At 38.1% G+C, this 121,896-nt stretch overlaps 3 protein-coding genes across 7 annotated transcripts; 2 read left to right on the top strand and 1 right to left on the bottom strand.

Moving 5' to 3' along the window:
* Window positions 1–544: 544 nt before the first annotated feature.
* Window positions 545–57,253, bottom strand: PHF20L1 (PHD finger protein 20 like 1; the record flags this gene model as incomplete). Of its 5 annotated transcripts, XM_082298229.1 has the most annotated exons (21): window positions 57,165–57,253; window positions 56,035–56,140; window positions 48,702–48,873; window positions 48,481–48,565; window positions 47,660–47,748; window positions 45,104–45,166; window positions 41,300–41,507; window positions 40,521–40,652; window positions 35,671–35,753; window positions 31,674–31,926; window positions 29,513–29,698; window positions 29,102–29,308; window positions 22,257–22,313; window positions 20,911–21,015; window positions 16,611–16,775; window positions 16,041–16,222; window positions 14,039–14,138; window positions 11,673–11,868; window positions 10,901–11,270; window positions 7,208–7,370; window positions 545–6,097 (listed from the first exon to the last, which is right to left on the bottom strand). In XM_082298229.1, exons 2-21 carry the CDS (start codon window positions 56,115–56,117, stop codon window positions 5,955–5,957), a joined length of 3,042 nt encoding a protein of 1,013 aa, XP_082154355.1. In that variant the 5' UTR covers window positions 56,118–56,140; window positions 57,165–57,253. The 5 variants fall into 5 exon arrangements, with proteins under 5 accessions (XP_082154355.1, XP_082154356.1, XP_082154358.1 ...); XM_082298230.1 differs by lacking the exon at window positions 22,257–22,313; XM_082298232.1 differs by lacking the exon at window positions 40,521–40,652.
* A 12,136-nt stretch (window positions 57,254–69,389) lies between these two features.
* Window positions 69,390–77,532, top strand: TMEM71 (transmembrane protein 71; the record flags this gene model as incomplete). The annotated part of the gene is made up of 9 exons (XM_082288834.1): window positions 69,390–69,393; window positions 70,028–70,075; window positions 73,148–73,205; window positions 74,248–74,457; window positions 75,277–75,446; window positions 75,954–76,133; window positions 76,649–76,724; window positions 77,225–77,274; window positions 77,456–77,532. The coding sequence occupies 9 exons, from the start codon at window positions 69,390–69,392 to the stop codon at window positions 77,530–77,532; spliced, it is 873 nt and encodes a 290-aa protein (XP_082144960.1).
* Window positions 77,533–84,485: 6,953 nt separating this feature from the next.
* Window positions 84,486–119,297, top strand: DNAAF11 (dynein axonemal assembly factor 11; the record flags this gene model as incomplete). Its single annotated transcript, XM_082288678.1, has 12 exons — window positions 84,486–84,495; window positions 88,013–88,180; window positions 90,343–90,420; window positions 92,289–92,461; window positions 93,420–93,619; window positions 94,710–94,895; window positions 97,677–97,754; window positions 100,439–100,504; window positions 102,118–102,187; window positions 103,019–103,114; window positions 109,524–109,609; window positions 119,111–119,297. 12 exons carry the CDS (start codon window positions 84,486–84,488, stop codon window positions 119,295–119,297), a joined length of 1,398 nt encoding a protein of 465 aa, XP_082144804.1.
* Window positions 119,298–121,896: the final 2,599 nt, after the last annotated feature.

Genomic DNA, 121,896 nt, shown 5'->3' with positions numbered 1-121,896 from the left:
CTGCTGTTTATCATTTGTGCCTTTGTCCAGAGGATGCCCAAAAGAACTTCCTTAGCATTGTTAGCTTATTTGTTTTCTACCACAGTAGTGTCTTGAACAACTTGTGGATGATATTATTAAATCACTAAAAGTAAAAACTAAAAGATACTTTTTAATGACATGGTACAAAGGCACAAAACACCCTTAGAAGGCGGATGTCTGCCCACAAGAAGAGATGCCATCACTGTCAACATGTTGTTGAAAGACATTGACTGTAAAGAATGAAGTGCATTGCAAAACTCAAACCCTGTAATTGTTAAAACACCAAAGCAGTTCAGAAACAGAAAAACCTTCTAATTACTTTGCCATATACAGTAAGGAAATCAGTACTGTAAATAATTTACTGATTGTATCATTTGCCTAAAGGCTAAAATACAACTGAAGATACAACTGAAGCCCTGCAGTGTAGAAAAATGAGTATCAATGATTGCACATAACCTATGAACTACAGGCTAAACATGCAGCTGAAGATTCCCTAATGCTTTAAAACATACTCAAACACTCACTAGCTCGCCAGAAGAAAAGTCCATGGAATGGGAGCCCAGGCACGTAACAATCTCAACAGACCTTTATTGTGAATATTAGAATGCAGTCAACATTATTGCTATTATAAAAAACAAATCACAGAAGAAAAGTATTTTGCTTCTCTCACAGAAGATTTAATCATAGTGCAGTGCTGCCTCTCCCAGTGTTTAGTGACAATACACTGACACACGTGGCTACAGCTGAACAGAGGAGGCTTGGCCAGTTTTCAGGAAAGGAAGACTGCTGTTTGAAGCAAACAGCAATTGAACTAGCTTAGTTATCCAGCCCATGGAGTAAGGGAAGGGAACTTCTGTCCTGAATGATTTTTCATGCTAGTTCATTTTCTCCATGTGGTATCCAATTTTTCATTTGGGTTGTTCAGGGTGGTGCAGAATGGCTGCCAAATGCACAATCTGCACTCGGTGCAGTGTATTTTCACCATTTTTACATGCTCTGTACTTGTTTACCATATACAAACCGATATACACATAGTGTATAATATTTATTGCTAAAGACAGACCCCCACACCCAGCACCCAGGACATTACAAAATATAACAGAAACCATTACTGAAGCATTTCAAACAGCCTCTGCAAAATCCTCACCTAAAGCCATATGCAATCAGTACAACAGAAAAAAATTGTGAGCTAATAAAATGTGAGAATAACAATGGGCATTTCAAAAGTGATTAAGCCTCTGACTTTAATAAGCGCTCCAAAATTAAGGTGCATATACTGAAACATTTTTAAGCAGTAGAGCAAAAACCTATAGTTCCAGTGTTCTGAACCATCCTGCTTGCAAATGAATGGCATCATTGCACACACCCCCTTAACACACCAGCACCTCCACAGAGCTACTAATAGCTACTAATTAGCTACTAATAGCTACTAAGGGCAAGGCAGCTGGGATGGCCTGACTGCTCTTTTGGCTGTGAAGCCCCTGCCTGCAGAGTCCTGCCCACCCTCCGTTTGTTGATTTTTACATCAAGCTCCAGTTCAGTTCAGGATCTGTTTTGTGCCTTTTATAGTTCCAGTGAAGAAAAACGGTTACTGTTTCCCTTCAAATACAAAGGAAAAATAGTGTGGTTTACAACATCAAAATACTTTCACAATTTTACTGTAATGTTTGAATGACTCTTTTGCGTCCCAACCCTCAGTTTGGCAAGGAGTGCTGGAGCCCAACAGTGCCAGAGGGGTTTTGCTGTAATATTAATTCAATTATTATTAATTCAATAATAATAATTAGTTAAGTTAGAAGGCAGATGGGAGTAGAGGGAGATCACCACTTGCACAAGACAGAAGAGGCTTAATTAAGGGACACAGCAAAAACACCTGGAGATTTTGATTTTGGTGCACACCCTCCAACTGTACAGAAGTCCCAGGGCACTCTGGAGGCTGTGGACAGAAGAGCTGAAGAGACCTTTCCCCATGACTGCTTCCCACAGCAGCCAGGAATAACTGGGCATGAGAACAGAGGAGTGAAACCCTCCAGGCACCACAGAAACCAGAGTGCAGAAAGCTGAAGAATGAAAGGAGAAACAGATGCATGCTGCAGAACGAACAGATGAGCACATGTAGAAGCTCAGAGACAAAATTAAGAGAGACAGGTGGCTATCAGCCATACAAGATACCTGCACCCAGGGAAGAACAGTTTCAATTCTTTGCTACCCAGCAAATACAGGAAATCTATCAGAAAATTGCAAGCCATCTTCTTTGTCTATTTGAAAGAAAACGACAGGCTTCTACCACTGTAAACCACTCCACAGCTGAACAAAGATCTATGCATCTAAGGCCAGAATGTCCAAAATATGGGCACTATTCAACCTACAGCTACCCAAGGAAAGGGTTAACAGGAAGCATCTTCCAACCCATCCCCTGTGATATCACCTGAAGTATGTCCATTTTGTAACCAGAACGTGGGAGCCCCATCATGTCATACCAGACCACAGCACCAACACTACACTTCATTTATGACTGCAGTATTCCTGTCCTGCTGCCATCACTGCAACTGAAACACAGAATTCCTGATGTAGAAGCCTTCGGTATGGTATCAAGTAGGAGCAGGCTTTGAAGTTGAATCACCCTGATACCTCCATTAAAAGAACAAGCAAACAAACAAAAAACCCTAACTAACCCTCAGACAAAAAGCTGGGCATTCAAAAGCTCCAAAAGCTTGCCATTTAGCCCTGTGAAATCACAAGAGGCTTCTGTAAAATGGCATTTCCCTTTTGTCTACTACTATTTATAACTCCTAATCAGTGAAAGAAGGCTGCAAATTTAAACATTTTGCCTTTCTGTGCACATATATCAAACAGTCCTTACACTGCCATATACTATTTTTTCCTCAGAGAGGGTCTGTCCCCTCCATCAAACAATGCAATCACAATTCACACCCCAATAAATGATGTTGCAAATAGACTGAGTGTACATCCCTGGCTTATTTAGAGAGGAAGTAGGAAGACAGATGGAAAATTATGCCTACAGGAATAAGATTCTCTCGATAAGGCCAACTAGGAAGAAATACTGGTAAGAGCCAGATCACACTCGGGTTGACTGGCACACAAGCAAAGCAATCAACTGTACATTACATTCTGTGCAAAACACTTAGCATTTTTATGGCACTTGACTTGTGTTTAAAAGAAAAACCTCAAAAGCATCCCAAACCTTTGAATACTTGAGAAACTGGGGTCAGAAACTAATGTCCACATGTTACAGACCAGCACCACGACTTGAGAAAGCAAACTCAGACAAGTTTGTGAAACACTCGAGCAGTACATGATGTATCATACACAGCATGGTCCGTAAGGACACCGAGATTGTATTTCTTAGAAGATATGAATGCTTGCAGGAATTTTTATAATACATGACTACACAATGAACATTAAAAAAATACTGAACAGATTGTTTTTGTAAGCACAGTCCATCCTGAACAAGGCAGGATCTTGGGGGTAAAATTACTATTCGTGTAAATTAAGAGGCCATTACACATACAAACAGAAGACACATTAAAGCTGCAAGGGCAACTTCAACTTTGACCTTCGGATTTCCTTTTCAGGATACCATTCCTCCATCTCTTTAGTAAGAATAAAACCTCTATCCTCCCCCCTGAACTCTCCAAGTCCACTTTCACCTTCAGTAACATTTACAATTATATTACATCACACGCATGCACACACATTGCATAATATTGCTACAGTGTATGCTGTATAAATTCTGTAAATACACTCCACTTTGTTTCAAAGTAATTCATCTGGATTTACACTTGTCTTATACAGTACACACAGTACCACATTCAAGGATATGCAGCAAGTGAATAGTCTATAAAAAAAGTCTCACATATCCAAAAGCAAGTAGGTCACTCAGATATTCATGTTTGAAGCAGTTATTTAAGCATCAACTTAGAGTATTTATTAACAGTTGCTATAAAATGTCAACAACTCCTCAGCTCTTATGTTCTTTCTGCATTATGGAGTTGCCAACCATTTCATAATTCCATGTTATCATGCAGCTCTGGGATGTCTCCTACAAGCTTGATGTGGGAAGACTTTAAATAGCAACCGCTCTGTAACAGGAGTTTACATTTTGCTTTGGCCATCAGGAGTGGTAACTCACTTCAGGTATGACAGACAGTGAGGAAAGGTCAGGGTAGGTTTACTTTAGCTATGAACCAGCCACGCCGCTTTCTTTCTCAATAATGGTTTTATCATGAAAGTTCAATGCACTGGTTGCAAAGTCTTTCCCAGATAATCCATCTTTGGCACATTTTTCAGTTGTATGCATCCTTAAAAGGCATTCCAAGATTTTTTTGATGGTCTGTACATAGTAACAATCACTTCTTTTTTACATTTGTATGTAGATCAGGAAGAAAAGTGGAAAATGTAGAGTATACAGAATAGTTTTAATAAACAGTTTTACATACAGTACCTTACATATAGAACAGTGTGTTTGCAAATTTAAATAATTTTTGAATGTACAGTGGCTTGTACTCTTATCAAAAGGTAAATTCAAGTTTACTGTCTATCGGTTCTAAAATGCATTTATACAGATAACTAGAACTGATAAACAGATGCGAGGCATAAAATGTTCAAGTATCTTAATGTCCTCAGTTAAATAGCCTCCTTTTAACAGTCATATTTTACAAATTTCAAAACCTGTACATACATTATTTTCAATTTTAGAAACTGCTTGTTAAAAGGTAACATGAACCACCAGTTCTTGTAGTCTATTGTAATAAAACTAGACATGTGTAGAGAGAAATGTGCATGGTAAGTATATGTGTACATGTGCATCTATACACATATACATACACACACAGAGACGTAGATGTAGCACTGGGTACAGCGGAAACTTATCAGCACAGGAAAAGTCTTCAAAATCCAACAAGAGTGAACAGAGCAAGTAGGTTGCCTTTGGTTTCATGACATTTTGCTCACTGAAGCTGAAAAATTTTATAAAAACAACTTCCATAAGGTATCTTGTGATTTTTTTCCTCTAGTGGTTTAGAATATTCACAGCCACAGACAGTTTTGCTGCTCTTGTCATTCCACATCTGCACGGAGGATGGTGAAGTTTTCAGAGGGCCAACACCAGAACAGAGCTACCCAGGACAAAAATTGTACCTTAATTCCTGAATACTGGTATAGAACATAAAAAAATATAAACTAGATACAATTTTCGATGGATTGCTGGCACCGAGTAGGACTTTGGAAAAAACCTTCACATAAGTCATAATCAAACTCTCATCCCAGTGATTTTAATAATATTTGGCACATCTGACCACTATTTGCCACTTCTGTTTTAAAGGAGCCTAGGAGTGCTGTTCTAGGGATTTCTATTTAAAAAAATATTTTAAAAGGGAGACCATGACAAGTAATTTTTTTCAAAAAGCAAAGCTAGTATGTTTGTTTTCCTGAACATTCATAAGAGACAGAAATAACCTAAAAAACCTTCCTTGCAGAGAAGATACAGCTCTCTCTGTATCTACCTTTTACTAGCAAGATAAAGAGGATTGCATTGTTAGTCAGCTGAACTCTGCTAATTTAGAAATGTTGCCACAGGTTTCAAAATAGTAGCATTCCTCTTCATTGAGTTTTTGTTTGTTGCATTTCCTTGTATCTGGGGATTTACTTGTTTAACATGTAAAAATACCGAGAAACTGACATTTCTCAGTATATATAATATAATTTTGAAGCCTGGACATTGAATATTCATATTTTCAATAAAACAGATTCGTGACTCTAAACTTCCTCTCTTCTTTCTAAAGCTTCAGGCTATTAATGTAATCAGCAAAGAACCAGATAAACGCTCAGCTTTTTGCTGTCTTCCTGTCAGTCTTGTGGCTAATAAGAAAATTCACTGTAAAGAAGCTATTTTTACTTTATTCTTCCTTTTGTCATACAGAGCAAAGTGTTGCTATTTGCTGTACTTTTCCCATGTCAACTAAGAGCTGTTTGATACGTCGTTTGAGCTGAGGCAATCTTGCCAGAGGATCTGGTGGTTCCAGTTCTCCAGTGAAATCAAGCCAGCTTTCTAAAACTACAGAAGGAAAAGGAAGAAGTTGATTAGAGTAAGTCTTTGAGAAACAGTTTCCATAAAAATTAAACTTTTCTTTCTTACTTTGTGTTTCATAAAAAGGGAAAATACACTGAGGCTGTGATTTTTATTCAACAGAAAAAATTTTGTTAGGGAAACACCAACTAATTCTGTATTTCTCTTGAACAATCCAATCTTCTGATTTGATTGTTGCTATAAAAAGGTACCTGGGAGTAAATTATACCCTTGGCTCACAATTTACCCTCTACACACATAAAAGCAACTTCAGTTCATGGTCTTCTCTGACAGTTCTGGAACAGAAAATGCAACCCTTAAACACAAGGCTTCCTTCTGCCACTTCCACAAGCTCCTGTGGACAATGTCCAGATTACAGAATGGTTTTCCAATCTTCAACAAATGTTTTCATTTCTCTGCTTGCAGAAACAGAGAAGGTAAAAGATCAACCCTGTTAGTTTAGAAACACTGTCTAGGAAAAGCAGGGATACTGGAAGTAAAACTGCAAATAGAAATAAGACAATTTTATTTGTTAAAAGATTAATTAAGGACTCCTATGACTAGACTGTAAGCTCCCTCAATTACTGGTTTCTATGACTGGCAAGTCATAGACACCTATGTGCTACAATATTCTCATACACTGTAATTTTATTCAAGTTTTCTCATAAAGACTGAATTGTCTTCATGAAACCACTTGCTTACTAATACATTAAAAAAAAAGTTGAAGGCACAATAAACACTTTTTTTTCCCCCTAAATATTGTCAGTTACTAGAACAATCAGGCAAAAATCGCTGCAGGCGAAAAGCCATCAACTTTATGCTCCATACCTGGACAAAGACTAGACAAGTTATCTAAGCTTTTTGAAGTCTGAGCCTAAGCTCAGGGGTTTTGTGTGCTTGAGCTACTTTATTGGGCATTGAAAACTTGTGGAAGAGGGCGAGGAGATCAAGGGTACAAGCTCTGCTTATAATTCTGGGACCCAAATTTGAACAGAATACTTAAAAATCCATCCTCAGTGCCTCAGGTCACTTTGAACACATTAGTCATGAGAGATGCTGCTACAGGTATATTAACAAGTAATCTGGCAATGCAGTTACCATCAACTTCTTTTTCAATCAGGTCCATTCTGCTGGTGACTTCATTCTGTACATTCTCTATATGGGTGAGGAGATTTAGCTGCCATTGAAGATGTGTGTCCACTTGTTCTTCTGAGCCTTTTCTTTCATTACAAACAAACACAGTGTTTCCTTCAGCAGAATTCTTCATAGGAGCAACAGAAAGAAAAAAATTGCCATTTAAGATTGTTTTTTGCTTTGTTTTAATTTCTGGTGTTGATTTCAACATTTGAGTCACATGATAAACTCTGCTGGTTTAGAACTGTACTTCTGTATATATGACAAAAAGCATACTCAAAAAGCCACATACTATGACACATCAATAGACTAAAGCAAACAAAATGCAAATTCCACATAAATAAGCATCTATATCTTTTGCCTTATTTCCCTAATACTGAAGTTTATCAGCTCAAATACTATGTTTAATGTAGGAATACAGATTGTACTTCTGTGCCCTTTTTATATAAATAGCAAGTTAAACTATAAAGTGCTGAATTGCACAGGTCTACTGCCACTAAAAACACGCAAAATCCTAAGGTTTGTTTCCATGGAAAACTCCCTACAATGCAGTAGTACCTAAGATGTCAACAGTCAGTGTTTTGCACAAATAAGTCAGACATTCTATTTCACAGAATCCCAGAATGGGTCAGGTTGGAAGGGACCACAGTGAGTCACCCAGTCCAACCTCCATGCTCAAGCAGGGTCATCCCAGAGCACATGGCATAGGATTGCATCCATACAGCTCTGGAGCATCTCCAGTGCAGGAGAGACTCCACAACCTCTCTGGGCAATCTGTTCTGTTTGCTGATTAAGACAAAAAACTTCTCTTCCTAGCTGTTATGACTCCACCTACTTTCCAAGCACAAGTCTGGGACAGAATTGAACATGTTTGGAGACAGTTACAGTAACACACAGAGTTATGCAAACATAGGATCTGAGGAAGATTGACTTCTTTGAAATAATTAGTACTTTCACAGCAAGCCAGAGATAATAAACAAGCTCATAATCTTTCTAAGTTTGATGTTTCAGCTATTGAATGGAAGTAGACCAGATTTAATATGTTAAAATGCTCAGCATCTCCAGCAATTAGCAGGATTAACAGCTTCCAATTTATATCCACTATGACTTTATATCCAACGAAGTTCTTTCACTATTGAAGATTCTATTTTAAGAACTAGAATGCCAGATACACGTGCTCACACAGTGTCAGTTCATGCCAAATGCCAGAGCAAAGAGTGACTTTAATTGTATTAATACACTTCTCTGAAGAGCTCAAGCTAATTTTCCACACCACATAAAAAAGAAATGGTGTTAGGTCTGTTATTAAAGTATTTCTTTCTCCAGTCAAATATGGGAAGAGTGAGAAGTAAAGAAGAAAATAGGAACTGATGGATTTTAAGTTACTACTTAAGCAAAAAAATCCAACTTTCATTTTAAGCTTAAAATTAAAAAAAACCAACCAACCAAATAAAGCTCTTAAGTGACCTGAGGGCAGCTTTATTAGCAAGTCAGACAGGATAAGCGTTGTTAATACTCATAAAGTTCATTACAGGAGTTAAAATTATGTATCAGAGATAAATTTTATTTGAAAGGTATGAGAGTTGTGATGCTTTCATGATATTAAAAATTTCTCTTCTCTGAAGACATCAGGTTTGCTTCCACGGTGTTTTCAGTATTCAAACTGTTGGTAATCTAATGAAAAATATTTCCAATATAAATAAGAAATGCTCTATTCCAATTTTCAGACCCTCTCTAAAACCACAGGAATGCCATTTTTCCCTTGCTGTATAAGGAACCAAGTCCATAATTCTAAAACCAAAATCATGTTTCAGCCTGCTTCAGTAAGTTAGAGAAAATTTCAAAGCTAAATAACTTGATATCTAAATAACATCATAAATGTGGGTTTTTTTCTTCTAATGATCTCTGTATTTATTCAAATGGCCAGTAAATGCTTCTTGAAAAAAATCACAAAATCCAGGTTCTCCTCTAAGCTATGGGAACAACATAGGCAATCAGGGAGTGATGGTAGGAGAAGAATGCAGGATACAGCTTGTGGACAAGAAATAACAGGAGGTTCAGGTGGGGAAGGCTTGTGCTTTCAGAAGCAAAACCAAGGAAACTAAATACAATTTAAAAGATAATGCATAGCCCAAAAAGGGACTTGATAACAGTCAATCCAAACAGTGTTTGTAAGAGAAAAGGAAGTAGGTAACAGAACTGCAGATTAGGGTAAGACAAAACAGCATGGAAAACCAGAATATTGGAGGTTCTGAAGAATGCTAGAAATGAAAATTCAAAGCCTCAATCAAACTTTGACAAGGAGAGGAGAAAGGGCACCTTACAGAGAAGTCAGATCATTTAAAAATGGTCCTTCAATGTCAATTTTAAGGGGAGTGCAAACAGGTTCATGGAGAAATCAGAGAGCTCTTCCATGCCTATCATGTTTAGGCAGAAGGCCTTATTTTAGTATCAAGGCAAGGTGACTAAGGTGTCCCCAAAGGAAAGAACACTCTTAAGCCAAGAAGAGATCTGTTTGGGACAGTATCAGAGAGCACCTAGCTTTTTAGATATATGCTTGAATCTCTGAAGGAAATACAAGTTTTGTTTCACTGCTCATCCGTTTTTCCTTTAATTCTAAATGTCTTTATACTATTTATACTATTTACAATGACAATTTAAACTGCTGTTGGAAGGCAAGTGTATTTGACACTGCTTGCATGTCTCCTTACTATAAACCTGAATATAGTCATGCAATTTAGCATACAAACAGGTATTTTTAACTAGAATGAACCAAAAATTCCCCACTCAGATTACACAGCTTACATGCCACATTTAGAACTAAAATTAAGATGAAAAAAGATGTATCATACTCATTTCTTCCACACCAGAAACTGTATGTCAAAAGAGGGATGAGTTGGACAATTTACCCTCACACGGTATTGTAGAAAACAGAAAGGTTTGATTCTCTTTGGTTTTTGCTCAGAGAGCTCTTCACTAAAACCAGATTAACAAGTTTCAGACCTTTTCCACCAAACAATGGATTCAAACCATTAATGTAAAAATGAGAAAGATGTTTAAACAGCAAAATATAATCCTGACTAAAAATGTTTCATTAGAAGAAATATGCAATATAGAAGACTGAAAAGCAGTTGCCCATGAGGTGAAATTAGTTGGTCAGTAAATCATTACTTGTGGATGGCATTCTAGGTAGCGTTGCTATTAAAAGAAGAACACAGTACAATAATAAACACTATTAAAAAACCTTGGTTTAACAAACAACAAAAAAAACTCTAACACATGTCGATAACTGAACCCAGAGAAAAAGGGAAACCTGTCCCATTTTCCTCACCTTGCAAAAACCATGTAAGCTGTTCCAAGACCCTGCATTTTAAGAATAGGGTTCTTTTCTCTCAAAACATTAGACTGAGAACAAAGTTTTAGCATAGGCAATACTTTCACCATACTCTGTATTTCATACAACAGCTGAAATGAACATACTTCACCTGGAAGTATTTCAGTGACCCAACTTTGCTTCCCGTAATTTCTGCTGATTTATTTGATAGAATATGTCGACTGACAGCAATAAACTTTCTAAAATACCTGTATGTGCTTCAGTTTTATCAGATTAAACATACTTTTCCAAATAAAGTTTCCCAGATGAAGAATGATACTTACCTGCTCATTCATGCCACCATCTTTAAAAGAATACTGCAAACAGTTTTTATTCTCTGTGTGATATTCCTGATCTTCCTCAAAGCTACTTGTATCTTCATCATCTGAGCTCACAGGGTCAGTGACTGCTTTGTAGTCTTGACTAAAACTCTGTGGTTTTTGGTAACTGTGCTCACTTGTGATATATGTTTCTTCCATCTTCTGGGGTATACTGGGTGGCTCTTTATGGTTTTGACTATGACATGTCCTTTCAGCTGGATTAACAGCATCCTGCAAAGTCACTAATTTTTTCTCTACCCCAACAGTTCTTTGTTCTTGTTCTTTTCTCATCCCTGAATAAGCCCAGAGATGAAGGTCTGGGTGATGCTTATTTCTGCAATGAAGGGGAGGAAAAAAAAAAGCAAGTTATAGAGAACACCATTAAGAGCATTGAACTATCTAGCATCCTATTCTCCTAGATCTTAGCTACTGATAAGCACCATTATCAAACATGAAATATTCCTAGGTCATTCATCAGTTTAAGATAAATCTAGAATGTCCCTTTAACACAAAATTTACCAAAAAACAATCAGCAGTCCCAACAGACCATATCTGTTTGGGTGCTGAACACCAAACTCCCACTGAAACTGAGGGTACTCCACATCTTGCACTTGAATTATTTAAAATGTTATACAAGAAAGAACTTCAGTGTGAGAGAAAAATGCATAAGGAATAATGGTAGTCTCTGCCACCTGAATATATAAAGCTGGAAAATAAACCCTGGACTGATACTTACTTCAGTATCCCAATCTTCAGCTGCAATCCATGCAGTATTTCAGTTACCCCATATACATCTGCCAGTAGGTGGTGTGTTGACACGATCTTTTTGGCATTAAGATGAGAGTAGTTCTCTTTCAAAAACGATAATCCACACATGTGTCCATTGTTTAGCCAGTCTTTGTCATAGAGATATTTGGCACTCCACCTCTGTCCTGGGGTAAGCAATAAACAAATTGAGGGCCATCTAAAGCCACAGCAGAGTTATATTTACAACTAGAGTGCTACAATCAGGTGCTGTACTTGCCTAAATATCTCCTAACATCAATGAAAGGATGACTCAAGAGCTTGCTATTAATATATTAAAATTTAGTTTTTGTGGATTAAGAGGAAAATCTTAAAACTTATGAGAACAAAAATAAGACTGAAACCTCAAGACCCCTCTAAATGGTATTTGAAATTAACGCCTAATCACCTTTGCAATCAAACTATATGATATTAAGATCTGTGTTGTTATCAAAATAACCACCAAAAAAAAAAGTTTACAGTGGCATTTTATTTATCTAAATACTGCATCTTGCTTTTATTTTTTAAAAAAGGAAGCCTAAGTTATGAAGAGAAATGCTAGAGAGAGCATTTTATATGGACATATCCAAAATACCAGTTTGTTTCTAAACGACAAATGTTTTGCTTCAATACTGAATTCAATATTTATTAGAAGCCAGGAAAAAGCTTCAGGAAAAGTAGATATTTCAAAGTTATCTGACAGCAGAGCTCTTACACTCTCCTTTTGAGGTGCCTTTCACCAGACTTCTAGAGAGGGTATTGATGTATGTGGGCCTCAGGTCTTCCCTCCTATAGGTAACAGTCTTAACCCAACCAGCAGGAATGAGTATTTAGCTAATGCTTCTACAGTAGCTAAATAACTACTAAAAACCCCAGACAAATAAAAAAAAAAAAAAAAAACAAACAAAACAAAAACCAAAAAAGCCCACCCAAAACTAGAAATGCATAATGCTAATTATTGCAATGTTATTGTTTACAACAAGGAACCCAGATGGACTGATGGCAGTATCTTACACTTGATTTCAAATCATACTATCATCAAATACAGAACAAAGAACAGGTTGATGGAAGCCCTTCATACCTTTCAGGAGAATACCCTGTCTATCTCCTTTTTGCCCATTATCCCAATACACTTTAAAATACTGACATTGAGAATGACTTTTTTCTCCTGACATAGAAAGAAAAGAAGTAATGGTTAGGAAGGGAGAGAAGATAAAAATTAGGGACACAGACTCTGCATAGCAGGGGAAAACGAAGTACCTAATACAGTGCAGGGAAAGAACACAAGACAATTTAGCTGGGTTTAGTAAGAAAAAGCTGGGCTGCTCAAAGAGACACCACACAGAACTATCAGACAAGACTCTCTACCACCAGTTTTGATTCACACTGGGGCATATGGAACCAGCTCTATTTTCCTAATATTTCATTTCAAAAATAGCTCATGAAAACTCTGCAAACAATTTTTGTATTTCGCTTCTTAAATTTAGAAGGAAAATAAATTTGAGGTTGTAGTCTCACTGCCCTTTTGAAACAGCTGGACTGCTGGATATTTCACCAGAAGACAGGTATGTGCATTTGTATCAATTGTCTGAAGAAATTACAAAAAACTTTCTTTCAAATTCTTTAGTTTTTCTCCAAGTAACTGTTAAGAAAAATGTGTTTATCGCAGAATAATTTTTAAACCAACATCTTCCTAATCAAATTTATTCAGTTTAAAAGTAAATAGAGTTCTCCTAGTTCTTACAAATTTAACATAACTATCTGAAGTTCAACATATGCTGTTTGTGCACTATTGTTTACTGTAAGATGTGCTAGATTCTTCTGTATTTAAATATTCAGTTCCACACTTTTACACAGTTCTGGGCAAATGTAAACATTTAAAATTGTAATTACTATGAAATGCCATCCACAGCATATTTGAGTGTACTGTGGTACTGAGTCCTTTTCCTCTAAGAAAATATTTAAATGAACAAATGTGATTCCAAGTACTGGCAAAACAGATCCCTGAACAAAAATGATTTTTTTAGAAAGACTTTCCAGACTATACCAACATAAAAAAGTGCTAAGGTTTGGGGGGAAATAAGTTTCAACAAGTAAAACAATGGTAACTGAGTTTATGGGTAAGATTTAGCACAGCTGACCATGATGTTACTAACACAAAAGTAAGTTTCTGCTCAGAGCCAAACTTAGAATCACTTGCCCCAAAGAAGCTTTACAAGTAACACAGAACAGACAAAGCTTGAACAATTTAAGCAAATTCATAACATATCTGCTCAAAAATCCCAAGAAGGGCTGAAGATAAAGGTGTTTTATCCATACCTGGTGGATCTCTGCAGATGTAACAGATGTACTGCTCTGGAATGCTGTCCTCCAACAGTCCCATGCATACACTGTGCTGCCAACACAAGCATTCTTCACACTGACATCAGAAAAAAAACAACAAAAGCAAAAACTAAAACTGAGACAAGCAGATGCAAAAACTCAGAAGCTACTTCTTGTATCATCAAAATCCAGAGAACAGCAGTTTAATTTAAATAGCTGGTTTGAGCAAGATTATTTTAGTTGCGCAATTTGTGCTTGGGTAGACAAAGACATCAAGCTAAAAAAAAAAGAGCTCTAGATCTGAAAGTTACCTCAACCACAAACTCCAGACTGGAGAAAAAAAAAAAAAAAAAGAAACTGAAGATGTATTATTTAATAGAATTTTATTACAACATTCAGTATTTTAGCACCTACATATTTAGTACTGAAACATAAGACAGGAGTATAATATTATAGTAAAGTAGAAAGATAATGTAATACATTACAGCATAACAGTGAAAAGTAGAAAACTCTTCAGTTTAATTATTTATATTTACAAAGCATCTCTCCAGTGCGCTAGAAAGATGTGCTTTTAATATCGCACCAATGGAAAATCTAAAAGAAAAAGAAAATGAAGAGAAAATGAAAGAGGAGAAACAAGAGAATAGGAGAGCAAAATAGAAGTGGTAAGACATGAGAGCCTAGAAACAGCAAACTGGTTGCTCTCAGTGAGACAAGCATGAAGAGGAAAAATCAGGCCATTAGACTTCAAAACCAGGCAGGAAACTACCTCTTAAAAAGATATTTCCCTTTCTCAACTCTGTGCTTGCCAGTGTTTTAAATACCTGTTGGCTCACTGCTGAAAATCTCCCCTCTTTGCTTTGACATGCCTTCGAGCATCAACCTGTTTAAAACACCAAAGCCACCTTTCCTCCTGTCACTACAGCTACAATATCATTCTCTTGTGTCTCCAAAGATTGCCACACCAGTCCATTTTTCCACATTGTTACCACAGCCAAACTCCTGCTCAGTTCCTCCAACACAGCACTGCAATTCAACCTGCTCCCAGAGAGACCCTGTGTGCCTTCCATTGCCAGGGCTCTGTCAGTTCCAGAAGAGTTAAGTCCACTAACACGACAGCCCTACTTGTTTCCTTTAAATCTTGACTAAAAACCTCCATACTGTCAACAGGAACTGTACCACAGTAATAGTTGAATACAAACCTGTTTTTTGAATGGGGGTAAAAACCAGAGGAAGTTCATGACCTTTTTAAATTATTGGCAACTGAGTTCTTCCTTACTGCTTTCTGCATCTGATTTAATCACTGCATTATAAACTCCTTGACAAAAAAGACTTGAAATTACTCATGGATGGGAAATAGTCTCTTCATTGGAGTACAAAGAAATAAGCAGCAGGAGTTGCAATCCATCAACACCTGAATGCTGTGCAGACATGGTATACTCTTCTTCCATTTTATTTATACCAGCTTAAGATGTAAATTCTCAGCAGTTTCTAAAACCTGGTACTAATACCCAGTGTGAGAGAAGTGCTATTCTAAAGATGAAACACACATCACAGTACTGACAGCATTTAGTGTCTGCACAGGAGACATGTTGCACACAGAGGGACATTTACAGTGAGCAGAGAGGTTTCTATAAGTGGTACTGCAAAGCACAAGAGCCAAACCAGAAGGGCTCATATAATCAGGATGGTCTGGGGAACAGAAGCAATGGTTTGTGGCAAAGGATACTTTATTCCAAATTTATCAGCTGACTTTAAAGAAAGGTTACCTTTCCTTACAAATTTGTCCTACGTATCAAATTGCTAGAGAAACTCCATCCTAGAGCAACAGCTCTGCATCCACTGAACAGAGGCAAACCAAGTGCAGAACAAAGAAATATTTTGTTCTTGTTCACTTATGTACAGCTCTCTACATAATTTCAGTCTGTGACACATCAAAAGGGCACCTTCACAAGCAAAACACACGGAAAATGTAACTCCACACACCAAACTTCTTTACCTGAATCATAAAGCCATTTTCTTCATCAAGTTCACAAATGCATCTAACAATTTCATTGAGAGCATCATCTTCATCCTGAGACTCTTCAAAGTTAGTTGAATCAAAATCCTGATTGTATTCATCACCACTAAGTAACAAACTCTCTGTGGAAGAATCATCCAAGAACTCCACATCTGAAAGGTCTAATAAAAATAAATACAGGTGAAACTGTGTGTGAAGAGACACAATAATTCACAGAAATACAGGGAGTTTTGACAGTTAAAAATCTTAATCTGCATTAGCAAAAAAATCGCTCTCAAACACACTGCTGGTATATGAGATTTCTAGATGAATTCTGCAAAGTCCCTTTAACGTGCTCTCCTCAGATGCAGAGTAGCAACATTTAACCAAAGCAAGTACAAGGTAGAACAGCTTAAGGAGTGTAAGCATTTTGATTTAAATAGATGAAGGATAAATCAGTCACTGTATTTATGGCTACAATCCCAAACATAAACCAAATTACTTCCTTTAAAATTCTCTTTCTTAACAAATTAAACCTATAAATTGAAATTTGCTGTTCATTCAACCTACTTTCTCCACTAAGGTCAACGGACAGGATAGCTCTTGGATACTGGTATGAAGTGTTCTTCTCTGAGAACATGCTGCGCAAAGTCAGAGAGCTGCCCGAGGACCGCGTTAAGGGAGAGGAGCACCTGTCCAGGAATTCAACAGAACTGTCTTCATAATCCGAATAATCTGAAAAGTTAAAAGCAAAGAAGTCGCTCTTACAAAAGTAAAATTCATGACAAAAAACCCCAAAAGAATATTGTGTATAGATTATACCGCAGCATTATGTTGACAAGTAAAGAATATCAATGCTGAGGTATCAGGATGATGAAACTGTAAATAAGAAATGGCAAAAGCTCTTCGTAACATTTTATTAAAAAATTTCCAGTAAGAAACATATTCATCCTGCACCATCTGCTATCCTTAGAGATGCTGCTGGTGACTCTCTCTTTTGCCTTAGGTCTGCTTGCAGCACTACCAGCATTGCTACTTAGAAGCAACCACAGATGACCCTGCCAGTTTAAGTTATAAAAGCTTGTCTGCACCCCTGCAGAGGAGCACAGGGAGCCCAAAGGAAATCGCCTTTGGATCTTCCCAGGCCCATCCCAGGAGACATCAATGGGCCAAAAGGTCCAGGGATGGGCTAGGGAGCATCCCAGGAGAATACATACACACAGCCCCAAAGGAAGAGGATGAGCAGGCAAACAACAAACACACCCTGGCCAGGCCCCTCTCAGACTCTCCCAGCAGTGCCATCACCTCCATTATCCATGCATGAAACCCCTCACAATCTGTTACCCACAGCAGCTCTCTGGATCATCTTCTGGACTAAGGGCAGTTGCAGCCCAGTGGGCTGCCAGTGGGGGACACTATGGGATGTGGGGCAAAATCATTTTGGGTTTGCAAATGACTTATTATGAAATGTCCAGGGAAGAAAATAAAGGTGGGGAAAATGGATGGACTGAAGAGATTTGGGGAAGAGCAATTACAGGGAGAACGAGGGAATAACAGGATACAAAAGGCCAGTTATGCATTAATAGTTTTGTGGTCAGTACACCCATCTGGCCATGCCCTGCATCCAGTCTGTGATGGCAAAGGTTGTACGTTTTTCTCCTTGGAGCCATTGAAAAGTTGTCTGGACATAATCCCGGGCAACCAGCACCAGGACAAGGGGGTTGGACCACTGCACCTCCACTTCCAACCTCAGCTATTCTGTGATTCTTATTATATCTCATTTCCATCTCTTACACTGGGGAGGGGCTCTCCATTCAGGGTTCAGGTGTGTACATGGTCCGTGTGCCAGCAAATGGAGTGGCACTGCAGGTCGAAAGGTCCGTGTATCTGTGGTGCCAGCACTCAGACTGCAGTGACTGCAGTGCCAGCCCCATGCCAGGGATCTCTGGTCACAGACTCCCAAGAGCTCATGCTACAGCACCTGCAGCCAGTCCAAGTGTCTGATTGCTTGCATGGATCTAGCTGGATCAGCTGATGAGCAGGTGAAATGGCCTGAGAGCAAGGGGTCAGTGGGTCTACAAGGGCAAGCTCTGGGTGGAAGTGCCTCTCTAAGCAGGAGAGCTGGGGTGGGGGGGCTCTGGGGACCTGGGGAGTCCTGGCCAGTGCTGGGAGTGTGAGAGAATGCGCACGGAAGTGAGACTGTCTGTACTGCAGTGGGGCTGCTGCCCCCTGAGCTTGTATCTGCAGGCACCAGAAACTGGAAAGACTGGGATTCAGAGGAGCTACTGGTAGCCAGTGTCTGAGCCCAGCTGTTGCAGAGATCCCCACTTACTTATACACCTCTGTATTATCTTCCTGCTCAGCCAGAGAAAGGAGCAGGAAGAGGCTGTTATAACACACACACAAGCATAGACAACACCATGTGCTTCTGCCTGCTGGTCATACAGTGGTACTGACATTTATATTGATAACAGCATCATATCTTTTCCTCTAATACAAACTATTTTCAACAGTCTCAAGAAACATATTTGCAACCCTGTCCCTAATCATAATGACTGGAGAGACTGTCCTAGGAAAGCCATGTAAATTGCAAATCATTGAATAGTTAGGCTTGGAAGGGACCTTAAAGATCATTTTGTTCCACGCCCCCTGCCATGGGGAGGGGACACCTTCCAGTAGACCGGGTTTTTCAGAGGCCCATCCAACCTGGCCTTCAACACTTCCAGGGATGGGACATCCGCAACTGCTCTGGGCAATCTGTTCTGGTGGCTCACCATCCCCTCAGAAAAGAATTTCTTCCGAATATCTAACCTAAATCTACCCTCTTTCAGTTTAAAACTGTTATCCCTTGCCCTATCACTACACTCCCTTTAAAGAGTCCCTCCCCATCCTTCCTGTAGGTCTCCTGTAAGTACTAGGAGGCTACTACAAGGTCTTCCCCCAGCCTTTTCTAGGCTAAACAGGCTCTCAGCATCTTCTCAGAGGGGAGGTGCTCCAGCCCTCTGATCATCATTGTGGCCTTCCTCTGGACCCTGAGCATGCCCATGGCTTTAATCAGTAATTACGAGCAGCTACCCATCAAACTTAATACTTCAAATACAAGCAAGTAATCAGATTACTGCACTTTGATCCTTCTGTAGGAAGCTCTCCTGCTTTCACCTGTAACTACAGTTTTCCTGCTATGGGTTCCACAATATCCTCTCCTAGATAACCTTCCATGAAGTCAATTTTCCCTTTACTGTCTCTGTCCAATGCACACTATCTCCAGCATTTCCCAAGTGTATTCACTGTAGCCAACCCAAGGAGCAGCTGTACTTCGTGCTGGATGGCTTTCAACCTCACTGCAACAGAGCAGCATAAAAACCAAGGTGTTACCTACCTTCTGCTACACATGGGTTTTACACAGTCAGTAAATCATACACACACTTAGAGCACAAAAACCAGTTTTTGTTGGGGTCTGTTGGTTTGTCTTAAAGCCTTGTGCAAAACTTACCTGGGGCACCCAATGTACCCATTCCGTCTTCTTCCCCAAGATGCCTCAATTTGATTTCAAACAAAAGGAGCATGCCTCACACCCTTACACATCTATCCACACCTGGAGTGGATAGTCCTGGAGAGAGAGTGCTGCTTCTTTTGACACATCAGCTTTTTCAGGGTCAGACACTGGAGTCAGACTCCACCAGAGTATTTTCATTTCTTCCCCAGTTAAAAAATAATCCATATTGAATACCTCTGCATTGCTAAACCCAGATTTTCACAAGATGAATTTGCAAAGAATAAAATACTCAATTTTTACTCCCTCTGCCTTTTGCATCTGGATTTAAGATTTCTATTTGTTGAGGCATTACGCATATTTTCTTCTCATATTTACAAACACTGGGTAAGACCCCTAGAAATTGGAACCTAAATATGATACCTCTGCCAAGCTTCTAAGTTTCAAGACAAGCTGGCAAAAACACCAAAGGAATAAAAAGATGAGATAAAAAACAACAACAACAGAAAAAAGCAAAAAAAAAACCAAAACCAAAACAAAAAACCCCAAAAAACAACAAGCCAAAAAAACAAAAAAAAAACCACAAAAAACCACAAAAATCCCCAGCCCACAACAAACCACCTTATAACCACAAGAAGACAAAACCAAAGAACAATACTGGGCACATACCTAGCATCTTATCAGCATCTTCTTGTAAATACTTAGATGCCTTCCCAGTGCAAGTAAGAAGCTCCCAATGATTTTTAGGTAAAATAAGCAATTGAAGTTTATAGCATAAAATTATATTACTCCTGTATAAAGATGGTGAAGTACACAAAACCTACAATATTGCAATTCACACTCAAGCAGTGCATGATCTGGAAGCATTTTCATGTTAGAGCACAAATCTTGGACAGAGAAACAAATAATCCTTGACAAAAAACATTTGTCAAGGCAACAGACAAGGCTGTTACAACAGAGATGCCAACCTCAGCTGTTAAGGATTAACTGTTAAAGAGGGGATGTATTGCATACAGTAAGCCACTGAAATTCAGCAACAAACTAGATACTAGAATAATTTTAATGTCCAAGCAAAATATATAGGACACGTATATAGAGCTTCAAAGAAAGAATTTAAGGAGATGAAAACAACAAGCATATATTTTTGAGGAAGAAAAAACATCTATGAAATATGTATATCACATAGAGACAGGCTAGAAATACAAGAAAAAGAGAAGTCACAGACCCAAGTGTCCTTTTCATATTTAACACTAAAACTTACTCTTGGACATGTCTGAAATTTTACATTCATATTGTTTACAAACAAGTTTTACTATCTAATGCTAGAAATATACTGGGTGGTTTCAGTTACTTTAAAAAAATATAAATGGAACTTACCATGCTGTTTTGATTTCTTCTTTTTTTTCTTCTTCTTTTTCTGCTTTGGTTTATGATCTTTTTCCTTCTTCTCCTTTTTCTCCTTTTCTTTTTCTTTCTTTTTAGCTGAAATAAAAATTAAACAATTTAAAGCGGCTTAAACTAAACAAGGCATTCAAAATCAAGTGCTCTAGTTGTCTAATCAGATCAAAAATGATTCAGTTAATTTACTTGATATCTTTGGCACATCTCTTATTAATAGTTGATATAACAGTTCAAAGAAATCTCATTTGACAAATAGTATAATTTTAAGTATTTCAAAGTAAGACATCATAGCAGAAAAAAATACAGCAAAGTACACAAAATATGTAGTATCATATAAATAGCTTGTAACTACTATTTTACTTACAGTTTATAACAAAAAGATTTGGGCAAGAGAAAAAGCTTTCACAAGTGCAAAATTCCCAATTATAAAGGCTACATTATCCTAAATCCACGTATTAGGCCTACAGAAAGACACTTGAAGGAAATTTCAGTATCACAAATCTGCTGCTGCTGTCAGTACTCTGCACTAGACAGTGGCATCCTCATAGAAAACTGATTCTGACTAGAATTTGACACATTTTTTACGCTGCAGTTCACTTTTAACCACTGTTGGTATACACATGAGGACAAGTACTTTGACTCTGAAAAATTATTTTTATCCTGTTAATTCTCCCCAGACAAAATATATCCCACATTTTCACTCTATTTCTTAAGTTATCAGCAGGAGACAAATAATAAGGAAATTAACTTGCTACAAAAAATAAGCCTTGAAGTCAGGATTGTTTCCTGCACACAAATTGGATCAGTCTTATCTTCTTGAGGAACACAGAGACAAAACTTTTACCTCCTGAAAAAATGAGGCAGAATCACTTCTGAATTCTTGCCAGACTCTAATAATTTATTTTGAACACAGGATAAAACCAGAGTCCTCTTCAATTTATATTTTATTTCATAAATTGCCAAATGTTTTGCTAGTAACCCTTGTTTGCTCTTCCCATCTCAAGTCTGACAGTACAATGAAACAGCCAGTATTATTCATTCTACTAAAAAAACCTCATTCAAATGAAAAACCAGAGGCAGTGGGCTTTTAAGTACTTTAGGATCCCTCAAAATCCTTGCTATGGGCACTTTCATTTTATCTTACAAATTATCTTTCTATAACAAACCTGTCATATACACAAAAACTTTTTGTAAGACCTTAACAAACAAAAAGTGCAGCTGGGCCCAGGAAATATTTTATGCTTTTACATCTGCTCTTCAGAGACATTAAGTGTTAGAGAATTTTTCTTTTTTTCCTAAAAATAATACTGCTCTCTATGTACCATATGTTGAAGAACTTTTCTCTTCCAGTTTTCCTTTTCTTTCCATTCTAGCTGCACCTGCAAATTGAAGAATATATGCCATAAGGCCAATGTCTGGCTGATGACCTACTTTCTTGTAAAAGTCATTAGACTGTAAAAAATCCTAATGGCACACAGTAACAAGAAACATACAAACAATACAATTATTTTTCATGTCATTTTACAATTATTTTTATTGTCTAAAGCACTGGAAACAAAAAGTATTGTAGTTTACCAACTTCTGAATGCTTGTCCTTCTCAATCATGTTCTTTAATATTTTCTCCTTCAGACTCTCAAAACATTTCTCCTTTATGGGCACAGAGCACTGTGTCTCTGTCCCTTCAGAGCTCACTGATGTGGAAGACCTCTTTTTTTTACTATTCCCTTTGGGTAACTTGAGACTACTGGTTAAAGGCATTTCCAGATGCAAGGCATGTACATGGGACGAGGGTGCTGAAAACAAGAAGATGGATTTACTCGGCATTCCATAAGGACTGCAGCCAGCCAGGGCTGGGTCAGATCACTGAAATGTCAATATTGGTCATATCATCATCACACTTATCAGATAATTACTGCATACGAATGTCTAGATCTTAGTCTTACATACAAGACAATACATGCCACAGAAGGTTTCTTCCTATGTTTTGGAATTTGCACTCGCTTTTAAACTGCCTGTACTGGTTAAAATGTGCTTTTGCTGACACTTCTAAGCCTTTTTGTTTCCTGTATTTCACTGTAATAGAAACCCACAAGAGTAACAGCTAAAGGTGCTGACACTGTCAGTAGCATTTAAGTTAATGCTCCTTATGTTTACAGAAAAATTAAGCTCTGGTACAACATTTTTAATCCTACGTATAAAACATTTCTGGTAATTGAATTTTTCATTGATTTTAATACTTAAAATAACTCACTTTCATTAATCCACATTTGAATTATTTGCAAAAGTACTGTGATTTGTCAGAATTCAGCATCATATACTGATAATTTCTATCTTGTACTATTTAGAAAAGTTTATTCAGTGAAATATGTAGCTGTTTTTTTAGCTTTTTATCTGATGCAAGTTAGGAAGTAACAAACTGAAAACAAAACAAAACTGAAATTATAATTTTCACTGCTAATATTTATAATAATTTTAAAATAATCGAACTAAAATAAAAGTTATTTATAAAGAACATTACTGAGGTAATTCAAAACTCTCTATTACTGTGTCCATCAATATTGTGAGAGCTTCAAGTTTCACCTAGGTGTAATCAGGAAAGCCTAATTTTTATCAGACCCTTGAGGACATTTTAGGACCACGCCAAGGACATACTGTACAAAAATGCAGCTCTGTGAAGTCATAAGGGGTTCACGTTTTTCCATGCCAGCTGTAAACACTTGGAGGCACCAGTTAACTTTGGTGTCTCTCAGAACAGCCCAACAAAAGCATTACCATGTAAAAATAAAAATAAATAAATAAATAAATAAATCCTGAAAAATACCTGCTACTGGTCAAGATATTCAACAAGACAAAATATGGAGCTGAGAATGCACTAAGCAGCACTAAGATAATTTAGAAAATTCATCAGTCATAAAAAGATTCTGGGGAAAAGGCAACACTTCAGGGCTGACCCTGTACAGTGGCCTTCCCGACTAGGACAGACCAACCAAATTCTACTGGGATACAGCACAGCTCACACAACACCCACTCCCACTCCTACGAGCCTTCCTGGGAACACAACCAAAATGCCACCAGTCAGAAAGCCACAGGGCCAGCAAGAGCAATAGAAAGTGGTGCATCCCATCTCACACCACACAGCACTTTGAAATGCCAGATGTCCCCAGCTGCAGGACAGCTCTGTACCATGCAATCCAGGCAGCAGCAGCTGCTCAGTTCTGGTGCTGGCTCCTGCCACATGCCACGAGCTGCATCACCATGGCTGGGGCTACCTGAGTCTTTCCACTGCCTCAAATCAACCATCTCACCTAAGACCATAATCCTTTTAAGACTAATCCAGGCTCTTGCCTTTGTCTGTATTTCAAGTGAATTTAGCTTGCTGGAGTACTTATCATTGACACAAAACACTATCCAAATTACTCCTTTCTTGGGTTTCCTAATTACCATTTGTCTCTGTTACAGGACTGAACTGCTCTGCCATCTGTAGAGCAATAAGTATATTTTAGCACATTAGTAAAAGAAAAAAGTGACACTTTCCCACATCATCATGCTATCAACGTCTTGTCTCATTTCTAAAAAGAGTGCAAAAGGATCACCCAAATGCACGTAATTAAGTTAGGTCACTGCCATTTTGATGAAAAGATGTGAGAACACTCCATCCAAACAACCTCAAGGGAAATTTAGTCTCAACATTAGATGAATTAGTATTTAAACTTTATTATTGAGAAGAAACCCTGACCTGATATCCAAATATGTTTTAATACCAACAGCCACAACAAAACAAATTTCAGGATCTCAATAATTTTCAAGCACATTTGACAAAGTAATCAATAACTGTTTGAGGGAACACTTATATTGGGCAGAAATCTGCTCCTGTCAAGCAAATACCCATCTTGCTGTCAGAACTCTCCAAACTGCCTTTCTGTAGTAATCTGAAAATAAAAATTGCTATAATGCTGTATACACTGCAATGTCATTCTTGGCTTTTACTTTTCTTCATTGAAAATCATTTTAGACTAAGACTCTTAAATTCTCAAATCCTACATAAAGTGTTAAGGCTTGAAAAGTCTACTTTTCAACTGTGCAATCACTATGCTTTACATATAACCACAAAATTAGACAAGGTAGTCAGTTGGAAGGGCAAGTAACAAATACAACCAGAAAAATATTAGTTCCTTTATGGAAATGCTACCTTTTTTTTTTGAAATGCTACTTTTAATTGCAATTTTATTCCTCTTAAGGAGTCTAGCCAGCCACCTCCCACACAGCGAACGTGGGAGGTCTGCAGTTAACACTCAGCACAAAGACGACCAGAGATTGGACTTGGTAAACTACTGATTTTGTCACTGTTCCAAGATCAATTTTATCACTAGAAGACTAATTTCAGATTAAAAAGAAATGCAAACCACAGCATTCCCAGTCCAGTTAATGACATGTTTCCAGTGCTACTCACCCTGTTATGGCACAAGGAAGTGACACAAGCCCCCTCAAGCAAGTACAGGCACAGGACAGGATGTTGTGCCACAAGTACAGCAGCACAGCTGGGCTTGCAGTGCTACTGCTAATTGAGATTCATCAAGTTCAAATGAATTGTACCAATCTGAAGCAACTTATTTTGTTGACTGATATTCTATTTCATGGCTTTCCATGTTTCAAGTAATATCATAAATATCATCATCTGCATTAATACACAAATCCTACTGCGATAGAAATATCAATCATGCTGGTCATATTTAATTTAGTGTTTCAAATTCCCAGTGCATAGGATCAATTTTATACCTAAACAGACTTTTAAGTGTCTATCACAGATTAATACTGGACCCTGCCCAAAATGATGTCTTTAGGAAGAATAAGCCCATGAAAAGGTTCTTGCTTGCCTCATAACCAACCCAAACTGGGAACTTCTGGGCAGAGATTAGAATGGCAGGCATTCAAATTAGGGAGTAACTCTGACTGTTAATAGATGGTTGGAGTAAAACAAACAGCCCCAACGTAACAAGAGCAAGTAACAAGATGAACCATAGTTCATCCCTCTTACAAGCAAGGTAAAGTACTCAGTAACACTGGCAAGAGATTTTAAAAAGAGACCTATATTATTTACTGAAAATTTTGTACATCAGCTGTTTTTTGTTCCTGCTGCAGTAAACCTGTTACCAAGGAAATTATATAAAAGTATGCAATGGTTTTATTTCTTTTAGTCTTAAATGCAAATTTTCCCCATATAGTTAACCTAATGTTACCATACTAGCAACATTGTCTATAAGTGTTAGGACAGGATATAGCAGCTAGCAATAATAAATTATATTAGTATTACAAATATTATACTGCTAGATTAGTAAGTGTAACAATATTTTCCTTTTACTTAAATCTCAAAGCCCAGATTGCTTGCTGAAACTATGTCTGCTCAATATACAACAGTTAAACTAACATAAATGGTGCAGTTACAGAAACCAAGAAAAACTACCAAAAATTTAAAGAGAAGCACAACTACAGAAAGACCTGAAGTTCATGTATTCAGAATGGCAAATCTACAGTGTTTTGCAAGTATTCTGACTGACTGTGGATTTAAACTCTTTGAAACAAAACAGATGCAGATGTATAGTAGTTCTTTCAGGTCAGTTACAGAACAGTTTGGATTTTACACCAGAGTTCTCAATTTGTAATGTACAGAGTCACAATGCATACATAATGGTAAACAATGCAGTGTATGAAACTGCACTTAGATGTTTCTGCATAACACAAATTAACTTTTCTCAATTATCTCAAGAATGGATAGGAATGAAAGCTTTGGGCACCTCTCCTGTATATATTTGCTTGCCATTGTTTAAACAGATAATCAGAAAAGTACTGCTAAATAGAGTGGATCCTATTAATTTTCCTGAAGCATGCAAGAATTTGGTGTAATTATGTGAGCTTCAGGAACATGACTTGAGAACCTGTGCTATTTCAAAGACAAAACAATGCCTTCTAAAGCAGAGAACACAACAAGTTTATTCAATAGTCTAAACTAACTCCAAAGGTTTCAAACCTGAACTTTAAACCTACATTTTTCTTTTTCTTCTAAGATTTTGAGAAGGATAAACATGTTTCACCAGAGTTAAAAGACTGAGATGAACCCAAAACACACATGAATTTCAGTTACAGAGTCCTAGTGATACCATTGACAGAGGCAGATAGCTCCAAAACCTGCTATGAAATCTGTGAATTAAAGATATCAACCTGCTTAGATTAGTCTTTCAGGCCACAAAGCTTATACCCAAGAAGCTGTTGGGCTAGATGCTCCAAACCACTGAAAACTTCTAACATTTGGACAAGAAGTCAGTATGAAAGCTCAAGACACAGTCCCATTTATTGCATGAAGGAAAACTGTAATACATGAAAACTAGGAACAAAACAGGTGAGTCTGGAAGGTAAAAACTCAGAAGACAAAAATGTAGCTGGCAAACCAGTTCTTTTAGAGCTTGTAACTCTTAAAATTATATAGATATGAAAAAAGGCTCATTAAGCCTTTTTATATACAGTATAAACTATCCTCTGGTATAGGCTGGAAGCACTTCTGGCTTCCCACTATGAACTCAAGTAGTAACGGCAGACAATTTATCAGGGAATGTTTTTCCCTGACACAAACTGTGTGGACATGTCACATAATTTTGAGTCATTAAATAAAGGTGGCTCTAAATGAAATTTATTCTTTCTGTTATTGCTTCAGCTGTGGCCAAGACCAAAACCCAGCTCAACAAACAGGTCCAAAGTGCACTCCTGAGTGCTGGGTTTAGAACTGGCTCACTCTGCCCCGAGTCAGGCCCATGACAGGAGCAGGCAACTTCCAGCATTACCAAGTATAAATGAAATGAGCCAGAAAATATATCAGAAAAGCCAGAAGTTAAATTCCTAGTAACTGAAATTACTTTTACCAAACAGGAAACAGATGGTTGTTGGAAGCTGTTGCTTTCTTTTATGATCTTGTTCAGTGAGTGGGGAAATACACATCTCCCAAAAGCACTTCTCTTAGTGGCAGGAGACATAACATAGAAAGGACTCTTATAGAAGTAATTTCCCCAGGAATCTGTTATTCTACTGCTGTGCAATGTATCAAGGGCAAACGAAGACTGTCACGTGGTTTCACTCAAGAAATTAAGTAATATTTTAATTTTAATATTTTAAAAACCTTAAGTGGTGGCTCACTAGAGATACCCATAGCCCTTATTTTGACAAATTAGTTTAAGAGATTCATAGATTAATAGACTAAAATATGGTTTAAGTATCATAACTCTATCCTTTAAGGTCATGCTGTCCTCCCTTACCATCAATCACACTTATCAAAAACTTTCCGAGCAGAGTATAATAATTTGATTTTTTCCCCCTCTTCCTACTTTTCTGAACAATTTTCTCATGAAACGAAACGAAACAAAACAAGAATTTTTTTTAAAAGGCTTTAAAATAATTCCTTCTTGGAAACCGGTTAAAAATGGTATGATACCCACATAAGAGACTTATTTATAAAAAAATTTATGTGAACACCTAGCATACACTGGACAAAAACATCCCACTTTCAGGGGCTGCAAACCACTCTGTCGATCCTTCCCCACATCTCTTGGTTACCTCTATCCAAGCGTTTCACATAAACCACAGTAGACAATAAACTGCTACAAAGGGAGAGGCAGCACAGAGTTGCAGCACTGGGCTCTGTGCTGATTTTGACGGTGACCAAGTCTATATAAAGGTTTTTGATGATTTTTCAGAAATATTTTTAAGTAACATCTTGTAGCAAGCAGAGGACAGAATTTCCACTGCAAACAGAAGCAAAGCAGAGGAGTGCTGACTGTCTTCAAGAACACCACTGTTTTAAAGCCGAAGCCACAAAATAGCATGTTACTAAACACTTCATTAATTATTTTTACAACTTTTAGCAAAAATATTTTTGAAAGAAATACTGCTTACTACATTCCACACTCTCAGATTCCCCTTAAAGCGTGTTAGAAGTGCTAATGCAGCTCTAAGCCAGTGAAGACAAAGAATATGCAGATGAATGGAGTCCAGAAGAGAGGCAGGTTTTTGAGTGTGCAGAAAGGAAAATAAAAAGTATCCCCTCTGTCTGTGGGATTGAATACACACACATTTTAAACCTACAACTATAAATCTCTCTGGTTGTATACTGAATCTCTTTACCTGACGCTGTTGTAGCTACTCTTCCATCAGTTACTGCTTTGGAAGAAAGATATGTAATCATCTGAATATCTTCCTTGTCTTTACTGGGATATTCATTACGGAAAGTGGATTCTGTGGATAATGGTGCTGTAACTTCCGAACTACGGCTTAAATCAAGAGGGAGACATGGTCCACGCTTCTCAAGTGACACATGAGCAACATCAGGTACTACATAAAAGAAAAAATGTCATATTAAAAAAGATACATGGGTCCAACAAACAAGTCTGGATTGCAGCGTTACATAACATAGGAACAGCATACAGCTTTAGCTACAGCAAGTCAAAATATTCCATTAGTTGAAAACCACAAAAGGTCTAATTTTTATGATTCAATTTCTCTCGGGCAGTTCTTTATTAGATTAAGATACATTACCCTCCAATTTTGATGACTGTTGGTTTTGACCACTGATGGAGAACACTTTTCCATCAGTAACTGAAGAGGGAGAAGAAACTTTTTCTACAGAATCATCAGGCAAGGAGCAAGTGGCTAAACGCTGTGATCTTCTTCTCCGTTGGCTATTTTTGTAGGATCTAGGGGAATTCACTGGCTGTGATGGACCTAAAAAGAGATCTTTCAATGTTCATGAAGCAGAGAGATACACCATCATCTTACCGCAGCATTTGAGATCTAAAGATGGGGAGTGCTTTAAGTAGCTCTTGCTTGCAAAGCTGGTAGTCACAGCAAAACTGGTAGAAGTAATTACAAAACTGTGACTACCAGGAGCAAAGAAAGATTTATGCTCAGCACAGGGTTCTGGGTTTTGCTTATTATAAATTACTAGGGCACCTACTTCCCAACTGCTAAAGGTGGTTGTTTTAGGCAAGCAGTGTATTTACAGTAAGCAACCCTCCCCACACAACCCAGGAAGTAGGCTACTTAAAATAGAAGGGGGCAACAGGATTTAACAATAAACAGAGCAAATGATCACAGTTAAAGATCTAATAAGTCATGGATAGTGTTAACATACAACTTGAAAAAATAATCAAAAACAGTGTTTAATTTTATATCCCACCTCCTGCCTTCTGCTAACCTGATATCAATACCCCAACTGAAATTCAAATGCACACTGCCAGTGCATGGCACAATAAGAAGGCTCCAGAACTTTACACTTAACAAAAAAAGAAAGGGGAGGGAGGAGGATTGATATAGGTTAATATAGGCCTGATTCATTAAAAACAAAAAACCCACACTCCCCTACACCTCTCCAATATTACTCAGTTTCACAAAATTTTCTTTTTAGAGTCAGATATACAGATTTAAAAATAAAGACATGACAAAACCAACTTTCCAGTAGAGGTAAAAAAAATGTGGAAGCCAAAGATTAAAAGACCACACTAACAAGATCTAATCTACTAAGTAACCAAGTTTTAAATAAGCTATTTAAAAAAATATTGCTACAGAGAAGTCCAACTTAATCCAAAATATAAGCATGCTCCAGGAAAGCTACTTACCATTGCTCTAGGGGTGGGGATGGAAGGCGTATTACAATATGGATGACTGCTAATATTTTGTGGGGACAAAATACAATTTTTACCAATGTGTACTGAATAAATGAAGAAGGCTGAATTTGCACCCCTCCCTTTCCCACTCATTTAAAGTTATCTGTGAGCAAAGATTAAAAAGAAACTTATAAGTGAAACTATAAAATCAAGGTTAAGGGGAACACATGATGCAGGTTGAGTCTTCCATCCTCAACTACTACTCTAAAAGTGGGGGAAAAAAAAAAAAAAAGTAGCTTTTGACTTACTGACACCTGCACTTATTTTAACCTTTGGCCTCATAATTTAATGTTCTTTAAGCCAAGAACCTGACACTAAACAATTCTAAAAACCTAACGTAATCTCAAAAAAAAAAATTATAGAAATACCTTAATATTCACAAAATACAATGTATTCAAGCATGCAGCATAAAGCTTTCCCTATTCTTCTGATAAACAGTATTTTGGTACTTGGCAAATCAGTCACACATGTTAAGAAGCTGAAAACCCATGGGATTTTTCTGGGACAAGGAAACACAATTTTTTATATTTTTCCACCACAGATCTTGAACCCATCTTCTCTTTCACATCGTGTTTGGAGGAAATATCACATAAGGTGAAGAATGCCACAGCCAACAGGTACAGAACGTCAGCCTGCTGAAGGTGAAGTTTCTCAGAGAAGGAAAGGTCCACACCAAGGTGTACGTCTTTTCTTTTTAATGAATCAGGCCCTTTTCAGAAGGGAGGTTTGATTTTTCCTGTATCACTGTTAATGCTAGTGTGAAGATTTAAGCTAGAGGGAAAGCCAACCCTTAAAAGCCATGCCTCTATAAATATCAATATATTATTTAAATGTATTACTTCTGGTAGAGTAATTCAAATGCCTTATTATGTGACTTGACTTTTTAAATAGTGAGCTACCCCTAATTCTCCCACTTGGACATTTTATTTAAAGCAGATTCATTTTTAAAAGCAATAGCCATTTACAACCAAAGAAAATTTCTGTATATCTCTTATAAGTAGTTACGGTATTTTTTTTAAAATGTCTGTGCTCACTAGTTTTATTTATCACAGAAGAAGGAAGCTGAGAGACCAGCGTCAAATCCTCGACTTGTATTAATTCTGGGGAAAGTGGTGATTTAGGGGGCTTTATACACCCGGAAGAATCTCCAGATTCTTGTTTGCATTTCTTGCTGCGAGCCTTTCCTGAAGACAAAGTTGAGGATAACAGTGCAGGTTTCTGAATGTTGGCAGAACTGCTAATATCAGCTTCATTTTTTTTCTGACTTTGTGGTTTAGGTGAAATCTCCTGAATAAATAATAAAAAATTGATACTTTTATTTCAGTTTCTTCGCTGTAGTTCTTGTATTCTATTTTGCTCTTTTTAAAAGCAATTTTAGTACTCAAACATATATTAAAGCAACATTATTTTAAGTACAAATGAAAACTATTTAAAATGCATCACATTAAATTTTGCTTTTTTTAAAGGAGCACTACCAATTGTTTTCAGTATTCAGAATGCTCAATTCTTACTATTTGAAACACCTACAAAAAGCCTGAAAATAAAACATTTTCCCTCTATTCCCAATTTAAAAATTCAATGAAGTATTTTTAGTTTTCTCTTTTGTCTTCACTGTCAGTGCAGTCTCCCAGTAAAACCTGGGGGGCATCTGTTCCCAGCCAGACTACACACACTGATGCACATCACAGAGCATTTCACGCTGGAAGGGACCCGTAAGGATCCCCAAGTCCTCCTCCCTGCTCCTCACAGGACTGCCTGCTGCTGAATCACGACTGGGAGTGTTATCCAGACACTCCTTGAACTCTGGCACCACTATGAGCAAACAATCCTTCCTCAGAGGATTGCAGGTCTAAAAAAAGTTGCCAAGGTTTTTCCTACACAGTCATTTCCCCAACCAGAGATGGGGGGGGGAAAAAAAAAAAAAAAAAAAAAAGCAATTCCTCAGGAAAACAATATTTAACAAGGAATTTGTATTTTTGAGAACCTGAAAAAGTTGATAATGCTCCTTTAAGGAATGTCTGAAAACAATGAAAAGTTTCCAACACACTCTCACACAACCCCTTTCAGTGCTGGGAGTCTGGATTTCACCACATTATATGTTTGTGCAAACATGAAGAAATCACAACTTCTAGCACCACAGGGTTAAACAGATTGCTAACTGTCGGGGGAAAATGAGCAGATGAAGAGTTAAAATAGTTTTTGAAGGAAAAAAAGTCAACATATAATGCATCTCTCCAAATTCCTCAATTTTCATCCTTCTTAACACAAATAGTGCTATTTTTAGACCATTAGCATGCATTGACAGACATTAGCATTTTAAATTTTTAACTGGAAGTTCTTCCTACATTACCAAAACTGTGCATGTGTTACAACTTGCCTAATAAGGGCAAACTACAATATCTGAACATAATTTCTCAGGCCTGTCTCCCTTCTTGTCCCAGTTACATCATACAGCATGGTACCATCTAATAAAACCATAACTAACAAAGCAGAGAGGTATATCTAGAACATGTGCACCACTTTATCCAAACTAGAAACATCATATCTCTGGTGATTTGAGGGTATTGTTGAGTTTTGTTATAAATCACAATTTTATTTTCCACTAGAACTTTCCATGTTCCAATGGAGGAAAAACAAAAAAAAGCAAAACAAAACCCCACAAGTGCACATTCTATGTCTGTAAAAAGGTGCCCCTGAATGCTATATGAACGGCTCGCTGGGAGTATCCTGTAAAGATCCGGTGCAAAACATCCCATTCAGCAGACATCAGCTCTACCTTGAATAACTCCATTACACATGTACTAAGTGCAGTTTATTCGTTTAAATAAAATATTCCATGAACTGTAGAGTATACCTATGCTGGTTATGAGAGGTATTACCAGAAATTAATTAGAGTCGTAACTTGTAAATAAACAATTTTATTGTTCATCTTCACAGATGTGAAAGACATACTACAGCATCCATTACTTTCAAATTACAAAGTTATTTAAACAAGATTAAAAAAATTAAATTAAGATTTTGATAAGGTGCTTAACCTCTTAACAGGACAAATTAACATTAAAAATCTTAATGAATTAATGTTATCCATCTACTCAGGTCTTGGTCAAAAGGAAATATAACATGACATACCCTAATACAATTAAATAAACTACTGTATCTGCAACTAATTGTCTGAGCTTTTGGGTTTAAGACCACGGTAAACTAAAAATGTATAAATATAAACAAAAACTTTCATCAACAGAGTCAGTTTTCGGCTATTGGCCTGAATACTTCTACCATATTCTGAATTACATTATTAAGAAAACCTAGAAGATATTTTAGCCACTCAATTTTATAGCAGTAGCAGACAAAGCCTCTAAGGAATGTCAGCTTCGCTACTGGAAAACCTTTTGGGGAGGTTTATAACTCGGCCATTTTAATTTGAGTTTGGGCAAGAAGTTAGTGAAAAAAGCTTTAAGCTCAAAACATTTCCTCCCCACAGTCAAGCATTTAAATGTTTGTGAGGTTTCTGGTTTTAGTTAGAAGCAAAGGAATAGGACAAATTGGGATTTTAGATGCCTCTTTAACGGAGCTTAACTCGTATTTCCAAAAAATGAGGTTTTTCAGACCATTAGCATGTAAACAATGACAGAGACATCTTGTTTTTTATATCTGATCAATAAAACAGGAACAGCCGAGTTACTAAGTCTAAGAAATAACAAAAAGGTTATAGTAAATATGCACTGCAGTTTATACTGTTGCATACACAGTCTATGTAAACCACAAAGTCCCATTCACTGCAATGGGATTCTGCATGGCAAGATTTACATTGTAATGATTCTCCCAAAAACAACATGCTGTAAGCCATTTCACAGTTTTTTGCACATTGAAAATATCACACACAGTAGCAAGAAAATCATAGCATCTTTAATATGCAAAAATTTGAGAAATGGAATGTCATGTCAATACACTGTAAACCTTTATGCAAAATATCGGTCAATGCATCGGCACCTCAGTGGCTCCACTGGCCCTGACAGTGACAGCATCAAAAACAGAAAATCAGGTTCCACTGACTCATCCAATGCAGCATCAATGGACAAACCAGAGCAATGCAATTATATATCAGCTCTAAAGAACCAGTACAACCAAAATACCAAAACAGGTTTGGGGTAGGGATTGTTCATAGAGTGTGCCGGGGCTAAAGAACAGAAGTGCTCGTTAAAGAACTGCAGGCAGCAAGGCTACTTTGTTCAAATGCTGCTGTTAAAGAAGAATGAAAATGCATACAAAAAAGCTGTATTAAAACTACATTAAGGCTCTGATTTAAATAATTGGAAAACAAAGATGTCCTGAATCAAGACTACTGTTCACCCTTAGCTTGCTTTCCCATGCTCAGGCATTCAGCCCTTTTTAAATGCAAGATAATGCACAACTCAGAGTCAAGCAATGCCTGAACACGGTGCAATAAGCCAAAGACAAAATGGCAGCCTCCAGATCCTGCCAATATGCAGGTTTAAAAATCAGACCCTTAACATTATTTAAAAGTTTCTTTTTTGTATTTATTAAAATACACACCCTTGCAAAATGTATGGCTCATTGAGCAGTTCATAAAACACATACAAGCCTACAACACCAAATTCTTACAATATAAAAGAAACTTCTTTTAAAAGAAGTTCTATGTGATGTCAAAAACCCTGTTTCAAACACAAATTAAATTTGTGTAAGGGCCTGTTTCTAAGCCAGTCGTAGTTCCAGCTATAAAACTGGACCTTGGGACACTGGTCTCCTCATATTTGTTGCACAGAGACCTTATTTTACTTTATTTTCTGTCAGTTTTCTAACACAAAAGCTCATTATTGAAATTCAAGTCAACACTGTGTTTAGAGACAATTAAATTCCATACTTCTGGCTCTGCCAGAAATGTAAACATAAGATAAATGTTCAGTTCCCTGTTATATCTGAAGGGGAAAATTTTAATGTTGTAGGTACTACATCTCCATGGCACACTCCAGTGGGAACTTTGCAAAAGAATCAAACTCTACCATTTCATACCTGCTCCAGGACTGGAGCTGTTTCTTTGTTGCCTTCCTTTTTTTCAGCACCATCTGCAACAACAGCTTTGGATGCCAATAAACCTTAGGAGAAAAGTTGCAGAGATTTTTAGTTAGAAGCACCTTGCAACAAGAATTTGTAGAAAAAGAAGCAAAATATCAAGACAGGAAATATGAACTGCATAAATCTACAACACGACTCTTTCTGAAGTGGCTCCACACAAAGCTGAACACTTTAAATTAGAAGAAACAAGAAGTTAAAGGACATTCCAACAATGGCATCCTTACATAGGAAGCATTTCTTTGGCACAAGATGAAAATCAAATTATCAATTCTAAAATAAAGCCTCGCCATCCTTCCAAAGCCCAAGCACTTGAGCTTTAAAACCAAACTTATGGTAACTGAATTTTGAAATCAGAATTACTTACAAAACTTTTCTCTCTCTCCCCTTTCCAGTCTTTGAGAAATTCACATCAGAATTTGCATTACTACTTCTTAACTCTAACACGCGCAAAGCTTTCAGAGACATAACATAACAAGTGATTTAATTTCCAAACAAATATTCTCAGCAGTGGAGCTCCCAAATTACCTCAATAAGATGACCGTACTGGGAGCAAGTAATATATTAGAATATGTAACTTCATTCACAAACTTATGTATAATATCACTACTACAAAAAATCTGTAATAGACAAGGCAATACAAAAACAAGAAAGCTTTCTGTCAGCAAAGCATAAGGCAATAGCTTCAGTTGTACCTCACACAAAAGCTTTAATTGCCTAACAATGCAGAGACAGAAGTTCTATGCCATTAAGAAAAAACAGAACTGAGAAAACCTGAAAACTATAAATCTGAATATAAATTACTATTATAATCTGTGAGAATGTCAGTATTGAGGGTGAAATGTTGAAGTCCTCAAAAATAACTTGACAAATTCAGAGGAAATTTCTGTTGCTTTGATGAATCAGATATGCCCAAAATTATTTTAAGGTGCACAATGCCCAAGGAATTATAAATTAGTGAAGTTTGGGCTCTCAGGAACTGTTCAGGACATTAAAACAAAACAAAGAAAATTTCAGCATTCAACAATAAACACCAGGTGTTTTAACTCATTTACTACTTATGTTAGATTAAGTTATGCTTCAGTTTAGGTTAACTGAAAAGCAGAAATTTACTTAGTCCTATTAGAAAAAAACAAGTAATATTATCAGGTAAGATTTTAATTCTGCATTAGACTACATAAAAGAATTAGGTTTTATGGACCTAGATAAACATTTTAAACTTAAATTATCCTATTTCAATCACATTGCAAAAATCACAGTGTTCTTTATCACGCAGTTATATAAAAAACATAAAATGATTTTCAAAATGGGAGTTTTAAATACAAAAAAAAAGTACTACAGTTTATGAGGAAGCTTTTGTGGTTCTATAAGCCACAGGCTGCCCAGAGAAGAGTGCCCCATCCCTGGGAGAGTTCAAGGCCAGTCTGGACGGGGCTGTGAGAAAGCTGGTCTAGTGGATAATGTTGGAATTAGATGACCTTTAAGGTCATTCTGTGATTCTCAGATTCTCTGATTTTTAGTTCTAGCTAGATGATCAGTGCTCAGAAATTCAAGCCATGAAATGAATCCAGATTCAGATCTGTCAATATATAATCCTTATTAGTTCCTTTTTCTCTACCCCATGAAGTATTTTTCAAACTAGGCACCATGCCTGTAGGACAAAGCAACTTCACAAGCTACTACAAACCAGGACCACAGGTTCACCATCCTCTGTCTGTAAGAGCACCTAAAAAAGCAAAAACATGCAGTGGCCCAGTGAACCAGAAATATTTTGTTCTGTAAGCTCACTGCAGATATTATCTGGTTTTAGGTACCAACACAGCAGTAGATGATGTGGAAGCAAACATTCCAACAGAAGCAAAACTGATTGGAAGAAGACATTAATATGTGGTTAACAGGAGATATTCTTCACCTTTGGGAAATGTAATTTCTACCAGTGCTGGTAGCAAAAGAAGGAGCAAAGGAAGCAACTTTATTTTGTTGAATGGTGAGCAAAGAACACCTGATGCAGCTGTGGGCCTTGCAGCAGACAAAGAGACCCTTCTGCATCAAATGCTGAATGTTGAACTGAAATCCAGGGAAGAGTTCCCGTCCGACAGCCTCCTGCAATCACATGCTTTGCACTATTTCCCCAATACAGCCATAAAAACCTGGCAAATGTTTTCCTAACAGCTACAATGCTACAGCTATGATTCTTTTGTAGCCACTCTGATGGGTACACCAGCATGATTCCCAACCTTCCTTCAAATCTAAAAGCTTGTGCTGGAGACAAAAATGACACAATGCAAGTGTATACGGATATACAATATATTGTATATTCAAGTATTTCAAGCATAAGAAATAAACATGTAGCAAGAAAAAGTTTGATCATTAGCAGTCACATTTGCAAAATGTACAGTAAAAAAAAAAACTTACTATGGTATGAGCTGCAGAAGTGTGTTAACTTGAGAACAGATACGCAAAGTATCTACCAGGCATGAAAATTTTCTTCTAGTAGTTAAAGGATTAATACACTTTCACTGAAAGGTAACACATCCTCTGCTAGCCAAATATGTCTTCGTGGAGACAGACACACTGTTTTTAAAATAGTAACACGGTCAATGGCTGCAAAATCATGGTTTCTGATTATTCAGTTCAGTCTGTATGAACCTGTCTCACTGCTATGATTCTCATAAAGCTCCTGACGTAAAAAGAATCTACTCACAAGCACAGGCAAATATGTTTTCTAAAGGTAAATGTTTTTCAGCTGATTTTGGTATCTTCTGTTATTAACTGCTATTGGAAAGAAATTAACAGGGCTCTGTAAATATACATCACTAGTCTCTACCTCTTATCCTACTACTGCTCATGGCAGCAATTAAACTGGAACTTAACTGAGGATGTATGTACTATGGGAGAGTAGAAATGGGGCTGATAGGTTTGACATCCATTAACAAAACTTGGAACCAAAGAAGGAGCCTTCCAGGAGTGACAATCCTGGAGGCGGAAGACGGATTTTTCTAAAGACTGCTTCCTTTGTACAAAAAGAACAGATTCTTTTCATCCTTTCTTGGATGAAAAGCTGGACAGTAGATGAAAAGCCTGACATGAGCTGCCAACACTTTCCTGGGCTGCATCAGAAGCACTGTGGGCAGTAGGATGAGGGAGGTGATTCTGCCCCTCTATTCTGCTCAGACCCCACCTGCAGTGCTGTGTCCAGCTCTGGAGTCGCCCCCCAGGAAGGGCATGGACCTGCTGGAATGAGTTCAGAGGAGGGATGAGAGATGATCAGAGGGCTGGAGCACCTCTCCTGTGAGCAAAGACTGAGAGAATTGGGATTGTTCAGCCTGGAGAAGAGAAGGCTCCAGGGAGACCTTATAGTCAAATGCCTAAAAGGGGTCTACAAGAGAGCTGCAAAAGAATGTTTTACAGGGGCATGTCATGATAGGACAAACTTGAAGAGAGCAGATTTAGTTTAGATATGAGGAAGGAATTCCTTACTGTGAGGGCACAGGTTGCCCAGAGACACTGTGGATGCGCCACCCCTGGAAGTATTCAAGGCCAGGCTGGATGGGGCTTCGAGCAACAAGATCTAGTGGAAGGTGTCCCTGCCCATGGCAGAGAGATTGGAAATAGGTGAACTTTAAGGTCCCTTTCAACCCAAACCATTCCATGGTTCATATAATTTTATTTTCTACTGACTGAGAGACTGAAACAGAACCACTCTCATAAGAAAACTAACTAAACATCCTCCACTGCAGACCAGTGAAAGGCTGGATAAGCCAAAAGTATGAAAAAAACCCTCACTATGCATTTTAGCAAATTAGGTTGCTTTTGTTTAATAGAAACAAGTAAGACTTTTTATATACTTCAAAAAAAAAACCCTCTCATTTGTAGGACAGAGAAGTCTACCAGCCCCCACACTAAATATTATTTACTAGAATAATGAGTGGGATGAATTTCTATCTTACAGTGTGTCCAAGGGCTCCTCTGTTAAGGGAGGGACTTCAGAATGTTCTTCAACCCAGCTTTTGAAATGTATCTGATACTTTCCCAGCACAGTTACAAACATACGACTTCATCCAAAATATTGACAGGATCAATGCTAGCAACACAATTTTCTTATTAGGAGAAATATAAATTGAAGCAATTTTTTCACAGGTAAGTAAATTTCTATAAAATTTTGGAATAAATGCATCTTTCAGCTTTTAAAGACAAGACCAATTCCATTTCCTGTTGTATAGAATGCATTCTTTAGTAATATCCCTGTTTTCCATTAATGCCTTTGAGCAATAAAGGTAGGGAGTGAATGCCTAGACACTAAAAAAAAATTCAGATCTTTATAGCTTCAATTTGTAGTGTTGTATATTTCTAAATGACAAACTCTTTTTAGCAACAATTTCACTTTATGGCAAAATATTTTCTGTTTCTCCACAGCTAAAAACAGCTTTAATTTACAGTGGTAGTATGCAATTCATGACATTCTTAAGAAGTTGTATAGACCCCAAATTCATCCAATAATGGAGAAAACTTTACAGCTGGAGGCAAAACATACTCAAGAAATTCATCCATTCAGGATGGCTACCGTCCTAAAAAACTAAAAAGACCAAGTATAGTCTGCAACCAATTTGTGAACCAGGTAGATTTTACCATTTATGGATTCCTTTAAAATTCCAAACAAGTACAGACTGCAGTGACCATCTGCCTCATGAATGTGCTTCTATGCAATCTACTTCAGCACCTTCTTTACAAGCATGTGTATTTCACAACATGAAAAACGAACAAAGTCAATGACAAATAAAGTCTTTTACCAGTGATCTTGTTTAGACGAGCTCTCTTTGCCTGAAATGAGTTGCCTAGATTACTTTTCCTCTTGTGTGATAACGTGCTCTCTGCCTGCACAAAGGCCATCTTTGGAACATCCACTACAGGAAATCCTACTTCTAAACACAAGAAAAACCTCATTAACTCACGTTTTATAAATGCGTAACACCCAAAATACTTAAGCATTTCAGAACTGCTAGTGGAATAATGCAGTAAAGAAACTTTAAATGTCTGTAAAAAAGGAAAATGACACATTCTGAAGATCTAGAATTACATACTGAAACAAAAATGCAGATTACCTCAAAATTTGTAATTTTTACTCGATATTATGAGAAATAAGCATTAAAGACTTAAAATGAACAGATCTTATCAACTCAGATATAGTTTCAAGCACTCCTGAGTACTGATATATCATGCATAGTGGAATTAGTTTTTTTCTTAGAACAAGAAGCAGGGATTATCTCATAGGTGAGAATGAAGATGCAGTAATATGAACCAAACTGTACAATGAAGTAATTAAAAAACTATGTTCTGTTCTTAATTAAGCTAGTCAGAAGTTTAGCACAAGGAGTAAATACTGACTGAATTAAATTTATCTGATAAAAATAGTTTCTGAACTGATTATCATTATGCATCACAAAGCTATCATACTAGCAAATGAGACATTTTCTTCTAGAAATATTGGTTATTACTTAATTGCAAAATTAACAACAGGAGTTCAACGTTACAGAAAAACCAATTTTGTATTTACAGAATGTGCTTTTACCAAATGTGTCACTAGATGTAGGCTCCTCTTCCTTTTTTTGGACTTCCTGCATGATTGTAGAAGTTGAGGTTTCTTCCTTTTTTGATGGGACTTTTAGCCATTTTCTGTCCTCTTTATCTTTATTGCTGTTTGCACTGGTTCTAGGTTTACTTCCTGCTTTGTTCTTGGCTGCTGCTGCAGCAGCAGCTTTGACCAAAGCTATCCAATCCTCCAAAAAGGAAAAAATGGTAAGTAAGTATTATAAAGTTCCTAAGACTCAAACAGAAAATACTCATAAACCCAGTGAATATTATCTAGAAATGTTCAAATGAAATTTAATCTGTTTTTATGGTTACTACTCAAAGAGTGGCAAAATTGAGTTTCCCAAATTGCCCAGATAATCTTGAAGTATTATCAGTATGTCATGTGGATAAAAAGAAAAAAAAATCTTTCAAAAAAAACACTGTATATAGAATTCTGGCTGTACACATTCCCTGTTAAATTACTTTTGTGTCATTGCTTTAGAAACCCAGGAGCTCCCAATTCTAGAAGACTGACTTTTTTTCTTACCCTTCTGGCTTTGAAACACACAATTCCATAGTTGCTGACCTATTATGCAAAGCTACAATCACCTCAAAGCATTGTCCAACTGCATAGAATTCCTTCTGAACTAAATTTTTAAACCATGGATAACTCCTATCTCATTACACCTTTGTTTCTAGAGTAACTATAGACTCTTTTACTCTTTTTGTATTATGTATCACAGGTTTCAATCACTATCTTCAATGAAGTACTCTATAACATGACTGAATTTCACAGTCTGTATTTAAGGTAATTAAATGTAATTTTGTGTAATTGCTTATTTTGACCATACAGAAACATTCAAGGGGCGAACAATACATCCCAATCTAATCTACTTTTTGGCATTTAGACCAAGTCAAGCTCCCCTACAAGCCAACAGAGAGAACTTTCAAAGCAGAGCCAAGCTCTTTTCACTAGAGTGATGAGACTCCGGCCTTATGTCTCCGGAATGTCAGGGATCAATCTGACTGCAAAAATTGTAACTTGATCCTTTTGGCTAAAGTATTTTTTCTAATTTTCTGTAACACTGAGGTACAGAATTCTTCCACGGAGAAGTTATGTGCAGTACACAAGGCAGTAGAAATGATCAACCAGTCAGAATTAAGCATCTGAGTGCTCTGAATTACAAGTACTATCACACACAAAATATGAAAAAGACTATTTTTGTCTAGTTACTCATGAGTGCTTTACAAATAGAACTTTTTATTTTTCCCCCAACGGCATACAGACTATTTTATTCTGGAATATTTCCTTGTTATGTCATCACACGAGATACCTAAAGTAGCTTGTTTTTATGAATCTTGTTCCAATGCAACTTTTTCCCCGCTCATTACGTATTACAAGTCTTTCAAGTATCTGTTCTGCTGAGGGTTTCTTTGCCTTCTTTGATGTACGAGGAAATCATAACACAAATACAGTGTTAATTCTCCTTGTATGATGCTTTTCCTTTTCCATAGTTCAATACTTTTAAATCACTGCTTTACATAAGTTACGCTTCTTCTTTGCACCAACCTCTGTACTTAGAAACAACAACAGTTTTGATTCTTCGAAGATAAAGTGTTCCATGTCCACACTGTCAATGCAAAGAGGCAGACACTCACACTAGCCAGCAGCAAAGTTTGGAAGCACTTTGGCAATGCTCACACAACAGGCAGCTACTGAGGCCACTTGGTGACGTGGCAGGTGACATGGCAGCACAAACGAGTGTGTCTAATTGCCAGCTGCATAGTCAATCAAAAGCACACATACCTCTCTTTTGGCCAGCCAAAACAAGCACACCTATTAGCTCCAGTCCATCCAGAGCCTTGCCCATGCAGCAGGACAAAAAAAAGATTGAGCTATTCGTGGTGGTGAGGAATTAGGACACCTGCGAGTACAAGTCTTACACTGTACCCTGGCCAAAGGACGAAGAGGATCAGTAACACGGCTGGAGATCGGATCTTATGATAAAAGTGGGAAGGGGAAGTAGTGCAGCCCGCATCAAAATAGCTTCTAAAGAGCATTCTAATTTTCAGTCAAGCTAAGCACCCTGGAATCAGAAGCTTTCAGAAGATATCAAGCTTCAAAGGACCATGCTGACCAAGTCTCCTGGTCTAAGGGCAGCTAGGGCAACATGGAAGGGGGTTTTGTGGTTTTCTTTGTATTTTATTTCACTGTTGGGATACGGTTCATACAACATGCATCTTACAGTAGCAGGACACATAACAATGAAACAAACAAAGGTTAAACATTCAGAAGCCAGAGACACATTCATTATGGTGACAGTTATACTTTTTTTCTAGATTAACATGTAAATTCAAACTCAGTGAAGAGAACCTTGAGCAGCTGGGGTGGACAAGATTGTATAGAGAGGTTCCTTCCAACCTAAACAATTTCATGACACTGAATTGTTAAGAAACTCTGTGGGTCCATTTTTATTCTGGCTCTGGAGTAAATATACAGGCACTAAAGTGACACAGTTAATTCCTGCTTTTTAACCTTGAATTCCTGCTGAGTGACTGCTCAGCAGCACAGCTCCTGACATGTGAGAATTATTCAGCTTCTAAGATGCTAAGGTGACTATACTTCTTTTGAAAAGCACAGGAACTCCTCCTTCAAAAAGATACCTTTGTGACTTTTCCAGAATTTTTAGAAAAAAATTAACTAAACTGGGAAATGATAGTGGGATCCCAAAGCACAATAACTTCTGAAATCTGTGTTAGGCTAGTAGCATGGTATCTATTCTATCAACCATAATAACAGGATACTAAATATCATAGATACCACAGAAACTAGCTACGTATTTTAATAGTAGGACATTTTCCCAGATCAGACAAAGCCAAGGACCCAAATATAAACAAGCAAAATCCTCCTAAGAGAAGTTTTCTGTACTTTTCTTTCATTTCCTGACATTGTCTCTCTATTGGAAGTCGTTGTGTAACTCTGCTCCAGTTACTCTGCACCATCCAGCCTGATTTCCCACTTCCCACAGTATCTCACTTCAGTGAGTTTCTCATTTACATATGTAACTTTAAAAGAAATATAAAATAAATCAAAAATGTGTATTTCCTTCTTTTTCGTTCTTACTAAAATTCACCTTTCAAGTAAGCTGAGAAAATTGACAGGAGAATAGTAATGGCCCACAGCAGTTAGAAAACAAAACATTACTTTATGACTACTGAGGAAAACTGTCATTATGCTAATTAGATTCACTAAATCAAAACACAGGAAACTGCACGAGTGAGAAATACATCAGTAGAAATTACCCAATAGCCTTACACATCAATTGGCTAAAAAACTTGTATTTTAAAATCTTCATTTGTGTAACCTTAATCCTGCAACAGTGGGAAGGCAAAACCAGAATAATTTCTAAAATCCAACCCTTGCGTCAATAGCAGAATTCACACATACATCGCTCTCCCTTCACCTGCCTACAACCACCACCTTTTTGCTTCTTCACAGTACTAAAGCTTCAGCTGGTTTTCCTCTTCTGTCACATCATAACTTCCAACTCCCACACATTCATACATACACATACATAAAACATGAATCTATTGACTGGCTGATTCCACATCAAGCCTGGATTCCTTACTCTCACCTTTCAATTCTACACAGTCTGCCCCACCTACATCTTGGCTCACATTGTCTCCTGTCACATCTTCTTTTTTCCTCTGGCCCATTCGCAAATCCATGCTTTTTCCTCAGCTTCCTCTTCCTGTGTGCCAAGTCCCCTCCCTCTCCTTCAAATCCCTCCTCAAAACTCACTTCTTTTGGTTCGATTTCCGTCACTAATCTCAGCTCCGGCGCTATCTGCTCCCTCTCGCGCGCCTGATTACATCGAAGATAAAACAAAAAACATGAAACAGAAAAAGTAAGTTATCCAAATACTTCATATGTGCTCTCACAAGGGCAGTCTCAATATTCCTTTTTTCCCTCTCTGTACTACGTTGGTCACAGATCTGTGCGATTTCAATTAATTTGTGCTTATCTGAACCACAACTGAACCTCAAGGCCCATTGCACTGAGACACACAAATATTTTCCACTCTTTAAAAATTTTGCCTTTCCACCCTCACAGCTGGGTCTTATTAAAACACACTTCTGCTGCAACTCAAAAATAGTTTGTGTTATAGCATTGACAGTCTCTTCCTTCGAGTCACGCTAAGCTAAAATCAAAGTATTAACTAATCTCTAGCACTCTCCAAGTAATTCAAATTCTGCATGCTTAGTGCACACCTTCCACAAAGACCTCAACATTTGTTAAATCTGTTGATGTACTGGAAGAACTTGAAGTATCTTAAGCTTACATTCATCTCCAGAAATGTGGTTTTTAATTTGGAAACAGACAAAAAACAAGTTATAGATTTAAAGGAAGCATGAAGTGTTGCATCTGACAATTCTACCATTTTTGAAATCAGTTTACAGTCTTGGCACTTTTGTATGCAAACTTTTTGTATACAAATTATAGTAAATATTTTCTTATAAAATAAATAATGCAAAAGAACGAAAACATCCGTGGGAGTTTGAGGCTTAGACAAAGCTCAGTCTCAGATAACTGATTTTCAAACCAAATCTTAGTTCGTTTTTATTCTGAAATAACACAAAACAATTAGAAAAACAAACATTTTTCCATAGCATTATATGCAGAAAAGTTGCAAGAAAAATTATATCTTTGCCTTTGAAAGCTACAGACTTTTACGCTTACTTCTACTTTTGCAGGATTAAATGCTACAACTAATATCAAGTAGCACTACAGAAAGCACAGTTAGAGGTGTTCTTGCATCCAGACAACTTAAAAATTCTAAATCCATCTCAGCAAGTGTAAATTTTTCCCCCTCATTCCTTCTCAAGATTTCACTGAAGCAGCATACATTCAACCCCCAAGAAGCATAAGTGGCACCATAACTCTCAACTACTGACAAAAATTAGAAATAACAGATGAGCTGGACTGCCACCAAACAAGTCTGGACAACATAATGGTTGTGAAGTAATGGATTTACTATTTTTTTTTTAAAGCTGAAACTGCCTGTGGCCTAAGAGTAGTAACTTGAGATTAGACACAACACTGCTCCCTAGAAAAAGCACAGGACAGAATGAGGGAGCTCTTTCCACTGTCACAAAAGACTTATTTCTTTTCAGTCACAACCACATTATCCAAGTTTTGCTTTTTATGAAGTAAAATGAAACACTAGCTTCCTAACTTACTGTCAAACTGACAGTATTCCTTGAAATACTACACAATGGTTCAACACAGTTACTGTAAGACTGAAGCAAGAAGCCAGGGCTTGTGTGACTATAGATTTCAGTTTAATCTCCTTCAGGAAACATCTTTTAAATAATGCAGTGGTGTCTCCACTAAGTTCCAGTGTCCCTTGCATAGAGGATCAACCCTACTATACAGCTACCTTTACCCAGGAGGCCAGGATGTGGAGATGCTCTCGAGCCAATTCAATTATCCATCTGCCCTGGTCACAATATGGATGGCTACAATGGTAATCATGAAATATTTGAAGTTTGCAAAGTTAGGAGTATTCTGAAGAAAAGTAAAGAGTAAATAAAGAGCAATTTCATGGGTTTTGTCTCAAATAGTTTCAGTGGAGTAATTTCTCATTAACTATAAAAACACAGTTACCATGCAAGATAAATGCAATGGCATTTCCACTGAAAGCATGTAAGAGTTCTCAGTGTTTTCCTTTCACAAATAAAGACAGGCCCAGTTACTAACATGTCCTCTACTTCACAGTCTCTCTCAACTTTTATTCAGCATCTCTTCCTGAACAGCAACTAGATGTTACAAGAGGTAAGAAATACTTATCTGCCTGAATGCCCAAAAGTTCTGATATGGGGGGAAAAAAAACCCACAGCCAGTAAGAACACGTGGGCAAAAAGCTCTCATAGTAGCAAACAAGAGACAATGGGCAGAGGGTGGGGAATAAATGAAATTAAAAAGAAAAATCAGCAGCACAGACTGCTGACAAGCTAAAGCTTTTTTCCTGAAAGGACACCAGAAGGAAAAGTCATTGAATGCCCCTGGGTTTGTCAACTCTGTAAGACAAGACTTTGTGAACAGATTAGTCAGCAATGGAGTGTCCAGCAGCCACACATTTCAGAGAGGCAAGGCCACTTGAGCAGCACACTCTGAGGCATCAGCCATAAACTGGTGAAGCAAGGCAGTGCCAGGCCTAGAATAAAGACTAATCTAAACCTAGTTGTGCTACTGACACTTATACTGTCTCAAGATATTAAAAAAACAAAAAACCAAACAAAACAACAAAAACCCTAACAACTACACAAAACCTAACATAACTTTAAATATTCTTACCTGCCCTTTTGCATCCTCTGGCATAGATTTGATATGCATCCTTTTAAGACATCGAATGACACCATCATAGAATTGCACTGTGAATGTTCCTAGAAATGAGTAGTTAAGAAACAAACACACCTTGTTACTGTGAAGGCTTTATGTTTTATATGTTATTCTGTATGACAAGAGTAACCAGGTGTTACCCATAGTCAAGATCAAGAAAGGAACAAAAAACGTAAATGCTGGCCTCAATGAAACCCAGCTTTAATATTGTTACTCTTTGTCCAGATGGACAATTTCAAGCATGTTTAAGCTATTGAGGCACTTTTGCTCATAATTTGTTGAAATAATTACGTAACATTTAAGGTGCCCCACTAGGGAAACAGCTCAATTTACATCCAAATCCTCATTTGCTCTCACCTATAGTAAAAATTTCAACTTTTAATGTTCATTAGAAATATCACCATTGTGAAGTATTTATGTGTTCCTTTATTTTCCTATTTCCATTGTTTTTCTTCAATAAAGAGAACTAAAACAATTCTGAAAAATTAAATATAACATTAAATCAACAATAGTACAAAATAGTCCTAAGACTGTGCACAGGAGCTTCTGATAACTGAAGAGACACTAAAAAAAGCATTTTGTCTTCTAGGAGAAATTCCAGTTTTCAACTTTCATACAGATAAAAGATAAACATTTCACTAAATTTGATAAATAGAAACATTTTAACTAAATACTGAGGCAGTGAGGGAAACTTATAGACATATCACTTTTTTAAGCAGACTAAATCTACAGCACAGCATTTGCAAGCAGATCTTACCAATGGACCACATACATACCCTCTTTATTAATTGCTTCAATCTTTGCAGGGTAATATCGACAGTCTGTCCAACGAGCTAGGACTTCTTCTCCGGGTTTAAAATCCTATTTTAAACAAATTTAGTTATTAATACTTAAATAATTTATTTTTTTCCTAAAAATAATTAAACATTATGTGCTAGAGATTTAATGTAGGTAAACAGTTTACAAAAGTCTAAGACAAAATAAATGTGCCACTTACAACAAATTCTTCATCATCCTTCAGCCCTTCTTTCCTTAATGCTGGTCGCTCCAAAGGTCGCAACCTATTGCTGTCCCAGTAAATCCACTCATCGTAGCGATGGCTCCAGCGTTCAAAATGCACCAACATCTTCCCCTCTTCATAATCTATCTTCTCAATTCGAGATGGATACCTGGAGCGTTAAACACAAACTGGTAAGTGTCAAGGGTTTGTTTCTTGGTTTAGATACAATAGTGGCTATATAAACATTCAGAAAGTTGTATTAACGCTTTGTACTGAAAACTCTCCAGGTTTGAAAAAGGTTAATTTGATAGGATAACATAATATCAAGAATCTATACACAATAGCGAAAACTGGAATCAGGCAGAATTCTGCTCCTTCTGCCCTTCACAGAAGTATTGAAACAGATTCAAAAGTGCAAAGAATCTCCTAAAAAAAAAATCACTAATTTTTTTACCAGCATTTATATTAGGGCTGCTCTAAAGATGATAACACGTGTATGGAAAAGAAAGACCACACGAAAAGGACAGCTGCCTTTAACTTTCACATGTTTTTCTAACCAAGTGCTACTGTGGAGCAGTAGTAAAAGAGCAGAGTTTGAGCGACCAATTTCCAGTCCTACTGCAAATTCTTTAGCTAGAAAGGCAACTGACATATACAGGAAACCTGTCAACATAATCAATTTTGAATACAATCTCTCCAAAATACTGATTGTGCTGTTAAAGGAGTCTCTAACACTATGTTCTGACTAAAATGTAAGTTTTCAGGAAGTACAGGCTTTCCTTATCTTAGTGACTCGACCTGCACCTTAAAACAAAACGTGTCAGTCTCTTCTTTTCTCCTGTCCTACTTCAACTGCAGTGATGCATACAGCTTCCTAACATTTAAGTATCTCAGGAGCTGCTGATTAATAAAATCTCTCTGATTTTCTAGGTTACTACTGCAGTCACATTTCACCCTCACATCAGAATTCAGAGACAGTGCAAGCTCTTGTTGCATTTCTCTCATCCATATATTTCAGAAATGCTAAATAATATTATACCCATTTTTTAAGACCCCAGCTTTTTCTCACTGAACTTCAAAAAAACCCCACAAAGTCTTAGTCTAAAAGTGCAGATTCTCATTTGCCACTCTACTAACAAAATCTTTTTCAAGACAGTTTTCCAAGTCTTTTTTCAAAGAAACAAGATCAATGTCTCTTCCCCCTCTAAAGCAGACTGACAACAACAATCTAACAAGAATAGTGAAGCTGATGATCTACTGCATTAAAACAGAATGTAAAACTCGTGGGTCAAACCTGTAACCCAGCAGCAGCATACTGGTTTAACTTTGAACAAGGCTTCAAGAAAAGAAGTCAGCTATGAGATGGTTTTCCTAAGCCCTGCCTCTGATTATACTTTCTAAGTCCATATGCTGCTACACTTAGAAATTGTATTATAAAGTTTCTAATTTTTTTCATCTTCCAGAGTGTTCCAATTTCAGACTTCTTATAACTTGACACTAATCCTCAACATAAGCAGGAAGAAGAGCAAAGCAGAGGAAAAAGTAAAGTTACTGTTACTACTGCTCTTACAGCAAGTGTTACCTAAAGGAGTTCAAAGCAGAAGGATGACACAGAATGTATTTAACAGAGGGAAGGAAGGAAAAACACCAGAAAAGCAACAGGAGAGAAAGTTCATTTTGCAGCAATAAGAAACGAGAGTTTGTGCTTCAGTAGTGAAATGGAAGCCAAGAACGGTGGTGCCCTTTCCCAGTAGTTAGAAATCTTAGGTTTATCACATGCCAGCCAGTGATGCAAAATCATGGTTGTTTTACAAAATTCAGGGCCAACCAGCTAAAAGAGAATTCTCCTTTTCCTACACATCTCCAGTGCAAACACTGTTCCCATTATGGCACGTCCCTATAGCAGTTCCCTTGTTATGGCCAGGAGCTTTCTCTGGTCAGCAGCAGCCAAGTCACCATTCCAAGCACTGTGTGAGAAGACAATAGAAGGGATAAACTGGGAAAACACAGCACCGTCCTGGAAAGAGAAAACCACGTAAGAGGGGAAAGTAAAATACAGACCACAGTTTAGAGACAAATATTTTAAAATGAAGATAATTATAAAGATGATTCAGCAAGCCAAGAATCAGGACATTATTACAGATACAGAATCAAAAGAGAAAAAGTTAGCATCAGTTAATAAAAGAATATATACAAAATATTAATCCTTACTAGAGATCACTTTAGATAAGAAATGAAGCTCAAGGTATTTATAGGTTAATTTCTCTCTGCTAAATACAATTTCTGCTGTCAAAGTCTTTCTAGAAGTCCATGATATATCCTTAGAGATGGAACCACCCAAGCCATATGCAACTGGTTATTAGGCAACCCAAACACAACTTTGTATTTAGCAACAAGCTATTACCCTCAGTACCCACTAAATTTAGTCACACAATGTGCCACAAATATGTACAAACTGTAATATTTCACAACACTGATCCCATAGTGGAAAAGAGCAGAACATAGGTATTGCAGAATTTACTCTTGCAAATTATCCCCTACACAGAAAGATCTTTCTGGTGTTTTTGTACTTCTACTGAAAAGAATCAATTTCATAAATTAAAAAGCTTAATATGAAGACAATTACATCTCATACACATCAGATATTTTATGAAGAAGTTCCTTCCATCGCAAAGTTACAAGTAGGCATTTGAAGAAATACCACAAAGGGGGATATAAATATCATTCTTTACAGTATCAAAGCATAATAATATCTAAGGCCAAACCAACTTTCCGGTCAGGTTAATTCCCCCAGCAAGTACGCCACACTAAGTCATCATAATGAAACTGATGCACAAACAGATTTGCCAACATTTCATCAGCACAAACCAGAAAAACACACTCTAAAAATTTTAGGGTAAAGGCTTTACTTTTCACAAAATAAACAAAACAAACAAACAAACAAGACTCAAATAGACCAACACATTGACATTCAATAGTCAAGGTGTTCCTTTTATGGGAAGAAACAATATCCTGCAAATTTTGGGTGTGCTTTTGCAATAGGGTGCTGAAAAGAGTATATAATAATCACAAATGAAGTTACATCCAAAATTCAGGGGGGGTTGTTCTTTTTTTTTAAAGAAAGTACAAGAGAACTGTTGGTAGCCAATGTTATCTGCCCAGTTTACACATTGCATGCCCTCCATTCTCAGGTTCCAATCTTGGTGATTCCAACCCATTAGTGTTATGCAGTATTTTTGGAAAGCCTCAGAATTTGATATGGCTTTAAAAACTTATACTATGAAGCCCTGATCAGGCAACAATAGTGTTCTAGCATTTATACAATAAAAAATAATTGGAAACATCCCACTTCACTTCTTGACAGTGTAAAAAAAAACAAAACAACAAACCAAGTATTTTTTTCCAATGCACTCAACACACATTAATAGCCACAGAGACAGCACTTTTCATTTTACATCATACTTTTAACCCTTCAAAAGTGACAAAAAGTTGTGAATTGTCCTGTGAAATGGGACAATAGACATTTCAGACTGTAAAAAAGAATGCAAAAACATTAGTAAATTTGTCCAAGTTTGCACCTACAAAGTCTACAAACACACACATACTTCTTGCCTTTGCAACACTAGTACAAAAAGTGTTTCCTTCTACCTCACAGAGGAAATAAAACCAAACACCCTCCGTTCTGACTTCTCACAAGTAGTGTTCTGGTGTCTGCAAAATCTGCACCTACTTCTAGGTCCCCACATTTATTATACATGTATTGTATTAAATATAAAGCAGAGTCTTCACCCCCCCCCCCTTATAAACACCTGTCAGGCAACCCAGCCAACTGAAATTCAAAGCAAGGACTGTACCAAGTAAGATTTCTCAAAGTCTTACAGGGAAAAGGCTTCCTCCATACTGGGGGGGGAAAAAAAATCCATACAGATAATCAAATATACCAAGAGCAAGTACTGTTGTTCTGACAACTAACCTGTTTTAGAGAGCTGTTTCCATTCCAGAAACAAGGGCCATGTATCTGTACTTCATTACCTAACTTAAGAGTTTAGATCGAGCAAATTAGTAAAGACTGTGGTCTCAGGAAAACAACCGGGTTTTTTTCAAATCAGTATCGGCTGCTTACAGGACAACCAGTAGAGAGCTAGAGCCAAAAAAACCACAAGAAAGCATTAAAAAAGGAAGAGATGCGTCTTTAAATACATCAGCTTTGCAAGGACAGTGTCCTACTTGTGGGAGCTGACAGCTTAAGAAATGTCTTACACCCAGACATGCACTTGCAGGTATGTGCAGCTTTACCGCTTCTTCTTTTGCTGTGTCAGTGAGAAGCAGAAGGGGGTGTATGCATATGTATCAGTTTTTGTATGAGATCCCAGGGGAATTCAAACTGAAAGCAACCTCAGAAAGCCTCTAGTCCAACCTCCCACTCAAAGCAGGGTCAGCCATGGCAACAGGCCAGGTTTTCCAGTGTTTATCCATCCCAGTCTTGAAAACCTTCTATGCTGGAGACTCCACAAACTCTTCAGCCAACCTGATCCACTGCTTGACTGTCCCACAGGGAAAAAGATTCTCCTCAAATGTAGTCTGAATCTCTCATTTCAGTTTGTGCCTGTTGTCTTGTCCTGTAACTACCTGTAGGTTTTGGCTAAGTCTTGTTGATGACAGCCCTGTAGGTATTGGAAGGCTGATAGTGGGATTTCTGAAGCCTTCTCCAAGCTAAACAAGTCATTTCCTCACTCTTTCTTTGTAGATCATACACTCCAGCCCGATCATCTCATATACTGAATAATTTTCTATTTTATAATTTTCAATCCCATCTCATTTATTATCTGCTGACAGATGATCATATCAGTTTCAATTAGAGCTGCAGTTCATAGTTTCCTTTAGTGAATTTATATGGAACAAGTGGTACAAATTCTTTATTCAAGATGATCCCCTGCAACAGCATAACTGATAAAGCAGCAATTGCAGTTACCCCCACAATACAGCAAAAATAAACACAGTCATTGACAGCCTGTCCTAGCTGACCAGTTTGACCAGGCTTTCTTCTACTCTGTCATGGTACATGACAAATGATACCAGTGATCCAAACACTGTCTGCAAAAACTTCATTTAAAACTACAGGACTTTTAAGCAATAAATAGTCAAGGTACACCGATGACATCTTAAAAGTTTACAGAACATAAATAAAACACCAGATGCCATGAGCTGAATTTCAGCAACTAATACACAGTTGAAAATTTAAGACCTGCAGAAGTACGTCAGCAAACAAAACCATACTTTACTGTATTTTTTCTTACATCCTCTAGAAGCCTTTCCTCATTAACATTTTAACTAGTCATGATCATAAGATGACAGCAAGCTTTCAGAAAAATGGAGAGAAAATATTAAAACCCTTTCAAAGGCTATTTGTCAGCAAGTGTTCTCAATTAGTCACTTGTAGAAAGACTGAGCTAAGCAATACCAATGCTCTTCAATTTGGCTTTTGTTAAAAAAATAATAAAGAGATTTCATGTAAGTTCAGCAAGTTTATTTTCTTTGAAGTATGTATTTCTGCATGCAAATGAGGGGAATGCATACAGATTATATATAGAAAGAATTTAAAAAACATCCACCAACCCCTTATGCAACAGAAAGCCAACTAAGAAAAATCCCATAAACTACCACTGCAACCCCTGACACCCTAATAATAGCTCAAGAGTAGAATTTCTGTCACAAGCAATTTGGTTTTGTTTTATTAGTTCATTTTGTATTACTAGTTCATTTGAACTAGAGTCCTGTTGCCATTGTTGCTGCAACTGCTAAATTTTCATATTAACTTTCTTCTGTATATGGCACCACAAAAGTTTACATGCATTTAAACTTGACCTGGATCTACCTGGTGGTACAGATGATAAATCAATTCCTGGAAAGTTCAGGATAAATTCTGTTCTTCCTGAAAACACCCAGCAACTCAGCTGCAGAGCTTGTGACATGGCTCATGCCTGACAACCCAAACCTAGACAAGAATTCCAGCACTGACATGCAACACTTCCCTGTGAAAAGGCTGGGCAGGAGTGACACAAACTATACACTGGATATTCAGTGACATTTTTTGATTCAATTCAACTGAAGCTATTTTTACATATTTATTTTTGTTACCTGATTACTTTAACCAACTATTTTTAGTCACAGAAGATGCTACAATAAGTTTTATTGCATTATTTGGATGTTTTCCTTATCCTGCCATTCAGTTACAGAATCAGCATGCTGAAAACCCACTCTACAGCAACAGGTAAGAACAAGAATGGTTCTGTAAACCAAGTCCTTTAGAGTACATTTATTAAAACAAACACTTTTCCTATAATTAAAATGAAAGCTCTGCAAATAAGAAGTTTGACCCAACATTTTATACAGAGCATATAACTACTGGAGCAGACATACCAATATGTCAGCAATACACAGACTTTCCTCTCAAATCACTTGGAGTTAACAGGATCAGATATTTACAGGAACATGCTGAGCTCTCCAGGAATGCAACAGAAAAGCATTTCCAAACCCTTATAAATCAGAGAGCAGCTAAGAAAAAACTTCTGAGTAGAAGCATCAACTACTTCTGTCACCTACTTTAACAAAACCAGGGATTTTTCAAACAAACTAACACGGCCAGGACATACAATCAAATTAGCCTACTTGCTTTAATAAAATTTTTACTAACAATTTATTTCATCAGAACAGCTCCTTTCACAATACACAGGCTGGGCAGCATGATCCTTGTGCCCACAATTTCAATTTTATAGTCTTTGAGCTCACAATACACCTGGGTGGTTGCAGAGTCACAGTTCTAAGCACTTCGTTCCTCCAGCTGTTTGATACAAATACAACTGTACCTGCCTATCCCATGAACTCCAATTCAGGATGTGGTTTTTTTTCTAGAATCAGTTTTGTGAACCTGTCAAGTGTGACAGCTGAATACGAAACAACTCCCCTTGCATGCCTTCAAATGAAAACAAAAGAAGTCTTTGATCATGAAGTTTGCATATTGACACCCCGATCACCTCGGCCATGACACTGAATTACACACTACTCCAGAAAGGCTCTTTGCTTACTACAGCTGCACAAGCCACTAAGAGCAAATACACAAAAACCCATAGAAAAGTTTAGCTCGATTTCTGAAGAGGGAATATTTTCCTAAAACCTAACGGTTTTAACAGACTTAGCTGGAAATTCATAAAGTTCACATGTGGAAATTGTCAATTAATAAGTGCACTGATTTTTATAGTAAGTTATCAAAGCACACAAACTACACAAAATAATTATGCTCTCAGCAAATACTAAATAATGTCTTCCGTACCATTTTTGTAAATAGTCCAGTGCCTCCAAACGAGCACCAATTTCAAATGTGATTCCAGGACGATTTGGAGGCTTTTTACTCATCTTGATATTGTCTTTTTCACGACCTTTGAAGGAAGGAAAAAAGTTGCATTAAAACACATTATGTTGTTTAAAATGTGACAGCAAATATATTCCAGAGTGTGAAAAGATGCAAAATTTTGATCCTGACTTTGGATTAACTGCTTAGTTTACAGAAATACAGTTGAGGCCCAAAACAGGGATCAAGAAACATTCACATGTACTTTTATTCAGATTTCTTTCCCTGTGAAAAAAATCTGTTATCAACCTTAAGTCAAAAAATAAGAAGAAAAAGCCCATAGTGCTCATCTCTGGAACTATACTAAACTGTAATTCCTTGGCACCCTTTTAGAGCAAAATTTTAGTCTACCTATAGTCAACATGCGTGCTCTGTTCGGTTGTGGAAAAGGCCAAGAAAAACTTACCAAAACCAGATAAACCTGGCCTAAAGGAAAAGTAAGATGAAATTAGCACAAACAAAAATAAACAAAAACCCGTCTTGAGTTTTTCTATGCATTCTGGAGTCGCACTCATAGCACTGAGTTTCAGTCACAACTGGCTTCTAATTTTATTCTGTAGCTCAGTCACTATCAAAAAAAAAAAAAAAATCACTTCTCTGTGCAACTACTGTCACTATCACCGTGACTTTCTGCGTTGCTCCCTGTACCACCCCAAGCCTGCTTGCCGAGCAGGAGTGCCGGGATGCGGGGTCGGAACCTCCCTGCTCCGCACCGCGGGGGAGCGACACCCGGCCCCCCGTTCTCCGGGGGGCTCCCCTGGAAGCGCCGGGAGCGCGGAGACACAAAGGCTCCAGCCCAGCCAGGCTCGGAGCGGGAGGGCCGCGGCCCGGCAGGGGCTCAGCGCTCGGCACAGCCGGGGGAGGCCCCGCCGGACCCCCGGCCGCGGGCGGGGCCCGGCGCGGGCAGAGCCACGGGCGCCGCCCCGCCAGGCCCGGTCGCCGCGCCGGGGGCGCCGAAGCCCCGCCGCCCGCGCGCCGCCCGCGCCCCGCCCGCGCTCCCGCCGCATTCCCCCCTCGCTGCCCCCGCGACGCCCCCCGTTCGCAGCCCTTACCGCCCGCTCGGCTCGCACGGGGCCCGGCGCGGCTGCCGTGGGGTGTCCGGCACGGCCGCCCCTCACCGCCCCATCCTGCCCGCGCCCCGCACGCGTCACCGCCGCGCGACGCGCCCCGCCCCCGGCACGTGACCGCGAGGGGCGGGGGGCGAGCGAGACAAAGAGCGGCGGCCCCGGCGCTGGGACCGCGGGCTGCGGGCGCTGGTACGGGCACAGCGCCACAGCCTTCCCCGCCGCACACTGCCGGCCTCCGCCACAGGAACAGGGGAGAGCGGAGTGACTTGTGCTGTGGAGAGCGGAAAAAGGCGGTTAATTAAGGAACTGGAGCCTTTTTCTTGCTGGGAAAGGCTGAGGGAGCTGGGGCTGTTCAGCCCCAGAAGAGGCGGCTGAGAGGGGAGCTCATCCAGAAGTATCTGAAGAGAGGGTGCCAAGAGGATGGATCAGGCTCTGCTCAGTGGTACCAAGTGCTCGGTGGTACTAAGTAATGGGACAAGAGGGAACGGGCAGAAGCTGATAGGCAGGAAGCTTCACCTGAATACCAAGAGCTTTAGTGTGTAGTGACCGTGCACTGAAACAGCTTGCCTAAAGAGGGTGTGGCGTCTCGCCACTAATTCAGGTGGACACAATCCTGTGCAATGTGCTCGAGAATGACCCTGCTTAAGCAGAGAGGTTGGACCACGTGACCCCCTACTGTCCCTTCCAACCTGACCAATTCTGTGACTTTGTGATTCTGTGAGAGGGAGAAAAAAGATTCAGGGCAGTCACTGAGATGGTCATGGAGGTACCACAGCCTGTGGCTGGTGGCCACAGGGCAGCCCAGGCCAGGCAGCTGGCTCACAGTGGCCTGCCTTTGCCTCTGTTTTTTACTCATGACAGCAGCTTCATCTGACCCACAGACTTTCTCACTTTTATTCATCCCAGCCTCCCCCTATGCTGCTGAGAGCAGGGTGAGTGAGCAACTGGGTGGGTGCTTGGCAGCTGGTGCGACCAGCCCACTGCTGTCCCTGTGACACCCAGTGTTGTGGTGACTGCTCTGTTGCTGTTTGCTGTGCTGCTTATCATTGTGTTCTGCTCTGCCTGGGAGACCTGTGATAAAGGCAATGACCACGAGCCAAGTCAGCCCCTGCATTGCTGCCATCCCAGTGCTCAGGGAACCATCTCATGGAGATTTTCCTTTTCTTCTTCTCCAGGATAGATGTTTCCAAGCTTGTAATGGCAAGATCAGCATCATCACATCCCCATGGATGTGATCAGTAAAATAAATGTCAAGTTTCCACCAACTAATAAAAAGGCTTTCCTAGGCATAGTGTATTTCTGGAAAGTGCATGTTCTGTGTAACAGTCAGCTTGTGAGTCCTTTCCATTAAGTGACCTTTAAGAACTTTTTTAAGTGTTTTGAGTTTGTGTGGCAAGATTTTGGTAGTGGGGGGCTTCTGTGAGAAGCTGCCAGAAGCTTCCCCCATGTCTGACAGAGGCAATGCCAGCTGGGTCTAAGATGGATCCACTATTGGCCAAGCCTGAGCACATCAGTGTTTTGCCTGTGATGGTAATTGATGAGAGGAATGATCTTAGGATCTTGCCCTAGGAGCCCTTTGTTATATTTTCTCTCCCCTGTCCATTTGGGAAGGGCAGTGACAGACTGGCTTTGGTGGGCAGCTGGTATCCAGACAAGGTCACTAAACAGCAGCAGGACAGACAGGACAGTTTGTTTGGTAGCCCTTGGGCCTGTCCAGAGAGTACCAGCTGTAAGAAACTCTGTTTTCACCTGGAGCCTCTGACAGAAAACACCTGGAAAGACCCAAGGTTGACCTCTGGGGTTCTGGAGCTGAGGGTATCAAGGGTCTGAGATGTACTAGATGTTCGTAGGAAGGGGCACCTCTACACATAATACAACTGAAGCTACATGGAGTAAGGGGTAGGATTGATCACGCAGTGGGCTCAGAAGAGGCAATCCTGTGCCCTTGAATACTGAAAGAGGTCACCACTGAGCCAGGAGGCAGAGATTTCAGAGCATCATCTGAGGAGGTGGCTCAAGCCCAAAAGTATAATAAATAGCAGAAAGTGAAAGGCAATATGCTCTGTTCACCTGTGCATCCTGTTGGGTTGTGCAAAACCATCTGATGTGGAAAGCTACTGGGTGGAGTGCAAGTCATGGACCAAATTAATTGATTGGACTTGTATGGACATTTGGGGGATGTCCCACAGACTAAGGAAATGACATCTGTGCATATGTCACAGGACAAGGAGGGGGGTCGTGATTGACGGTGATGTTGGTAACACACCAGGTGTGGTGGCTGTTGCTGAATAACACTTGCACAGCATCAGGGCTTTTTTTTTTTTTTTCTTCACTCATCTTCCTCAGCAAGTAGGCAAAGGATGGGCAAGAGACTGAGAGGGGACAGAACTAAGACAGCTGACCTAAATTGGCCAAAGGGATATTCCATGCCATAAAACATTGACCTCAGCAAGAAGACGTGGGGCAGAAGAAGAATGGTGGGACATTTTTCTTCCAAGGTGACCATTGCTGGGAGATGGAGGTGTATAGGTCTGCTGGTGGGAAGTGCTGAGTGCTTGCCTTTGAATTGCTTGGGGGGTTTTTGGGCTGGGTTGTTTGGTTTAGGGGTTTTTGCTTTCCTTCATTTATTAAACTGTCTCATGCAGATCTGCAGACATTTCTGGGGGTGCTGGTCGACAGTGGCTGAACATGAGCCAGCAGTGTGCCAAGAAGAACAGTCAAGGCATCCTGGCTTGCATCAGAAATAGTGTGGCCAGCAGGACTAGGGAATGAAATTGTCCCTCTGTACTTGGCACTGGTGAGGCCACATCTTGAATCCTAGGCTTAGTTTTGGGCCTCTCACTGCAAGAAAGACATAGAGCTGTTGGAATGTGTCCAGAGAAGGACAGCAGAGCTGGGGAAGGGTCTGGAGCACCAGTCTGATGAGGGGCAGCTGAGGGAGCTGGGGGGTGTTCGGCCTGGAGAAAAGGAGGCTCAGGGGGGACCTTATCACTCTCTACAACTCCCTGAAAGGAGGCTGGAGCCAGGTGGGGGTTGGTCTCTTCTCCCAGGCAACAAGTGATAGGACTTGGAAAAGGCCTCAAGGTGTGCCAGGGGAGGTTTAGACTGGATATTAGGAAAAAATTATTCACAGAAAGGGGGGTCAGGCATTGGAACAGAGTGCACAGGGAAGTGATTGAATCACCATTCCTCAGAGCATTCAAAACACATGTGGATGTGGCAGTGGAGGGCATGGGTTAGTGGTGAACAGAGTGGTGCTGAGTTAATGGTTGAACTCAATTATCCTAGAGTTCTTTTCCAACCTTAACGATTCTATAATTCTCACTTATGTTCTCCCCATTCTCTTCCCTATGCCACTGCCGGGGGAGTGAGCAAGTGGCTGTGTAGGCGTTTGGCTGCTGTTCAAGGTCAACCCATCTGCTTCATTTAGTCCCCAGGAGGCTGCCTCCCACTTAAGGAGTCTTTATAGACAGACTGTTCAGTAGGGTATTTTAGAGTATTTGCTATGATATTTTTTTTCCTCCCTAGATTTTCCCTTGTTACCATTTTCTGGAAGGTGGTGGCAAACAGAAGAGACTGAAGGAAGAAGGTAGCTTGAAGAAAAACACAGGAAACAAAATAAGAAAACAAAGAAAAAAGGAAAGGAAACTAGAAGATTTTTTTCTTTTTTTCAGTAAAAAAGTTGCCATTGCTTTCATTTGAATTCTCCAGCTCTTACTACCCTGAGTGTAGTTTTGATGCAAGCTTTGGTTTAGAGGGCTAAAGGATAGTGAAGGTTGTTGTGTAAGGAATGAGCTCTCTTTGAGTGGCAATGAATGTGCAGCATCAGAGTAGTTAGAAAAGTGGAGGTGCTTCTGTCCAAGGAGAGGGAATGGGGGAAGATAAAAGAGGCAGTGAGGATGGGGCTGGGTACATGGGGGTCACTGAATCATGTTCTTTACTGCTGGAGGCTGAGTTGTGCCATGGTGTGAGATGACTCAGAGCAGTGTGTGGCACCTTGAGCAACACCTCACTGCTGAGGCTTCGGGAGAGGGAGGCAGAGCTGACAGGAGATGGCAGATGCACAGCAAGCCCCAGGTATTGATTAATATGGACTAAAAGCACATCTGCACACACAGAAGAGCACAGGACGACAAGCCCATATAATCCCCTGCCCTGGCAGTTCCCAGGAGCAATCAGCCCATCAAAGGCCCATTTCCACAAGCTCAGAGGAGCACAGGGACAAATGGCAGGTGGGAACCAAATTAAAGACTTAGAGGAAGGGACACCCAACGCAGGGTGCCATATGTGACTCCTACCACACTGCCTTCAGAACTGCAGAAGTCCACTTGAGGTCCAGCAGTACAGGGCAGCATTTCCTTGCACTATTATCAAAACATTTAGGAAAACAAGGAGCCCCAGCCAGTGTCCCTGTTTCTTTGCTGCCATTTCATGTACACTCACCCCTGCCCTGGTGTAGCCCACAGGCATCCACAGCCCCTACTGGCCCTGGCTTGTCTATGCCAGTGCCTCCCCACCTCTGCCCATGGCCCAGGACCCCCTTTCAGCTACACCGTTCCACCATAAAGCCAGCAAGGAGCAATTTTGGCCAAGATGTTTTTTTAGTCTTTTAGCACAAAACCATATCTGATATTTAGTCTTGTCTCCTAGGAAAACAGGGCCTACGTGGCTGCATTGCCTGTCTGCTTTCCATTTTCCCTTTCTTCACTTACTTCTATCTTACTTCAAACTTGACACAGAGAGAGAGAGGGACATCTCATCACATTATCCCAATCTTTTCTGTTAAAATGCTCAGCTGGGCAGGGAAGGGTGACTGAGTCGACCTCTCCATGATGGAAAGACTCAATGGTTATTTTCCTTCAGACCTGAGCATGACAAGACAGAGATGCAGGAAAAGAAATTTCACTATTTCTGCTCCTCACAAAATTTGGTGTTTAATCTTGTCACGAAGCATGTCTTCAGCTTTGTCATGAATATACAGACCACAAATTGGAAACCAAACTGGATAGGAGATTTTATATTGCCAGTCAGTGACTCACTGAGACTTGGAGGGGGGGGAGAGAGGATTTCATAATCAGCTGAGCATGAGCTCATGATGTGCTGTTGATGGTGAAAAGACTAATGCAGTCTTTGCAAAGCACATGCACATGGAAACACAGAGTAGGAGTAGAGAGGTGACATTATTGCTGCACTTGGCACCAGTATGTTGTTATTAAAATAACTAACTGTTCAGAAAACCCATCCAAAAACTGGAAGGGTTCAGGAAAGGTCTGGGAGAATGATCAAACACCTAGGAAAAGAAAGATATTATGGTGAAAATGCCAGACATCAGCTTGTTTATTTTGCCATTTGTTTTTTCTTGTGGGCAATTGGGTTAGTCCATAAAAGAACTACTTTAAATGTCAGATATTGCAATTGTGAGGTGACAGTCAACAGAATAAAACTTCACTGTTGTTTTTACTCTTATTATAGTAGAAAAGCATATTTAAAATTACTGCTTGTGCTTGTATTCAAACGGTGTCTGCACAGCTTCAGTCTAGCAAACATGCAGCAGCACCTCTGCCCTGCTCTATCCATCTGCATAGGCAGCTTGGTTATGGCCTGGCTCTGCTCTGTCACCATCTATCCTTTTCCTGCCACTTCCTTGGTCTATTTTGGGTCCATATCCGACATCAAGCTGCTATGGCCCACTTTTCAGTTTCTCTGCCCTTCTTCTTCTTTCATCCCAGAAACTCCCTCCCCTCCAGAAATTCCTCCTTCCTCCTGTGACTATTTCCATTATCTCACCAAACACTTCTCTTTCCCTGTTAAAGCCCTAAATTTTCCAGATGCTGGGAAATACCCTGAAGTGAAAGAGTTTTGAAGCATCTGGCCTTGTATGAGAAAAGAAAGTCACTAACACCCATTGCCATGGACACCATACAAAACAGTAACCCTGTGGGTTTGGGACATCAACCCCGTCTTTTTCTAGTTTTGAAAGATAACTGAAGCTGGACTGAATTGCTCAGTAGTTCTTTGCCTTTGATTCTGCCAGAGAACTGGCTCTTTGCTCACAGGTGTTGTGTTTCACTGCATGCTGGGGGGGTGACATGAAGCTGTAAAGCAAAGTAAGTTTCCCTAATGGCAGTATTTCAAGGGTGAAGTACAGTAAGGTGAGAATGCTAAGGAGTGACACCTGGTAAATCCAGGTGGGTAATGAAATTTGCATTTAGCAGGTAGTTCTAGCATTAGTGAAAGGGTCCCAAGTCCATGCAAAGAAAGGGAAGAAAGGGCAAACACTGATATTTGATGGGGTTAAAGGAAATGCTTGAAGCAGAAGTTGCTGCTTACCAGAGTGATACCACCTGATGCTCTGCATGGCTGGAAGGCAGCTTTGGATGCAGGCAGCTTTGCTGTCTCATGTTACAGCCTCACTAAACCACTTTCTGTGTATCATTTGATATTTCTTGGGGGCACACGGAATATTTGCCATGCTATGAATATTGTTTTGCTGTGAATGTTAGACCTCTTGGGATGTAATTGTGCTTTTGTCTCAGAAAGAGACAAATTGCTGTGCAATGTGTCACTTACTTCTGCCTTTCATATTGCAGCCATATGTCTTGGATTGTGTTTTTGTTTTAGAGGAGATTCTGTAGATTGGAATACATCAGTAAATATTTTACTGAATTTTTATTTAAAGCCTTAATGAGAGCAGTGATGAACAAAAGCTGTAGTAATAATATCTGCTCTATGCACTGATTTCCTAGATTATTTCCATATGAGATTAAAATGCAGTATACACTTTATGGTGGATCAACAAAGTACTTGACTCACAAACATATCCCAGTGGGAAGCTTTTCATGGTCTGCATTTCTGAGAGCTGGCTTCTGGGCGGACAGAATTTCCAACTTGTGTTGAAGGAAAACAGAATTCCAAAACTCATGTGTCTAACCTGGTAGAGTCCAGCAGTTAGAATGAAACAGTACACATCACATCTGCCAGCAGGCAATACCAATCACTTTGTAAAACTAGTGTGATATTTTCCTGTCTCCTTTGTTGTCCCATGTAAACTGGGGTGTCCTCAGGGGCTGAAGGATGATTGTTGACTGTGAGATTAGCTCTTTGTGCCCAACCCTGCCTGTAAAATGTCTGTAATGTATTGGTTCACGTGTTCATGGTAGGAGTCATTTGTTTCTTGGTACATGGCCATTGGGTCTGTGCTGGTGTCACATGGGCAGGTTCCTGGAAGGCTATCAGATTTCTGCTCTCTGTCCTTAATTGCCTTGTAGGCCACACTCAAATTCTTGATCTTTATGCAATGCTGGATGGCATCCAAGCTGTAAAACCACTCTGCCTCCAGTGTGTCATGGTCTTCCACTGGACACTGAGGCTGCCTCTCTCTAGCCATTGAATTAGTCCAGGACATCTGAATCCAGCTGGAAATGGGAGTTGGGCATGGGCAAGGCTGTAAAAATAGCAAACAGTTCCAGAAAGGCCTGTGGACTCTCAGTACAGGCCTCACAAATTTGGACTTTGCTTAAATACTGGTATACGGGCAGAAAGGGACTCAGTCAATGTCAGACTACAGTGGTTATGTACAAATAGAGAGACAACTGATAAGGGGGCTGTGTAAAGACAGGCATTTTAAAGAACATTGTATTAGAGCATCACTTCAGTTGTTACTTGTCTTCATTTATGCTTCACTCAGTAGGATTTATTATAGAAATGACCATGACATCAGTATGATCCATATTTTGCCAGTACTGTTGTCTCAGGAACCAGTGGTACCAACACCTCTCAACTATAGATTTTCAGTATATGTAAAGCATTCTATGGTCCTTTACAATCATGTATTGGCCAAAAGCCTTCACTGTACATCGGTACAAGACCCTCTGTTCCATGTTGATCACATCAGGGCTGTCATAGAAACCACAGAGGTTCTCAGGTACAGTGGGCAGCAGTGCATGACCACCTCCAGAGGAACATTAATTTTCATTTTGGGACTCAAAATGTCACAAGAAAACTCCCAACCAAAGATGAGATTTTATGTGTCTAGAGTACCGAGAAGGTCCCTAAAGCCATGTGTATCTACGTGGCCTGTTCAGCTTTCAACCACCAAGGTGCTGCTATGCAGGTGCTCTGTCCAGCATTAGCTACAGTGACATGGGAGAAAAGGAATATGGGCAATCAAGTCTTCTCCACGTCTTATGGGTTATTCCTGGGTTGGTCGCATAGTGATGGTTGGGATATGTCTTTTTACACCCTTTAGAGCTGAGAGTCAGCCGTGTCCCCACACTGTCCTACCTGCTTTAGTCCCTGTCCTTTCCCTCTCAGTCTGTGTGTCCTAAAATGTGTCGTATAGATTTGTGCTGTGTGATGACCTGTGAGCTTAGGAACCATGGGTGTACACCATTCACACGTCACCTCAAACCTGTTCCCACTCATTCTCCACTCAGACCAGTGACCTATGCATTAATATTTCTATTCTCTGCAAATAAGATGCTGCTGGAGCACAACTGGCCAACAGCTGACTCTGTCCTGGCTGCTTCTTGTCACTGCACACACTGCAGTGTGCTGATTCATGAACTTTTGCCATCCTTTAAACATTAAGTTAGACAGCTTTTAGTATAGGTTTGTGTGTTTGTTGCTTTTTTTTAGTGTTTCTGCCTTCTCGTTCCGTAACAGTCAGATCTTCTTGTGAGGAAATTTATGAAGAACTCTAATGAGGATTCACCTGAGTTCTGTTAGAAACCTTGACTAAATTCTGCTTTGGCTGATAGAATTGAACCTCTTCCTTTTGTCTTCTTTCTCTGATAAGATAGTTTTCAAAGCAGTACTTTCAGAGGTAGGGTGGGAAAGTTACAGATTCTAATGGAAGCACTTCTTTCCCATGTCTACTTTTACACTGCTTTTATATCATGATGTGGCATTTCCCCATGTCTACATCAGGTTTAGATACCAAAGAAATTTCTCTATGGTACCATATAATAAAGAAGGAAAGAGATACAACACAGACTGGTCATGGCTTTGTACAGAGAAATATCATTGTACATCACAGGCTTACTTGATTAGGTCCTTTTAAAACACTTTTTGTCTATCTGGACTGTGTCTGTAGTATAATACAGAAGTAGTTGACATAGCATTGTTGCAGGTAAGCTCTTGGGATCAAAGCAGTATGGGTGTATCAGCAAGCTCAGAGCTAATTCCAAATTTAACAGGTCTATTCATTGCACTTCACCACGCAAATAAGAAATGCCCTCTTTTGCCTGTTTTGCAGGAACAATTAAGCTTAAATAATGAATTTGGGTGGGGAGAAATCAATCCTGGAACTCAGAAAGTCTCTGATAGACTGTGATGGGATTTCCATCTGATAACATTAAAAATAAATTTGTTCCAATTTAAGGCAAATTAATCTTTGTTCAGGCTAATTAATCTTTGTTCATACAGTTCACCTGATAAGATTATTAAAATCATATATGATGTGGCAGTTGTGTAACCTTCACCAAAATGCTAATTTAATGCAGGATCAACCTTTTCTTAAAATTGAAATAAAATGTCTAGGTTTGTAAGAATTATTTTGTTTTTTAATTACCAGCGTCCCTCAAATATTGTTAAGTGTTTCTGCTGCATAAAGGAATGCACTTAGCTTAAAATGTTATCATTCACAAAGGTGAATTAAAATGGGTTTAGCTTCCCCTGTAGCAAGACTGCAGGCATGGAAAGTTTCATAGACCTTCACTTTGACCCAGTGGGGCTGCTCAGAGATTCTCCTGACCAGCCCTTCCCCTGTGGGTTTTCTTTTAATTTTTCAATTAATTTTCAGATACCTCAGAATATTTTTTTTTACTTTTGAGTACTATATAAACAATATATTGTCACAGATCTGTGATATAGGAAAAATGGCCTGATTTGACAGTCACTGAAACTGGTGGACAATTAAAGGCTGTCAGGTTTCCAGGAGGTTCAAAGAGAATTACAGAAGCATCACATTACTCTCAATTACATTCAGTCAATAAGCACTCTAATCCCTCCACCATGGCCACTCAATTTACCAGGAAAATACTCTTCCTGAAAATTGTGTATTTTGCATAACAGTGCACTGCATTGAGTTGCAGTGGGCTGTTGAGATGGCTAAGTTATGGTGTAATATATGCTAAAAGCTCACCTGCACACTCACAGAGGAGCTCAGAGGGACAACAGTGTGAGGGGGAGCCCAAAGAATTCCCTGCAGCCAGCTGTTCCCATTTCAGGAGCCATCAGCCCATCCAAGGCCTTTCTGATCAGCCAGAGGAGCCCAGGGGCACAAAGGCCAAAGGGAACCTCAATTAGGATTTAAGAGGAAGGGACACTTTGTCTGCTGGGCCTTTCCCAGGGCTGCCCCAGAGGAGTCTCAGCCCTTGTGGCCAGGCATGAGACCCACCCAGATAAGTCAGCACCAGAACACCTTTGGGGCTGGGAGGAGCTGCTGCATGGAGTGTGGGACACCAGTGTCTCTCAGTGGGCTGCTGAGGACCTGGGGAATCCCAGCCATGTATGGGATGGTCTGTACCACCAACTGGGCTGTGACACTGTGGCCCTGAGGGCTCAAATGTCCAGGTGCATGCAACTGGTGAGACTGGGACCTAGGGGCAGCTGTTGGGCAGATGGAGTGCCTGAGCCCAGCTGCTGGAGGGAGGTGTACAGATGTGTGTATCTGTGCATTCTCACTAGTGGACCTCTGCACTGCTCAGCCATAGAGGTGAGAAGGATGAGGCCGTCAGTGCTGTGTGAGTGCTCTCTCTGTTTGTCCCTGTTGCCTGTGGTGCCAGCTGTGTGTGTCTGTATATAGGTGGTTATAAATGCACTCTTTGCATGTCCCTCCTGGGTGTACCTGCTCAGGCTCAATGCTGGTGGGACCCCAGGCATGGAGGCTGCCCCAGGCACCACCTCTCTTGGACTGTCAGACCCTGCACAATCTGTTGCATCAAAAGCAGGGTGAGCCTGGGAGAAGTGTAGAAAGATGGGTGGTATTTAGTATCGCAATTCTAATTTCCTTCCTTTTGTGGGTTGAATGGTAATGTGTGCTAGAGGCATAAAACTACTTCAAGTAAGCTTGTTGGTGTACTCATTTATAAAATTTGAAACCTGGTTTGAGGTTTTTATTGTTGAGATGGGGCTTATGGTGGAGTGGGAAATTTGAGGAGCAACAGGGTGGAGAACAAAAAAAAAGCTGTATATAAACCCTTGTGTATTACCCATAGTCTAGCACTCACCTATAAAATATGCACCAATGCATGAAGTTTATGCATCAAAAGCTTTGTGGAATGGTGACTTTCAGAAACAAACTGCAGTGATTAAAAAAGAAAACACCTCCAGGCCTGAATATGATATAGACACAATATAACTATATAGACAAACATGAAATGTCAATGTCCTTCAAAAAAGCAGTTCAAACTTGGAATTAACTGCTTCCTGTTGAGAAGAATAAGAAAAAAACCCCCCAAAATTATGCCCAAGGAGTAAATTTGTGTGTGTATAGAAATTCTTCTGTAGGTGACCTAGTTTTAAAGATCATTGGGAATTTATATTCATTGCCTGTAGAGAGGCAGGGTGGCCAGGGAAATGCTGCTGTGATGAAGCCCATGCATCCATGGAAATAGTGTTGGACTAAATTTCCTCACTGACATAATTCCACTAAATCAGAAGAAATGATGTGAAGATGGACTGTGTCCCTATTTTCATGTTGTAGCAAAAGGATCATAAAATGTTTATTTACTTTAACTCAGAAACAGAAGGTCTTTTGCAACATCCTAATTGCCTGTTTTTGTTTCCTTTTCTGGGAGGTGAGGTTTTTACATTCCTTTTATCAGTGGAAGTATTTTCCTTCTCCAGGGGGAAAAAACCCCACAAACTATAATCAAATCAAATCAATCATATTTTACTAGATTTATGCTTTCTTTCTTTTTTTTTCTTTTTTGTCAGTGATACATACAGACATCGGGAGAGAAAACTACTAGATCATTTTACTTATTTGGAGATGAAGTTTTATCCCCTAAGGCTATACAATTCTTCAGTGTCAAGCAGCTGATTTATATTACTTTTGTGTGTAATAGTTCTACAGCCAAATGCTTTTGATTGCCAGGACATCTTATTCAGTCTCAATATATCTCATGTGGATTTGACTTTATTTTTTATACTTTAAGGTACGATGAACTGGTACCTTACACAGTCTGAAACATATAGTGTGCAACAATGAGTATGTTTACAAATGGCTTTATTCATTTCTCCTTTCAATGGAATTTATATTAACATTGCATGGTATATAATTGCATTAATGTTTTCGGCTGTGAAACTTAGCTCTGAAATCTCACCAAATGTATCTTCTATACCACAGTGCTTTTGCAAAATGTATTGTTATTATTTTTTTTGGTAACTGGATCATTTTCTTACATCAAAGCCTGTCAGGCTCACAAGTATTTCAACAAATGGAATGATTTGTATACACAACTTGGAAGTTTCCTGGGTGGGGTAGAAAAGCAAATCTGAAACAAAAATCTGTGTCACTGATGAGAAAAGGTTCTGTCTTTGTTCTCTGTATGATCATTGGAGCGAGACATTATTTGTAGTGGTTCTTCTCTCTCACAACAGCCGGCACTGGGCTAATCGTTATCTTCGGTTTGCTCTTCAGAACGAATGCTTCTGATGTGAGGCTACTTTACAGGAAGCGTGACCTCATTGGGGCTCTGTGCCGCTGATTGCACGGGCTGTTTTCAAAAGGAAACAGGGGCTTGCTAGACCTGCCTTTGCGAAGAGCCAGGGCTGAGCTCTCCCAGGAAGCTGCTCAAGGAGCACCCTCCACCAGCCGTCCCACGGGCTCTCGGGCTGATGAGGAGAAACTTTTTTGCACGCATGTGTTAATTACGAAATGGATTTTCCAGGTTTGAAGGATTTTAGACTTATCTCTTAACATATTTATCAGCTGAGGAGTAGCTAAGCTTTGGATTCATTTCTGTGCAGTTCTTCAGGAAGTTTTGCATTTTTGTGAATGTTGCTTCCATTACCTGCAGGGAGAAAAGACTGAACTGCTCTTCAAAAACAACTGATATGTGTGAACAAATAAAACTCTCTTTGTAGACACTTGTGTTTGGTAGGTACAATAGAGTAACGCTGGTTGCCTGTGTTTCAGCTATTTGAATAGTTAGCACTATATTTTGGTAGGGACAAATGTGACTATTTAGCTTGTACACTGAAGGCATCATTGGCTTAAACACTAATTTGATTTTTGGAGGGAAAGATAGTTAAAACTGACTGGTTTGGACAGTGACTTTTTGTATATATTACAACATGAACTTTTGTGTGTTTTGAAATTCAAGGGCAGTTGTTGGCTTAAATTTTTACTTGATTCTTGATAAAAAATATTGCCACATTCACCTCAGCTTCGCTTTTAGTGAGATTTCATAGAGCTGTTGGCTTTTTCTCATGCCATAGTTTAGAGGTGCTGTGTTGATGGGTCATTTTGTGGGTTACAGATACAATACCACTGTTCCATTGTACAGCAGTGGTTGAGATGCTTTGTTTTGTTATGCCATTACTATAGCTTCTCACACTATTAATGGCCCAGAAATAAGACTGAATATTAAATGAAAGCAGAACAGTGTGCAGCATTGTCTACAACATGATGTTTCCAAGTTTTCTCCATCATTGGATGAATTATGATTTTCAGGAACTCTCTTCATTATGCATGAGCCAAAAATTTTCCTGATCAAGGGCAGCAAAAAAATCTGTTGGACTGCCTGTTCTACGACTGTTCACAGAAGCTTGATATCATTACTTAAAATAGTTTAAAAGCAAGTTAAAGCTGCTTATTAACTGTTCTTGAAAAGAGGGAAATGCCTCGCCTCCCCAGTAATATATCTGCATGCGTATATTGCTCACTTTCTTTTATAAATAGATGTATATACTCTATTTTATCTTGAATTTTATTTCTCTGGAGGGTGGCAGATAAGCAGGCATCCTGCAGAGACATACCTTGCAAAGTTATGAGACAATTCAAATGAGGAACAGAAGGACTGTGGTTTGTTCTGCCAATGTGATCAGTATGTGTCAACACTTTCTAGCAAAAGCACTACCCCACGGGAAAGCTGCCACTTTTAAAAGTTATTCTTTTTTAGACGTTGCTACTTTATGATTGCGTGCAATACAGCTGTGATGTGGGTTTCAGGTGCTGGAAAGTTTCACTCTCTGATTATTAAAGAGTTGTACTAGGTATAACTGATCCTGAGATATACTTCTATATATCCTTTTCAAACAAATTTGCCCTAGAACCAATTACTGTTGCCTAAGTGAGACTACATTATACCTAATAATTTGATATATATTGCTGATACTATCTTACACATCCTAATTTTCAAACAAGACAAAATAAAACATGCTTCTGTTTCTTTTTAAACTCTTTTACAGATAATCTATATTCCCTGTTACCCTAGGGTGTATGAAACAGTCCTTTTCAAAATCTATGGACTATCACCTGTTGCATCAACTCCAGGAGCAAATAAATTTGGATACATTTGTCAGAGTTTTAATAGAAATAAATACCTTGTGGAGGGGATCTTTTTTGACTGAGAAAATTTAGGATTTTGCTGGTTTTAGTTTATATCCAGATCTAGAAACTGCTTGTTGAGTCCTTCCTGCATTTACTTCTAGAGTTTGGATGGATTTCTTGGTTTTGAATATAAGACTTTTTGCACATTTAAGAATCATGATTTTGCCTAAAATAAGAGAAATTATTTCAGGAGCTAGCTGTATGTGAAAAAAAAAAAAAAAGCTCTAATGCATGTCAAACTATGAAATACACCACTGGTCCCACTGTTTGTACAACTTGCTCTGTGGTGTTCTGACTGATGCTTCTCAATCTCTCTGTACCTTCCCCCAAATTCTTTCAGTTGTCTCCTCCTCAAGTTATTTTTGTGAGCATTAGAACATAATTTGTTCATAGTAAAGTGATTTTTTTTTTTCCAAAGGATAGGAAAAACAGTATGTATGGGAGCAGGGTAATAGGACTGATTTGTAAAAAATACCCTGAAGGTTTTACTTCTCTTCTTTCATCACCTTGCCTGGTCCCAAGGCTGAGTCAGCCTTCACACCCAGACTGTGACTGACAACTGAGCTCCAAAGGGGAGGATAAACAAGATTACCAAAGTGGAAAGCCTGACCTTCATGTCTTTTCTTTGCCTCAGCTCATAACTGAACATAAAAAAATAAAATTCTCTTAGCCCTATCTCCTCTCAGAGGGGAAGGATGGGCATTTACTAACAGTGTCGTAAGTCTGAAGCTCTAAAGATTCAGGAAAGGCAAGGTAATATAGGGAAAGATCATATCTTTTACCTTTTTCATGTAATAGCAGATATAAATTCTCCCTATGGATAGCCCTTGCTCATATTTTATAAGATTGATTCTGTCAGGTGCAGAACACCTAGAAGCACTTTGCACACTTAAGCCATGGTAATCCAGACAAGTCCTATTTCCTTAGTCTCCTGCCACAATATTACTGTCAAATATTTGTCATTGTAGCAATCCCTGTGCTTGTTGTGCTATGTCTGCAATTTTCATGTGAAAAATGTAATGTAAGGGTAAGGTGGCCTTTCCATTCTACTCTGTATCTAGTGCCAGTTCAGGTTCTGGCTTAGGCATGAAGCAGATTTCTGGTAAAACACCTTAAAATTATTGCAGTTATTGTGTTTCTGTCCATAATTATTTCTCTCAAGTCTGTTATCTGGGCAGAGTAGAAGTATCTGATTTCTGTTGGCTCTGATTCTGTGTTGTCCTGGTTGAGATGAGTTTCCTATAAACACTAAGTCTTTCCCCGATTCGTTCATATGTTTTATCTCCTTTAATTCTTCCCTTAATTTTCTTTTCATTTTTAGCTTTTTTAATCATCTTTCTGGTATGTACAAGGTACCTGTCAGTGAACATGATAACAATTCCTTCTTATTTCACCTTTGCCTCTGCAGGTTCAACACCATTTAATGGAGAGCATAGACACAACCTCTCAAGACGTGTTTTCCCAAGGTATTAAGGAAGGTTACACTTGCTTAATTTTACTTTTGTTTTGGTGTAGATTTTGTAAAAGTCCCTTTTGGGCCACTGAGAATTGTAGGGCTGATATAATTTAATTACTGCCCTAAATGGAAGTTCAGAAGTATTGCTGTGGAGGTTGGAAACACTGGCTTTGCAATTACAAGGTTTTGGAGTATCTCTCTTCCATCTGCTTTTCCCTACACTGAAATTATGGTATGTCTCTGTGATATATGGGGTACTTAAATCTCCTACTGAAACACAGGTCAGCCACGAAATCAATCCACTGTCTTCCTTTCTTTCCATAACGTCACTGCATGGCAATTTGGAACTCATAGGTGTCAAGGGGAAAGGTATAACCGTAAATTCAATTTTACTTGAACTAAGTAAATTGTCTACAACTTTTAGATCCTTTCACCTCTGTCACTACTCACTTCTGTTTTAAATACCAGAGAGTATACTTTTCTGTGCTGTATTTCATCCCAAAGGCAATTGTGTTTCAGTGCTGGATGGAGTGGCAATTGTGTTTCAGTGCTTTCACATGTGGGCTTTAACCTATGTTGTTCCAGCTGCATGGCATTCTAGGATTTGTTAAAGTCATGTATCCTTAAATCTTCACTAAGTATGGCTAGGTTGTAAAAAAGCAAGTAAATCCTGCCTGGCTTAGAGGCACCCAGCTTGTGCCATGTAGAGGAACTTGGAGGAGCAAAATACTGGAATGCCTCTGCTGGCTCCTTGGCCAAGAGCACTGCCATGGAAACACACTGAGCACTTCTGAGCTCAAGCTGGCTCCATGCTTCAGGAAATGCTCCCCCGGCATGTATCCCTCCTGTAATCTGAAGCTCTGGAAAGTGTGATGCACACGTCAGCTGGCTGAAACCCTCTAGTACAGAGTAATATTATTACATCCACGTATTTTAGATCTATGTCACTACCAGCCCCCATCAGCTAGGAATGTAAATTCACTACTATTAAATCATGGGTTTGCTCTGTCCCGACCTTCTCTAAATTAGAGGCTTTCATTTCTCCTCTTCAGTTGTGCTTGTGCCTTTTTGGACGATGATCCTGCCTATGAGTGCTTCACAAACCCTCTGACAGACTCCCTTCCTACGTGTCGCCGCAGCCCTCGACTGCTTTCTAATGGTTATTATGTTTTGACAGAAGACAGTTTTCTGTCTGATGAAGAGGGCAACATAACACTGACACCATCCCACACAAGTGTTACATATAAAGAGAATTTAGTTCGGTAAGTGAACTGTGTGCAGCTTTTACTCCATGTTGGTGATTGCCTTCATATATCTGGCCTTACCTAGAGGTGTATCTGGAGGTGTCTTTGTGTCTGTCTGCATTTTGCTTGGCATAAGATCAGCATTACTTCTGAATGGGAACATCTCAATTGCTTTAGAGAGTGAAGTGAATGAAATAACCTGATTTTCAGTCATGTCTTGCTATCCAAAAACTCTTTAGTGCACAGTTGTTGCTGTAATTGAAGTTGTGTCCAATAAAGAAAAAGGAGAGATACAGCTCATTTTGCCAATTGGGTGTTACTCTGATAAGGAGTAAGAAAAAAGTATACATAAATATCTTTGTCTAAAACACACACACACACATATATGTAAATAAAAAGGTCTGGTCCTAGAATTCTTACTCAAGAAAAAATATCAGTTGATTTGAAAAGAACAACAGTTTAGAAAGGTATGTAAAATGTAGTTCAAAAAACTTGAAGTTTGATGGATTCAGACTACCCCAAATAGGATATACAGGGTGCAACTTATGGGTAGCATGAGATACTCACAGTAGTATCAGAGACCAGTAGCTGTGATGTCATTTGGTACCACAGTATCCAATATCACAACAGCATGATCAGCCCTGCTGTTAACACATTCCCTGACATAGTATGGTGTGCAGCAGCCATTCCTGGTGACGTGCCCAGGGTCAAGAACAGGGCTGGGAGCAGCATCCAGAACTTGGTTCTTTCACGTCGTTCCTGCAAGCTTTAGAGCTCTGTCCCCGCTCAGCAAGAATAATTAGCTCTACTCCTTGGCAACATATTTTTTCTTTCCAGTGTATTCAGGCGAAGGAAGAAAATCCGTCGCTCTCTTGACAGCTTGTTCAATCTCAGTACCTCCAGCTCGTGGCGCAGCTCCACCATTCCCAGCAAGATGGAATTCTCCCATGCAGAGGATCCTTGGCCTGATGGATGCAGTAAACTAGAAGCCAGTCACAGTGATATTGGTAAGCCCTGATGAGGTACCAGGTAATCAAGACACAACACTGCACTCTGTGTTTAGTGGGAATTGGGTATCTCTTTCTGGAAGTTTTGCAGGTGTTGTCTGCCAAGGTGTGCAGGTAAAGGATAGATGAACTACAGAATTCTAAGGGGTAAATAGAGCTCCTGGCATTAAACTGGAGTATGAGTCTGCAAAGATCTCTGCACCAAAAGGTCATTTTTTGACTGAATTTGAATGCAAAGTCATCACCAGGAATGTTTATTCTGGTGTGATTAATACCTGGCACTGTCTGCTTTCACCTGGCTCTTTCAATAACGTAATCTGTTATGCTCTATGTGGTTTTGTCTTTACTCTGCATATTTTCTCCTGCATATGTTTGGACCTGCCAATTCCCTACCCATAATTATTCCGAACCTCTCCTGTGATTCAGTAATTGATTCCTAAATTCATTAATACGAAGTCTCAGAGCTCTTCTTTTGTGCAATCTCAGTTATATGTGCACTTCTTGTAGGTGATTCAGACTTTTCTTCTGAATATAATAACCATGTGTCACAAAGGCAAATTCCAGAATCTAATGGAACATTTCTCACCAAAGATGATGAGTTTCTTCAGTTTGAGGAACCATTTTGTGCTTCAAAATCCTGCTCTTCATTTATGATAAATGCAAATGAAGAGACCTTGAGCAATGCAGGTATGTTATGTTCTTATTCTGACATGCGTCATTTTTAGAGTGAACTGAAAATACATTAAAAATATGGAACTGGCCCCTAGCAGAATAGAATTTATTTACTAAAATATGTATTTTAAATGGATGATTAAAAATAACAAAATCATAAAATTGGTATTTAGTTGATTACTACCCCCTGCTCACAGCTTTCCTTCGCCCATTTTTCAGAAAAAAAAAAGAGTGAAGAGGAAAATGGAGGAAAGGGCATGGGAGCAAAAACTGAAACAGGCAATTATGCAGAAAGGCTTGTTTTCTGAGAGCATGGAGGGCACAGTGTTTCTGTAGTTGTGGGGAAAAAAGACTCCTGAGAGACACCCAGAGCATGAAAATTAGGTTTCTGCTTTGAATCACTCCAGGCGAGTTCTCTTTAAAAGCAACTGAAGGGACTGACCTCACAGGCTGAAGGTAGTCCTTGCAAACACCTCCCATCATATATTTACTTTCATTAAAACCCATTATTTTCCTGATTTTTATTTTAGAATCCAGGACAGTGCAAAATGTTGTTTCTCAGATGGCTGCACTGATCATGTGTTTAATCATTTCAGTATGTACAAGGTAATTTTTATTTCTTTTATTTTTTGTTTCTGACACGAGTGCTTGCTTCATTTCAATTGGTGAATAAAACTTAAATTAAGGGTCACATTTTCAAAGTTATATGTATCTGACTGTAAAAATATATTTTCATATGATAGTCGACGCAGGCAAATATCTGAGCTATACAGATATGCACAAAAGTGAGGAATATGTATGCAGATATGAAAGCTACTTTGCCAAGTGTGCTTTGACAAGGGTTTTGGCAGGCTGAGAAAAATCAGAATGGATTCATGTCTTTCTTAGTGGGTTTTTCTCTCAGTCTGAATGCTGAGGTCTTTCTTTCCTGGAGATTATTTTCAATAGTTTACGTAATTTAAAGTTTCACCTACCAGAGTTCAGAGGGTTCAGAGGGTTCATCTGCAAGAACCTTTCCTCCTCCTCCCACCCAGGCTTTACCTCTTTTAACCCCATATGCATCCCTTGGCTTTGTCTAACCTTTCTGGGCATTGTTATGTTCTCAGATATTTTCTGGGAGGATTGTCTGCCACTTTGTTGCTGATGATTTTAGTTCGTAAGTACAGAATTTCTTTATTTCCAACCCTTTTTTTTTTACTAAGTCACATCTGAGGACCAAATTCTATCCTTGGATGTATATCCATGGCTCTTATTGATCCTAATAAGAGCAGTATATGGTCAAATGGGGACAAATGTAACTTCAATCCATTACAGTGTTCTGCATTTGAATTTCACAGTTCTTTTCTCCCAAGATGCTGCTGTGTCATCTTTCTTCAGTCTCGATACATTTTTCAAAGCAACTAAGTTTTGGTAAGCGGCTCCAGTGTCATGTGATGAATAGAGGAATTTAGAAATTTTGTATTAAGAAGAGGAAGGAGATTCCTGCTGTTGTTTTCATGTCAGAACATAGAAGGTGGGATCTGAAGTTACTGGTAGAGTATTTGGCTTTTCCAGTTACTGATTTTTATTCATAGAAACTTTCTGTTTATTTTGAAAACTTGCCCTTTCATAATGTGCAATAAATTTTGTAGCAGAAAAGGAAGGTAAACCTAATATGCCATAACATGATGCAGAGACAGACCAGGCAGTGTAATTCATGATTCCAGAGGTCTGCTTTCAAGCCTTGCATTGAAGCCCACTCCCAGGCCACCAGACCTTTTTTTATGTTTTAACTGGAAAAATTAAAACCAGCTAATTATGATGCTCACCCCATCACCACCTTCCAGGGACTACAGAATTGATATAATTTGGCTCCACTAACCCAATGGACCATTAGCTCACACAGGCCTTCATGCTGAAAGCATGTATGGATGTGCTGGATTTATGAATTACCATTTTTTCACCTTTTTTTGCACCAGAAAATTCTAAATGTCTAAAATTTAAAATGCTTCTAAGACTAAAAGGTTTGGGCTTATCTGAATTTTTATGGAGTGAAATTGAAGCTCAAGAGGATCCTGTTTGTTTCTGAAACTGTCAGGGTTCAGGAGTTCAGTATATGCCGAGGGCTACAAGACAATCTGTCAGACCTCAGCCTTTGAATTGAGTACACTGGAAGTTAGAAACAGCAAGGCACAACTGGAACAGCCCCACTGCAATGACACCCTCGCTTTTTGAAGGGTGGTGTATCAGTTTGTTGCTATGTCTCCATTCCCTAAAACTTTGGTTTCACCAAAGCCACCAGGTCAGGACCAGTGTGTTGCAAGCTCATGCCCCAAAGTGCTGCTTTCCTTCTTCCTCAATAGCTTAGCCCTGAGTCATAACGAAGCTGTTCTTTGCAAGAGAAGAACACACTCTGAGAGCTTTTCAGCAGCAGATATACAGAGAGTGCCTCTTTTATGCTCATCACAAGTGAGAAGTTACCTGCTCAAACAGCTTAGCTGAATTTGTCAAACAGGACCTTTGGTAATATATACTGATTATAAGAAACTGCAATTTAAATCAAGATATACAAAAATGTATTCTTCTTTTTTTCCCTGCAGAAAATAATAAGAAATAAAGAACAATTGGTGAGTACCTGTTTAAGTTTAGAAAGAATTCCATATTTTTGGGGATGAGTCCTATTATGGAACAGGGTTCAAGCATGCCAGAAAGGTTCCATGGACTTTTCATTAAAAGAAGGTTTAACTGCAGGACCCTTGCCAGTTTCCACTGCAAATTACTCCACTTTGATGTCTACAAGTCCTTTTTTATTGCATTTAGATTATATATTTTATTTCTATTGTCTGGCAGCAGTGTCTAAATAGTGTAAGCTGTTAACAATTGCTGTGCTTCAGCCCAGAGAACACACGTTTTCCAGTAACGGGCAAAACAAGTCTTCCTTTTCCCAAGTTTGAACTGAACAGCAGGACCAGGTGCTGTGCTGCTCTGACTTGGTAGCATTCCACTGAAGCAGTGAAGCAGCATCAACATGAATCAGTCCAGAATATCTGAAAAACACTTATACATTCTTCTACTTCCTATTCTTTTTCACTCAAGCCTCATCCTCAGACTCCAGTTTCTGTTTATCAAGGATTTCTAAGCCTCGCTGCAGCTCAAACCCTTAAAACAAGAGCACTAATTTATTTGTACTTGGAGTTGGTCATCCCAGCCCTGGCTCTGTTATTTCCTTTATGTCTATACTTTGTAAAGATAAAAATGAGAAGAAGGAACCAAGTGGAGCTGTGCCCAGTTTGTGTTCCTTATAGTGTGGATAGAACAGCCTTCTTCATCAGTTTTCCGGTTGAGTGCAGTTCAGCTTCTGAGATCTAAAGGCATCTGCACAGCTGCAGACACAACCTGGAAAACCTTTCAGTCAGCCCTTAGAATGTGGGCGTTAATTCTGAGAACAAAGCATTTTAGAAAGGAGTGCAGTCATTTGATCACTTTGCCTGTGGTGACAAAATGTCCTACTCACAGCGTGCCAAGCTGGAGACGCTACATATGGCACTTCTTAAAGTCAGTGGAACTGTTTATGTAAGGGCTGAAACACCAGAGCTTGAAAGCTGACTCTGGTTTTGAAAGTGACTATCAAAGTGAACCAAAGCAGGTCCTACAGGATGGAGCAGAGAACTTGGCACTTGTTGCGTGGCAGGACTAAACTAAATACAGATTGACAGAGGTTACTGTGAGACAGGACCTCCCACAGCTCAAATCAAGCTTGTCTCTTGCACTTCGTAAAACCTTAAAAGCAGAGTTGTTACTTCTGTGTATTTTGAAATGAGTTCACTAACAGTTTTCATTTTGCCTCCTCCTCAAATTTATTTTCATCAGCTCTTCAGCATTGAACTCCTGGATACCTCCTTAAGGCCATGTTTATACATATTCCTATGGAAAAAAAAATAACAGAACTGATAGTATTCTTCCTCCAAAACACAGTTCATTTTAGCTTTATTTTTCTTCTGGTCAAATGGGAGCAAGGCCTTACTTCTTGGTCACTACCTGAAAGAAATTCTGCAAAGAAATGCTGTACCTATAGTATCTTATCTCAATGAAGTCCTATGTGGGCATGGGGTCCTACAAGCATTTACATAATAAAACATGGTTTTTAATTCCCATTAAATCATATTTTATAAAAATGATGCTATCCCATATTTTATATATTAATTTCTTGTAACAATATGCTATCAAAGTTAATGGCTTTGGATAGTGGCTGAGTACAGTGATAATTGATGTATTATGTATCGAAAATAGTATTTATAATACTCATCATCATATTTACTTGTAGTTAATGCATTTGAATAATTTTGTAAGTGTTAAATAATTACTCTTCTTTATTTAGAGTACAGAGACAACTGAGAGTAAATTTCACTACGTAAAACATGTAAATATTTTGTTACTTATTTTATGCCTATCATAAAAGGTCCATTACTAAAATTGCTTTTAAAACTAAAGGATTATAAAGTTCTTCAGTCTTTAAATAATGTCCTGGAATAATAATCTGGAAAGTTAAATTGCATTCTGAGAGAAAAGTCTAAGACTGAAATTACCCTGCAGTCATCAAAGCAATTATGCTGAAAACTAGAAAGAAAGAGTTCACTGTAAACTCATTAGTTCACTGTAAACTAGTGAAGAAAAATCTGATTGAGATTGAAAAAAAAAAAAAAGGTCTAAAATAAATCCTATAATCTGTCTATTAATAAATACAAACTGTAAGAATTGTTCTGATCTGGAGAGAGGGACCTCCTGGGGTCATTTCCCAACTGGAGTTCAAGGGCTAAAACCAGAATGCTCAGGATCTGTTAAGATCTGCCCTCCCTGATATTCATCAATGTTGAATTAACAAAATTCTATTTGGTTACCAGACTGGTTGGCAGTTCCCTTCCATATATTCTAATGGACATAAAAACAAGCCTCATCTTTTTTCTCTGAAAAGAGGCGCAATCATATATTTCTTCCTGTTCGATAAAAAAATTGAAGCCAGGATTTGTCTGATGAAAAACTGAAAAAAAATTTCCAACCTAAATGTTTAAATCCACACTTTCAGAGGTAATGAGTATTTGCAACTTCTGTTAACTACAGTATCAAGCCCAGGATAATTCTGGGATGTAATTCTCTTAGAGTAAACCCACTTACTGATTAGTGATTAACTGACACATCTACAAACAGAGAAAACAACTAGAATTTTATATTTTTTGTCTGCAGTGATTAAATGCTTACTCCACTTTAATATAGCACCTTATTTAGAGAAAAAGAATCAAATAGAAATTTTGAGATATAGATTTATAACTCCCTGTGTATCTTCTCATACCATTTATTACTTTTTTAATATATTATTTTTATCACTACACCTTGTTTTATACTCTCTTCCTTCAGCTGTGTTCAGCTGAATTTCAGGGTCATTCCTGAATATATATCACATAGCGCTTTATAGCAGGAATGGTCATGTGGAAGATAATAATATTGATGCCATCCCTTAATTTATAATGTTCCTGGTCTGTGAGCAAGGCTGATTTATAGTTATCCTGAAAGCATTACTCATAGAGGCCAAACTATACAAAGATTATCATATTTTATTTAAGTTATATGGAATAAACATGGTACAGAATACAGGTTATGACCACTTAGTCCAGTTCTGCAAAATCTGCTTTTTGATGTACATTTTTATGAATTGGATTTTGTAAACCTCTTTGCATATTTCTATATACACGAGCAAAACTGTTACTTCATTTATATTGTTTCTTTTTTTATGGCTTCTCATGCTGCTTTCTTTCCCTCCTATTTCTGGCATTTCCATATCAGTAAAGTTGTTCCTGTTCTCATTTCTTGTATTTGAGGGCGTTTTCAGTAACGAAGATTATTATTATTTGGAATTGCATATATTTCAGTGAATTTATTATTTGTGAGTTCATGTCCTGCCCTGCAGATTGTGTGCTCTTTTGGGGAGGGTTTATTGGTACTTTAGTGCAAACATAAAGCCTTGTTTTGTACCTGTGACTGTTACTTAGCACCACAGAGAAACAAAATAAAATAAAAAATATTTGAAAAAATAGTAAATAAATAGGAAATAAATAGAAATACATAGGTTCAAATTCTGAGTGGGTATCAATCAGCTGGTTTATACCACCTGAGACTCTGAGCTGCAGCATTTCAACAGCTTTGTCCATGGATATCAATTTGCTGGGGTTGGAGCACCTTACATGAGTGTAAATATGGACTAAGTCAAGACATGTTCAAAATACGTCTGATGGACCATAATAATAATGCTATAAAGCTTATTTTTGTCATGACATAGAAATATATATTACATTGTTTTACACATTTAATTAATAAAGTTGTAATGTATTAAAGTGCTGAGGTGAATTTCTTCAGGGAAGGCACATCAGATGGGACTTTTTTCTTCCTTCACATTTCCATTCTCCCATTTGTAATGTGATTGTTTACATTATCTCTGGCATGTACATTGCTTCGTGCTAGGATTTCAGGCTTGTGCTGCTGAAAGCTCTTAGTACATAATTTGAATGAAAAAAAAAAAAAAACCTGTGTGAAAATAAAGAACACAGCAAATAACATACTTCAGCACCTAGCTTTGCCCTGTGTGTGCCAGACCATCAGGTTAGGACCAGTGTATTGCAAACACATGCTCTAAAATGCTGCTTACTCTCTTCCTGAATAATTTAAACCTGAGTCATAAATAAAACTGTTCTTCACAAGAGAAAAACAAACACACTCTGAGAGCTTTTCAGTCACTGGTGTACAGAGAATTCTTCTTTTGTGCTCATCACAAGTGAGAAGTTACCTGCTTGAACAAGTAGTCCTGCAGTTTAACGAGGTTTGTCAATTGAATTATTCAAGTTGAATCTGTTTTGCTCACGATGGTAATTGTTTTTGATGTCCCTGTCCTTGTCTCAATCCATGAGCTTCTTTTCATATTTTCTCCCCCTCTTCTGTTGAGGCTGGGAAGTGAGAACAAAAGCTGGTGGGTGCCTGGCATCCTGCCAAAATCAACCCACCACACCCTGGTATTTGGCAATTTAATTAATTGCAGATTTTATATTTCTTTCTTCAGAACTATCATCTAGAATCTGAAAAAGGGATGAACACCCTCCTCCCCTGTTTTTAGCTTAACAAAATAACATAGGCATTTCAATGTAATACAATGTAAACACAGGGTTCAAAATACTGTACACAGCAAAACCAAGATTTTTTTCGTGTTTGAAATAGAATACCTTGATTCTGCTCCCAAGTAAAAAATTAATGTTACTAGCAAAAAAGTCATTATTTGAAGAGGCTTGCAATTTGATGGAAATGTGTAGGTAGCAGAACCAGTGGCCCTTCTTTAATGTCTGTGATTCTGTGCAGGGGCCTTGGGCCACAGTGGTGATGTCCAACCAACTGTGTAAAACTCCCTGTCCTCCGAGTGAAGTTGTTACTGGTTAGTTGTTACTAACCAGTTGTTACTGGATAGTCAGATAAGCCAGGACAAATACGATGGAGTTAAACTGAAGTGCATAAACTACTTCTGCTTCTTTGTGTCTCATTATCTCCACAAACCTCAGGAGCTTCAACTCAATGACACCTTCATACTCCTATGCTCTAATCTGCAATACAGGTAGAAAGCTGCGGTGTGACTGTGGGGTGTTGCATTTACATCAGAGGTAAATTGCTACATAAACGAATTTGATAATTTTAAAAAATCCTACTGCCTTATTTAAATTTATAGGTGAATTTCCTGTTAGCAGAAGATGACCTTTAGGTTTGATTAGACCTTTAGGTTAATGAAGACAGGCAGGAAATACAGACTGACTTTCCTGATGTTACCACTTTGGTCTGATGACAATTGTGATCCGGAATTGGAACAGGCTGCCCAGGGCTGTAGTGGAGTCATTATCCCTAGGAAAATTTGAAGGAGGTGTAGAGCTGACACTGGGGGACATGGTTTAGCTGGGTTGACGGGTGGACTTGATGATCTTAAAGGTCTTTTCCAACCTAGACTGTTCTATTATTCTAAAATTGTACAAGCCCATATATGAATCACAGGGAACAGGCTGCTTTCACAAACGGAAAACATGCTTTCAGCCCAAAACGTGTGAGGCAAACTAGTTACGGATATGCAGGAGGAGGCCAGAAGTGTCATGCAAAGGACAAGACGTGAGATTTATGCCTGAGGAAAAGGCATTTCATCTCTGCCCGCCGAGGTAAGGCACAGGGGCCGGGAGCTGCCGGGCCGGCGCGGCTCCCGCTCGGGGTTAAAGGAAGGCCCCGGCGCCGCCCTCAGCGCCGCCCGCCCGGGGCCGTTGCTGTGGCAGCGCGGCGGCGTCCGGGAATGGCGGCGGCGCCTGAGGGGCGGCCATGGTGCGGAGTGAGTGTCAGAGAGCCCCGCTTTCCTCCCCTCCCCTGCCCTCCCCTCCTCTGCCCGGCCCCTGCCCTCTTCTCCCGGACGTGCTCCGTGCCCTGCACGCCGCTTTCGTGTCCGCAGAAGGGCAACAAAGCTGGGGAAGGGGCTGGAACACAAGTCTGATGAGGAGCGGCTGAGGGAGCTGGGGGTGTTCAGCTCGGAGGCTCAGGGGAGACCTTACCGCTCTCTACAACTCCCTGAAAGGAGGCGATCGCCCTCTTCTCCCTTGTAACAGGTGAAAGGACAAGGGGAGATGGCCTCAAGTTTTGCCAAGGGAGGTTTGGATTAGATTTTGGGAAAAATATGTTCATGGAAGGGGTTGTCAAGCACTGGAACAGGCTGAGCAGGGAAGTGGTGGAGTCACCACCCCTGGAGTTATTTAAAACTCATGTAGATGTGACATTTAGGGACATGGTTTCATGGTGAATTTGGCAGTGCTGGGTTGTACTCGATGATCTTAAGGGTCATTAAATGAATTAATTTAATTAATTAAATTAAAGTTCTCTGATTTTACGTTCCCTCTCACCAGAGTTGCCTCCCTTCCCCACCATCCCCACACTCCCCTGGCAGCCCCCTGCCCTCCTCCCTCCCTTGGCTGATTGTCAGATTTCCCTCCTCCCTGGCAATAAACCCCCATTTTAAATCACCATGTACAGTACAGGGGTTCCTTGCCTCTCAAAACAGTCCCTGAGGTGTCCAGCCATGGGGACTGGGGTGGCCCAGGTAGGGACCCCTTCCTGTGTGGGGCAGCCCCTGCAAGGGGAGATGCTGGATGGGATGGTTTGTGTCTGAGCTCAAGTCTGCCAGATGTGAAAAAACCCCAAATGAGGTAAAATACTCCATGCTATTACTTATGAATCTATCACCTTTTACAGGTACGGCAATATGACCCAGACGACTGAGTGCTCACACCTATTAGTCATGAAAAGGAGTTCCCTTCCTCTGTGATTTTTCTTGTAATCTGTTTTGATTGCATATTATCACTGGGCTGCCAGTCCGTGCTGGGCTGCAACAGTGCTTTGGACAGGAACTCCTTCTCCCTGCATGAGAGGGCAGATGCCCTCTTTGAGCAGGCACTGCCTGAAGGAGAATGACTTTATCTCCTGAGCAGCGCAGCATGAGTTTGAGTCTTAAAGTAATGGTTGCATACTTCACTTATCTGAAATGCAGCTTCCCCCACTGTTTTGTGATACACCTGCAGCTGTCCACCTGCTTATTCTTTCAATTTCTTTAACGTTATCCTTAATTTCTGCTTCTTTATCTGAGTAAAACGTAATTTTTGGAAGCCCAGGCATTAGAACTTCAAGAGTTGTTCTCTCCACTTGATTGATGCCGTCCCTTATATCCTCCTGTGTTCATTGGAACCTGGGAGTAGCTGTGATCTCTCAGGTCCAGTCTCCTGTTGCTGCACACAACACCAGAAAATCTGGTTAATGAACTTCTCAGTGACTGCAGTGTCTTTTCAATGTCCTGGAAATGCTGTTATTTAAAATTTTATATAATATTTGTTATCTCTTGCAAGCTTGTTTCCCTCATTCCTCTTAAATGAACTAGATCTTATACAAAATGTCAAATATTCAGTCAGTTCCCTACAATAGGATCCCAAATTAGGTTTCTAAAGCTTCACTGTAGCTTCTATTGTGAAGGATTGTCTCTGCTTTGCAAATCATTTGTTAATAAAAATGGACATTTTTGCAAAAATGCTGCAACAATAATTTCAATTTTCATCAGCAAATGGAAACTGGGCTGTAATTAAGCTGTCAGGAATAGTTTGTATGACTACTTTTTGTAAAAAGGGTATAGAGCATAACATTGCCACCAGTGTGTATGTATGCAAATTGAGGAGTATTGTTTTCCTGCTCAAAGTTACCTGGAAATAGTGGCACTGAAAAATCTGCCACCAAACACAGTAGTAAGCAGACTTTTTTTTTTTTTCCCATTTTATTCCCAGCAGATTTGCCAAGTAACTCACTAGAAATGTCAATGTTTTTTTCATATTTACTGTGAAGACTAAAGTATTTAGTCATGATTATTGACTTTTTTCCCCTCTGTTCTCTGTTACTTTAATCAAGTTCAAGTTGGAGGTAAGATGACTGTTCAGATGCAACAAACCTGCTCAACGTGGTTAAGAGAGACAAAGACACCTTTCCCAATATGATTTGTGTGCTGACAGGTTCCCCCCTTTGATCAATATCTGTATCTCCACATTTAATTCTGTAAATTAATTCTGTCAGGTGAAACTCTGTTGAGCAGAAGGGAACTTTAAGCCTTGGCATCTATAATTAATATAATACAAACAAATCCAGTTTCACCCTTTTCCCAAAGACTGCAGACAGAGGAGCTGCACAGACACGTGTGAGTTTGGGCTGTACTGATGCATAGTTTGGTCTGTGTGAATGTCTGCAGCCATTCCAGGACCACTGATAAAACTGCATGATTTCACAAAACCTCCCTGAGACAAAGAAGTGAAAGAGTACTTTTAATTAATGCACGGTAGGAACAGTTTGTTTTCATAGATCTTTTTATGATTTTTCTTTTTACTTATTTTCCCTCATAATCTCTTTGAAAGGCTTGCTTGTCTTTTTTCAGCATTAAAAATCATGAAAATACCTATGTTAATTTGATAAAACCCTATTTTTTCCCTCGGTACTTCACTGTAGTTTAGGAGAGGAAAATGCTGGCACTTTTTGGTTCAGTGTGCTGGAAATGAAAATTCTAGCATCTAGCTCAGGAGTGAGCACTGGTTCTTATAGAATTTCTTTACCTTCCTTACACAGAGCCTTTTCACTGTTTGAAAGATTGCCTGGCACTAAATATTACAACATGATAACTCTGAACCCAGGTCTCTGGTGTTTTTCAGCCACCGAAACTCCTTTGCTGGCTCTGATGAACTGGTAGTGCCTAAGAAATACTGGGTATACATTTCATTCTAACATAAACGTTTATAAGCATGAATTAGTTATGGCGTAAAAATATCTGCCCACTTTCAGCATTTATCCTGCTTATTACTGTGCACACTGTGCTGGTGGAAGAACATGATGACATACTGTAGTTTGCTTCCCCCCCACCCCCATTGCTATCTGTGATGTGAACATCTGGCATCTGGAAATAAAACAGCATAAAGCACTCCACTTCTTGTCTACATGAATCAATCTGCAACCCAAGCTATGCTGAAAATAGTGGCTGCTGGATTAATTTCTGCAAGGGTTGTATCACATTCAAGACTCAGCAGTTTTCATATGGATCTTTCCAAATGTTACAGGTGACGTGATTGTGTTTCACAAAAGATGTTTACTGTGGCAGGGTGGGTTGAAGCTACTTGGTACTTGATATCTTTTCTTGCAGATTTTATTTTTGTTGTCATTCCTACCGGGCTATTTGGTATGGTGGAACAAAATATTTTAATGATTTTATAATTTGCTCATAATTCAGATGGCAGAAAATTATTAAAGGGAGATATGACATCTAATGTTTCTTTCAGTCACTGAAGATCTTATTAGAAGACGTGCAGAACATAACAACTGTGAAATTTTTTCGCTGGAAGAAATCTCTTTACATCAACAGGAAATAGAAAAATTAGAGCACCTTGACAAATGGTGTCGAGATTTAAAAATTCTCTATCTTCAGAATAACCTGATTCCAAAAATTGGTGAGTCTTTTCTCAAGATGTTTCTTTTAAAATGGATTCACATGTGTAATTTTGAAATCAGAAAAACAAAAAGTATTCTGTTATACTTAAGGGAATGTGATCCTAACAAGAGTTCCTTTCCTGGTTTCTTTATTAAATTTCTAAGAAGTTCAGAAATTTGCAAGAGAAGTTTTGAATGCAAAATATACTACTGAGATACAAGTCACTAGAAAATGAGTGTGAATGCAAAATATACTACTGAGATACAAGTCACTAGAAAATGAGTGTGAAACACCTTTTATTGATTAAAATTTCTAAACTCAGATATAGTTTAAATATCCCATCTTGTGGCAGAGGGACAAAGAGTTTACCATATACCATGGTGTCTGATATCATAGGATTAGCTCTTCCAGGCGCATTTTTAAATTCCATTTTTATGCAAATCATATTGGTTTTGTTAACATTGAAATAAGTTTTATTCAGATAAAATACTTGCTTTTGTGCATGAACCGAACTTTCTACAACAAAGCCTCAATGGTCTTCCTGCACCACAGGAGAAGATATAATTTCATATGATCTGGTTTTGTGGGATAGGTCCCTATGTTCCATATTGAAAGATGTGACATCAATCCTTGGGCTGGAAAAGCTTATATTGTGTAGATGAACAACAAAAAGTTGGAAGTGTTCAGAAATTATATTAGTATATCTCTTTGAAATTTCTTAAGAGGAAGAAAAAAATACCAAGGTTTTAGGAGGAAAGTCTGTGCTCAGAACTTGTAGGCAAATCCTTTAAGGTCTCTCAAGGGACTTATTAGGAAACTCTATCTCTACTGATAACACAGGCATTTCTTAAAGTGAAGGAATCTTCTCCCAGAGAGAATTAAGTTTTTTAAACTGCTTTATGTTTCTTTGCCCCATCAAAGGAGGGACTAAAATAAGTTGGTTTTCTCTCTATTAATGTGTCCTTAATAAGGCACAAGATTTCATCTTGTGGTTTTTCTGTCAACACTCGGGCCTCCTTCAAGTTAGTACAGGATACTGTATTCAGACTGTTGCTTTTTGGACACAATTTTTTTTCCAGCAATTTCATTTTGAGACAAGCAATTTTTATCTTAACATAATCTAACTGTAGGAGTTGAAAAAGTGTGCAAATTGGTGATTCATATATTCCTGTATAATGTAACAGCTTTCCAAGGTAATACCTTAGTAACAAATGAAAAAAAAAAAAAAACCAAAACAACAAAACCAACCCCAAAACAAAACTACACAACAAAACAAAACCAAAACCAAAAAAAAAACCCCAACAAAACAAAAAAACCACCCCAAACCCCCACCAAAAACAAAAGAAGCACCACCAACCCCTCCCCACACTATAGTGGTGACCAAAGGCATTGTCAACAGGGGCTGTATTACAAAGTATTGAGGTTGAGAAGTTACTGCTCCCGGTGGATACCAGCATGTCCTTGCTGAGGGCACAGCAGTTCCAAGCATGCTTCTGAATATCATAGAGAAATTATACAGGTTTATATTGGCTCTGTTGGGCTGTGTCTTTCCTCTTCTTAAAGAAAACATTTCTGCAGCTCTCAAGATCAGACTTGCCTCGTGAGCAGGCAGGGGGGGGTTGTCCGGCATCCACTGTGTGTATGAATGATTCCACTGGCTTACACTCAGCTCTCTCACATCATCATGTGCACAGGCACTGCTGTTACAGAAATATTGTAACAAAAACAAACATCCAAACTAAGCTGCACAAGTTCTTGCTGAGAAATTAATGTCATCATTTGTTTGTGAAGTATGTAGAAAATACCTCTCCAAGTTCTTAAAAAACTGTGGTACGATTCATGTCACTGAATCTGTAGATATCTTAAGTTTCCAAAGATGGAATGTCTCACTATGCTTTTTTAGCCATTCCTCTTGAATTAGATATGTGTTTTATGGATTTGTGATAAAAATGTGTTTAAAACTTTCCTTATTTCTTTTTGCTTTTTAGTTTTGTGTTTTCAGAAAACTGTTGTCTTTTTGATAATATTAAAATACTAATGTCCAGTAATGTGGTACATATTCTGATTTGTATGTCTTATTTTTTCTGCTTCATTGTTGCTTTGAAGTAAAGTAAGCAAGTGAAACCATAATGCCCTTTCCTGTGCTAAAAACTGAAACAATCCATCTATGTTTTGTTACAGAAAATGTGGGCAAACTAAAGAAGCTGGAATATTTAAATGTGGCTTTGAACAACATTGAAAGAATTGAAAATCTGGAAGGTCAGGTTTTGAAAAAAAGCCATTTTGTCTTTTCATATTTGAATGCTTAAGTTGTGACTTGGTGTAAAAGAGGGTGGAAGCCATTAATTGTGTCCACCTGTAGGGGTATTTTGTGGATACTTAGAGGATCCTTGGGTACCGGGTTTCAATAAATGCTTCTTTGTAGCAAGTGCTTCCTACTGCTTAATTTTTCTCATTGAACTTTCCTAAATGTCTCTGGATCACGTTTCAAGTCATCTTCAGTTCAGGAATCAAGTGTCACACACAAGAAGGTTCTGTGCTGAGCACAGGTTGCATTGAGGGTCTGGTTTTTTTTTTTTTTGAAGAGGTTTTCAGAGGATGCTTTTCTTTCATTGCTTGAAATCTTGTCTATTTTATCTGTGTTTGATCCTATTTATACTGTCACTTTTGCAGATTTCATGTGCAAAATCTGGCATTTTCCAAGATTAAAACCTAAGACTTGGAGCGACCCATAAACACATTCCATATTACTTGAATAATTTGTGACTTAATTATTTTCTGTTTCTTGATCCAGATTAGGCCAGTTGCTGAATCTTTAACATAGCCACCTTGACAAAGGAACTGTTAAAACAAACAAACAAACAAACAAACTGGTTGGTTGGTTGGTTGGTTATTTGTGTGTGTGTGTTTTGGTTTGTTTTTCTTTTGTTTGGTTATTTGGGTGGTTGGTTGGTTTAGTTTGTGTTTTTAAGTCTGCAGGCTGGTTCAAGAGGATGGCTTAAATAAGAAACAAGCAAATAGTCTAAACACAGATTTGAAAAAGTTGAAGAAATAGGTAGTTGTAGTATGTATTTGGGAATTTGTTGAGAAAGTTGCATTTGTTTTCATGCCACTAAATTTTAAATTCATCTATCAGGCTCCGTTATTTATTACTGTGATTTGTCATTTGCTCAGGAGTTAAAACCCTTGGGATTGGCCTTTGCCAAATTTGGGTTATTTAAATCCCCTAATAAAGTGTTCTGTGTTGTTTACTTTCTTACAGCTCAATGTGCATAAAACTTAGCAAACAGACCAGGAAAAGAAAATGATTACGGTGATGTGAATCAAAGCTGAGTTTACTCTCTGCTAAACTTTTTGCTCTTAGAGTCAAGGTTATGATTCATGGACACATTATGATAAAAGGAGAGGCTGATAAATTAAAAAATCAGAATTTCCAGAGCATTTTGTCACCTAATTTAGAGTTTCTGTTTGTAATGAATTGTTTTAGTACAAACACTTTCTCACCAGTATTTGCAATTTAACCAGTGATAAAGTATTTACAACAATAGCTGAGTCTACACAGTGGAAAACCTAACTTGGAGTGAATTTTTGGGAGATCTTATCTTTGTACTTGAGTAATATTACCAGAGATTTTTTATTTATTAGAATAATATATTTATTATTATTGAATAATACTACCATACACAGAAATGAAATTCATAATTGATCTTACTGTCCTTAAGCAATTGGATTGGATTTTAGCCGTGTAATTGAGACTTAGCTGAGAAGGGGTATCAAGGCAATCAGAATGTTAAAAACGAAATCCAGCTTATCTGAAAATGAAACATTTAAAAGCTCATCTATAAATGTCCACAAAGTTTTGATATTGGTAAAACCAGTAATGTTTTGGTATTGTGTATTTTATTGAGGTTGTTTTATTCCTGTAAATATTGTGAGCTCATCAACTTTAGCTGTGAGTCACTCTTTCACTCAGAAAGAGTCTTGGAAAAGATATATTCTGATAGAATGAAACCAGTTTACAGAACACAAATGGAGACAGTTATATCCAAGTGTGTACGTGTGTGTATATGTATATCATGTGTACATTTCTGTTATGGAGAAATTGAATTCAGGCTTCTTTCAAACAGGCTGTGAAGAGTTGAAGAAACTTGACCTGACAGCCAATTTCATTGGTGAACTCTCCAGTATTGCATCTCTAAAATGCAATATACATCTGAAGGAACTGTTTCTAGTGGGTAACCCATGTACTGAATTTGAAGGTTATAGACAATTTGTAGTGGCAACTCTTCATCAATTAAAAGTAAGATTTTAAAACTTAAATTTAAATCCAAATAAAAAATTAGTACTGTCAACTGAACGTACTTACCCTAAACAAAATAAACACCTGTACATTTTTGTAATGTCCACAGGAAATTAAATTCTATTCCAAAGAATAAATTATTACAATATTGTAATAATTGGTTCTATTTTGATGGAACCACAATTATTCATTAACATTTCTGTCATCTTTATTGGCGATCCTTAAACAAAATTGTTTTAATTTTTTTTTCAAATAAATACTTTGTACAGTTCTGGTGCTTTTTTCTCATTTGTTTTTATATATACAATGTATTTTTAAATTATTAGCATGATTGCAGAAGGTTAGTGTGTTGTTGGTACCATTCCAACAGTATATACCAAACCTGCAGTGTAAGACAGTAGAAAGATACAAGTGGGTGTAAAATTGCACTACATTGCATTGGCTGTAAATAGATACTTTGAGATTGTGGTTTTGTGCTATGACTGAACTGATGTAATGATTTCCTGTCAATGAAACAGTCCCAGGCCTGAAATATGCTCTCACAATTTCCCTCAGAGAAGCACAGGCACTGCTTAACTTAGTAGATTCAACTCTCTCAGTTGGCAGTAAACTAACACATCAAAAGAAATAATTTTGGGCTGAATCAGTCAGACAAATACCAGAAATGGCTGAAGGGACTCTCTCTACTGTATAATCTAATAAGACCAATTAAAATTCCTGGAAAATGCTAAAAGCTGATCTTAGACAAACAAAACTGTTTTCAGATCTGAGTAACAAGTTATTGTTAATTCTTTTTAATAAAGTGTAACTCCCATAGTGCTATGGATGTGTGAAAGATGCATTTCTAATTATAGACAAAACTTAATTATCAAAATTAAGCTACAATCTAATAGATTTATTGATTGAGTATGTTTATAATTTCTCACATATTTATACTGATTTTTCCCCCTTTGGTAAGTATTTGGATAGTAAAGAAATAGAACGTTCAGAGAGGATTAAAGCACTTCAAAACTATCCAGAAGTGAAATGGAAAATCAGAGAACAGGAACAAGCTTACCTTCTCAAAAGGGTCAGAGAAAAGGAAGAGGCTCAAAGAAGGATGCAAGAAAGAAAGGATAAGAAAAAGAAACAGATGGACTCTAAGTTTGGATTTGACAGGTAACAGTAAACAGCAACAGTTTGTGAGTAAACATGATATCTTCTTATTCAGATATTTGTTTTTTTTCATTAAAGAGTTTATATAATTCCACTTAACATTTTTGTTCATCTTTATTGTTGATTCAAGCAGTTATTTCTCCTCATGCATGTTATCTCTAATGAAAAATATAATTAATTACATGCATAATTTATTATTGACCTGCAGACACAGTTCAATAGAATTTTTTCTCTCACTCCAAGCTAAGTTGTCTGGGTGCCAAAACAGTGTAATGAATTGTTTCTTTCAGGGGAACAGCTGGAAATTGTTTTTTAAGGTAAAGCAGGGGTTCCAGAGAAAGCAGCTGTTCACCTATAATTGCTTTTTGCCTTAGCATTATAACATCTGAAGACTGAAATGGAATATTGCAGGCCTTTGGTGTAGATTTTCCTACTTCTTCCACTTCATGTCACTGATACTACCTAGACAGCAGCAGGATTTTTGTCTGGGGTCATCTTCTACTGCACTGGCTACCCATCTTATTTTTAATCCAATAGACACTGTCTCATGAAGCTGCCTGCAGAAGTTTGTCCTCATAGATCACACCTGTATCATAAATTTAGTTTTCTCTCTCTATTGATAGAGATTTACAGAAGCTTAGAGCTAGGGAGAAAAAATGATTCAGGTGTTAAGATGCCATTTGAGGAGATGTTCATTGCTACCTTATAAATTTCTAATCTGTTGCTGCCTGATATTGGGAATTCTTAAATAGTACATGGACTGAAGGCTTTCTCTCACCTGAAAGTTGTGAGGATATCTGAAAATTCTGCTTCTGAAATTAAATCTGTTGAACTATCTGTCAGGGTTTTCAGGGGATCAGGTATAGTCATACTATCACTTCATAGTCAGGTAAATGATAAACATTATGTCAAAATATGCTTTGCTGATTGACAAAAGAAGCAGAGCAGAGAATGTTCTCCAAATATATAAGATACCATTCTTGGCAGGAATTGTACAGTTATTATTGGGTTGAAAAAATATTATTGAGGTAATTTGTTAGCAAGTTACTCTTCCTTCATTTCATTGGGATAATATTTCAGTGATCTTGTGTAGCCCAGACTCCCCGCAGGAAAAACCCAATCAGGCAGAAGGAGCTGGAGAGCAGGAAACATGCAGAACAGCTGAAAATGATGAAGAAGACAGAAGATTTTGGGAGGAGCCTACACCATATACTCCAGAATCTAGATTAGAAACTCACAGATATATTGAAGAAAAACGGAGAGCTAAAGACAATATAAGGTATTTTTTGTTTTAATATCTTTGATGAACTGAAGAAGGAGAAATTTTCAAAGGTACAGAGAACAGGCAGGTGACTGCCTGACATTAAATATTACTGTGAACTGACAGCTTAAATCCCTGTTGCTTGTTAAAATAGGCTTATACAATCTAAATTAAATATTCAGGTTGTTCATTTTATTTTCTTTCATTTTCTAAACTTCATTTAGGTACTCTTTATTTTATTTTTCCTCTGATAGAGTTTTTAAATATAATTTCTCACTTCAACTCCATTTTATGGAGTTTAGAAGTTTCACTTTTCTGTCAGCTAACTGTTTGGTGTAGTTCAACATTTAACAATCTGCTAAAAACATTTTTCCATAGTGCAGATTGTATTGTGTAAATGCCATACAGGCCATGCTACAAGTTTTTTGCACAAGTGGAATTTCAGGCACCTTTTCTATGTAACTGAGAAATTTTTTCTTATTCTTTATCAAATTTATTTGTCACAAGTAATAAAATTTTTCTGTTACCAGTGCTTTTTGGCATGGTGAATCTGAAGAAGTCTGGTCCCTGAAAAGCCTTTGAAACTTTATAAAGTTGTCACTGGTTTTGCTGAACATGAAAAATACATGCAGATACTAGCAAAAAACCCCCAGTATTTTATTGCTGCTGGCTTATCAGTTCCACAAGCATTGTAAACAATGTCTTTTTGTTTTTCTTTTTCTTTCTCTTATATAACCTGTTTTGTGCCAGAGATTCTTTTAGTTGTTCTTTTTAAGGGCCTGCTTTTTAAAAGTTTTGTCAAGCCTAAGTATTGAAAAAGTCAGTCCTAGAGAACTCTCCAAGAAATCTGGAAATGTGCATAACTTACTGCTATTATTAATTCAATTTCGAGCACTCTTCTGGAAGAACTACTGTCAAACCCAGATTCTAGCCAGTTCGAGTTTTGCTGTGTTTGGAAGTGCCTTGCTCTAGTCAAAAGTAAATGTATTCCAAATGCTTCCCTTAAAGAATTCAAGGAGAGTCCAAATAGTGCTCTAATAAAGATAGAATAATTCATTTCTGGATTTTTCTAAATTTCCAAGGCATTTAAAGGAGTTAAAAATCCTTTCATGGCTCATTTTGATTTGCTGTTGAGGAAGGTTCACAGTATCTTCTTTAGATGTTCAGTGCCAGAACAAGGCCACTCAGGTCAGCTCAAAGTTCAACAAATTGTAGACTCTAATGATTATGACAGGAGTAAATTTGCCTTAAAATGGTTCACATAAGTAGACAATTTCCTCTGGGAACAAACTATAAAGAGCTAACAGGTGGTAGGATATAATTTGTGAGGTGTTTCTTAGAACATCTCTGGAACAGAGTGGTGGTTCATTCACTTTGCATTTGCGTGTCGAGTGTAGAAATTCAGGTATGGAGATTGGCAGCCCACAAATCCCACATGAAAGGTGATTTATATTATAGAATAGCACTTAATACTTGGATAATTGTCTTTCTTAAACAGAAATTGGTTTTACACAGTTGTTCCAGTAGCTCTACTTGAGTGTTTTTATTTCTTCTTCAGATCCATTGTATTTATAGACCAAATCTCTTTTTATGTTTTTTTCCCCAAGATGTTATAAATCTAAAATACTTTATATCCCTCATTAGTGATGTTCCTTCGAAATTTTCGTCTTGAACTTATAGTAAGAAATAGGTTCAGGAACAAAAAAAAAAAAAAGCAATGCCTTGCTGTTGGGGTTTATTTGAGAAATGTTTTCCTTTTCAATATGCTGGCTGAAGTGTCCATACCCATTAGAGTGACCAGCTGAAGAGTGAATTAATGCAACATGACAATTACACTGCTGTGTTTTTAAAGAAAACAGCCATATTTTTACTTAGGTGCAAGCAGACTTTTCTTTTTCATGTTACTAAGATTCCTTACTCTTCCTTCCCTTACTCATAATCTAAACATTTACACAGGAAAATACCAGTATTACAAGTCTTAGTGATCTTACTGTGATCTGCTTTGTTTGGGCAGATAAATCTAAGGTAGCTCGTTTATTGCACTAAATGAAAGTCAGATGTAGTTTTAATTGCTGATAGCTGGAAATGGATAGTATATATATCAGTACAAATATATCAGCACATCATCAGTACATCAGGAATATGTATTGCCTTTTTTGAACAAAAAACACAAGAAAAAATGTAGTATATGCATCAACAAATAATCTAGATGTCTGCCCTTTGCTCCTACTGTATCCTATTTGATGCTACTTATAATCTTTTGACCATTAGAATTCTATTTACTAGAGCAGAATAGTGATTGAGAGACAGATGCTGTTTGGAGATAGGCCAAGCACTTGTTCAGTGGGAGTAATCAAGTGAGCATGAATAAAAATTCTTCAGAATTGCTTGCCCATACATCAAACCAGTTATCAGTGGCAAGACCTTGTGATGAGTTTGACCATTCCTAACTAGAAAAAATGTCCCATTTCATACATTTAAGCCATCCAGGTTTTCATGTGGTATACCAGATAATTTGATATATTTCTGTTTGATAATGGATATGGTGACATGCAGAAGAAGTTATTGTCCATGTAAGATGCGATGTTACAAATCATTTGCTCATCTTTAGATGACACTCTTAATGTGTAATTTGACCTGTGATGTAATGTTTTTTTCCTGAAATAAATTATAGCCTTAACATCAAATACCAGATAATTCTTACTTCTTGCCATCCTCTTCTTTATTTGTGCTATTAAAGATAATAATAACAAAGTTCTGACCATTACCATAAACAATTTTTCTTTCTGTTTTGTTAAGAGAAGCAAAAAAGAGAGAGAAGCCTCCTTGGACATTGATGACTGCAGAAGGAAAAGTTCTGAATATGAATTTGCCTAAGTATGTAAGGTTAAGAGGTTAAACAGTCTAATATCTCTATAGTTGGTTTGAGCAACTATTTCAAGATATGTGACAATACAAAAATAAGAAGGCTGAAAAATTCTTGTTGCAGTATTATATTCCTTGTGGGAAAACTGTATTCTAAATTTATGTTCTGGTGCTGGAAAAAGACTCAAGATTTAGTTAAGTGTTGAAGATTGTTTAATTTAACATCTTTGTCTTTAAAGATTGAAGAACTTTTTTTCTGTAAAAGATATAAGATATTTTAGTCTTTTCCCTTCTATGGTAAGGCTCTTTCTTGGAGCATCTTGCTAATAGTGGAAAAAGTTTAACTGGTTTGACTGTTGAAGATAAATGTGTATGAGCAGCCACTTTAAATGTGGAAAAATACATCCCAGCAATATTTCTGGACAAAATCATTCTGTGTTCTGATGACAGATGTAAGACTGGCAGAACTGGGAAGGATAATCAGCTTCTGTGGCAAGATGCCCTGTGACACTGAGTGAGGTCTCCAGCATTAGAGGATGGGGATACAGGGAAGTGTCTTGTGTTTTACCATTGACAAAGGCACTTAGGTATTCAGGTGTTTTGGAATGAGTTTCCAGGGATATCAGCCATTTATTTTACTTGAACCAAACCTTCATTTTCTAAGGGAAAAGCAGGAGGCAGTGTCCAAATATTATTTCCTTATAAATAGCTCCCCACAGGGCTTCCTACAGGAGACTGGGATGAGAAAGTGGCCACTTACCTCTCTGCTGTCCTCTGAAGAAGTTTTTCAATTTAAGACTGATTTAGCTGCAAAACCAAATCTATGAACGTGGTTATAATTAGCATGAAGACTGCTTTCGAAATCTTGGAAATTTAGAAATCCTTGCAAGTCCAAGGAATTACTGGTAGTGCACAATTTTCAGTAGAACAGAGAGAATTAAAGGTAGTGGAAGAGTTTAGTGTCATGTTTAGTGTCATGTAGAGCCATGTTTAGTCTGTCTGTACCGGGAGACACCTTCCATGGTATTGATGTACCTTTTTCGGTAAAAATGTGTTGACTGAAAAAAAAAATATATAATTTTCTAATCCAAAAAAGACAAGCCTAAAATAATTTAAATCTTGTGTTAATAGAAGTTGATTGTGCCTCTAAAAAGCAGAGACATTTAGACTCAATCTGTAGCTATCTTTTTTAGAAGAAATACAGAGTTCACTGTTAGTAGCATCCCTGTTTGTGTCACCCGAGTTTTCTGAATTTAGTCCGTGGATGTGCCCACATAAAGCCAGACCAATGAGGATTTTTTGTCATGGCTTCAACAAGAGTGTCACAGCTGTTCAGTGCAATCTGGCAGTATATTGGAGAGACATAAAGAAAGAGATACAAGTAAGCAGATGGTGTTCTCCAAAGTTTTTGCTTCAACGTGGAAGTCTCATGTCCATAAAAATGTCCAAGCTTCTCTGATGTTCTTTTGGATGGTTAACAAGAGGAATGGCTGCCTGCTGCTGAGGACAGACTATTCCTCTTCTTCAGTTCTGATTAAGATTCCTCCTGGAAAATTTTATAATTCTGTGCTTTTGTTCTCCCTTCATGTGTTAGTGGATTCTCAAAATCAGTGATGCAGTAAGACAAAAAGCCTGAACAGAAAATAAAGTTATTTTGTAGTCTTTGCACTTTTCCATTAAAAATACTCATAAACTACAACCTCCGTAAACTTTCTTGCAACTTTACTGTATCAGAATACAGGAGAGCAAAGAGTGAAAAGTATATCTGACAAATACTTTTATTGCTGAAACAGTTTATCATCTAATCTGTTAACATCTGATGATCTTTCCATTACCTGAATCCAACATATCTAGGTATTTTAATGTCACTGAAATAGCCCAGATAAATTATATTAAGCAAAACCCTTACATTTTATACTAATAACTAATTTATCAAAAGCTTCTCATTTGTAGGTGATTTTATTCCATTTTTTTCTCTGCTTTTATACGTGGGAAATGTTTGAGCATATGAGGAGAACTTGTAAGTCTAGACTAGATCTCCTAACAGTTGTAGTAATAGATGACACCAATTTATAACTGGTAAGATTCGTTCTCAATTTTAAGAACACAGCTAACAGATCACAAACATGCAGCTAATACAATTTACAGGCTCATTTTCAACAAATATAAAGCTTATAGAATCAAGGATATTACACAAATTGTATTTTACTTTGGAAATGCACAAACAGATATTTATACTTGGGGCAAATTAATTGCTATGAACAAAAATGCATTATTTTAAACATACCATAAGGTGAGAGTGGCAAAGTTCTGTGTTTTTCATGCATTTTGGAACTCTTTTTTTCTATGAAGATGTAATAGAGCAGACAGGTTTCACCAGCAGATGTCTCTCGTTCTGCATTGACAGAATGAGCTTAATTTTAAGTGACCTTCAACAAAGGTTTTTCTTTTTTTATTTTTCTTGTGGTTTGAGTAGGGAGAACAGAAAATAAATGTAAGAATGACCTTGGCTCAAATGCCAGTATTTTTTTCTGTCCATAGGAAAATTGCAACTGTTTCTAAAATGATCACGTGACATACTGTCTAAATGGTGTTTGTATTCATCTAAAATTGCTAACATTTGAACTATGCTGTAATGTTTGCTTATTCACTCCAGTAGTATTTATCCTGGAGGTGTTTCTTGTCATTGTTATTAGGCTTCATTTCTCTTTGAAAGATGATGAAGAAAACAACCAGATCATCTTGGATCTCGCTGTTTACAGGTCAGATTTTTTCGTCCTAATTTTTGCCACTCATAAGATGTAATACTTTCAGTTATACTGCTCTCCGTTACGGGGACTTTCCAAGAGGAAAACAAGTAACATAGTGGATAATGGAACCAATCTTGAAGCCTGTGCCAAATAAATGAAGCTAAATAAGCCAAAGGCCCTTCACCTGTTCTTTTAATCCTGAAATGGGGACTGTGTCTAAGACTCCTTTTGGGATCTGGTGTTTTTTGCAGTCCACAGGCAGGTTCCTTCCACACCTGTTTTTTTTATAATTATGTAAAATCTTCTCCAGTTTTCATTTGCAGATAAGGTCTGTAGGGAGTGGGTTTTTTGCTCATCCTTTGGCCCTAGAAGTGCTCCAGTACAGTTCATGTGCTTCTAGTTAAATTCTTCTCTTCCTGAGGCCTTGTCGTTTTTCCTTGCTTACTGGGAAGAGTCCATGGCTCATGTTAACTCTTGAACTCTACCAGGGCATTGCATGGAAGAAATTTGGTTGAGCCAGGCAAAATATGACAAGGAGACCTGATAATTATTAGATAGTACATATACTTCTAAGCATTACAATGACCTTTTCCATTCTTCAGGAAGGGGCTGGAAATGCACAGGTTTACCTACCTATAATAGAAACTTGTTAGATAAAAACTTGAACTAGATTTATAGCACAGAAATATTATTCATGCCAGGTGTTCTTCCTTTGAAACTCATTAATTTCCCTCAAAAGAGATTTGCTCTATGTTTCTGACTTTTAAGATACAGATTTTTTTTGGAACCTCAGAAAATCTATTCGGGTGCAATAAATTGCTGTATGTACTACAGAATCACAGAATCATTTAGGTTGGAAAAGACCTTCAAAATCATTTAGTCCACCCTTTGGCCCATCATGACCTCATAAACTACACCATGGCATTAAGTGCCATATACAGTTACTTCTTGAACAGTTTGGGACCCTGGGCAGTCCATATTTTAATAGTCTGTGCTCACTTGTAAGAAATGCAGACTAAAACATTTGAAAAATTCACCTGTAAAACAATGTTGTAAAAGAAGGGAAATGGGAAATATGTACTTGTGCATTCACATGAGTCACATCAGGTGTTACATGGTGAAGAGCAGATGTTAAAGTGGAGCTTTTACAGGTCACAAATTTTGTTTGAAAGATTTAAAATTACTGTGTTTTCTGGGAATGGAAAGTGTACCTGTTCATTGTTTTCCAGCAAATTCTGTATAAAAAAGGGAACTTCTATTATAAACTTATTAGTAAAGCCCTCAGAAGGAAAAGTAGCAGGATATTTTCACAATTTTAAATAGCACATAGATTAATTTCCATATTAATGTAAAGCAATGAACTAACAGATGAAAAACCTTTTTGTTTTTCTCCAGGATTTTGAATTCTTGTAGTTGTACAATAGCTGATGTCATGGACTTGACTTTATTTTAATTGGCATTCACAGGAAGATTGTGGAGTTTTTTTCCCCAAATTTTAAATCCTAATAGTATTTTGTATAAATTAATAACTGAAATTTAAGATTGTGCTTTATAAATAGTGAAATCTTAAAAGAGCTATATGGTCTATTGTAGATTGATTCATTTATTTATATTTCATTCTGAAGACATTTGGACACTTCTCTACTTGATGTTGATGTGCAGCCAACTTACATACGAGTACTGGTGAAGGGAAAGGTTAGTGATTTCTTACTACATTAATTTCAAATCAAGAGTTATTGTTTACCATAGTTAGTCAGTGGACTCTGGATCTGACTTCTCTAAGTCACCAGTCATTTGCATCTATGCAGAAAGAATATTCTTTCAATACCTGTATTATTTTGGACCACCCATAAAGTGTGAAAGTCCTAACCAGAAGATGTGCAAAGCCTGAAATAAAATTTCACTTTTCTTTTCTCCTCTCCTGTTATTCCCCCCACACAGTGTACCATAATTCACTTCAGAAGAGAGCTTCCTAGTTGCCCTAGGCTAGAATTTAGCAATTTCACAATCTGGAATTTATAGCTGACAGAAACCAATGGATGTATATTCTTTTGAAAGGGCATTTAAAATGTCATTCCAGTTTTCTCTCTTCTCAGTGGTTTTAATTTTATCATCATTTTAAAAAAAAATTCAAAGTGCTTCCACAGTAAACCAAAATCCCTATTTTTAACTGAGCCAACTGCATAAACAAAACTTGAGGAGTGCTTTACATCTAAATAAACTGGATAATCTTTCTCATTTAATTGCTAATATAAGTCAAGCATCATTTTATAACCTTCTTTAGAAATGCCACTTCAGGAATGGCAGCAGTTCAGGAACATACATCTGACTCTACTTGTAAGTAAAAGCTATTTAGCATAATCTATTTGGTTTAGTAATACCATACATAAAGTGAAAGGATTTAGACCTGCAGTGTCCTTAAGATCAAAGGATGTGATAATGGTGGGTTTGTATTTGTTCTGTCCATGTGAAAGAAAGTAAAAAATATTTTAGCATGATATACTTCAATCCCATATTGTCTTGTAGCCATTTCAGCTTGTGCTCCCTGAGGAAGTGAAGCCAGACAGCAGCTCTGCTAAAAGATCACAAACAACTGGTCATTTAGTTGTCACCATGCCAAAGGTATGTAAAATAGTCTGAGGAGACATCATACAAAGATCCTTAAATGTTGTGAGTACTTTGGGAATGTGTCTGAGTTACAGGTAACATCTGTCTTGCTGAAGATATGCAGTGTTGCCTTTCCCATCAGGGCATATTTTCCAAAAAAGGAACATTGCATAAAGACAATTTAATTGCAGAGCCAAGCCTTAGTACTTAAAATCCCTCTAAATGAACATAATAAAAATCAATATTGATAGAAATTTTTATTTCCTTTACTTTATACAAAATTAGCCTTTTATATACCAAAAGAGACTATGCAAAACATGCAGTATTATGCAAATGTGTAAGACGATAGCTTTTTTTAAATAATGAAAAAAGCACATACTTATTTTCTCTTTCCACTTGTGAAATAATAAAAAAAAATCAGTTTATCAAAATTTGTGTGGCATGTATGAATGTTACATCTTTGTTCAAATACAGGGATGTTGCACTACTCTCGTGTCTCATGTGTTTGGAACAAGAGTTGCTTAATTCATTTTCCCTTCATGCTCTCCCTGGCTGGAAAGGTTTCCCTGACCAGCTGTACAAACTACTATGACCATAGAGCAAGGAGGTTGTGGCAACATGGTGTTTCAATTGAAACTGCTTGGAGCAGACAGGGAGCTGGAAGTTTTAGGGAGGTAGAGTTCAGGAGATGAGAATGGATTACATGGTGGGGTTCTGTATGTTGAGGGAGAAGTTAATCAACTGCAGCATCTTCTGCTGTTATTTCTGTGGAGGGTTGAGTTGCTTTTAAGACCTCTAGGACATCTTATACTTTTGGTTTTCAGAATACGCTAATCCCACCCAGGGATAGTTACAGTAAAAAAAAACCAATCTCTTGGTGCTCTGACCTTACCCTTCTGTCCTTTAGGAAGTTTCTCTTGTGTAAGGGCAGGGAACATGTGTGAGTCCACCAGAATGTATCAAATACAGCATTTCTTTCTGAAAGAAGAACCTATTTAGTTGAAATAGCTTCACCTGCTGTATGGGGTCATTTCCTTCTCTTTGTGCTCTGATTTAATTCTAAGACTATGCATCTAGTAGTTCTAACTAAAAAGTTATTTTTCATCTTTTGGCTTTTTCCTTTTGTGGTTATTACTGTCTATGTTCCCTTCTACACTCCAGTCCCATACCATCTGTCTGTCCCTAGGAGGACAGGCTCTCATTGAATCACAAACTGTCGCTCTAGCATCAAGCACACAATTTTGCCAAAAACTTGAAGAGTACTGAAAATAGTAATTACTTGGTTAAGGTAGATATTTTCTTAATGTTCAAAATTCACTAAAATGAGGATTTATATTTTCATAAATTTGTTTGAAAATGAGGCCTTGGCATTTGCCATTTTGGATAGTGTAATTTCCAAATGTCTATGAATAATTTTGTTTAATAGTTACTTGTCTTTGGGATATTTTAAGTACTGTCAGTTTTCTGTCCCATACCCTGCTTTTATTACTTATATGTTTTGCTAGTCTCTTTGTGGATGATCAATGCCTTAGAAAATGTAAATATTTCCAAGAGTTTCTGGATATATATTAACTCTGCTGCCTGCCTATAAAGCCATACCTAAATCAGCAAAATGAATATTATCTCTTCATACTGTGATTGAGAACTGCCTTTATTCCATTATTAACTTTATATTTAACCTACCTTGATATTTTAGCTACACCTACATATTTTGCCTAGCCCGAGGCTCTGAAGCATGCTTCATCTCAGAATATGTGATTCTCAGATATTTTTAAGACATGAGGAGAGAGAAGCACTACAGAATAACTGGGTTGATGTTCTCAGCTTGGCCTTGGTTTGGTTAAAACTACTTGAGTAGCTTGACCACAGCAAGAGATGCATGAATGGAATGCTGCATGGTCTCTTTGTTGTTAGTGGATCCTGGAAAGCAGCTTTGTGGAAAAGCACCTGGGAGTCTTGGTTGCCACTAAGTTGTGCATGAGTCAGCAATGTTCTCTTCTGTCAAAGAACACCATTTGTATCCTGAGCAGCATTAGGAGCATTGCCAGCAGGTGGAGGGAGGCCATCCTCCCCCTCTGTTCAGCATTGGTGAGATACACGTGGAGTGCTGTGTCCAGTGCTGGGCTCCCCAGTGCAAGAGAGACATGGACATGCTGGATAGAGTCCAGCAAAGGGCCACAAAGATGATTAACGAACTGGAGTACCTCTCCTATGAGGAAAGGCTGAGACTCTGGAGAAAAGAAGGATCAAGGGCGTCTTATCAATACACAGAAATACATAAAGGGAGGGTGCAAAGAGGCAGAGCCGGGCTCTTTTCAGTGGTGCCCAGTGACAGCACCAGAGAGAGTGGGCACAGACTGAAACTCAGGAGTTCCCCCCAGACATCAGGAAACACTTTTTTACTGTGAGGGTGACTGGGTACCTTCACAGGTCACCCAGGGAGGGTGTAAATCCTCCACCCCTGGAGATCCTCTAAAGCCATCTGGACACAGTCCTGGGCAACTGGCTCAAGTGGGCCCTGCTTGCACAGGGGGCTTGGACCAGATAACCTCCCCAGGTCCCTGCCAATCTCCAGAATTCTGAGATCCTGTGAACTTCATGGATTTGCTGACCAAAGATGAATCTGTGTTACTTCAGCAATTGCATGTAACAGATACTAACCTATTGTTCACTGTTCTGTGTTACAGTCACAGAATCTGTTCTCTTCCCCTAAGACTGAAATAGAATGCTCAGTTTAAATTTTTGGGTTATAGATCCTCTTCAGGTGATCTCCATCCATACAAAGCTTATTATTATTAATGGAATGTAATCTAGGAAAAAAGGTATAATGAATAATGATTAACAACAGGAAGGCCAATAGATGTTTTCTTGCAGAATATTATGGCAGATTTTATCAATGTTTGAGAATACTAGTTTGAGATCACCAACTTAATGGGAACTCCTCATAGTAAGATAATAGGAAGACCAGAACACATGCAATTTCTTTCAGGCTGTATCGGTGACAAGACAAGCTGAATGAATGTATTGCACTATATTTAACCCTTTTGTTCCTGATAAACAGTTATCAATTTTTTTTTTTTTTGCAACTCGATAAATGGCCTAGCACGTTCCTTACATAACTGAAATGTTGTCCGTTAATCTAAAAATAGTCTCCTATAATAAGCTTCATGCAATAGTGTCCTAAAAATATCTCTCTCTTCTCAGTAACACAACAGAAATCTATCTGAATTATACGTGTTTTTCACTGGCTTTAGTGAGCTTCTGAACAAGTTAATAAATCTTTCACCATTCATCTTCCAGCCTGTTTATAGTTCCCTAGTCTTTAAAAACAAAAACAAAACCTCTTGCCTCTCTGATGACCTTGCCACACCACAGATGTTGGAGATAGTAAATTCCACATGAAGTAAAGGAAATAATTTTTACATTCATTTCTGTTTTTTTTTTTTTTATTAACCATGCTACTTGCTACTCAACAAATCACCACAGAATGTGTGCCTTTCTAAGGCAGTGCTTACCAACATTTTTTGGAAGGTCATCAAAAGAAACTGAAGGACACAATGTTCAGTGAAATAATATAGTGACACTTTAAAAGTGTAGTGTTTATACTGTAACAATCCTCTGTATGGAGATTTTGCATGTGTGAGGTGTTGATAGTGACTACATTGTACATGCCTCATGTTCTGGAAAAAATATTTGTGCCATGAAGCTTCTCAGATTTTGAACCTCTATGCTCTGGCAGCATCATCTTTTCAGATGATGCAGGAGAATTAAAAACTGAGAGATTCTTTAATAGGATTTGTCAAAAATTGGTATTTATTAAATAAATGATATCAGAAAATGTCATCAGTAGATTACACCACCATTTTAATTACTGTCTGAGTAAAACCATCAAACCCCAGTTTTATTAACAAGCAGGTTTTATTCAGGGTTCTGAGACATTCTCTGTCATGTTTTAAAACTTTCTTTTTCTTGTTTTAGTGAATCAGAGAGAAAAATTTGGACTTTTGATTAATTCTTTATTATATTAGCAGTCACAAATGAATGCTGACAGCTTTTTATTGCCTGAGCTTTCAAAAGCGATTAGAAATTTAAAGATCAATGACAGATTCCTTAATTAATCTAAAAATAGGAATGGTGTGTATTATGCATGTCAGTGTTATTTGATAGAATTACATTATATAATTCTCACTTATCTAGGTATGGTAAATGCAGTAGTATTTCATTACCATCAAAGGCATGTGGAGACATAGCTATGAAACCCTAGAAATCTAATAATCCTTCAGCATAAATGTGTTTCTGGGAAAATCTGTTACTCAGAGAAATTCCCATTGTAGAATAAGAAAGCCATTGTAGGAAAAAAAAGGCAGACTGAAAATATGAACAAAATATGTTTTTCACATATTCCTTCTGTATTCTCAAATATATTCCAGATTATACTTAAAACATCTATATCTAGAATTCTTTGATAGTGATCTTTAAAGGGTGTCCTTTCTGTTTTCTAATTAATCATAGAATCATAAAATATGCTGAGTTGGATGGAACCCATCACGATCATCAAATCCAACTCCTGGCCCTGAGCAGGCCACCCCAAAAATCTCTCCATGTGCCTGAGAGCATTGTCGAAGTGCTTCTTGAACTCTGTCAGGCTTGGTGCTGTGACCACTTCCCTGGGGAGCCTGTTCCAGTGCCCAACTACCCTCTGGGTGAAGAACCTTTTCCTGATATCCAACCTAAACCTCCTCTGACACAGCTTCAGGCCATTCCCTTGGCTCCTGTCACTGGTCACCTGAGAGAAGAGATCAGTGCCTGCCCCTCCTCTTCCCCTCATGAGGATGTTGAAGCCTCAATGAAGCCTTCTCTCAGTCTCCTTCAGGCTGAAGAGACCAAGTGACCTCAGCCGCTCCTCATACGGCTTCTCCTCCAGACCCTTCACCATCCTTGTGGCCTCCTTTGGATGCTCTCTCAAAGCTTCATCTATTTTTTATGTTGTAGTGCCTAAAACTGTACACAAAAATGTAAATATTAGAAATATTATCACAGAATAACTTTCAGTATTGTGTTAATTTAGTCAATTTTCCTATATACCACAGGCTTTAAATTTCACACTGTTATTTTTCTCCTGAGCCCAAAGTCTTATCTTTCGCCACAGTCTATGGCAGTTCTGGTTTGGAGAACAAGTTTCCTCATTGATCAGCATCATTAAGAGATGGGCCGTCAGTTACTGGCTTGGTGAAGCTAACATACCATTGCTGTATCAAAAAGAAGAAAAAATCGAGTATCAAATTTTTTTTATTGAACAGAATTAGGAGGACATCTTCTGAGCAGAAGATCTTTTATGTCAAACAATATTTGATAATTAATAGATGTTCTAGTAGGCAAATCCTAACCCTTTACTAAGTTACAAGGTCAGTTCTTGTCAAGGATGTATTTTCTTATGAGTGCAGACTCAGCACGTTTCTTCACCATCCTTGATGATATGCTCTGAAGACAAAGTAAGGAGCACGAGTCTCAAGGGGATCAATGGAATGAAGTTGTGCTAAAAAAAAAGAACATTTGAGGGCCTCCTGAGAAAAGAGGGAAAGTACAAAGAAACACTTTCCTTCATCAGAGCATATACAGAATCAGAGGGCATTGGCCTCTTCACACGGATTTCCAGAAACAAATGACAGAAGCTACAGAATCTGTCTTTATTTCATGTGGGATTTAGAATGGAGACTAAATTCACACGGCTTCTGGAACAGACTGCTCTCAAATCAATTGCATTATGAAATAGTCAATAAAATGAGCTATTTGGTATAGTTCCTGTTCTTCTTCCTTTCAAATGCTTAAGGTATCTCTCTCCTATGCTGCTGTTTCGAAGGGAAAGAGATGCTTTTGCAATGAGATACCCTTTTGTCAATAACACATCTTCCAAAAAGTCGTGGTGGACGAGTTTTCTTTGAGAAGGGGAATTCATTTGGACTTTGAACTCAAGACTCTGTTTTAGCAAAGGAGCTGAGGGAGTTTGTGGTCACTTGTCATTTGGGTGAAAAGTCCAGACTGCAGCTGATTTTTAATAAAAATGTCAGAACAACTACTTGGACACCAGAACTGAAGTGCAATCAGTAAAGTGTATATTTAACATGACAGTACTAAACAAGACAGTATATATTTAAATACAAGTAGATTTATATATTTAAATACTCTTTTATATATAATTTTATACATTTGGCTATAATTCTGTTCAGATAATTTGGTTTAACTTGCCTTATGTCTGTGTTTCGTGCTGAGTGAAGAGTGTTAAAATATAACAGAAAGAGTAAATGTCACAAGAGAAAATTTATGCAGATGCTCTCAATTTTCTATTTTTAAAAGAATATTTAAATGTTCACGAGCAAAAGTGTCAACTTTTAAGAGAATTATGTTTTGTCTATTTTTATTTTAGGCTAAAGAAATAATCCTGGCTAAGCAAAACGTTTCAGCTTCAATTAAGCATTCTGACTGCAATACACAGCAAAAAACCACAAGAAGGTAATTCCTTTTTATCTTCTGCATTAGTTTTATTTTTTTCAGTGTGTTATTCACATGCCAGAATGTGCTTCTTTTATGTTATTGTTGAAAATATGAAAATATTGATTAGTGTAGAGTAAAAGTATATCTAAAAGCTTTCGATTAATAGCCTGTCTGGTGCTGTTTATTAAAAAATGGTCTCTAATAGCAGAACCAAAAAAGCAGTTATTTTTGCCTATCAGTTCCTTTCCATCAGCTCATTCAGGCTGTTAGCTGGTATATGCTAAAACTAAATCACCTACTGAGAATGGCCTCTGCAGAGCTCCTTGCTATGGAGCCCAAGTCTGGAAACCTTTTAAAAGCAATGGTTTTGAATCTCTCTCATGAATGTATTTCCTTACTGTTATACAGATTGATCTACTGCTCAAGTAAATAGGTTCAAAAAGAAATTCTGTAAGGTTTTGTAACACAGATCCATCCTATTAAATGTGATGTCAACTCCAGCTCTTGAAATCTTGTAGTTAATGACTGCTCAAAGCAAGTGAATTTCAGTGATGCACTATTTTGTTTTTAACCCTTAGCAAGTGCTACTGTAAATAGACAGTATGGTTTATGAACACTTGCCCTAAGTACAAATACCGTGATATATGTTTTAATCTTTCCTTTTCCTTTTGCTGTAGCCAATGGCATTCTTATCAGAATAAGATGTTAACTACAAAGTCTCTTCAGCTCTTTATCTATTTATATTTTAAGTGTTGCACTTGTTCCCTTGCTTGATTTCATTGTGGTGAATGTTGTTAAAAAGGCTAAGCAGCTAGTAAAAAATGGCATTTTGAATCATGGCTGTTCCTGTTCTCAATATTTAGGACACTAGCAAAATGGTTCTGAAAGAGTCAGTTGTAGTTAATTTTATTTTTAATTTCTTATTTCCAATAAAAATCAGTCATTAACTTATTTTCTTGATGATCTGCCTTATGAGAAGATGATAGGGCACCTGCAAGAATTTGTTGAGGTTACTAGTGAGCCCCAAGGACTAGGCACCCTTTCCTTAGGCAGCAGTCATTGCAAAAGTGCATCATTTTGATTACTGAGTACATCAAGTATTTTTAGAAGGTCCAGGCCAAATAGTGGATAGTAACTCTCCATTATATTTGCAAAGTCATGGAAATCAGGTGAAGTCCCTGGTAACTGGAAAAATGGAAATATTGCACCCATTTTTAAAAAGAGTAGAAACGAGGATGCTAGGAGCTCATGACCCATCAGCCCCACCTTTGGGATTTCTACTCTGCCTAGGAATTGGTAGGATGGTTGTGTCCAGAGGGGCATAGGCAATGTCTCAGTCTCTGGATGGAGATCAATGACAAGTGGTGTCCCTCAGGGCCCCGTACTGGGACCAGTACATTTTCATGTCAAGCACACTCTCAGCAAGTGTGGGGGTGACTCCAAGCTGGGTGGTGCAGTTCACAAGCCAGAAGATGGGATGCCATCCAGAGGGATGTGGACAAGCTTGAGAAGTGGGTTCATGTGAATGTCATCAGGTTGAACAAGTCAAATGCAAGGTGGTGCACATGGTTCTCAGGACAACCCCTTGTATACATAAAGGCTGGGGATAGAAGGGATTGAGACCAGCCCTGAGAAGAACTTGGGGATACTGGTGGGTGAAAAACTGGACATGAGCAGGAAGTGTGCACTTGCAGGCCAGAAAGCCAGCCATGTCCTGGCTGGCATCAAAAGCAGTGTGGGCAGCAGGTTGAGGGATAGGATTCTCCCTCTCTGCTCTGCTCTACCAAGACCACACCTGGAGTGCTGCACCCAGCTCTGGTATCTTCAGTACAGGAAAGACATGGACCTGCTGGAGCCAGTCCAGAGGAGGCCCACAAAAAGTATTAGAGGGCTGGAGTACCTCTCCTATGAGGAAAGGCTGAGAGAGTCTGAGTTCTTCAGTCTGGAAAAGATAAGGCTTCAGGGAGACCTTCTAGCAGCCTTTCATACTAATAAGGATCTTATAAGAAAGATGGGGACAGATTTTTTAATAAGGCCTCTAGAGAAAGGACAAGGCATAATTGTTTTAAAGTAAAAGAGGGGAAAGATCGAAGAAAGATATAAGAAAGAATTTTTGTACTATGAGGGTGGTGAAACACTGTCAGTAGTTGCCCAGAGAGGTGGTGGATGCCCCATCCCAGAAACGTTCAAGGTCAGGTTGAATGGGGCTCTGGGCAACCTGATTTAGTTGAGGGTCTCCCTTGCTCATTGCAGAGGGGTTGGACTAGATGATCTGTAAATTTCTCTTCCAACCAAAACCATTCTGTGAGTCTATTTTATGACTCTTTGCAAAGGGAATGGTGCTTTTCCACAGAAGTAAAGCTAAAGCTTTAAATGCATTACAAGAAATAAATTAAAATAACAACTTGTATATTAGGAAACTATATTTCCTTAGAGCCCTCTGTTTGCCTTTAGTTTTGGCTGCACAGTAAATGTTTAAATAATAATGGGAGCATGGAAGTAATAATGTGAAATGGTGCCCTTTCCTGCCAGCTGATGAACTAAAGATACACCGTGGCATAGTGGAACTCCAAGAATTTGTGTTTCATTTCTGCGCAGTTTTAAGTAATTATGAACATGCTTCTTGCAGATTTTGAGGGCTAAAATATCACAGGAATATATATCACAAAGGCAGAAGTAGGAAAAGAGTCTTTGAATTACACTTCTTTCTAAAAATAGTAAGTTTTGACCTCTTTAGCTGAAAAGTCGCTGACTAGCCAGATGTTAAAAATTTGCCGAATAGTTGTCTCTTAGATTACAGAAGAACATTCATTACAGTGATTACACTTGACAGCTACAGATGTCTTAGCTAAATGCTGTCAGACATATAAACTGCCAAACTGTAATGTAGAGCTTTAAATCTCTTTAACTCTTGTTAGCTAGATTACATGATGATACTGTCATTACTTCTGCCATGTATGAGAGATTTCTTCTGTAACTATATACAAAACTGTATTTTGAGCCCTCAAAGAGGCAAGTTTCTGTGGAAGGAATTTGACAGACTGATCTATTATACTTACAAAGCCTCTGTTAGTGCAGTAGCTGAGTGTGCCATTCCTTACTGGAACTGGCCTCACTCAGTTTTAAGATACCAAAGTTGAGTTCTCCACAGCTGCATAGGGGAAATTCGGAGGTAGGTAGGAACTGACTTTTCTGAAGTTGCACTGGAAATCTTAAGAGCAACAGTTACACAAAGTCAACAATCCTTCACTCATACCTACAGCTTTAGACTATTTTTTCTTTAGTGTGTTGGAGAAGAAAAAAATTAAATAAAACTCCCAAATATCTCTAATAAATCTACACACATTTGAATTCCTCCAGTAAAGAAAGCTACATAGGAATACTACAACATTTTTCTTTCATTTTTGGAGCTTTCTTGGATTTTTTTTTTGTTTTGTTTTTTATTACTGTAGATCTTTATATACAGAGAGGTTGAAAAATGCAGTCAGAGAATGGTTTAATTTGAAGAGGCAAAGGAATGGAGTGGCAATTTTTGCAGAATTCAAAACTAATCGGCAAGTTCTGATCTATACACACCTTTTATAATTAAATAAGGAATGCAAGGTAGAGCTGATTTCTATTTTTCTTGTTCAGGCATTGCAAATCTGACTACCCCAAGTGTCTTTTCCCATCTTAGCTACGCAAGGGAGCACTGGGTGACTAAGCCAGCACATGCTCTAGAGAATACCATGTATAATTAAGTTGGAAATCTGACTTATATTCCACTGGAATCGGATCTTAGTGGCAGTGCACAATGTATGGCTTTTGGCAATTTTTTGTTTTGTTTTGTTTCGGTTTGGTTTGGTTTGGTTTATTTTTTCCATCTGGACTCTTGCAGAGAAGAAAAAGAAAAATACGTTACTGGATTGTCCACCTCTGTCTGCTGGTGCACCTATAAATTCCTTTGAAGAGGTTATCCAGTTCCAAACAAATTTCACTAATTGGGAGAGACATAAAATATGTAAAGTTACCTGTAAATTATATTGAAATTGAGAATGAGAAAACCTGTATGTTTTTAATCACTGTTGGATTTTAATTCCAACCTTTTTCTAGCAAACATATCATACTAAGACTCATTAACAGAACTTCTTTTATGTGTTGCATTTTCAGTGATAAACAAGCATTACTTCACTTTTTTTGGAGAAGTCTTTGGTTTTAGTTAAGCTTTTTTTTGCTTATTAACAAATTTAAAAAAAAAAGACTGATTATTTCAAAAATTCTCTACAGTTGTCTCACTTGAGATGTAACAGTGTTGCTGAAGATGAAACATACTGCAAAGCTCTGTTTTACTGGATGACCCTGATTTAGCTTGGTTCGTTTTGGTGAAGAAGAGGCAAAGAACAAATCTATGGGAAAAAATCGTAGATGTAAGAGTAAGAATCTTCCTTTGGAAGTGAGAAGTTCTAATTTGAATTCTTGAAGCTGTCCTTGTGAAGTATCAGAATACTGCTTTTCCACAGACTGAATCGCTGAACATCTCTCCCAGCCTTACATTCCTACAGCTTGCACACAGAGGGATAGAGATGTGATGAGTTGGAAGGGGGAGAACACCATGTTGTGAGGAGAAATACAGTAGAACAAAGTGAGTGATTTTCTCAGGACTGGGAAGGGGAGGTAAGATGAGGTCAGAAACTGAATGGTGTTGCAGACGAACTGATCTGAAAGAGCTGCAGGAGGGTTTATGTGATCTTTCAGAACCCAAATTCTCTTCTGTGTCTAAACCAAGCACAAACGTTTCAATGGGAAGAAAGCCAAGCATGTCTGAAGAGTGGCCTGAATGACAGATGAGTAAATGTGTGCAAAGATCACAAATGACAAGTCAGTTATCAGTTCTACTGAGAGGTGATGCCTTTGATAAATACCTGGGATTAGATCACAGATATTAAGAGTTGAATAGTTTGCAGAATTAATATTTTCTGACAATGAAGCTTGCTAGCTGTCATGAAGACATTGAGAACTTTTAGACTGCAAGTAATATTGTATGGGAAGGCGGGAATCATAGAAATTGTAATTCAATGGACTTCTTAACCAGAAAGTGTAGTCAGCTGTGACTAAGCAACATATTAAAAATGTTTTTTACTCAAATTAATCTCAAAGTATGGATTTATTAACATTCTCATAGAGGCCTGGAGCTAATCAAAGCAGAGGGTGTACATCTCTATCATTTGACTAATGAGCTGGGTTGCCTCAGAAGTGATTTGAAAATTAATTTGCACACAGGCATCTGATAATCCCTAACTTTAATAAAGGTGAGAAGGCTTCAGAAATGTGCACTTCTGGATAAAGCATTCTCAAGAGAACAATTCAGTTAGCTCCTGATCTCTGCAGTCTAAAGCAGTCTTTTGTTGTGCATACGGGACAAGGACAAAAGTCTGAGGACAGAGATGGACTTAAAAGTTGCCTTCTAACATTCCATAACTTGGAAAAAACTTTGTTAGAATAAAGTGTGTTTTCAGTATATGTTTCCCAAGTGTTTAATACTTTCAAGTTTGGCTGACAAATTTAACAGTGAAAGGAGTGAAAATAAGATGATATAGCCACATGTAGAAATTCAGAGTCAATTTGCATGTTGCAGGTATTGGAGCATATTTCTTGCTTGCAGACAAGGTCAGTTTAAAATTTACTAACTTGAAGTGATTATTCAAAAGAAGGAAAGGGATGGAACAGTGAAGTTGACAATGTCACAGTGACTACAATTTTCTGTCATAATTTTAGAAACATGGACACTAGTAATATATACATTCTCAGTCTGGTGAATCCTATTTGTGAAATATATTTGTCTTCTAGAACAGAATGATCTAGATATCATCAGCCTTTTATTTATCAGAACATTTACCACTGATTTATTAGTACTTCTTCATGGACATTTAGTCCCTGAAAAATGAATTTGATTCTACTAGGATTCGTGTCTTCCCACTGATTCCGAAGACTCCAGTTACAGCTTCATTTCAGATTACACACATATATGGAGATTTGAAAGGCCTCTTACACAATGAAAGAGGAATTAATTTTCCAGGTACTTAAAAAAATGTAATTATTTGCTTAGATTACCTAGTAGATTTTTTCTAAGTTTATATTCTCAAAAGTTGAGACCAGAGTATGACAAGTGTCACACATTCACCATCAGTTTTTAACATACCTAAATAAAGATTTGTTTTCTCTAAGCTCTCAAATAGTTGTCATTCCATATACTGTAATCACTCAGGTTTTTTATTCATGAAAATGATTTATTAGTACTTTTTCTGGGATGACAATAATTTTTTGTCCTTTTTCATTCACAATGTTAAAAGATTTGAAAAAGTGCCTCTTCAAGGCTGTTGGTTGTGACTCCTAAATATTTTTAGATATCCTGATACCAGAAAGGAAACTTTCAATAACATGTCAATAACCATATATTCTGGCTCAAAGATATGAGAAATCTCTAGCTATCTAAATTTTGTTGAAATTCTGAAGTTGAAACAGGGTAATGTAACTGTCAAATCATTTAAATATCAAGTATGGGGATTAAGGACTGTGTGGACAAAAATGTAAATTATCAAGAAATACCAAATTATCAGATATGCAGCATGTCACAGACCAGATTACAGGGTGCAATAGTTACGCAAAATTTTCTTTATTGTGGAGTCTTCTAATTTTATTCTTTAAAAGCATAATCAAACTGTGTGGAGGTAGAAATAACCTTTTCAAGGGAAAAAAAATGTCAGGAAGAAAGGATTTAATTTATTTTTGTGTGGTGCTCTAGTGTTTGACCATAATTTTTTAGGTAGAGAACACTCAGCAGCAGGTAGCAGTGCCAAAAACTGTGAGCTTTATCAGTTTTTAAACCTGAACTTGAAACAGTTTGCAAACACTGAGATTTTCAGATATGTTCTGTAGCTGGTCCTGCAAAGAATATTTTTGTTTCCATAACAGCTGTTTTACCATTGCTCATGGAAGAGCTTCAGCAACAAGATGATTTTTATTCTGCTAGGTAGAATTACATGGAAAAAAACCTTTTTCTTTCTACAAAATATGTTCAGGTGGTTACCCTTGACCTCATCAATACCCAGCCTCTTTTGCATAGATTGCATGATGAGAGCAGCAGCTCCTCAGCAGCTCTGTGTCGTAGCTGCACAGATTTCAGCCTGAGTCTTGCTGTCAGCCAATAGTTTATCATGGTAGCTGTGATACCACTGTGGAGCTTTACCAAACAAGTATAGAACGTTTGATCATATTCATGTAAGTACATAAAAATCCACTTCCTTTCTGGAAAAAATAATTTGTGCTTGATTCTCAGTCTTATCTGTTGCCTGTAGCTAACATACTTCAAGATTACATGTGTTGATGAAATTTTGAGAATGGCTGATGCAATAACCTTTTCATAGCTTGTTGGCGTGGAGTGTTACTTATGATACTCACTGTTAATTCTTTTTGGGTGTACAGAAGTTTATTCTGCTACAAAGAAATAAGATATTCAAACTCCATGATTATGTTTTTATGACTGACAATTTGTACAACTTTAGAGCTGTTGAACAAATGTGAAATACCACTACTAATTAAAATACTTCAAATTAAGGAAATTCTTTTCTAGCATGTGATGGAAGTACTGGCCAAGCCTAATTTATTTTCATGTTTATGCTTTTTTAGCTTTTTTTTTTAGGTGCTTCAGATTCGTGGTAAATCATTAGTTTAAGAGTCTGGACAGGGTCTGCTCTCTTTGCAATCTCGCCAACAGCTATTGGCAAAGTGATTCCAGGTCACAGCACATCAAGAAACAAAAATGCCCTTTACTTTTTGGGGATGAACATTTTTTTCAGAATGTTGCCACAAATTGAACATATTTTTGTTTCATTAAATAGTATAGTGCAATATCAGAAAAAAAAATCTAGCTTTGTAAATTGGAGAAATTCATGCTAAAGAAATAAGACTTCTCTTGTATTGTTTTCATTACCCCTAAAATTCTACTCTGAGTAATTTTTTCTTATGCCACTATTTGGAAAAGATTTATCCAGATTATTAAAGCAGGCAGCTTCTCTGGCTGTTTTCTGCTCAGAAAAAATGATCAAATAATTCCTTTAGTACAAGAAAAATCTGGTGGCATAGAGCTAAAAGAGGTGGTTAGGCTGGTGGCTGCCTCTTCTGGCACTCATGCTTTCCTCAGCACAGCATAGGAGCAGAGGAGGAGCCCTCCCATGCGCCCCTCTGCATCTCTCCTACAGTTCGACAGAGATCCTGCACACAGGTGAGGGCTGGAATGCCTGCTCAGGTCTCCCAGAGCCTTGATGAAGAAACATTGCCAGAATTTGGAAGCTACTCTCTCTATTTTAACAACTAAAGATGGTGTATTTTCAGTGTAAAATCTTTTATTGTACTTTATTTACAAATTTTCATTACCTGTCAAGAAATGCATTCTGTCATGCATTGACTTTGCCTCCCTCTTGTTTTTTCTCTTGCTAAGGAGCCTTTCTGATCTCCTGGGTAGACAGAGTTTTCTCACATCTCTGAAGGGTGAGGCGCTGTCTTTTCTAATGCTGAGCTGGGAACTGTGGCTCAGTATAAAATGGAGTATGAAGATGTACAAATCATGTTGTAATTTGAACAAATTAATTGTACAATTAAATTTCCATTTTGCAGTTTTTTCATGTAAACAGTTACAAATTGCATGAAAGCAGGTTATATTTTTTCCATTTAATCATTGAGCTTCTCTATTAGAAAAGAATAATGAGATTAAACGCTTCAAGACAGAGAGGATGTTTCAAATCTTTGATCATTGGGTGATGTGGATAGGTTGCCTTAGTGAGTGGCCAGTACACATTTCTAAATGTCATCTGAAAGAGTATCCTTAATAGCAGTAGAATCTGAAAGTTGTGTTAAAGTTCTGACTTTTTAAATAATTTAATTTTTTTTCATAATAAAAACATGGTGAGGATTCATATTGCCAAAATATAAAAATTAGTTGATCAAGGCAGACAAGTCCCTACAATTGTATTTTCTCTCTAAATGAAAGTATTTCTGTTTTCAAAAGATGGACCTGGCACCTAGAAATTAAGGGACAGCCAGTGTGAAGGAACTGTGTAAAAAGGAACAGAAAAAAACCCCAAAAAACCAATTAGATTTATAAAAATGCTCTTACATCAAAAGCCAACCATTTGTACTGTGATACCAGCAGTCACTATGTTTTGATATAAAGGGAATTACAGAGATCAAAAATTAACTTTTGAAGTCTAGAGACTGTGGATTCTTTTGTACAAAATCTTAGAGATTTTGTATTACTTTTATGTGTTTACACTTAGGGTTTTTATTTAGCAATCAATTTTCAAGTTACAAGAACTCTTAACACTGGTTTAATTGGACTCAGTAACAACCCTCATACCAAAGTCAATGTGTTTATAAACAGGCACCCAAAATAGAATCATAGAATCACATAATAAATTCAAACAGTTCTGCTTTATTTGACACTGAAATTAAGGGTTTCTTCCATTTATTTCCCTGTTGTCTCAGGAGTGGACAAGTTGAGAAGTTAGAAGTGGATCCTAGTAAATATTCATTCCCTGATGTGACAAAGATAATCCAAGAAAAGGAACGAACTGGACAGGGACCTATAAAGCTCCAACCACAGAAGGTTACAGAGGTTAAGAAGAGCAGTGTTGATTTTGAAAATAATGAAGATGTTCCTCCCTTAATTTGAAACATTCTGGAATAGTCCCTCTATACGTAACATGAATGCTTATGTTGAATTCATGACCCTATGTGTAAATAAAACAAAACAGAGCTGAAGTTGGCAATATCATTACATTTCTTAACAATAACTTTTTTATGCCAGTGTTTTCTGCTGCATTTTCTGTTAGTATATTGCTATATAAATTCTTTTTCTAGATTGTTTACTTAATAACTCTGAAATTAGAATAGGGGCCTTGTATCAGAGATCACCATTTCTTCAAAGATTTTACTGTCTGGGTTGAAAGATGATGCATTACTGTGAAAAAGAGAAACAGAAGGAAGAAAGCAGTTGTAACAAGATTTATGATTTTTCTCATTAAACTAAGGATAGGAAAAATCCCTGTGTATTCCTTCAGTGTTTTCATTTTCATGAAGGACAACAGTAGGAGAAAAGGGTATTGTTCGAGTGAGAGATATTGCTATAATCTACCATACCTCACTGGATCTCCAGCATAATGCACAGTTCCTGGATTCTGGAGCTCATCTAATAATATCACTCCTTGAAGATTTTGGGAGAGAATAAAGAGAAACTTCAAGCAAAAAATAAATAGAGTGACTTTCATTACCTTCCTTATGCATTTGTAATTGTTTATAAATGAAGACTTCATTTGAGAAAGAAAATGCTTCAGATTCAAATCAGCTTTTCCTTCTAGTCAACAGCAAGCAAAGTCAGGAAGAATCAAGCAATATTTTCTGGTTAGAATTTGTTTTCATCCTTAAGATAGAAAATTAATAAGTTGCATTTATTACTGAACCACTGTTTAAGTTCAGATAGTGGCCACAGTATCCTCAGCACATAGGCAAGTTCATAACACATCCTTTGAAAGTGCTGTATCACTAATTGTGAAAAACATCATGCAAAAAACTCAGCAGTTTGAATGAAAATATTCCCACTGAATTCTGGGAATTTTAAGCCACTCTAAAGTGCTTTACGATTCTTCACAGATGTTTAATGTAAGACAAAGATAAATAGTCTATCTTAAAGTGCACTGAAGAGAAGTAGAAAATATCTGTCAGCTTGGGCTGATGGATTGAACTGATGCATTTTCTTTGGTTGCAGTTTGAAATGGATATAGGATAAAAAAATGAAGTTTCGTACTAATGCTGCATATACTAAAAGCTGAAAAGAAAATTTATATATCTCGAAGATGTAAACCAAAGTTGAATTTGGGCATCATCTGAGGTACTGTCATATCATCTTGGATTTTTCTTTTGCAGTGACTCAGTTTTTCCAACTCCAGAATAAATTCTTCAATGATACAAGCCTCTGAGCCCTGGAATCTATTTAATCATCTCTGCTCTGGTTAATGGAGTATAAAAACATCAACTGCCTTTGCAATATGTCCCAATTCACTAGAAATGCCTAATCTTGCTAGCTAACTATGGAAAAGACATATTAAATTTTATCTCTTGATCTCACTGAGTAGTAATATGCCCGTAGGGTGAGCTTGGATAATTTTCTGGATTGCACATCAGCATTCTGTGCTTGAGATTGCACAGGGTTGATCAAGGCAGGATCAACCTGTCCCTGCCCCGGGGGTGGCAGGATGTCAGGGACAAGCAGGTTCCAGCAAGGGCCAAAGGTGACAGTGCTACAGGAGGAGGAGCTGAGGAGGGAACTGCAGCAGCGGCCGTAAGTGGAACTGGAGGAGGAGGGGAGAAGGAGGGGCTGCAGTCTCAGAGAAGGGATCCCCCCCTTGGCAGCCCCAGAGAGACCCCCTTGGAGCAGAGACCCCGTTGCAGCCCGGGGAGAGCCTGGGAGTCCTAAAAGTTGATGCTGTTTTATGTAACTGTGCAGCCCTAATCAGAAAACAGGCAACAGATAATGTAAATTTCAGCAGTCGGATGGGCAATTTATGTTTATTCCTTTCAAGTGTACTTCCTTTGGTTTTGAAAGTACGAATTTTGCTGAGATAGGTGAAGAAAAAAGGCTCCACTGCATTTTTGAAGACAATAATCAGTAAATCTTGGCAGCTGATCCAAAATTTGTTAATTTCCTGTAATTTCATTGATTGCTGTGGGGATTTCCTGATGTTTCTAAGAGGTAAACCTTCTGCAGGCTTTCCTCTTTTTCTTCATTGCTTATTTCTGAAAATCTTGTAGGGACAATCAGCCTTTCAGATCTTCAGCAAATATGGATGAACCTGTCAGGAGTTTCAGAAAATTGTGAAAACAGAGGCATCCAGGCAGCCGGGTCAGGTATGGTTATTTTATTTTTTCATAAAAAGAGAGCTATAAAAATTAATCTCTAATGTCAAACCAAAGGACAATACAATTTAATCTTTCCCCATTCCGACTCAGTTCTTTTTTCATCTGGTTTCATTGTGAATAGATTTGGCTCTGATTTTTGGGGGGGGGGGGGGTGGGGGGGGGGATAAAAAATGTATTGAGCTACAATAACGCGTCATAGGAAAACTGATAGCAGGTACCAAAATATACTTGGAACTACTGAAGAAAGAGTTGTTTCACATGGTAACATAATCTTGGGATCCAGCCTGAAAATGGAGTATATTCTGAGAATCAGCTTCAATAAACCTCTCAACTGAGTATGGGCCATGGAGAACAGC

This window comes from Coloeus monedula (assembly GCF_965178545.1).
Source record: "Coloeus monedula genome assembly, chromosome: 1".
NCBI classification, from domain to species: domain Eukaryota; kingdom Metazoa; phylum Chordata; class Aves; order Passeriformes; family Corvidae; genus Coloeus; species Coloeus monedula.
Note: the sequence above shows the minus strand (reverse complement) of the source record. Positions and strands in the feature narration are given on the sequence as shown.